The 142,602-nt window shown below is 44.9% G+C and overlaps 3 protein-coding genes across 7 annotated transcripts in view; all 3 read right to left on the reverse strand.

Moving 5' to 3' along the window:
- Positions 1-9,519: 9,519 nt before the first annotated feature.
- On the reverse strand, positions 9,520-41,096 carry znf507 (zinc finger protein 507). 4 transcript variants are annotated; one of them, XM_030726384.1, is made up of 7 exons: positions 41,060-41,096; positions 33,526-35,835; positions 23,638-23,755; positions 23,421-23,526; positions 14,254-14,358; positions 10,598-10,732; positions 9,520-10,101 (listed from the first exon to the last, which is right to left on the reverse strand). In XM_030726384.1, exons 2-7 carry the CDS (start codon positions 35,830-35,832, stop codon positions 9,648-9,650), a joined length of 3,225 nt encoding a protein of 1,074 aa, XP_030582244.1. In that variant the 5' UTR covers positions 35,833-35,835; positions 41,060-41,096; the 3' UTR covers positions 9,520-9,647. The 4 variants fall into 4 exon arrangements, with proteins under 4 accessions (XP_030582244.1, XP_030582242.1, XP_030582243.1 ...); XM_030726382.1 differs by lacking the exon at positions 41,060-41,096 and adding an exon at positions 40,468-40,596; XM_030726383.1 differs by lacking the exon at positions 41,060-41,096 and adding an exon at positions 40,464-40,571.
- An 8,816-nt stretch (positions 41,097-49,912) lies between these two features.
- On the reverse strand, positions 49,913-79,055 carry emilin1b (elastin microfibril interfacer 1b). Its single transcript, XM_030726108.1, has 14 exons — positions 78,537-79,055; positions 62,029-62,154; positions 61,699-61,940; positions 60,776-61,011; positions 60,493-60,666; positions 59,257-60,240; positions 58,682-59,015; positions 56,855-57,070; positions 56,518-56,763; positions 55,691-55,882; positions 54,505-54,621; positions 54,190-54,207; positions 53,942-54,076; positions 49,913-52,226 (listed from the first exon to the last, which is right to left on the reverse strand). Exons 1-14 carry the CDS (start codon positions 78,671-78,673, stop codon positions 51,904-51,906), a joined length of 3,480 nt encoding a protein of 1,159 aa, XP_030581968.1. The 5' UTR covers positions 78,674-79,055; the 3' UTR covers positions 49,913-51,903.
- Positions 79,056-98,966: 19,911 nt separating this feature from the next.
- Positions 98,967-142,602, reverse strand: part of vps13c (vacuolar protein sorting 13 homolog C) — a 48,908-nt gene continuing 5,272 nt past the window's right edge. Inside the window, exons 7-86 of one of the 2 annotated variants that reach the window (XM_030726388.1) lie at positions 142,356-142,430; positions 141,527-141,636; positions 141,378-141,437; positions 141,228-141,287; positions 140,966-141,046; positions 139,554-139,611; positions 139,305-139,432; positions 139,121-139,227; positions 138,861-139,035; positions 138,495-138,557; positions 138,259-138,397; positions 138,085-138,185; positions 137,810-137,952; positions 137,347-137,539; positions 137,046-137,160; positions 136,775-136,911; positions 134,993-135,125; positions 133,372-133,489; positions 133,153-133,288; positions 132,867-132,939; positions 132,607-132,707; positions 132,349-132,502; positions 131,972-132,048; positions 131,743-131,802; positions 131,503-131,653; positions 131,310-131,426; positions 131,112-131,215; positions 130,428-130,595; positions 126,911-127,215; positions 126,567-126,714; positions 126,374-126,482; positions 126,151-126,284; positions 125,831-125,987; positions 125,605-125,684; positions 125,444-125,503; positions 124,776-124,932; positions 124,540-124,659; positions 124,363-124,466; positions 122,918-123,085; positions 122,413-122,717; positions 121,937-122,078; positions 121,367-121,505; positions 121,020-121,138; positions 120,757-120,923; positions 120,105-120,358; positions 119,087-119,313; positions 118,723-118,815; positions 118,378-118,611; positions 118,161-118,292; positions 117,819-117,908; positions 117,179-117,334; positions 116,810-117,074; positions 116,568-116,728; positions 116,331-116,452; positions 115,466-115,763; positions 114,957-115,346; positions 114,601-114,705; positions 114,237-114,386; positions 113,880-114,005; positions 113,669-113,802; positions 113,327-113,453; positions 112,114-112,349; positions 110,722-110,866; positions 110,488-110,628; positions 110,329-110,410; positions 110,161-110,230; positions 109,326-109,437; positions 109,136-109,249; positions 108,647-108,777; positions 108,409-108,490; positions 108,046-108,159; positions 107,887-107,962; positions 107,615-107,778; positions 107,489-107,534; positions 106,319-106,442; positions 103,435-103,549; positions 100,452-100,543; positions 100,247-100,370; positions 100,043-100,123; positions 98,967-99,757 (exon numbers count right to left, since the gene is read on the reverse strand). In XM_030726388.1, the coding sequence (XP_030582248.1) occupies positions 99,656-99,757; positions 100,043-100,123; positions 100,247-100,370; positions 100,452-100,543; positions 103,435-103,549; positions 106,319-106,442; positions 107,489-107,534; positions 107,615-107,778; positions 107,887-107,962; positions 108,046-108,159; positions 108,409-108,490; positions 108,647-108,777; positions 109,136-109,249; positions 109,326-109,437; positions 110,161-110,230; positions 110,329-110,410; positions 110,488-110,628; positions 110,722-110,866; positions 112,114-112,349; positions 113,327-113,453; positions 113,669-113,802; positions 113,880-114,005; positions 114,237-114,386; positions 114,601-114,705; positions 114,957-115,346; positions 115,466-115,763; positions 116,331-116,452; positions 116,568-116,728; positions 116,810-117,074; positions 117,179-117,334; positions 117,819-117,908; positions 118,161-118,292; positions 118,378-118,611; positions 118,723-118,815; positions 119,087-119,313; positions 120,105-120,358; positions 120,757-120,923; positions 121,020-121,138; positions 121,367-121,505; positions 121,937-122,078; positions 122,413-122,717; positions 122,918-123,085; positions 124,363-124,466; positions 124,540-124,659; positions 124,776-124,932; positions 125,444-125,503; positions 125,605-125,684; positions 125,831-125,987; positions 126,151-126,284; positions 126,374-126,482; positions 126,567-126,714; positions 126,911-127,215; positions 130,428-130,595; positions 131,112-131,215; positions 131,310-131,426; positions 131,503-131,653; positions 131,743-131,802; positions 131,972-132,048; positions 132,349-132,502; positions 132,607-132,707; positions 132,867-132,939; positions 133,153-133,288; positions 133,372-133,489; positions 134,993-135,125; positions 136,775-136,911; positions 137,046-137,160; positions 137,347-137,539; positions 137,810-137,952; positions 138,085-138,185; positions 138,259-138,397; positions 138,495-138,557; positions 138,861-139,035; positions 139,121-139,227; positions 139,305-139,432; positions 139,554-139,611; positions 140,966-141,046; positions 141,228-141,287; positions 141,378-141,437; positions 141,527-141,636; positions 142,356-142,430 (10,766 nt within the window). In that variant the 3' untranslated portion in view covers positions 98,967-99,655. The remainder of the gene's footprint in view (positions 99,758-100,042; positions 100,124-100,246; positions 100,371-100,451; positions 100,544-103,434; positions 103,550-106,318; positions 106,443-107,488; positions 107,535-107,614; positions 107,779-107,886; positions 107,963-108,045; positions 108,160-108,408; positions 108,491-108,646; positions 108,778-109,135; positions 109,250-109,325; positions 109,438-110,160; positions 110,231-110,328; positions 110,411-110,487; positions 110,629-110,721; positions 110,867-112,113; positions 112,350-113,326; positions 113,454-113,668; positions 113,803-113,879; positions 114,006-114,236; positions 114,387-114,600; positions 114,706-114,956; positions 115,347-115,465; positions 115,764-116,330; positions 116,453-116,567; positions 116,729-116,809; positions 117,075-117,178; positions 117,335-117,818; positions 117,909-118,160; positions 118,293-118,377; positions 118,612-118,722; positions 118,816-119,086; positions 119,314-120,104; positions 120,359-120,756; positions 120,924-121,019; positions 121,139-121,366; positions 121,506-121,936; positions 122,079-122,412; positions 122,718-122,917; positions 123,086-124,362; positions 124,467-124,539; positions 124,660-124,775; positions 124,933-125,443; positions 125,504-125,604; positions 125,685-125,830; positions 125,988-126,150; positions 126,285-126,373; positions 126,483-126,566; positions 126,715-126,910; positions 127,216-130,427; positions 130,596-131,111; positions 131,216-131,309; positions 131,427-131,502; positions 131,654-131,742; positions 131,803-131,971; positions 132,049-132,348; positions 132,503-132,606; positions 132,708-132,866; positions 132,940-133,152; positions 133,289-133,371; positions 133,490-134,992; positions 135,126-136,774; positions 136,912-137,045; positions 137,161-137,346; positions 137,540-137,809; positions 137,953-138,084; positions 138,186-138,258; positions 138,398-138,494; positions 138,558-138,860; positions 139,036-139,120; positions 139,228-139,304; positions 139,433-139,553; positions 139,612-140,965; positions 141,047-141,227; positions 141,288-141,377; positions 141,438-141,526; positions 141,637-142,355; positions 142,431-142,602) is intronic. The other variant, XM_030726389.1, reaches the window with a different exon arrangement.

Here is a 142,602-nt window from a genome sequence, read left to right on the forward strand (position 1 = left end):
AGAGCTGAAATATTACTTTTAAAGAGCTCCACAGCAGCGTGTTTGTGTAGCTGTGTCCTTTGTGTTCAGCTCCTATAGACATGACCAAGTGGTTGAACCACAACATCAGTGATGTAGTAGCTCACCTGGCTCAGTGGCACAAAAAGTGGGTATGCACTATATGCAATGCATAGGGGTGCCACAAAAGGGGGGGGCAAAGCAATAGTCAGCATTTTCTGTATTTAACGGCTGTGCATATGAGATGATCAATAACAGAGGCACAGCGCTGATTAAGTGCCCCTGTGCTACTTCACCTCCCCTCCTGACTGCTGTCATTTGTATCAAGATGAGGCTTTTAAATACTCAGGTTAGCTTAAGTTACTAGTTGTAAAATAAAAAGTCACTAAAAATGTGTCTGCATACACCTCAGAAAGTATATCGCTTCGCTCCTGACCTGATCCATCACAAGTCACAAGTTATTGTAACGTGTGAAGTACAGAGAGAAGGATGCACCCTTTGCTGTCTGCGTAGCTAATACTGCACAAACTAATGAGAATTAAAATCCAACGAGAAGTCACATCCAGGACAGATTCAGACCCAGGGTACCAAAGCGAACCCTTCCCCACAGACCCCTTTTTAAAATGTCCAGTTAAGCAGCATTTACAGCATGAAACATTTTTGTCACTGTAAATAGTTTCTCCCTTTATAACAGCTCCGAGAGGGGTGATTTTTTTTTCTCTCCATAATTTGTCCTGGAGTTATTCTGGTAAGGGTTACAGGTAGGGGTGTGCCTGCTTGGATCCACAGGTGTGCTGACAGAAGGAGCTGCAGCTGCTACCTGTCTGTCAGGCTTCACCTGGGCTAGTTTAAACTGACCTCAGTGCCTTGCTGTGAGGTACAGACTGCCCAACAAGTTTGTGCTTCAGTTTTGGTGGGTGAAATTTGTTACTTTGCATTAATTAGCAGGTATGTGTGTTTGTGTATTACACCTGTACAGTTTATGCACACAGCTCACTAAAAAGCTCGTAGGTGTGATAGTGGATAACTCAGCGCTCCACCCTGACGTACAAGTACGAAAAAAAAAAACAGCCTCAGCATCGAGGCTTCAAAATGCAGAGTCTAACACCGATGGGTGACCTCACTGAGACCAGGGCCCACATTTAAGCTGTTTACATAGTGATCTGTGAATTATCCTTTAAATATGCCTTTTTATATTTTACACTTCCATAAGGACCCCAGGCCCACCTCGACACAAAGAAACCAAAAACAGCCTCCCTGAACACAGCGAGCAGGTCTAGTGGGAGCGCTGAAAGGCGAGTGTGTGTGTGTGTGTGTGTGTGTGTGTGTGTGTGTGTGTGTGTGTGTGTGTGTGTGTGTGTGTGTGTGTGTGTGTGTGTGTGTGTGTGTGCGGGCCGACATGAGAGAGCTGAAGATTATCAGAGATTTAGGAAAAGAAATTGGCTGGATTCTTGTGGGTGAGGAGGATTATTGGAGAAGCAAACTGATTGTTTAATGACCACGCTCTCTGACTCTGGCCCTTCAGCTCCTGGATCGTTTCCTTTACACACACATACACACACACACGCCCAAATCTGCCCTTTCCTCCCTCTCTGCTGCTTTCATTTCTCAAAGCTCTGCCATCCAAAGCGAGGGAGTGCGACTGCAGGAAGATGGCCCATTAAAGATAACCTCATCTCTCTCCCACTGTGGCCAATCTGACTCTCTTTAGCCAGCATGGGATTGAAAATCCTCGTCCTTTTTATTCACTGTAACACAAAACAAGGCTCGCAGAGCAAGAAAATCTGAGAATGATCCATTAAACAAGTTGAAAAGCAGAGCGGTGCAAGAGACTTTTGAATTGGTTCTCCGGTATTCACCCTTGTTTCTTTCTTCCCCTCATTTCAATTTTCTTTCTTTTTCTTTGCCTTGAGCTCCACTTTCATGCTGGGCACTTAAAAGGTTTATGTAGAAAAACTGACCCTGTAGAGAAATGAATAGACTGGAAGGATTTTTTCCCATGTTTGTATGGTCAGGTTTCCAAAAGGGATTACAGAAACAGACTTTTTTCTTTCAAACGTGGAGGAAGTGCATGGCTACATTTCTGTGAAGTAATGAGAGACACCAGCAAAGCTACTGTTGGACCTTGAGGTACCGTGTTTCACAGTACATCTTGTACTGTATACAGAAAAGAGGGAAAGAGTAATTTGTCTCTGGTTTGAATACAGCCAAGGCACGCTGAGGTATACAACCAGCTGTATACTTCAGCTGACTTCTGAACCTGTTTTCAGGAAGGCTTGTGAACGTTCTGCTTCAGTTTTTTCTCCCATGTGTCCCACAGATTTAATTAAATGTTAACCTTGTGAACACACTTGTATAACGGTGTAATGAGGCGTCCTCAGGGTTACTTCAATACAGTTTTCAAGCAAAATGCAAAACAAAGATGATGCTGTGGAAGAAAGTTTAAAAGCTGTGCAGCCCTTTAACATGCTACTTACACAATTTATTAGGTACACCTGTTTCACTGTGCTTTAATGCAATCAGCCAGTCACATGGCTCAGTGCAGCTCAGTGTATTTAGGCACGTAGGCGTGATCAAGATGACCTGTTGAAGTTCAAAATGAGCACAAGAACGGGGAAGAACGGTGATTTAAGTGACTGAACGTGGTTGTTGGTGCCAGATGGAAACCAGCTGTTTACAGAGAATGATCTGAGCACACCACAACCAAGAGCATCTCTGAGCACACAACACATTGAAGCTTGAAGCAGGTGGCCTCCACGCTGGGCGCCGCTCCTGTCAGCTAAGAACAGGAGACCGAGGCTGCAGCTACGCGGTCGGGTCACACTTTGGCGTTCATCCATCCTGCCTAAGATGGCTTCATGGCACAGTTTGGGCCCTTTAGTACCAGCTGAACACCACAGCCTGCCTTAGTATTGCTGCTGCAGTGTACCCATTGTTATCCTGCTGGCTGCTTCCAGCACTCACAAAGCTGAGATCATCTGAGATGGGTTTGTTGAACATGACAGTGAGTTTACTGCACTCAGATGGCTTCCACAGTCGTCAGATCTCAATCCCATAGAGCACCTTTGGGATGTGGTGGAATCTGCAGCAGCTGCATCAACATGAACCAAAATCTCTGAGGCACGTTTCCAGCACCTGGCTGAATCTGTGCCACAAAGAGGTAAAGCAGCTCGTTTCCTCCTAAGCACTTCCAGCTACCTCTTCTTCTGCTGCCATGTTTCTAATTGAGTGGAAGCGCATGGTTCAACAAGAAGAAACTCCACTGCCAACTAGTGTTTTGGCTGCAGAGCAACAGAAACACTATCACAGGTAACAGCATCGGCCACCTGCAGAGGCCGTGACATCGGCTCTGCACAGAATCACTGCAGAGGCTTTAAGGCAAGGCTGTACTTTTCTGTAATACCAATATGTACCACAAGAAGGTGCAGTGAGTCAAACTATCACTAAAAAACCATTCCTATTTGCAGGGACAGGCTGGCAAAAGGAAAGGCTTCTTGAGGAAATGTGGATAGAAAAGAAAAGAAATCTCAAATGCCAAAGATGAGCAAACATCTGGAAACATCTCAGTTCACCCACTGGTCAAATGCTGCCACCTAGTGGTGAAATTCAGCCGACCTGGGATGGAACAGGTGAGGGCCAAGATCAGATTCACAAACATGACAAAAGTCAAAATATCCTTTGATTTTAATTTATTTCAGCTGTTTTTAATCACCAAAATTATGACGATGATGTCCTAAAAATAAACCAACACAAATCAAGTGGAGTAACTCCACGTTGACACTTAATTACAAGGTTAAATATGAGCAAAATCATCCACCAGTCAGAACAGCATATCTCCTCCACCTCCTTTGGATAAAATGCAGGCTGATCGCTTTGCTGTGTTTTGATTAGAACAATCACTTCCCTTACTTAGACTGTTGGTAAATAAAAACAGATACAATATTCAATTTAAAACATCATTAAAAAATAGATTTTATCTTAAAAATACTGCATTAAGTTCACACTTAATGGCTTCATTAACCTGATCATACGGAGCAGAGACACGAGATTTTTGCTTATTTTGCGCCCAAATCAAAAGATGGATTCATTGCAGAAAAGTTACATATTTGACTAAAGTTTTGTAGCAGGTCAGAATGTTAGCTTCAGCTAAAATGGGCGCGTCAAACCAAAAGGCACAAAAATTACAACAAAAGCGTCCCTGCTCTGAAATCTGCACATGACACTCAGACACACGCTTCTGCAGTGACAGCGTGAATGAAAGACTTCAGGAGCTGTAACTGTAGTGAAGGGGAGAAGTGTGTCAGCGGTAAACACTCGCTTGCTTTTAAACCTGTAGTGTGCGCTGCCTGTGCTGACACACTTTTGCAATTTGTGACACCAAATGGGATCTATGAGTGTCCCACATGACCTACATGCATTTACCACCTACAGGGAACGACCTCAGATACATTCTCAGCTGTTAGCTTCGCAGCTCTCAGACAAAATTAGTAAAGGGAAAAAAAAAATCTTCACAATGTCAACATGTGCAGTTTTGTAACCACAGCTCTGTTAATAAAAAGTCCAGCTGACACCACAGAGCTCAGTTTGCTGCTGCACTGAAACACAATGAAACAGTTATTCTGTTATTCAATGAGGACACATGAAGACACCAAGATACCAAGTCTGGCTACATGATTCATGTTTTGAAACTTGCCCCAAACTACCAAATACACATGGCTGAGTCACATGTTTCCACTGCATGATATGCACTGTAGTGCCCCACCGCTCACCAACGGGCCAACTGAGAATGAAATCAGGAGCTCTATCATTAAAAGAAGACGAGTACTTCCATCTGAAGTAATTCATATTTGGCGATTTATAAAGGCAGACCTCACCACAGAACACCGATAACAGCAGGAAATGAAGCTGAGGAGGGTTGCAAAGCAGCTTGCAGTGGCAGAGACTTTAGGCAGGCTACAGCAGCTTAAATTTGTTGGAGGAGGGACAACTGATGAACAGCTTGAAGTAATATTTTCAAATGGGCTGTTTAGAAACTGATCTGACCAAATGACACGATCATCTGACATCTTTGAGAAGCATTTGTGTTTGGGTTGAAAGCCCAGCAGGGAGTTGGTTCTGGATTCTGTTCATAACCTTTACGGAAAGCTTTTCTAGACACAGCAAAGGGGCAGAAGGTTTCCAGTTTGGTGGTGTCAGAGTCACATCCTTGCTTTGTATTTGTGATGTGGTCATACTGGCTCACACTGGGATAGTTTGCTGCTGAGTGCAAAGTGGAAGGGATAGGGTCTTGGAGCCCAGCTGGAAAAGTGTGGAGTGCTCAGAACAGGCTGGGGAGGAGTTGCTGCACCAAGCTCAGGATTCAAGTATACCGAGGTCTTGTTCACAAGTGGGAGTAGAGTGGAGCAGGAGACTGCTGGGCACACTGGTGCAGCGTGATGCTGTGCTGGTCTGTTATGGTGCAGAGAGAGCTTCTAGGTAAGAACGAAGGTCAAACTGTCACTGATTTAGATTCCTCCTCTCACCTGAGGACACGAGCTGTGGGTAGTTCCCAAATGAATACATTTGTGGATACAAGCTGGTTCCTTCAAAGGGTGTCTGGGTTCACCTTTAAAGATGGAGTGAAGAGCCAGATGATGTGGTACCCGGGGATGAGGAGGTCTGAACATCTCTGCTTAGACTGCTGGCCCTCTGACCTGGACCCAGATAAACGGACGGACGGACGGATCGACAGAGCAAAGGCCTGCCTCATGTTCCTGCTGAGTAGAAGCACTGAGAAGTGCACAGGAATGGCAGCAAAAAGCAGGAATATCAAATTGAAGTAAACCAAAATGACTAAAAGGAGGCTGTCTGTGTGTGTGTGTGTGTGTGTGTGTGTGTGTGTGTGTGTGTGTGTGTGTGTGTGTGTGTGTGTGTGTGTGTGTGTGTGTGTGTGTGTGTGTGTGTCCTTTAAAGGCATAAAACTGGAGTAAAATTCCACTTTTCTATTTTTTTTAATTGCCCATCATTTTTAATCCTGCCACGTAGAAATGTAAATTAAAAGTCAGACAATAATTATCTGCTATGATAATGAGAATTCCACGCGCGGTAACAGGTCTTTGAGATAGAGATTTAATTTTCTTTCATCCTCAGTACTGCACACACATGCTGACAGAATTTCAAGCTGTTCTGTAAGGCGAGGTGGGGGTGAGAGGAAGCGATATATTCCATTTTATCTCAATTTCCTCAGTCTGTGAGCATGTAAGAAATAAGGGGACATCCTGGTGAATTAACAAGAGATCCTCATCGCTGAGCGGTAAGGCACCAATCTTCATCTGTCATCTGTCCAGTTTTCTGCTAACTTTTATTTTCCTGCAATCTTGATGGCTTTTTGGACGATACCAGCAGAAACAGGGACGCCGTCCTCGAAGGCTGCGTGGTGACAAGCTTTGTGCAACGCTGGGCCCCAAATGAATCAGCAAAAGTCACTGCAGTCACTGCCAATCGGGGGCAACCTCTCACCAAAAACACCAGCCTACATCCTGCTCATCCCTGTTCATGCAGCCTTAAAGGCCAGATATCTTCCACAATCTCATTCACCAATCCAGGATCCGATCAGGGTCTGATCCCCTCGCCTGAACTCCAAGCCAGGTGCCACCAAAAAGTTCCACAAAGTCCTGTAAAAAGCAAAAACATAAAAATTTGGCTGATCTCCCGTTCGAGCGCTCCTTGTGCACATACAGTTTGATCAGTCTGTACGAGCCTCTTTGAGTACTCGCATGTGCACATTTGTTTTGTGCGTTGGATCTTCTCCAGTGTGCCAAAACTGCAATGCCTGAATATGTATTTCTTTTTTTAGACTCAGGACTTTGAAGCAGAACTCTGCATCGGCAGAATGAGCATGAGGAACAAATTCGTGCTGCGAATCCCTCTGAATGTCAAAAGAAAGAGCGACCGTGCGCCTGACTTGAACTTTAGGACTTGAAATAAAGGGAAAAAGAAGTTTCACCTCTCATCCAAGAGCTTCTTCACTTCTTCAGGGAGAAAAGCCTTATGATTCTTCATCATACTCCTGCCTTGTTGTACTTTTCAACCACTGTGGTCTCTGGGTAATAGCTGGAGACCACAACTCTGACCAGCAATCCTCAGCATGAAGGTTGCATGTCAAACACAGAAGGTTCTCAAGTCTAAGGTCATTCAAATGGGCAGGAAATTCAGGGAGGGATCCCAATGCTGGAATGTTGGGAGGAGTGCAGTGCTTCAAGGAGGCAGCACGAAGGGGGAAGTGACAAAAGTTCAATCAGACACAGCTTTTTTTTTTTTTTTTTTTTTTTTTTTTTTTAAATCGCCCCTCGTAATGGTGATTCTTACCTCATGATTGGGCAGCGAGGGTCAGTGAGTGACACCCAGGCAAATACCTTCCTCCAGGTGTTTCTTCCACACTTTGAGCATCATTTAAAATACCAGGGTTCAATTTTCTACTTTCAAAAGATGTCAGCGAATGCCATTTATTGCCTTTTTTTTTTTTGAATGCCATTTACTGCCGTTATTTTTTTTGAATGCCATTTACTGCCTTTTTTTTTGAATGCCATTTACTGCCTTTTTTTTTTTGAATGCCATTTACTGCCTTTTTTTTTTTTTGAATGCCATTTAATGCCTTTTTTTTTTTTGAATGCCATTTACTGCCTTTTTTTTTTGAATGCCATTTACTGCCTTTTTTTTTTTGAATGCCATTTACTGCCTTTTTTTTTTTGAATGCCATTTACTGCCTTTTTTTTTTTTTGAATGCCATTTACTGCCGTTTTTTTTTTTTTGAATGCCATTTACTGCCTTTTTTTTTTTTTTTGAATGCCATTTACTGCCATTGATTCTGTATGAAAAGTTCATGATGCAGTGCTGAGATGGAAGCTTGTTTCGGCCACTACGATAAATTCAACATTTCCATCCATAACTCGAAATTTCAAGTTAAGTATCTCAACATTTTGACTTAACTCCAAATTTCGCATTAATAAGTCGAAATTTCGAGTTAGCTCTGCCAATCAGGAAGCTCCGTGAAGGTACGTCATTTCCTTGTTACCCGGAAGCAAGAGGCTGAAGGCGCCAGCTGACCAACAGTTCAACATGAAAACGTTTATTCCTTTTATGCAGCTCTTAGAAGGGATCAGAGGTCAAAACCTGACGAGTTTGTTCATGTTTGCTAAACACTGCTAGCTCTGATACTGTAGCTACCCGGTTTTGAGTGCGCATGCGTCATCTGCTTCCTGATAACAAGGAAATGACCTCTTCCACGGAGCTTCGTGATTCGCAGATCTAACTCGAAAATTCGCATTATGGAGGACGCCGGGGTGGCTCAGAGGTTGAGCAGGCCATAGACATATACATATCTATGGCGCGTAGCTGTGGGAGTGGCGCAGGTTCGAGTCCCGGCCTCTCGCCACTTCCCGCGTGTCTTTCCCTCGTCACTCTCCACTGTTAAAAAAGCAGCTATGGCCAAAAAAACCCAAAACGCTTTTCCCAGCGGTGAGAGGACACGGACTACACCAGAAACACCTCAAAAACATGTTGCTTTAAAAACTTTATTGTCACATCCACGTCTTCTTCTTCAGGCATGTTCAGCTGGGACAGCGGCCGTTTCAAGCCGGTACTAGAAAGTTTGTATTTTAGAAACACCGACAAAAGAGTGAAAATGTCCTTATAAAAACGTTATTATATACAGCATAAACAGCATGGGCTATAAAAAATACCTCCAATGACAAGTCTTAAAGTGAATCTAGCACCACAATCAAGTGAGAACTGTGTCGCATTCAATACAACATGACCCTGCTTCCCCCCTGTCCCAGCTTCCCTTTGGATGATTCCTTTTGTCAACATTTCTTTACACCATCTGAGAACTGTCTGCTGACTCTACAGGCCGATTCCACAGTCCACTTCCTCTCCTCTTTTTTAAAAATCTATCAGGGTATCTTCTAAAGAAGCTACTTAACAAACAGTAAAATTACAAGAAAAGTCACAAAAAAAGAAATATATAATAAAGACAGTCACTGAAATTGGCATAACGGAACTTAACATGCATTAAAATAAACAGATAAATATTGAATTTTTTTTTAAACTGTGGTAAATGCCTTTCAGGCATCGCTGAGCTTGCACCTCCTTTACTTGGCTAGAGCTTCGGTTCTGTCAGATTAAATACATTAAATACAGTAGCAATAAAAGAGCTGCCTTAGATTAAAAAATATATGAATTAGACTCGAAAATATGGGAATCTTTTGTGGTGAGGGATTGCGTGGCTTTGTGAGGTATGAACACGTCCCTGTGTACTGAAAAACCGAACTTGAGTCCCTTGAAATGAAAATCGCTTCCCTACAGACACATTTTGTGTCATTTAGTGTGAAATTATTTGACACAAATATTAACGGCTTATAGCACTGTTAATCGTTTTTAAACATTCCTTTCGAAAGAACGCTGCTCATTAAATCATCTCATCATCCGTTCTGTAATGAGACGAGTTATTGCAGCCTTACGGTTGAAACCATTTGATGCAACAACCAATCAGAAACTACTGATTACTACTGGTAACTACTGCAGTACAGTAGATTTGAAAGTGAGGTACAGAAACCTGCTGAAAAGCCTGTGAAAGCACAGTGAGTGTTGAGGACGAGGGGAAAGGGCGCGTCTCACTCTGCTGTCTGCAGGCTCGTTTGTGCTTCTGGCTGCTGCTGCTCCTTGTTCAGGATGATGCTGATGATGTCTCCCTCGTGCTCCTTCATGTGCTCCATCAGTCGCTCTTTACTGGTGGACTCAAAGCCGCAGATGCAGCAGCAGAACAAGAGCACGCAGTACTCCATGCCGGGGCCCGGGGCGGGGAGCTGGCCTGTGTGTGGATGGCTCTGGGACTGAAGCTGCGCAGGGTCCTTCCCCAGGGGGCTTAAGGACTCAGGGGACCACTTTGTAGGGTCTGTGGGAGGTGTGGAGAGGCCCGCTGGGCTTTCAGCTGACAGACCGGCTTTAGTTGCTGATGTGGGCGTTAGTAGAGGGTCCACTGGGCTTTTTGCTTTGTCCTTCGAGTGCGGGGACACTGCCGGACGCTCTGCCACCGACTCTAGCACCGCAGATAACTTCTGAGGAGCTCTGAAAGAAGCAGAGGACAAAAATCACGAGAGGAAAAACAAGACGTCTCACTCTGAGTCACTGGTGTCGCCCCTGGGCGAATCACCTGGCTGTGACTTACTCTCTTAGCTCCTGTGGAGCAGTAAAGGTGGACTGCATGTGGACAGTATACATGCAGCTGCCACAGATTCAGTGTAATTCTGCAGGAAACGCTGCACACTACATCCTTATAACACGACGTTTAGAGTACAAATGAAGAACACCTCATATGCTTTTACCAGCAGGAAGCATACAGTGAATAATGAGAGCGCCAAATAAAGACATTCATTAGAAAACTTCCCAGACTGTTAGGTCCAAAAGAGGCTTCAGAAACAAACCAGCAACACTGAATAAACGACTTGTTTTAGGCCACCTTTAAGTGAAAAGACTGCATAAAACCATCTCAGCTGTACTCGGCCTGCGTGTTAAAGCTGACATTTACAAATACAGAAATAAAACCTGAGACCGCCGAGCTTACCGGCTGCTCTGGGAGATGGCCTCGTTAATGGCTTTGTTAACCTGCTCGTAGTTGTAGTTCTGGTCTCCGGCATGCTTCCACATGTGGGATTTGAGCGATGGGGGGTGACTGCACACATACCCACACAGAGAGCACCTGAAAGAGAGGAGGAGGGAAAAAAATAAGTTGAGCGACGGCGTGAGCGCGGATCAAGCTGAAGATGATTTAACGTGTGTACTGAGGTTTTACTAATCCTGCTCCTACTTTCTATCAGGAGGAATCATCCTGACTGAACACTCCACGGGGGACACGGCGCTCGAGAGGCAGAGACAAAGAGGGGAGAGAGGAAATCGGATTTGCAGCACACTGATGGAGTCATTTGTCAAAATTAAAAGAATTATGGTGTTTAAGGTCTATTCAAATGCTTTCAGTTGCAAATATTAAGGATAAAGATGCCGCGCGCACTTCCCCCCGAACAGCTGACTGAACACGGCGTTATAAAACAGGCCACGCTGCTGACGGCGTTAAAAAAGTGAAATCACACAGCAGAAGATTAGCGAGTGATGATGTTTCTTTTTCCACATTTACTGACTCACTTTAGCAAATGTATACTTCAGCTCCATCATCGCCTTTAAGATGTGATCAGGCCCAGTTTATTGTGGATGGAGCAGATGCTTTTTGACACCACCAGAAAAACACAGTCTTGGTGGAGCTGACAGATGGTTTGATGGTGCATTTAAAAGTTCCCTCTTCTGCTCCATTTCACAGCATCGCGCTTTTGTGTTGCTCTGCATCGCGCTCGATGCCTCGAAGAGTAATGAGAAATTTAAAGCCAAGTCTCTGCAAAAGATCAGGGAAAATCTATAGTCAGTTAATTCAGGCCATCACCACCAAACACTGAAGCAACAGCCGTCACAGACAGAGTCCATCAGACTGTTCGTTTGGGCCACTCAGAGCCGGACACTGGAAACAGATCCACCTTCCTCACACACACACACACACACACACACACACACACACACACACACACACACACACACACACACACACACACACACCCAGAACAGATGCTGTCATATGAAGTCTATTTCCAAACTCAAGATGAGACAGTACTCGCTGTCCTATGGTACTGCACATATCACAGACTTCAGCTATGATTACATAGTACTGTGCAAAAGTCTTAAGTCACCCCTCGTTTCTTTATATTTTGCTTCCAAGGAGCCAGGCTCTCTTTTGTAAAGTGCTCTTGAGCAACAGTTCTCCAGCTTTCAAAGCTTTTCACTCATTTTCAGGTGAGACCTCGTTCCTGAACATTTACAGAGGATCGTCTTTGTTTGTGAAGGAGGGAATCCGGAGTAAACTGGATGAAGTGGTAGGAAGTGTCCCTGGGCAGGAGAGGGGTGATTGGAGCAGACTTTAATGGACATGTAGGTGAAGGGAACACAGGTGAGGAGGTGTTGAGTAAGAAGAACAACGCAGAAGGACAGATGCTCGTGGATTTTGCAGAAAGGACAGGGAGGGAGGAGCACAGAGTGATGTCTAAGAGTGGAGGAAGGTGCCCACAGATGAACTACATCTTATGCAGAACGGTAACGAAGCAGGTTACGTGTGCAGAGTGCCATCGATGACGTCAGCAGCCTCCTGATGTTATCATCCTGTCATTTCTTCATCTGAATCCAAGTAAAACTGATGACATGAGATGACAATCACTAACGTTTTGCAGTGAATGAACTCATTATCCATATGAGCACACGTCAGTTTCATGTGTAAGAGCTGCTGTGAACACAGACCTGATCTGAAAAACAGTGCCTCATTTTTGCTGCCTTTATGAGCCTGGGTCATATTACCTGTTAGTATTCGTTTACCTGTGGGGCGGTTCTCTCCCCTCCCTTCTGGATGGGTGTGTGTCTTGAGCTGAAACAGGTGTGACTGCTGTTCAGTTCTCAGCAGTGAGCCAGCATTTAAATCTGTCCATCGAGATCTGCACAGGCAGGATGATCTGTGGAGGCCTCGGATCGTCAGGCAGAAGCCCGGTAACTGTTCCCACCTCCCGATGGAGCGTTTGGGCTCCTCGGCCGTGGAAGGAGCTCCCCAAGGAACTTTCTAAATTTTAATGAAGATTTGATGTTTTTTGAGGTCCACAGACCGCCGTGACCTGTATGACTGAGAACCCCCACACACACCCTTATTGTGAGACACTTTCTTCTCTTGGGAAAGAAACAGGAGAGGTATTTTTCTTTCAATCTTAGAGACATGCTGGTTACTGAGGGGCCAGTGTGAGCAGTTCCTGATGCCCAGGTGTCTCCAACAGCTTATTTCGGACCAAACAAAAGGTGTGAAAGTCACCTAAAAAGTCAAGATATCTCATCCTCCTTGAGCTTTAAAGCCATCCGTCTCCCTCGAGTGCCCTCGTCGTGAAAGTCGGTGCCATTCTGACTGTATGGAAACGAGCGTTCAAGCCTCGCAGGTACAGAGGACAAGTGCTCAGTGAAGTGGAAATCAGCAATCAGAGTCTCGCTCGGGGCGGAGGATTTAACATTTTAAGGAGAGTTGAGTGTTGACTACCAGTCACCTCCTCCACCCGCCAACCGCTAAACCTGCAATCAAAGCTCCTCACGTCTCAGGCTGAGAGCGCACACACGTGGTCACGCACAGGTTCTGACCCACACAGACTCAGATACCCTGCGGCTGTAAGAGCTTTTAAATAACGCTGCCTTAAATGATACCTAACACCATCCTGGTTCTAAATAAACACTAGTGTATAATGAGAGCCTTGAATTTAAGAGTTTAAGTGTCCCACGGTCCGAGTTTGCTTCACGTTCAGAAACCACAAAGTTCCTGGAAGTCTTTTTGGTGTTAAACCTGCATTTTCCATTGTGTGCTTCATCATCATCATCATGGTTTCCCACTGCAGCAGCATTTTTTTGGCATCCAGCTGGCTGAGTACTCTCAGCCCACTGTTACTCTTTTTAAACCTAAAAAAGTGCAGAAAGGTTTGTGTGTGCTGACACATTTTAAACTGATCCAAACCAAATTTAAGACATTTTCATGCCGTATCCAAGTAAAACTGGGTCGGGTCGGGCTGGGAGAGGACGAGGACAGTGGCTGATGATAAGGGGCCTCGGTCAGCTGACCACAGATCAGGCGCTCAGGCTTATGTAAAGTGATCGCTAACACAGAAAGAGAGAAATGTAGCTGACTGGATGCAGGAAACAGAATAAATGCAGCTGGCTGACTGTAACCCGGAGCTCTGGAGGCCTTTTGCCTGCTGCTGAGGAGAAAGGTGGATTTGTGATTTTCATAAACAAACAGGAAGTTTGCAGGAGTACCTGCTAACGAGCTGCACGTGAGCCTTCGACCACTGAAGGATGTGCAAGCTGACAGATCACCAGCACTGTGTTTGGTGGACAATGATTCTGAATGCATGACTTTCCTTCTGTGTTTATAATTTTAGCTTAATTCAAACAATATTTTAGCACAGAAGAGGCTGCAGTCTTTGTCTGGGTGAAGTTTGTTGGGTGAAGCAGTGAAGTTCAGAGGGACTGTGATTAGAACGTGTTGGTAAAACAGCCTGCAGCTTCTTCTGGACACACGCAGCTCTTCGTTCTCACCTCAGAAGTCCAGCGGTCATTGTTATCGTGGCTCCCTGCTGCGGGAGCACGTTTGAAGTTTCTCACCTGTACTGCTCCAGCAGCTGCACGGCCTGGTGCTCCTGAGGGTGCCTCCTCATGTGGCTCTTTAAGCTGTTCATGTTGGTGGTGGCAAAATCGCAGCTGCAGCACCTGCCGGGGTGGGGTGGGGGGGTTGAGAAGACAGAGCAGCCAGTTACACGAGTGACATTATGGACTCAGAGCAGGGAGGAAATTCCTACTTTGTTGCACTCTGTGGCTGAAAGATGAAACTGGCTCTTCCAGTCGCTCGCAGGCGGCTGAGCTGAACTCGTGGCCGTCGCTCAGCATTAAAGCGAGAGGAAAAACTACTTTTCACTGTGCTGCTTGTTTCATTGGAACTGTTACTGTTGTTGGATCAAGTTACAAACTACTTTCCCCTGAAACTACAACAACTGCAACATGTGGCCTGGATTAATTGCACATATTAATATTCCAGTAACTGTAATTCAAGGACAGAACAAACTGTGAGTTTATCATCAACAATTTATGGACTTTTGGTTTATTGTGTGCTACCCAGAAAATAAAGAGGCCTTGCCTCGAGGAAACAAACTTATTGCTTCCAACTTTGGAGATTTTGAGAGTGCAACATAGAAACTGTTCAGAGTATTTTGTTCCCTTTTTGCACCTCGTTATCGATCATTATCGGCCCCGTTGAGTAACATTAGCCAGTGAGATGGTATTTACAGACAGCAGTGGGAGATATTCATCTGTTGTGAACAGAGATAACCTGAAAGGCTCCGACACGCTCCAGTTATCTTCCTGTAATGAAGAGAAAATAAATGGCAAGAAAAAGCCAGATGGAACAAACAAAAATAGATGTTGGTATATTTCTATGAGCCAAATTATTACTTTAAACATCTGTATCGGCCCAGAATATCAGTGCATGCTCAGCAGTGAAGCAAGGAGAAAGTTGGCGGGTCACTGCTACAGTACATAATCTCCTGTATGACAGCTGGAGGCAGGTCTTGATGCCCTTTTACCCCTGTTTTGTGTCTTTATGCTAAGAGAGGCTAAGCTATGCTACAGTTACTGACGCCCAGATGTTCGCAGTAGGCAGCAAATGGCTGTCTAAAAAGCTAAATCACCAGGTAACAATTTGTCATGTAAGAAATGAGCACAAATGTATTTACTGGCTGCTAATGCTACTACGCTGCATGCATCAATAGAAATACGACCATTTAGCGATCTAATAAATTATCATAAGCTTTAAACTGAGAGCTTAAAGCAGAATATCAGACATCTCTCAATCAAACCATTTCTTCTATATTACATTTCCAGCTGTTTATTACCACCAGCACAGTTATGATGACATTACAGCCAGTTTGTGTTTGTTTCTAACGCGGCGCCCGCAGAGACCAGCAGTGCTCTCCAACAGAGCTGATCTTAACAAACTGCAGTGCAGCGTATAGTGAGTGCTACACATTCAGGAATGATAATGAGCACCTTTGCACTCTGGCAGTAGAAGAACTGCTGGTTAGATTTGACCTTCTGTAATGCACTCCAGATGTTCTGCCACCAGATAACAGAGATGCTTTTAGTGTCACAGCAGTGTTCTCACACTCCGAATTCAAATACACACTACAACTCCAAACTGCACGGATTCCTTCATGCCGGTTACACCTGTTACACCTGTACACCTGTTACACCTGTAACACCTGCTACACCTGTAACACCTGCTACACCTGTACACCTGTAACACCTGTTACACCTGTAACACCTGTAACACCTGTACACCTTTATCCCTGTACGTGCAAAGAACAGCTCATATGTTAAAGTGGACCCATCACGCTCATTTCCAGCTTCATATTTTTATTCTTGGACTCTATCAGAGTCGTTTTGCATGATTCGCAGTTCAAAATAATCCTTTTATTTTATACTGAAGGTAGATGTTTTATTTCCCTTTGCTTGACCTTTAACCCAACTTTCTTGATTTGCTACGCCAAAAAGTTTGATTAGGTGGGTGGGGCTTCTGGGCTTGAGATGACCATATTAGGGAAAACCACTCACAATGACATCATAGACATTCAGACATTTCTGACCACATTATCTGAAACTTTAGGCATGTTTAATATGATCATCCACTATTGTAACCGTATATACAGTCATGTGAAAAAAGAAAGTTTTCACTGAGGACAGATGTGTCTCGGGGTTTTCCAGTTTCTCTGAGCACTGCATGATCTGCCCTTTGGGTGAATTTCCTGGGACATCCACTCCTGGGAAGATTGTTCACACCTGAACGCTCCAGACCGGCAAACTGCAGAAACTCCTGCTTTTATAGAGGTGCTCACACTTGCCGATGATTAATCGAGCACAGCCGGATGGCTGCTGCTTACCCTCTTAATTTGCACTTAAATTTTCACAGGACTGCATGTGGCAGCTCGGGTGCTGAACAGCACAGAACTGCAGCCTGTCATTATCCTTGAAAGCTGAAAGTCTGCACTTCAACCTCATTTCACATCCCGAGTGCTGGAGCACAGAGCTGCTCACAGGTCTGCATTCAGGTGTAAAAGTTTCCTTCAAAGATAATACTCTTTAAATGTGAACAGAAATGTGAGTTTTGGCAGTTTAAGTGTAAAAGTAAAGGGGTGACCTTTACATGCTGACATTTAATTTAGGGCTTTAATTAACAATATTCTCATTATGGATTAATCTGCCCATTAGCTTCTTGTTTAATCGAGTATTGGCTTTGGCTATCAAATGTCATAAAATAGTGAAAAAGTCAAGGTATAATTTCCTATCAGACACGACAGAGAAAAGTGGCGGCCTGACATTTGAGAAGCTGGAAACTAGGGGGGTGGGGGGGGGGGGCTCAAATTGATTTGTGCCGATTGCCTCAAAACTGCAGGTTCAGTTTAATCTGTCCTCATGAAGGCACGTGGATCAGGGTATAACCAGCATGCACAGACCAACATTTAAAAAAAACTCCTGTTTTCAGCCGTTTCAATGAGCTTCTTTGAATATTCATACCCGACTCTGCTCTCTCACACCGCTGGCTCCAAACAATACTGGATGCTGCCCGACCTTTTACAGAGTGAGAAGGAATCAGGCGAATATACTTCTGACTTTAGAGCGCAAACATCAGCTCTCTGTTCACAAAGCCGACAAAAGTTTGTGCTTCGAGTTAAATCCAGGAGCTAACACAGAACGTGGGGGGGGAGACAAAGTGAGGGCACGGTGTGACACAGTGGGCCCACACGGTGAGATTACCGGGTATTTACTGCCCTCTAAAGGACCAGTTTAAAATGACAGGTTAAGCTCATGTACATCAGTAATGGGACATGAATGAGAATTAGCAAAAACACTTTGTTTTGTTCAGTGTGCCTGAAAGAGGAACTCAAAACTATAAAGACAGGATTCAGAGACCGCTTACTCCACGACACGTCCCAGTGAGGCCTGAAACTGGCCTTTTCACTTAAAGCTGATACCAAGTCAAGTCAAGTTTATTTATAAAGCACATTTAAAACAACGACGTTGACCAAAGTGCTGTACAAGATCTGTAACCCCAAGGACTATACTAAATAAAAATAAAAATATATAAATAAATAAATAAAATAATAAAATAAAAATAAATAAATAAAAACATTAAGAACAATAAATAACATAAGAAAATTAAAAATTAAAACGTTTAAAACAAGTACCATAAAATACCATAAAACAATCATCTAAAAGGAGGTAGCACTGCAGCCAAATGCCAAGGAAAAGAAATGTGTTTTTAATAGAGATTTAAATGTGTGTATCGTCTGAGCTGTGCGGATATGGAGAGGTAGATCGTTCCATAGCTTTGGTGCTGCTGCTGCAAAAGCTCGATCACCTCTCTGTTTTAGTCTAGTTTTAGGCCTCTGTAAGAGCAGCTGGTTCGATGACCTCAGAGCTCTTACAGGGGTGTGACAGTGAAGCAGCTCAGACAGATACAAAGGTGCCAGTCCGTTTAAGGCTTTAAAAGTAAGCAATAAAATCTTAAAATCGATTCTAAAACGGACAGGGAGCCAGTGAAGGGATGACAGGACTGGGGTAATGTGTTCATGCTTTTTTAAACCGGTTAAAAGACGAGCTGCCGCATTCTGGACTACCTGCAGGCGGCGCACAGATGATTGATCTATGCCAAAGTACAGAGAATTACAGTAGTCCAGGCGGGAAGTAATAAAAGCATGAATAACTTTTTCCAGGTCCTGCTGTGGGAGATAAGGTTTTACCTTGGCAATGACTCTGAGTTGGTAAAAACTGATTTTGGTAACAGCACTTACTTGCTTCTCCATTTTAAAACTACTATCTAAAATGACACCCAGATTTTTCACAGCATCACGACAGTGAGGAGCCAAATGACTCGGAGTGCCAGAGGAGTAGCTTGAGGGGTCAAATTTACCAAAGCATATGACCTCGGTTTTGCTTTCATTAAGATTTAGGAAATTGTTTCTCATCCAGGACTTGATGTCACTTAGACAGTTCAGCAGGGGTTCCCATGGATCTCTGCTGTTCAGTTTGATGGGCATATACACCTGGATGTCGTCAGCAAAACAGTGGAAACAAATATTATGTTTCCTAAAAATCGACCCTAGAGGCAACATATACAATGAGAAAAGAATTGGGCCCAGAATGGACCCCTGAGGCACTCCACAAGAAAGCTTTGCTGTGGTAGAAAAACAGTTTCCTAGATGGACAGAGAAACTTCTATCAGTAAGATAAGATCTGAACCAAGTCAGAACCGTGCCTTTAATACCAAGAAACTCTGCACTATACACAAAGATATACACGGCACAAAAATTAAAGGAACACTTTGAAAACACATCGGAGCAAAAAAATCCTGCTGGATATCCACACTGATATTGATCGGGTGATGTGTGAGGAATGAAAGGATGCCACGTCGTTTGATGGAAATGAAAATCATTGACCTACAGAGGCTGAATTCAGACACTGGAAATTAAAGTGAAGAAATGATGCAGCAGCTGGAACATTTAGCTGAAATTTCACTGTAAAAACTCAAAATGGTCCTCAGTAGTTTTTGGTCTGTCACATGTGCTCAGGGTGAACCTGCTCTCATATAAAAAGCTCAGGGAACCATTGGTGGACCTGCTGATTCTGGTATTTTATGCCAGTCAAGCTCCATGGTGCTGGGCAGTGAGCACAGCGCCCACTAGAGGACATCAGGCCCTCAGCCCCCCCTCATGAAGTCTGTTCCTGAGTGTTTGCTCAGAGACATTCACACCAGCGGCTGCTGGAGGTCATTCTGTAGCTCTGCAGGGCTCATCCTGTTCCTCCTGCACTAAGGAGCAGATCCCAGTCCTGCTGATGGGTTAAGGACCTTCTCCTGTCCAGCTCTCCTAGAGTTCCTGCCTGTCTCCTGGAGTCTCCTCCATGCTCTGAGACTGTGCTGGGAGACACAGCAAACCTTCTACCAATGGCACGTATTGATGTGTCATCCTGGAGGAGCTGGACTACCTGTGCAGCCTCTGTAGGGTCCAGGTATGACCTCATGCTGCCAGCAGTGACTCTGACCCTAGCCAAATGCAGAACTAATGAAAACCAGTCAGAAAAGATGAGGAGGGGAAAATGTGAGTGTCCTCCACCCCCCCACCCCCGATACTGACTGACCTCATCACTATCACAGAGGTTTACTGACTGATGCTGAACTCTGATTAAAAAAGGTTCCTTTAAGTTTTTTGAACACTGTAGTTTCTTCTAATATGCCAGAAACACCAGTTTCATGCAACTCACAATGATGAGACACACACCTGAGAACTTCCCTGATGTGTCCTCATCAGGTTAAAGGTCATACACATTCCTCCAAACAGCATTATTCTGTACAATCCAATAAACAAACAGCATGACCACAAACATAAAGAAAACTTTCCAAGTGTGAAGAACAGACAAAGCTGCTGTAATAAACCAACACACACACACACACACACACACACACACACACACACACACACACACACACACACACACACACACACACACACACAGAGTCAATGACATCTACAAAGTGTCTTAGGCATCACTGGGACTTTATCATTATGAATTATAAAGCTCTATTTTATCACTTATAACATCTCATCTACATAAAGGCAGAAAATGCTTTTTGTTTTACACAAAGATAAAAAGTTTGATCCTCTGTGAAAAAAAAAACATAGATCAGAGTTTAACCGACTGAAACGAAGTTTAAGGCCCGTCTGCACGTGAGTTTCCGTTCGGACAGCGTACGGAGAGGGGCTGTGCTCCTGTGCGATCCTCCAAAATCCCAAATACACGTTCCTGGACGCGGATCACCTGTGTGTCCATCGACTGCTGACTGGATGACAAGCGGGCCGTACCAGGTAAGGGAGCGGCAGCGGAGGTCACTGGGAACGGGAGAAGCGCGGGAAAAAAGCCATCAAAGATCAAAGCACGAAGAGTCGAGACAGCGACCGCAGCCCACACTTTAACATGTATGTTAGAGGCTCAGCTGACGGACAGCAGCACAGGTGAGGGGAGCCCACAGACCAGGTGAGTCACACGTTTCTGCCTCCATCTGACAGACACGCTCTGCAGGTGGAACTGCCTTCGCGCTGCGCCCACTCAAGCATAAAACAATCATAAAACACATTTACTAAATAACTTATGAAGCATGGACACTGGATAAATTATTCATTATGTTTTATGTGCTTTTTTATGGTTATTTAATCATTTATGAGCTTTAATTCTCCAGGAAAGAAGCAGAATGGGATTATAAACTGCTGTTCTCATCCTCAGCATGTCTCTTCTTCACCACCAACACTGATCTCTATCATCTATAATCATCTCAAACTGAGAAGAACCAGCTTCCTGTTTGATCCTTCAGTGGGATCAGACCTTCTCTGCTCTGATATCCTGCTAAACATGTTTTTGTGTCTTCAGACCTTCTGCTTCTGTTGGTGGAGGAAGATCAGGCCTTTGGGAATCCTTCCTGTTCACCTTCCACTTCAGATGGAAATGTTTTCATCTGCCTAAATGTTTTAGCATTTGATATTAATTTTGTTCTAAGAATTAATCTAAAGAACCGTATTTTAAAATCAGTTTTTAGTGCTGAATGTCATCATGCAGAAACGTCGCCGGCACCACTGGGGCAGAACAGCGTGTTGTTTATTTGTAGTTTGTGCAGCAGAATCTGATCAGCAAACCACATTTTTTGGACATATTTTTCAAAGAAATCTGCAGACAGAAATTAAGATAAACACGGGGAATATCGGAGCGTCCGGTTGTTCTCGATCGCGTCATTGTTCGGCTGGTTCTGCGTGCAGCCGGGATTCTCGATCTGTGTCTTCGGCCGGCTTTTGGCCGCGTATTTTGGATGTCACACACTTCATAGTGCGTACAGCTCGTTGGCCTGTTTTAATAAACTTGTCTGAACTGGAAAACAACCAGAGGGTCATCATGGCTTTAGAGTTTTTCAGTTTTAGCATGTATCTGCTCGAACTGTGGCACAGCCGTCAGCAGCTGCTGCGAATCCTAAACTACCTGAACTCTTATTCAGCTTTCCCAAAGCTACGGGTCACCTGTCCAAACACCTGAGCATCGCCTCCTCTGTATCACTGACTAACACACAGAGAGATGGTTCCTGTTAAAACGCTACACTGTGCAGAACTAAACGAACTAAAGGTGGATTTATTTCCCACAGAGCCGCAGCTAAGTGAGAAAGAAAATATATGGAGCTGAAATTTCAAGCAGCTCTGAAACTAAGGAGGGAGCACAGGTCCTGCAGGAATTTTATGAGGCTCGGGAATGGGTGTGGTGGTTTTCCTTATTGCTTATCACTATTACTCATACAGGTTACGGCTGCTCAAAGTTCAGTTTGCACAGATTATCATGAACACTTTTCCATTTACAGCTGAGAATAAACTGAGCTGCTCTGAGCTGCCCCCTGCTGGCCGTGCTGCTCCCTGTCATTCCTAAAATGAATCCATCTCTGTAAACCGCTCACAGACAGGTGACAAAGACAAGTGGGGGTGTGTTTTACCACTGAAACACTGTCACACAGCAGCACATCTCCAACTGATAACAGAGAACATCATTCAGCTCTGTGGACTGTTTGCAGCTGTTGACTCATGGTCTCGCCCTTTAGTCGTTTTTTCTTGTTACCATCGATCACTCGCAGATATTTCCCAAGACTGTCGCTTACAAATTCATTGCCGACGAGGCCGACGGTCTGATTCGTTGTTTTCACACCCAGAGGGCTCAATTTCCATAGAAATGTAAGATTGCTGCTGTAACAGGAGAAAACTCTTCAAAGTTAAAATGTTCGTGCAGACAGACCTCAGCGTTAACGCTGGCAGCTGTGCTGTCTGAACGGCCGTGATCATTAGTCATGCTGACAAACTGTAGCGAGCCGCACACACATCATGGGTTTGGTTGTGGGTGTAAACAGTTCATTCACATCACCCTTTACCAAAAAGGTGAAATTATATTAAACCTTTAAAGACACAAAGCATTTTTTATGTTCCTAGTATCATTGAATAGTGAATTACAAACGTTCCTGCAGCATCTGGAGCCTCTCAGCTCTCATGGGACAAGTTTTGGCAATCAGGGAACAAAGAAAGTAAAGTAATAATTCTGACATCAGAGTCTATCTGGATTTTTTCCAACAGAGTATTTGCTCACCTGTCTCCCTAAATGAGTAAGCGAAGCTTCACAGGTATGTGCTGCTTGAGCACCTGAGGTTGGGCAGACCTGACATTTGGGAGGGCACATCGTTCCCAGTGACCAATATCTCACACCTAACCAGGTGTTGATCCGCAGTTAACGTGATGAAAAGCCATTTTCCTATTAAAAGCCTTCCTCATATACAAAAAATTGATTAACCTCAATGATTAACATCACCTTCATTTTGATGAAGAGCGAACAACTAAACTGCTAAAAATCTGGATATTTACACAATGTGAAGGTGGTTAAGAAGATGGATGGATGGGTAGGTGAATGATGGGTAAATAATGGGTGGGTGGGTGGATGGATGGATGCGTGGATAATAGGTGAATGATAGGTAGATAATGGGTGGATGGATGGATGGCTTTTCAGCATAAGCACTGAAACCAAAGCAAAGTAATGGATCCCAACTTCAGTTCTACATGACGTCATCTCATTCATACTGAATGACAGGTCAAAGGTTGAACCCCCCTCTAAGTGGCAGAAGCTGATGGTGCAGGTTTTCCTTGATAGCTCACCGATAAGGCTTATCAGAGTTATGGATCCTCCGGTGGTTCCTCACCCCGACATACGTAGAGCTGGTGTAGCTGCATACGTCGCACTTATACATCTTCTGCAGACTTTCTGTAACAGATGGCAAAGCAAACAGGCTTTTACAACTTTCTGACAATGACACTGAAGAGTCAGCTCAATATCCAATGTAACAAATAACAATGCCATGAAAACGTATGTTACCGTCATCTGTGACCCGCTCAGTTTCCTCCGCTGTGCCCAGAGTCTCAGCGACTGGTGTGAGCACTGCCACGTCACCACTGATGCTGTGGTGCTCTCGTTCATGAGTTCTTAACTGACTCTAGAAAAGAAAAACATCCATACTGTCAGATTTCTAAACATTGTGATTATAATTGATGATCGGGCCCTCGCACCCAACACGCGTCGACCCGTGGTGCACTCTGAGGTTTTTAGATTGCGATGGTTTGCAGAATGTCTTTATCCAATTTCTTACATTTCTATGAAACTAATTTCTATGAAGCTCTCCATATAAACCCAATGCAATATTTGGGGTGTGGTCACGGCTGTATCACTCAAAATAGAGCATGGGTCTCATTGATTTTTTTGATCAGAGAAACTAATTTTGTGGAAGCTATACAAATTTTCATTTGCTTCTGTAGGGGGCGCTCTTGCATCTATAGCCTTGAATCCTTAGTTCTGGGTTCAGCCTGGGTTTGTACATGAGTGATTACAATTTTATCTTGATCGGGCAAAGCATGTGCGAACGAGTGCACAAACAATTTTGTGGTGAGGGAGAAAAACGTGTTACCAGACCATTGAATATTCTACAAAACCATGAATAACCTTTGATGGGCTACTTGTGTAGATGATCTGGAGCCATTTTGGTCTCACTGGGTGAAATGCCCTAGGAGGAGGTGATTTAAATAGCAGGCCTGAAAATGGCAAAAATTTACAATTGAAAATGGCTGACTTCCTGTAGGGTTTCGGGTAAGGGTCCAAGAGACTTTTTTGTACGTCGTAGGATGTTACATGAGCCTGCACAATTTCAGATATGTAGATAAAATGTTGCTCCAGGGCTACGCAAAAAAACTGGTATTTTATATTTCCAGGTCCCACTAGGTGGCGCTCTAACGTTTAGGGACTTTATGCATATCATTGTGTTCAGGGCGGGAGGCTTATCAAACCACTAAAGTTTGACACAGATTGGGCAATGTGGCTTTGAGTTACTGCCATTTTTGTCTTCATGGCGAAACACTGAACGTTTCCATCCTGCCACGGTCAAGCCCTTTGGCGAAAACTCACGAAGTTCACTGTGGTGTCACAGATCGCCCTCTGGTGAAATCTCACCATTTTTGAAATTCAGATTCCCCCTGGTGTGTAGATAAGACAAAACAAATATGAAGTTGATAACATCCAAAACCTCTGAGTTATTAGAGAAACTATAAGGGCAGGAAATCGCTAAAATCAGCCATTTAATTCAAAATGGCGGACTTCCTGTTGGGTTTAGGCCATTGGACCCTGGGTCTTTTTTGTTCGTCTGGACATGTTACGTATGTGTACCAAATTTCATACATGTACTGAAACACAGCAGTGGGAACTGAACTAAAGGGGGCGCTGTAGAGCCATTTTGAAAGGGCCATGACTGAAACCATTAAAATACTTAAATTTTCACCAGACCTGACATGTGTGCAAAATGTCATGACTTTCTGAGCATGTTTAGGCCCTCAAAAAAGCAATTAATTTGCCTGAATGTCCAAAGCAATTACAATAGGGCCTTCACACAGGTTCTGCTCGGGTCCTAATAAACTGAATGCATTAAAAACAGCTGGCGGAGATCTCCAATGAGTGATCTTCATTAGACACTATATACCTCACTAATGCCCCCTCAGGCACTGCTGTGACAACAGTAGGCCAGCTTTCACCTCACAATTAGAAACTGTGTTAGCCTAACTCCCAGATCTGCTGGATATGATGAACTTTATAATCTCTGCTGCAGAGAGGCAGTGCAGTCCCATGACAGCAGTGGAATCAATAGGTTTATCCTCTGCCTGTATCATCAGACTGCTGCAAACTTTCACTGCTGCTCTGACACATGCACTTCCAAATACCAAGGTCCATCACTGCACACGGGTAATCGATCAGGTACTTTATCTACTTAGCCTTTAATTTATTATTACTGTTTGCTGAGAGACACAAGGAGAGGCTGACAGGAGAGAGGACTCAGTAGATGTTCCAGTGTTGGGGGAACATAAACCCAGAGACATTATAAACAAGAGAAACACTCAAAAAGACCTTAAGAAGATGGTGGTCCCAGTTCTGCCAGTACAGAATCAATCAAGAGCCAAACTGGGAAATATAAAAGTCCAGAGAGATTTTCAAGGTAGCCACTGAGTGGGGAGCCTCACCCAGAACACACACGGGCTCAAGTGTTTGTGTTGGTGGCAACTCCAAAATATGCAGCCACCAATTTTTCCTCCTTAAAAGTCTGCATCCATTTATTACCAAGGCTGGTGATCATGTGACTCAAACCATCAGTAAATGCTGGCCACAATTATTGTGGTATCATGGCATGGCTATCCTGAGATAGATAGATTACAGTGTAATTATTCATGTGAAGTCATTATTATTGTGTAATTATGGCCTCTGCTGTCCACAATTATTAAAATAGTGACTGGTTGAAAAATTAAAGGTCAAATCATTTAGTGCCTGAATAGAAAATATAAATATATGTATTGTATATAACTGAATATGTATTTCTAACAGCCTTACTATAAAAACAACATACTATGTGTCATAAACCTCTGCAACAAAAAGACCATAATCACCGATTTAAATTATTCACACCGAGTTTGTCACCTGCCAAACAAACCTGTGACAGACTGCAGCGCTCAGCACTCAATCAGACGTAATAAACTGCGCTGCATTGATTTAACGTTGATGCTGATGTTGTCACGAGGCACACCACCAGCCAAAAATGTTAAAAAATGATACTCTGTAGCCTATATTAATAATATAGTCATTCTTATCAAAGTGTCTTGAACAGGAATCAAATAAACACAAAAAAGAACTTTATCATATAATATATATCTTCTTTCAAATAAAAAGTGCACTTAACATGTTCACTTCAAAAACACAGCTTGAACATAACAAATGCCACAACAATGTGGTCTCAGAGTAGAAAACTTCAGTGTTTTGCAAACTCTAATTCTCTCCAAAAGCATTCTATTACCAGGAATACAGAAATTTATTCTTATAGAAGTAATAATATTTGGGAAAGCTTTCACTGTTCCACACTGAGAAATATGAAGAGTTGCATGTACAAAATGTCAATCTCAGTGTATTTTACTCTCTCAGTGTGAAACCTGTCTGTTTGGTTGAACACAGAGCTGATATCCTGGCAGGACTTGAAGACGCACACACACGAAGCTTTTCCTCAGCAGCTCTCAGTCTCTGTTTTTAGTTATTACGGTAATTCAAAGTTCCTTTGATCAGCAGCCTCAGGCTCTGTGCTAACCAGCTGTTTGGCTAGTAGGGGCAGGTAACGGTGCTTCGCCCGGCAGTATAGGGTTATAATATGTATGCTGTGTGTGTGTTTCAAATGGCTCTCATGTTGCAAAACTACCGCTGTAAACTGTCGGTCTGGGCATTCAACCGGTGCTTTGCGTGCTTCCAGTTTCAATTCAATTCAATTCAATTCAATTTTATTTATATAGCGCCAAATCACAACAAACTGTCGCCTCAATGCGCTTTGTATTGTGGGTAAAGACCCTACAATAATACAGAGAAAACCCAACAGTCAAAACGACCCCCTATGAGCAGCACTTGGCGACAGTGGAAAGGAAAAACTCCCTTTTAACAGGAAGAAACCTCCAGCAGAACCAGGCTCAGGGAGGGGGGGGGGTCATCTGCCGCGACCGGTTGGGCTGAGGGGAGAGAAAGACATGCTGTGGAAGAGAGCCAGAGATTAATATCAATTAGTGATTAAATGCAGAGTGGAGTATAAACAAAGTAAATAAGGTGAATGAGAAACAGTGCATTATGGGAACCCCCCAGCAGCCTAGGCCTATAGCAGCATAACTAAGGGATGGTTCAGGGTCACCTGATCCAGCCCTAACTATAAGCTTGATCATAAAGGAAAGTTTTAAGCCTAATCTTAAAAATAGAGAGGGTGTCTGTCTCCTGAATCCAAGCTGGAAGCTGGTTCCACAGAAGAGGCGCCTGAAAGCTGAAGGCTCTGCCTCCCATTCTACTCTTAAGTATCCTAGGAACCACAAGTAAGCCAGCAGTCTGAGAGAGAAGTGCTCTGTTGGGGTGATATGGTACTATGAGGTCTTTGAGATAAGATGGTGCCTGATTATTCAAGACCTTGTATGTGAGGAGAAGAATTTTAAATTCTATTCTAGATCCATTCCATCCTAGATCCATTCCATTCCATGTTTTCCTCAGAAAACATGGAATCTCATTTCATTGTTATGCTGACGATTGTCAAATTTATTTGCCCTTGAAGAAGAAGGATATCCATTCCATAAAACATCTCCTGGCATGTCTAGGTGATATTAAAGCTTGGTTGGCCTTGAACTTTTTAAATTTTAATGAAAAGAAAACAGAGGTAATGGTGTTTGGACCCAGTGGCTCCTGTGAGTCCTCCTCTGTTGACCTGGGACCCTTGGAGGTATATTTTAAACCCATTATTACTGATCTTGGTTTTAAGGTGGACAGTGATTTTAAATTGGACAGCCAAATCAGAGCTGTGGTTAAGTCCAGTTTTTATCATTTGAAGCAATTGGCATCAGTAAAAGCATTTCTATCTAGGCAGCATTTTGAAACAGTGATCCATGCTTTTATTTTATCTCGACTGGATTACTGTAATTCACTTTATTTTGGAGTCAGTCAGTCGCTACTCTCACGTCTGCAGCTGGTTCAAAATGCTGCTGCACGACTTTTGATGGGAACTCAAAAGAGAGAGCACATGACCTCTGTCCTGGCCTCACTTCACTGGTTGCCTGTACATTTTAGGATTCATTTTAAGATTCTTATGTTTGTTTTTAAATCTTTGCACAATCTTGCCCCGCCTTACCTCTCTGAGCTTCTTCACCCCTACATACCTTGCCGGTCTCTCAGGTCAGCAGACCAGCTGCTCTTGGAGGTACCAAGATCAAGAAGGAAGCTCAGAGGGGACAGGGCTTTCTCTGTTGTTGGTCCTAAGTTATGGAATGACTTGCCTTTGCAGGTTAGAGCGGCCCCTTCACTGTCCACTTTTAAAGTTCGTCTTAAAACCCATCTTTTTTCCTTGGCTTTTAACTCCAGCGGGATCTAGTTTTAAACTGGTTTTTTTTTTTTTTTTTTTTTTTTTTTTTTAACCTGAAAGAGTTATTAAATTGTTATTTATTTGTGTTTTAATGTACAGCACTTTGTGTCAGCTGTGGTTGTTTTAAAGTGCTTTATAAATAAAGATGGTATGGTATGGTATTTAACAGGGAGCCAATGAAGAGAAGCCAATATGGGAGAAATCTGCTCTCTCTTTCTAGTCCCTGTCAGTACTCTAGCTGCAGCATTTTGGATCAGCTGAAGGCTTTTCAGAAAGCTTTTAGGACAGCCTGATAATAATGAATTACAATAATCCAGCCTAGAAGTAATAAATGCATGAATGAGCTTTTCAGCATCACTCTGAGAAAGGATGTTTCTAATTTTAGAAATATTGCGCAAATGCAAAAAAGCGGTCCTACATATTTGTTTAACATGTGCATTGAAGGACATATCCTGGTCAAAAATGACTCCAAGATTTCTCACAGTGTTACTGGAGGCCAAAGTAATGCCATCCAGAGTAAGTATCTGGTTAGACACCATGTTTCTAAGATTTGTGGGGCCGAGAACAAGAATTTCAGTTTTATCTGAATTTAGAAGCAGGAAATTAGAGGTCATCCAGGCCTTAATATCTTTAAGACATTCCTGCAGTTTAACTAATTGATGTGTGTCATCTGGCTTCATTGATAGGTAAAGCTGAGTATCATCTGCATAACAATGAAAATTGATGCAGTGCTTTCTAATAATACTGCCTAAGGGAAGCATGTATAATGTAAATAAAATTGGTCCTAGCACAGAACCCTGTGGAACTCCATAATTAACCTTAGTGTGTGAAGAAGACTCCCCATTTACATGAACAAATTGGAGTCTATGAGATAAATATGATTCAAACCACTGCAGTGCAGTACCTTTAATACCTATAGCAAGCTCTAATCTCTGTAATAAAATGTTATGGTCAACAGTATCAAAGCTGCACTGAGGTCCAACAGGACAAGAACAGAGATGAGTCCACTGTCAGAGGCTCTAAGAAGATCATTTGTAACCTTCACTAATGCTGTTTCTGTACTGTGATAAATTCTGAAACCTGACTGAAACTCTTCAAATAAACCGTTCCTCTGCAGATGATCAGTTAGCTGTTTTACAACTACTCTTTCAAGAATCTTTGAGAGAAAAGGAAGGTTGGAGATTGGCCTATAATTAGCTAAGACAGCTGGGTCAAGTGATGGCTTTTTAAGCAGAGGTTTAATTACAGCCACCTTGAAGGTCTGTGGTACATAGCCAACTAATAAAGACTGATTGATCATTTTTAAGATTGAAGCATCAATAATTGGAAAGACTTCTTTGAACAGTCTAGTAGGAATGGGATCTAATAAACATGTTGCTGGTTTGGAGGAAGTAACTATTGAAGTTAACTCTGAAAGATCAACTGGAGCAAAAGAGTCTAAACAAATACCAGCAGTGCTGAAAGCAGCCGAACATGAAGAATAATCTTTGAGATGGTTATGAATAATTTTTTCTCGAATGTCTAAAATTTTATTTGTAAAGAAATCCATGAAGTCACTACTAGTTAACGTGAAAGGAATACTCGGCTCTACAGAGCTCTGACTCTTTGTCAGCCTGGCTACAGTGCTGAAAAGAAACCTGGGGTTGTTCTTATTTTCTTCAATTAATGATGAATAGTAAGATGTCCTAGCTTTACGGAGGGCTTTTTTATAGAGCAACAAACTCTTTTTCCAGGCTAAATGAGCATCTTCTAATTTAGTGAGACGCCATTCCCTCTCCAGCTTTCGGGTTATCTGCTTTAAGCTGTGCGTTTGTGAATTATACCACGGAGTCAGGCACTTCTGATTTGAAGCTTTCCTTTTCAGAGGAGCCACAGTATCCAAAGTTATACGCAGTGAGGATGTAAAACTATTGACGAGATAATCAACCTCACTGGGAGCAGAGTTTAGGTAGCTGCTCTGCACTGTGTTGGCACATGGCACTGAAGAGCATAACAATGAAGGAATTAGATCCTTAAACTTAGTTACAGCACTTTCAGAAAGACTTCTACTGTAATAAAACTTATTCCCCACTGCTGTGTAATCCATTAAAGTAAATGTAAATGTTACTAAGAAATGATCAGACAGGAGGGGGCTTTCAGGGAATACTGTTAAGTCTTAGGACAAGATCCAGAGTAGGGTTTAATCCCGGGATCCGGGATTCCCGGGAAATGCGATCAGAACCATTTCCCGTTTCCCGGGAAACGTTAGACGGGAAACCGGGAAAAAAGTCGCGCGCGTCGATTTGACTTTCAGAAAGAAAAGAAAGCTTCAGAATGTTAAATTTAAGGAAATATTGAGAGAAGGGTTCGTTTAATGCGAAAAGCATTACTCTTCATTTCAGGCACGTTCAGCCTCCGTTTAAGGCTTCAGCCTTCATCTCAAGCGTTTTAATAGAGGTATTACACAGTTGTGCTTTTTTCCTCTTTAATTTGTTGAAATCGTAGGCAATGTGTTTACCCTAAGGTATTTTGTATTATATAATTTTATATTATTATATATTGTTATATTGCATTATATAGCCTATAAAATATGCCTGCCCTGAACAATAAAGAAATATCTGTTTAACTTCGAGTGTTTCCTTTCCTCGTTTGCAGCCGCTTACTAACAATCATGAATTAGGATACGGGCCTAATGTGTGAAGAAATTATCATGAAATAGATTGTTTTAACATATTTCGCTTTTAAAATGGAGTTGAGTAAAATGTATATTTTTTAGGCTATAAGGATTGGCCAGTTTTTCAAAAGACGATTCACAGCGAACCTACTTTAACCCTCAGACACGGTGTTAAAAATTTGCTGTTGCCAGAATGGCAATGACCAAGTCGTGGTGCATTACTCAAGGCCCTGTGTTATGCCATATTATAGTGTAGTACGGTAGTTAACTTTTCAATGACTATTACAGCGTTCCACTGGTGGAGATATAGCGCAACAGATGTCGCCACGACAGCGTGGCTGAGCCGTATTGTTTTGCACCAGCAGTTGTAAAATATCTTGGTATAATTCCATGTACAATGGAGGAATATTCGAATTATATTTGTTAAGGGAGTGTTGAGGAACGATACAACACCGCATAGCTCGAGCACTCGAATGTCCAGATGTAGGTTTTATTGCGTTAATCAAGCCGACGTTGCCCCCTACTGGGCATAACAGGACATAGCTGGAAAGCTACCTCTACAATATCAGAATAGGTTAAGGCCGACACAGGCTACAGAAGGGCTAATTAAAATAAATAAATAAATAAACTTTTTCCCGGGATTCCCGGGAAATGGCTCGTCATTTCCCGGGATTTGATTCATGTCATTTTCGGGAAAAATATTAAACCCTAATCCAGAGTATGATTAAAGTGGTGGGTGGGCTCCTTTACATTTTGAGAGAAGCCAATTGAATCTAACAATAGATTAAATGCAGTGTTGAGGCTGTCATTCTCAGCATCTACATGGATGTTAAAATCACCCACTATAATGATTTTATCTGAACTGAGCACTAAATCAGATAAAAAGTTTGAGAAATCAGACAGAAACTCTGAGTAGGGACCAGGTGGACGATAGATAATAACAAATAAAACAGCTTTTTGATTTTCCCAATTAGGATGGACAAGACTAAGAGTCAGGCTTTCAAAAGAATGAAAACTTTGTCTGGGTCTCTGATTAATTAATAAGCTGGAATTGAAGATTGCAGCTAATCCTCCTCCTCGACCTGTGCTTCGAACATTCTGACAGTTACTGTGACTCGGGGGTGTTGATTCATTTAAACTAACATATTCATCCTGCTGTAACCAGGTTTCTGTAAGGCAGAATAAATCAATACGTTGATCAATTATTAAATCATTTACTAATAGGGACTTGGAAGAGAGAGACCTAATGTTTAACAATCCACATTTAATTGTTTTATTCTTTGGTGCAGTTGATGAAGCTGTATTATTTATTGTTTTTGAATTTTTATGCTTAAATTCAAAATTTAATTGTTTTAAAATTTAATTTAATCAAAAAATTTCTTGCTGTCGGGTTTTAAAAATGGCAGGCTTGATTGTGGTGAAGGAGTCGCTCTCATGCCTCCGCTAGTGACGACACTCCCTGGCCAATCAGTGGCATGCTGTCCTCCGCGTCACATTTTTGTATCGCTGCACTTGGAACCTCAAGTGAGTGAGTACGAAAAACACCGGCAAAGTGTTCCAGATTCTAATGGAGATGCCGTCAAATCGCGGCGAGTCATTGGAAAAGCGGCTTAATTCTCTTGTCTCCATGTACAATGCAATTCGCTACCTGCTGCTATCTAGTCTGGTGATGTGGAAGAGTATTACATGGTTATGCTCCCAGTCACTACAGCCCAGGCACTCATGGCATATTAGGTGAAACTGGATAATTTCCCACGGCACACCTGACGATCTCCCACGGCACACTAGTGTGCCGCAGCACACTGGTTGAAAAACACTGGTCTATTTCACTTTGATCTCTGTGGCATTTTTAGTTTACTTCACATTTCATTCTTTCTTATTTCAGCTGAATCACAAAGTCCAGGGAGCTCCACTCTCCACTGCTGTGAGCTCAATATGGACCAAAACCTTCTGTAATGAGGAGTCCTGCTAGGCTGTACCTCACCACAAAATCCTAAGAGGTTAGATTACAATGTGGAAATATAACCTAAATTATTATTAACAATAGTGATAGTTACCATAATCCACTGAAATCAAAGTAAAAGCTGAAACTGAATGATTTTCCAGCCTGTGAAAATACAAAGAGAAGTGTTAAAGGGGACAGACTCACCTTGTAGTGGAAGGCGTCTGGACACTGTTTGCACTGGTACATGCGGCTCTTGCAGTGGTGGATCATGTGGTTTTCCAGGTCTTTACTGTCCAAGGCGATGTGCTCACAGATGGGACACTGATACGGCTGCCGCTGCCTGTGCACCCGCAGGTGCTGTTTAATGTAGCCCTTGTTGCCACTGCTGTAGCGACACAGGCGGCACCGGTACGGCCTCTCGCTGCCGGGGATGTAATCCACCAGACTGCCGTCAGGAGAGCCCACCAACCCGTCCATCCCCGGAACGCTGCACACGTAGCTCCCCGCTCCGTTCCCGGCGACCACCCCGGCTCCATTCTGGAACTGTGCGTTATCTTGAAGCTCTTTCAAGATATCTTCATCTGAGGCATTCTGGTCTGAGCGCTCCCTCAGCCTTTCAATGACTGTGAGCAGCGACAGGCTGATGCCGACATTAGCTGCAGGGCCCTCCTCGTCTCCTTTCCCCAGGCCCAGAGATCCTAGATCCCCCTCTCTGCCCTCACCGTAGTTCACTAAAGATGCTGCAGTTCCTACGTCAGAGGCCTTCTGTCCAGCTGCAGCCACCTCAGTAGGTTTCGGGCCCGCCTGTGGACTCTGCGCCTGTGCGGGAACGTTCTTCGTACTTGCTTTGGCACCGGAGTGGGGCAGCTCGGGCGTCCTCATAGGCATAGCCACGAGGGCCTCGGCAGCCAGCGAGTGCAGGCGGAGAGATTCGGAGTGTGTCCTCTTGCGCCCAGCTGGGGGGACATTTTCATCCCTCGAAGAGTCACTACTTTTAGTGACAGAGGATTTAATCTCAGCTCCATTAGTGTTACCTGGACTGTAGCAGAGGACCAATTCATCCTTCACACCTTCCACATGGTCCCGCTCTTCTGTTTTTTCTTCCAGTAAGTTCTTATCCCCGTCCACATCTGGGCTGAGAAGAAGCGGGTTAGAGGCCATGACTGAATCCTCGGCTGAAGGAAGCCGTTCTACAATCACGTTGATGTGGCCGGCGCTGTTCGGGCTGCTGTTGATGATCTTCTGAGCTGATGACAGCAAGCTGTCTGTCACAGAGGAGCTTTCATGGTGACCATCTATCTCTACCTCTGTCTCTGCCTCAGTTGTCACCTGCACCTCCACCATGGGCTCCTCAGAGGTCAGGTCTTTGATGGGGTACTCGTCCTCTTCTGTTTTTGGACTTTCACTGAGGTTAGAAACTTGAAGATTCAACACTTCCTGTTTGTCCTCAACAGCCATAGGCATGCAGAGCTGGAGTTTGAAGGCAGTGGGGAGCTTTTGCAGGCTTTTATCTTGAAGAATGACTACTTCCTCTCTGGTTGCAGACTTGCTAGAAGCTCCTTGCACCTCTCTCTTTGCAGAACCTCCGTCTTCATCCTCAAAGATGGGATAGGAGCAGTCGACGAGGCCAGCGTGTTTCCAGGCGTGTGTTTTGAGCATTCGCTGCTGGCTGCACACGTAACTGCAGATCAGGCAGCGGTACAAACCGTACTCCTCGTAGCTGTACCATTTCTTCTTCTGCGGTAACTCCTTGGAACTGCTCACTGGGCTATTCTTTACTTCGGTTCCCGCGCTGCAAAGATCACCTGTCTGGTCCACATCCTGCTTTTTTAAAACTTCTCCCTTCGCCTCGCTCACTGGATAATTCCTCTTCAGGTCGTCTACATTGTCAAAGTGCATCCTGACGTGCGCCTCCAGCTGCTCGTGGTCTGTGGAGGTAAAGTGGCACTCGGAGCACATGAGGATGAGGTCACTGTGCTGCTCGTTGTGCTGCTTCAGGTGTTCTTTCAGCAGGGGCAGAGTTTGGGAGAGATAGGGGCACAGGCTGCACTGATAGCACGTCACTGTCCGCTTGTGGTCGCTGCTGTTGGAGTTGGCAGCTACCTCTGCTACGGTGGTGGTGACGCTGTCGTTATCGTCACCTGACATATGTGAGGAAACACGGCTGTCAGCTGTGCTGCTCTCTAATCCCACCTCTTCCTTATAGTTACTTTTACTTTTCTTACAATCAGAGCTTCCCCTCGAGCCCTGCTCAGCTCCTCTTTCCCCCACTTGGTGCCCTCTTTTTTGTCCCCCTGAAGTGCAGCGGCGCTGGGGCCGCTTCTCCACGATCTTGCTGAGCTTCTCTATAACCTGGATGAGAGAATCATCAGCTGATTTCTGCTGAAAACCCTGGGAGGTGTCCTTTTCTTTGGCTTGCCGTGTGTGAGAGCAGGAGCCCTGTGCCGACGGCGTGGGGGAGGAAGAGGAGGCAGTGGATGAGTGTGTGATGACATTTCTGATCTCCTCCATGACCTGGAAGACAGCCGAGAACAAAAACACGAGTGAGGAATCTGACTGGAGCTGCACAGTAAACTAGATTTAAGTAGACACGACCTTTCAATGATATAAACGCATTTTTTAAAATTAGTATGGCCAAAAATGTCAAACACTATAGAAATGTGGCAACATTCAACACGCAGACTGGAGCAGAAGAGGTACTAATAAAGGTCTCTGGTAGTTAGTCATATGTTGTTCTGCCTTCTGCTCAGTTCAATTTATTTATATAGCGCCAAATCACAACAGTCGCCTCAAGGCGCTTTATATTGTGGATAAAGACCCTACAATCATTCAGAGAAAATCAACAGTCAAAATGACCCCCTATGAGCAGGGCTGCAACTATCAATTATTTTAGTAATCCAGTATTCTATTGATTATTCCATCGATTACTTGAGTAATCAGATAAGAAATCCTTTTTTTGTATTAACAGTTCATCTGCATATTTTAACTTCCTTGTGTGAAACAAACAGGGTGGATGGAGCAGCTACAAAGTTCTCTTTTCTTCACCTTCTGATCAGGTGGTTGATGAAGGACCTCCAGCTGTTTCCCAGTAAAGGTTTAATGGAGGTTAAAGGGGAAAAAAAGCTTCTTTTGGATGCTAGAAAAAAATGTTTCCTTTTGCTCCACCTGAGCCTGCCATCTCTATAGTGGCTCTGCCCCTTTTGTGGGTGGAGCCACTATAAAGACCCCTTTTGGGTTTTTTTTTTTTTTTTGGGGGGGGGGGGGGGGGGGTGTCCTTCCAGCATTATATGTTATAGCGATCCTTCAGCTAACAGCTGAAGTAAAGATACAAATATCAGCTGAAATTCTCAGCACAGCGAGACACACAAACACAGACAGGTGGAGGTGTGTAAAAATGCGTCAGTGATGATCCACTCAGGGAATCTGTCACAGTGACAGAGAACTTTTTAGAATTGGGGGGGGGGGGTCTAACTGGTTTGCCAACTGCCATTAAACCCACAAGAAGAAGAAGAAGATGATGATTAATAATAACTAATGATTAAATGCAGAGTGGGGTATAAACTGAAAAGAGGTGAGTAAAGTAAACTTTTACTTATATAAACAAATGAGTGAATGACAGCATTCTTAAAATAAGCAGGGACTTGACCAGAGACCAGTGAGGTACTAATTATAGAGAGCACAAGGACGGATATACCAAAAGACAATTTTGATCTGAGATGCAGGTAAAATGTCGAGAACAGGAAGAAGCTTTCATTGAGCCAACTCATTTTTCCAGCTCAGGTGAAGAAACAGGTGAGAACCTGTCATTTATCCAAGGCGAAGGTTTTGAAACAGGAGCTAATCTTGTTTGAATGTAGAGGAATTTAAGATACGAGAGCTAACCACAGGAGACAGAGGGACATGATAAGACAAGTTAAAAAGAATACAGTGATGATGGGAAATAAAAATGTCCTCAGAACAAACAGACTATTTAAATCCAAAGTAAAAACAAGGTCCTTGGTTAAACCCTCTGGCAGAGAGGTCAGAGTCATCAATGAGGACAGCGTCACAGTGGATGATAAGAAATCACTGAACTCCTTTTAAAATAAGCTATTTGGGCCAGGACGACACTACCCCAGAGCACAGTATGAAGGGCCCTTATTACCAACATTAATCAGCTGCAGTTCAAAACGAAGAAAAATGTCCGACCTTTGCCGAATGACATGAGAATCGGCCGTGAAACACCTCAGGGAGACCTCCTCCTCGACCAGACTTCTGAGGCTGGCTCATCAAGGAATTACCAAGAGGGCAAAGTTCAAGGAGGGACAAACAGCCAGTCACGCTGCCAGGCTTCAGTAAGGAATAAAAAAAACAAATCAAATTTTTGGGGGGAGTATAAATTCGTTCAACAAGGACGATTTATTAGTCATTGATCGGGCATTAAATAGTGCCATGCTCAGCAAGGTGGAAGCTCAATTTAAACAATAGTGTGTTAACAAAGCAGTCTGAGAGCACTGGCTGCCACCCAGGTAGATGACGAGCCATTAAAACCCTGCAGCGCTCTCGTCATGTTATTTACATCAGAGTGGAGCTGCAGGGAGCATCAGTACAGCATCAGACAGAGGAAGGAGCAGCTCACCAGTCAGTTCATGCTCTGACAAACTCTGCAGGTCTCTGGAGACCTGGTGGAAGCTCAATTATTAGCAGTAGCTCAAGTTAGAGGACGTAAATACTGAGGGTCTGAACCGTGACTTAACGTGGGGATAGCAGAAGGTGAGTGAAGATGAAACACTCACTCACACCAAGAGCCAGAGATTAATAATAACTAATGATTAAATGCAGAGTGGGGTATAAACAGAGTAAAAAGAAGTGAACGAAAAGAAACACTCAGTGCATCATGGGAACCCCCCAGCAGACTAGGCCTACAGCAGCATAACTAAGGGAGGGTTCAGAAGAATTTTAAATTCTATTCTAGATTTAACAGGGAGCCAATGAAGAGAAGCCAATATGGGAGAAATCTGCTCTCTCTTTCTAGTCCCTGTCCTTCATTATGTTCTGCAATGCTTAGGGTCATGTGACCTCCTTTCTGAGCAGTACCCTCTACTATTTCAGAATAAAACCAAAAAAATTGCTGCTGCCATTGATTAACTACAGTTTCTCCATCTCATGTCTTTCCCTCTCGAGTATCAGCTGTAAATACATTTGTAACCAGATATGAATCATTTAAATAAGTGCTTGTGGATAAGTTAAGGCTGAGCAGGTTGAGGTTTACAGGAAGGTGAAAAGGCTCCTGTGTGTTTTCTGAATCCTGTAAAGTTGAGTTTTATAGGTCTAGTTTTTCTTTGCATTACACCAGCTGATCCCGCTCACAGTTCTACAGCTCGGAGCGAATCCCATAATCCCGGAGGAACTACGGAGGAAACACAGCTGGAGCTGTTCCAGCGATCATCATGGGGAAGGTGAGGTGTTTGGACAATAACATGGACGAGCTCGGAGTTGTAGTGAGATGCTGGTGCACTCAGACGGCAGTGTGGCCGTACCTGACTTTGGGACTTTTCAGGTGGACGGTGATGCTAATCTGAGCAATGAGAAGGAACATGGAGAGACCGGTTAGTGAAAGTGCTGTAATCCCGGACACTGCGAAGGAGTGTTTCTGTAGCCTGAATATGGAACTGCTGGCTGCTGTAATGCATTGCCAGGGGTATTCCTGTTTGGATTCCTCTATCAGCTATCACAGAGGCCGTTCTGGTGACTGCGGCTGTGGATAATTAATGAACCCGACCACCCTCTGCACCACTGACCGGACACTTTAACATCTGTTTCACCTTCGCTGCCACGAGGACAGAAAATCTGTGTCTCACCACCTCATACCACAACACCTGCATTTAGATTTGACTTTTCAAATTACTGTTTGGGGCATTTTTGCCTTTCCTGAATAGGACAGACAGCAGTGAGCGAAGTAAAGGTGAGGACGAATGACACGCAGGAAATCGTCCCTACAACCTTTCTGGCATACAGGTCACAGAGGTTACCCTCAATATTAATACATTTATGAGAGATTTTGTTCTGTCATATGTATTTATTTTACTGATCCCAGTTCTTTTTCACGTTTTGGATCCTACACATCTGACTGATTCAGCCCATTATCCTTATCTCCAGGATTAACTTGTATAAACATCTAAATGCTGTGTTTTTTTAATTATACATGCCTAGCTGAAAATATATATTGTAATAATAAAAACAGTGAACTCGTGTCCCACAGTTTGGGCCTCAGTGCCCCACAGAAAGCAAAATTATTTAGACCTCTTTTTAAAAACCAGCCAGTAAATATTGATTTATTGGCTGGTTTATCAGGATGTTACTGAAAGGAAATCAGACGTGATAAGTGTGACTCTCACGATAAGTCCTGTCCACAGAGAGCTGCGGCACCATGTGCATCTGTTTACATGGGGAGCTGAGAGGAAATGGGACTCATGCGGTTAAAGTCCTGCCATCTCCAAAGCTCATAATGCTTTCCTTTTTCTCACTTTCTGACCACAAGCTTCCTCTTTCTCCTACTTCTGCTTCTGCGTGAAAACATCAAAACACGTGGAATACACATTTGGGGAAGGAAAACCACGAGAAGGAGCTGCAGGGCGCTCATCCCTCCAGCTTCATCCTGAACTCAGTGATGAGGAGGTTAAAAAAAACTCCTCAGCCCGGACCTGCTGCGATCAGCCGGCCTCTCTCCGGGCTCCATCATGTGCTTTAACCCGTCTCAGATGAGCACCTGTTATGTCAGGCTCTAAAAATATTTCACGCACTTTCCCTCCCCTGCAGGGCGAAGTTGCACACACCGCCCCTGAGCTCAGGAGGAAAAAAAAGGAGACTTTTACGCGCTGATGTGAGCCACCAAACCGCAGCTGCGTTCACGCTGAAGCCGCTTTCAGGTTTTTATGACATGAGGAAAGTCAAAGGAGCCTGACACACGCTGTTAGCGCCACTGTTAGCCTCACACACACACACACACACACACACACACACACACACACACACACACACACACACACACACACACACGAGTCTCTCACAGCTAGCAGTGCCACACATGAAGGACGTTTTCCTGCTGGTTTTGGTTAATACGTAACGGAGGCGCGTGCGGCCGCGTGGAAATGAAGACATACTCACTGCGGCGGAGACGTCAGGCGCTCTTTGTCCTCAGCACATAAAACCGCTTTCTTTTATTCGATAGCCATAAAAAGTAACCCCTCTCTCTCTCCCACATTGCAAAATGGCGAGGATGGAATATCAGTCACGTGACTCGGAGTTTGCGTCAGGTGACCGATGATTGACAGGCAGTCTGGCTGCTGCCTTCAAGTGATGCTCGTAAAACTCAGCTCCTTCATCTTTTTACATTCGGTTTTACAAACCAGCCAGTATGGTAATCTACATAAAATAAGGCAATAATAATTTAAAATAATTATAGCTACTGTGAGTTGACTCTGGCTATAATCAGAGATGCTGCTTGGTAAGTGGTGTGTGGATAAATAAATGCTGCTTGGCTTCACTGTCGGGGAGAGATAAGTTCCACTAACATCACATTATTTAGTTTGCTTGCTTCAATATTTAACATTAGAGTCATGTACACCAGTGACGTGCGGTGAGGGTCGTGACTGGTGAGGCACTGACGTCATCACATCAGATTTACAAACATATAGCTTATTCACCATTTGATTGGCAACAGTTGTTTTGTTTAACATTAACATAGTCTGAAGCAAACCTTTTAGCTCCGGTGTTGGTCTTCCTTTAATTATTATCTTCTGCTTCGATTGAAAGTCCAGTTTAGAAAATTCTTTCAGTTGAGTTATGTAATCTTCCATGTTGAACATAAGGCCAAGCAACAGGAAAAACTAACTGGCCTTGCTAACTGTTTATGGTAGCTTGCCGCCGAGGAGTCGTAGAGTCCCTGGGATCACCAGCGCCCCCTACCATGAGGCACGAGAACTGCGTGCCTCACCTAGTGTCTCTTCGCAGCAGTTTCATGATCGCTCAACACAAGAATGCATTACACACACATACAGTTGTTAATGAAAAAAACAAAAAATAAACTGTGCATTATATACACCAGCTAAAATATAGAAATTTAGTTCATATAGTAAAAGTGTTAGAACATTTTAATTGCCACATGCAAAGGGAAAGTAATCCGGTCTCACTGCATAGCATGCCAGCACAGTTAGTAGTCATTGGCAATGACTATACTGAGCCGCACCACGGATTGCGCAATCCGTGGTGCGGCTCGCCGGGCTGGTGCCTCACCGTTCGTCTCTTAGTATTTGACCGGCAAATGCAAAAATTCAGCGATTTTGAAAAAACTAATCTAAAAATGGTGTAGTTAAATGGAAAAGAACTTTAAAATACAAATCACTGAATGAATATAACCATTTAATTTATTTTTTAATTTTATATTTCCACGATGACAGGTGAGGCCGTGCCTCACCTGCCTCCCCTGACTGCACGTCACTGATGTACACATTTGTATTTATTGGTGTCAGATTGTTAATAACATGATGGTGATGAAGGCTGGTTAGATTTTTGCCTAAAGCTCCAACAACCACTGCCGATACCAGATGGATTTTTCTCAGAATTATCCCATTTAGTAAACAATGTTCTAAGCAAATGAGTTGCGGGCAATAAATAGAATAAAGTTGTGAAACAATATCTAAATTTGTAATACATTACTGAACCACTGTGAATGTTTTATTGACGGGGTCTGTGTTGTCCTGGACACCAGCTGTAACCCTTCTTTCCTTCCCAGCAGATGATCCCAGTCTGAGCCGCTTCATTCAGAAACTGCTCCTAAGTCCAAACAACTCTGAACTGAGCATTTCCTCCTCACAGGCTCCGTCGACCTGGTTGGAGTGAGATTTAGGTTTATATCCACCACATTTTTAAGGACATTTTCATCTATTTGGTTCTGCAGGGGAAAACTGCACATGTGAAACGTTACTGTAAAGGTAACGTGGTTCCTGAAGGTGCACCTCTTTAAGCTTTTCCTTATTTCATGTTCATCACATGCTGCAAAATGTCTTTGGTTTCAGCACGAAGCTGAAGTTGGTTTCCGATTGCAGCTTCCGATTCGGGAAATGGCTAAAGGGCCATTCCACTTAATTTTTCGCTACCTTCAGCATCTTTAATCTGCTCTAGTTACAAATCTACAACACCTACACACTTCAAACCTGGACTAGATTGTTCTGCACTAATAGCAGAATACTTTAAACACAATTTGTGATTTGTGAAGCCTTTATCTGATTTGTGAAACTTCAAAAACGGGCGATTTCAGCACCTTTTTTCCGTCTGGATCACACTAGAACTGCCCCAGCTCCAAAACTACAACACCTACACACTTCAAACTTGGACTAAATTATTCTGCACTAATAGTAGAGTATTTAAAACCAGTTTGTGATTTGTGAAACCTTTATCTGATTTGTGAAACTTCAATAAAGGCACATTTCAGCACTTTTTTTTGCATCTGGTTCACACTAGAACTGCCCCAGCTCCAAAACTACAACACCTACACACTTCAAACCTAGACTAGATTATTCTGCACTAATAGCAGAGTATTTAAAACCATGTGTGTGATTCATGAAACCTTGATCTGATTTGTGAAACTTCAAAAACGGGCGATTTCAGCACCTTTTTTCCGTCTGGATCACAGTAGAACTGCCCCAGCTCCAAAACTACAACACCTACACACTTCAAACTTGGACTAAATTATTCTGCACTAATTGCAGAGTATTTAATCCACGTTGGTAATTGTTTTGTGTAAATTGCTACCATCTGCTTAATTGATATAAGTAGCAGGTTGCATGTTTCCACAAACCATTTGACCACGTAACGGTAAAAAACATTTTAAACATGATTCAATTTGTTCCATGTATATGTTGTTATATTTAAATTTCAATAGATGTATTTTTAATAAACTGAGAAATAATTAGATTTAATTAGCTGTGAGTACATTAAACATTAGTAGTAAGTTACTGTAACACCTTAATACTCAAATACCTGTAAGCAAAAGTCTACTCACTTTAACAGGTAGCACATCCACCACACATACAAGTGACTTGCAAAAATAATGGCTTGCTATGTCGTGTTAGATCTTAACCAATTGAAAAAGGGTATTTACAATTAGTTTCGGATCGGTCACAGTATGAATAAAATGATTGGAGGAGCAGAATATTTAACCTGTCTGGTAAACTGACATTCTGATTAGACTTGTATGTCTGACTTTAAGCCATGTTTGTCTTTTTCTTTTCTTTTGAAAGAAAAAAATCACTACAAAGACCTTACACTTCTCTGGAACCTAAATCTGCAAAATGTTAATGAATGTTTTATCATTTACACTGTTTTTCTACATGGACTCTTTATAAAGTGTTCCTAAAAAGGACCTTGTTAATATAATTTTATTACATCATAAAGATGTAAGTCATGGACATCTGCATTAACACCAACACTTCTTAGTACAGTTTTCCGTTCATTGCTGTTTATTTATATAAAGAAAATTTACAACACGTCATGTCAAGGCACGTTACAAGTAAAGGTCAATTAAACCTAATAATACATACATTTCAATTGATAGTAGTAATCAAACAAGCCAGTAAATTTCAAATTATTATTCATATTCATTCCAAGCAGTTTCTATGTCTGAGGAAACCCAGCAGATAGCATCCAGTCATGGATGTGCAACATTCACTCTTTGTTCAGCATGCAGCCACAGTAGAAAATCATTTGCATTTGTCTTTAACTTTAAGGCAAACCCTTATAGCAAGCAAGCATGTCGTGACAATGGAGAGCAAACACTTTTAACCTGGAAGAAACTTCCCATCATCAGTGTGAACAGCCATCTATCATGACCAACTGGGTATTCAAGCAGATACACGGCACTGAAAAAGAAGCACTTATGTAGGAGTACTTTATGTGTTAAAGAAGAGCAAAAAGTTAATACCAGAAGAGCTCATGGAGATGTTGGAAGCATTATCACAGCTGATGCCCCCATTCAGAAAGGTATCAGAGATGAAAAGAACACAAGACCAAATCTTGTTACACTGAAGATGAAAAACATTAGAGAGAACAAAAAATTAAAAGTAGAAATAACAGAAAAAAATTCAAATTTCAGAGAAAGAAGAGTTCAGTTGTCGTGTGATCCAGACGCAAAAAAAAGTGCTGAAATGTGCCTTTATCGAAGTTTCACAAATCAGATCAAGGTTTCACAAATCACAAACTTGGTTTTAAATACTCTGCTATTAGTGCAGAATAATTTAGTCCAAGTTTGAAGTGTGTAGGTGTTGTAGTTTTGGAGCTGGAGCAGTTCTAGTGTGATCCAGATGCAAAAAAAGTGCTGAAATCGCCCGTTTTTGAAGTTTCACAAATCACAAATTGTGTTTAAAGTATTCTGCTATTAGTGCAGAATAATCTAGTCCAGGTTTGAAGTGTGTAGGTGTTGTAGATTTGTAACTAGAGCAGATTAAAGATGCTGAAGGTAGCGAAAAATTAAGTGGAATGGCCCTTTAGCCATCGGAAACCAACTTCAGCTTCGTGGTTTCAGCTGCATTCAGGTCCAGCTCAGACTTCTTTTCCACTTTCTTTTTCTGTTCATTACTTTTAGAACAACAATTGCAAAATGATAGTGCAGTTTATTTGTACATTGTTTTTCAAATATGACTGCAGACTGCGCCTTACAGGAAAATCCCGATAAAAGAATTCAGCACAGTAAAATTAACTGCAGACCGCAGCATTATTTTACTAGAGCCAGATTTGTAATGTGTGTTTACGTTCTTGATTTTGTTTTGAGAAACGTGTTTTTATTTGCTGAACATATTTTTCTCTCCGTGTTTACTGTGGTGGACGCGTGAAAACACCCGTGGGCGATCATTTCTGCACAGCAAAGGAGGTACTTTGTTTCCTGCCTCTGGTAAAACTCTATTTACAGTTACTTACATTAATGTCAGCAAAATATTACTCCATATATTATGCATTTAAATACAAACCACTGTTGATATCTTATTTATGTTTATTTTTTCAGCCTAAAAACGTTGACTTGTAGCTACATTTATGTTTGCAGATCTGCAGTTTCCTTCCTTCCTGAACATAAAACGGGTGCTGCACTTTGAGGAGGAGGTTGGTGAGCCTGCACGGATGCAGACTGTGTTGCATGGCTTTGTACCACACTCCCACTTAATGCTGGAACAGTTCTTGTTGAAGTGGTCCCACTGGGCCTTCAAGTTACCTGGACATTTATGAGGCTGATATTTTACACTGTATTTAGCTAAATTAAGGTGCCGTTTACACGAGACCGTTTTCATTTTGAAACGGTGTCGTTTTGATGCGTTTCGGCCTTCTGTTTACACGACAACAGAGTGAAAACGATGTGTTTCAGAAACGGGGTCCAGAGTGGAGCGTTTCAGAAACGCACCGGCTTGCGTTTTCGTGTAAACACTTGAAACCGGGGTGATTTGAAAACGCTCGACTCGCACATGCGCACTATGGTTGCGACGGCCAGTTTTTCGCGACGGCCAGTTTTTTTAAGTGCAGTGAGCCAATTATATTTTACATTTTATCTCCTTCCATGTTCTGCTTACTTACAGTTTCCAGAGGACATTTCCATTCTCATTACTCCCAATAACTGATTGAAGATGGTTTTAATGACTCTTTCTGCTGCAGGCCTCATGTTCTGCTGTGGAACAAATTCAGGATGGTCAGATGTCTTCCTGATTACTCGTGGATGACAGTTTTCTGAGAGTGGAAACTTCGGATTCTTTGGTTCAAATGTGAGCCTCTTTGCTTTGGCTGCACAGACTCTGCTCACTGCTCTCAGACATTTCTAGCTGATAATTGTGGGCTGGAGGTCAGTGTGACGTTGTCTGCTGTGGTCACTTTCCACTGCTGCATTTTTGAGTGTCCGCCTTAGTTGTAACTCTGACAGCACATCTGGAAACACCTGTTTGCAGTAAAGGTCTACCTGTGAGACTCAGTGAGTTTTGTACCTGTGCTGGGAACAAACCTGTACTGAAGTATCACTGAAAGCACTTTGGACAACAAACAGTTTACAGTGGTCCTTCTTCACATTGCTATGACTACAGCTGTTTCTGTAAATGCCATCTTAGACAGCTCTGCTGCTCCAAGGACAGCTGCAGAAAGTCATCCCTGAATCAGGTTTTATCACAGCTCACTCTAACAAACCGACTCTGCGTACTTTGTACACGTCTCTCTTCCAGGGAATGTAAACAGTAATTTAATTATTCATATCAGACTACATTAGTCTTTTTATTGTTGCACATCTGCACATTACTCCCTGCACTGTTGCTTCTCTGATTCAACTTAGTCTCTTTTTACGGTTTTACCCCGATTTATTTTGTTTTCTTATCTTGATTTTTATTTATTGCACATTTCTGTACCTACATACCTGCCTGCCTATAAACCCACCTACATACCTACATACATACCTACATCTTTTAAGTAAAACATTCACTACCCAGTGGCCACATTTTACCAGTGTGGAAATGTTTTCCAATGTTTTGATCATTTTGAGCCCTATTTTAGCTAAAAATAAATTTTAGCCCTACCCATATTTCCTCAGGAAGTCTTGCCTTTTGCCAGACTGTAAATAAGAATGTGATTTTAATAACTTGCCTTAAAGGTTGTGTTGAGGAAATGACGTACCATCACGGAGCTTCTTGACTGGCAGAGTGTTTTTTTTTTTTAATTTTGAGATACAAAACTCAAAATTTTGAGTGTTTTTCTTAAAGTTTCTTATTAACTCAAAATTTCAAGTTTCAGATGTGATTTTTAAAATTTTTTTTAGTGGCAGAAACAAACTTTCAAATATTTTGGACATGTTCTTTCTATTCTTTTCATAGGTTTAGTTTATTTTTGGAAGGTTTCACATTATTTTGAAACACAGGATGAATTTAATTTGGGTGTTTTTATAAAATATGTATCACTGCTGTTTTTAATATCTTACCACACTGGTGACTTCATCGTGTTTCCCTCCATTATTGGAGGACTTGATTTAGCTTTTACAGATGGACACATCTTTTTCTGGTTACTCCCACTACAAAGTGAGACTTTGGAAAGAAGAATCCAGAATTCACTGGTCCATGAAATCACTTCAGCTTGTATAAATCTTCACGTCACTGAGTTTCGAGCAGCATGTCAGTGAATCAAAAACAGAGTCGCTCAGCTCGTTTTTTTTGGTGCTCCTGTTTCAGATTTGGAGTAAATGCTGCATTTCTTCTAATGACAGAAACTAAACCTGAGCTTTTAAATACACAGATTCAATAGTTTGTTTAATGACAGCAGAAATTATTCATTAATACAAGAGTGCAAGAAATGCCAAAGAAGGAAGTTTCTAAATCCACTGAGTGAAAAAGATGGAAACCAGCGTATGGAGATACACCGATCAGGCATAACATTATGACAGGTGAAGTGGATAACACTGATTATCTCTTCATCACGGCGCCTCTTGGTAGGTGGAATATATCAGGGAGCAAGTCCTCAAAGCTGATGTTAGTAGCAGGAAAATTGGATTTGAGCGAGTTTGACAAGGACCAAACTGTGAGGACGACTGGGTCAGAGCAGCTCCAAAACTGCAGCTCTTGTGGGCTGCAGGGGGCAGTATCTATCAAAGCGGTCCAAGGATGGAACGGTGATGAACCAGTGACAGGGTCATGGCTGGCCAAGGCTCACTGATGAACATGGGGAGCGAAGTGGTCTGATCCAACTGATGAGCTGCTGTAGCACAAACTGCTGAAAAAGTTCATTCTGGTCCCGATAAAAAGGTGTCAGTGCATCTCAGTTTGTTGTGTATGAGGCTGCACAGCCACAGACCAGTCAGGGTGCCCAAGCTGACCCCTGTCACCCAGCAAACGCGCCAACAATGGGCATCTGAGCTGGACTACGGAGCAGTGGAAGAAGGTGGCTGTAAAAGACATCATGTACATGTTGGGTAGTGAAGTCCTGTTGTGAAGCTTCGACCTGAGAGCTTTTGCTGTTGCCATCTTGGGTGCCGTTTACACGAAGCCGTTTTCACTGGAAACGGTGTCGTTTTGATGCGTTTCAGCCTTTCGTTTACACGATGGCGTTTCAGAAACGATCCGCGTTTACACGAGGACATGTGAAACGATGAAAACGATGTAGTTCCCATGCCAGGCCACAAGTTGCCGTTGGTTTTCTCTTTGCAGTTTGTTTACGCAAGACGCGCATGCGTGGAGTGACACAGTAGGTAGTGCGGCAAATTGTTCATTACTTACAAAACGGCCAATGTGAGAGGTTTTGTGTGGACCGATGATGAGGTTGGATCGCTGCTGCACACAACGCTGAATTACAAAACGGTAAAAACACAGGAAAAGCATAAGAAGCACTCGTGAATCCGCGAGTACTGTTTATCAGTTTGCGCGTGCGCGAAAAACTGGCCGTCGCAACCATAGTGCGCATGTGCGAGTCGAGCGTTTTCAAATCACCCCGGTTTCAAGTGTTTACACGAAAACGCAAGCCGGTGCGTTTCTGAAACGCTCCACTCTGGACCCCGTTTCTGAAACACATCGTTTTCACTCTGTTGTCGTGTAAACAGAAGGGCGAAACGCATCAAAACGACACCGTTGTCGTGTAAACGCAAGGCCGAAACGCATCAAAACGACACCGTTTCAAAATGAAAACGGTCTCGTGTAAACGGCACCTTGATGTTCTGAGGCCGGATGTGACGAGTGCGGTGTGGATCTAACTCTCATTGGCTAAGGACGGGCAAAGTTCACAGCTGTATAATCTTCCTTTATAACTCTTAGAATGGCCATAATTTATAAAATGATCTTTATGTTTTCTTCAGTATGACCTGAAACCATAAAATCATAACCTAACTCTAATCCAGGTATCACCCTCTGATGGCCTTTAAAAATAACATGCACTTCCACACCGGCTGTGCTGGAACCTACAACCATGCTTTATGGTGCCTATGATTACAAACCACGGCAGGCACGTTCCTTCGTCACCAGACGCCACACATAGATGTCCTTTTCAGGGACAGACCCTAGGAGACGTATGTCACACAGCCAGTGGTGAACCCGTTCAGGGGCCACGCACATACTCACAGAACTGGAGTTACGTGCAGTAACTCTGCAGCCATTCTTCCTGCAGGGGCATATTTTAACAGCGCAACCACTCATCCATGTTTGAGTCATCAGTGATAAAAATGTCTCAAACTTTGTAACTGTTCCAGATATTTTTAAATCAACTGAGAGTAACATAAACAAGCTTATTATATACGAGCCCTCACAGCATTCTTCTGTAGATCGGACACGTCTGCATAAGCAAACGATAAGAGTCACAGGCCTGCAGTGATTGGAAAATGTGTAAGCCTAATATAAATGATGTGAGCACGATCGCCCTGTAAAAACAGTAAGCAGAGGTTATTCTGATACTCTCTCCAGTAAACTTATTTCCTCCTGTGTTAGAGAAAAAAATAAAGTCTGCAAAGTTTCTGCTTTATAAATAGAATAATGTCTATTGTTTGCTGATGGTAAACTCTATTTACTAAAATAATAGTTAGACTGCAGGACTCATTAATAGTAATTTCTTTATTCTCACAAGTGGTGTTACTCTCTTTACTTCAGTACAGTACAATGTGGTATTATTATTACTCAGTAAAGGATCCAAATATTTCTTCCACCATTGCGCTTAAATGGGAGCATTTCCATCCTTTAACATTTGTCCATAAATGTAAAATTCTGTGATAAATATTTGTTAGAACATTGAAAAATACAATAAAACAAGAAAAAGTGCTGTTTAATATAAAAACATTCACAATGTGAACTCATCTCACTTAAAAAAAATCCACACAGATTGAAAACACAGAGAGACGTCCTGCTGCGGAGCAAAAAGCTTTCTTTGTTTTTCATCGCATTTGAAGTCACATCGTCTCGTGTTGCCAAAGCAACATCTGACCTGTGAGGGCAGGGCTTAGGGCCGCGATGGGAGATATCCCAGCATCACTGATGGCAGGTATCCAAACATCCACCAGTCACATGATCGACAACAGGCGCAGCTGTGAGAGGAGTCTGAGCAGTTTGTTTCTCAGGAGCCACCAAACAAGGAAGCTGCAAAAACACCTCAAAGATCTTCCAGCTTCAGTTTCAACATAATCAGATTATTTGAAATGATCCACGTGAGCTGTCCTGAAATGACACCTAACAGGAGGCGGGTGGGCTGGAAGTGGTCTGTTCTGGGAAAACTTGGAACGTCTTTGCATCCACCAGCTGACTGACAAGTGTTTCTGTGTGCTGATCGATGTTTGGGTGTTTCAAACAGGCAAGAGTTCGATATAAGGGGTGGACATTAACCAACCCCTGACCCTAACCCTAGGTGGGTTCCCCAGTCACCTGGTGGATGTTCAGAGGTTAAGTTTTGTTTTCAATCTACTCAAAAACTACCTGGTTACAGTTACAGAAAAATGTAGTTAAAATAGAACCAATGTCAAAAACATGTAAATATATATCTCCATTTTCTACTTCAAATTAGGTTTGTCCCATCTTAAGGTGACAGCACGTATCCAGTCATTCTCGGGGGGGGGGCAGTCAAGAACGAGAAAAAGAATCGAGATCTGCTCAACAGGAGGATGACACAAACCCACATCAGCTGGCAGGAATGGAGGTTCATAAATCCCTGTTCAGCACAGAAAACCTGACCCCTCCCCACACCTGATTACATCTGTCAGCATCTAATGCCTGCAGAGCAACATCTGGATAAGACGGAGTGGTTCTGGACACATGAAGGTCAGACTGAGCTCTGTGGGCTTACAGGGCAGCCAGCAGCAGGAAGTGCTTCACAGGTGGAGGGGCTGACTGCTGGGTGAGGGTGCATTAACATTTAAAGTCATGCTCATTTGCCCAGAGAGAGGCCCAAATTTGATACACAACAACTGCATCTCCACATTTACCACTATTGATCAGGAATAGATATATTTAATAGCATTTTTGGGAATGAATCCTTTCTGTAGCGCCACCTTCAGGACAAACGTCATACTTTCGGCTCCACTATTCAAAAATCTATAAAGCATCAGGATGTTGGTTCACATTATTGCTGTCATGAGCTTTGCGGCCTGTAGAGGACACTAACAGCACGTTACACGGTTAAAACTGGAATTGTTCACCACATGCACGGGTGTGTTTCCAAAGGCTTTCTAGCAGGAGGAAGCAGGTCTGGCAGGCATCGGCTTATCCTGGTTTACAGGGACGTCGGTTCTCACAGTGCCACTCTGAGGTCACACCGTGTGACCACATCAGATCAGCTGACTGGGTTTATAGTAAATCCACTCTGGCATCCACATAAGAGGAGACATGAAGCCTCCGCTGAAGAAGAAGTTAAACAGTCTGTACGATCTATTGAAGACGTTATACTGATGCTGAAATCAACCAAGAAGCTTCATCGAAAACACTCTGTCATCAGTTCTTGATCACTCCCAAATTAGGAAGTGACATCATACTTTATGGACCCGCCTCCTGTGGGTTTGTCATGAATCTTAAACAGCGCTGTTCAGGTCCTCGGGCCTTTCTGTTCACCATGCATCCCGGTAAATGCTCACATATCTTCATACAGCAGCATGCCGTTGAAGATGGTGAGGGGCTCCACGGAGTGAGCCAGTTTGCCCATCACCAGGTCGATGCACACCGTGTCCCGAGTCTGCAGAGGCAGGATGATGCTGAAGACTGCCAGAGAGCCCGGGCTGACTTTAGCTTCGGCCACGGGGTTGTTCTCCAAGCCTTCGGGCTGATAGCCTCCAGAGTCCACGCGGGCCATGCCGTAGTTAGACTTCGACAGGACTGCCTCGATCTTTTCATTCCTATGACCTGTCAGGACGGCGCTGAAGTAGTAATGTCCATCTACAGGGGCGGTGAAGATACCTGAAGGGGACCAGTTCACAGTATATTAAAACAAAGATCATTCAGGAAATATCTATATTTATTTAATATGTAAACAAAAGAACAGAGGTCAGTAACATTTAATTTATACTGCTCAAAAAAACTTAAAGGAACCTTTTTTAATCAGAGTTCAGCATCAGTCAGTAAACCTCTGTGATATTGATGTGGTCAGTGAGTATCGGGGGGGGGGGGGGGGGGGGGGTGTTCATCAGTTTCAGCTGCTTTGGTGTTCATCAAATTACCAACAGGTGCACTAGAGGGGCAACAATGAGACCCCCATCCCCCCAAACAGGATTGGTTTCAGAGGTGGAGGACACTCACATTTTCCCCTCCTCATCTTTTCTGACTGGTTTTCACTAGTTCTGCATTTGGCTAGGGTCAGAGTCACTGCTGGCAGCATGAGGTCATACCTGGACCCTACAGAGGCTGCACAGGTAGTCCAACTCCTCCAGGATGGCACATCAATACGTGCCACTGGCAGAAGGTTTGCTGTGTCTCCCAGCACAGTCTCAGAGCATGGAGGAGACTCCAGGAGACAGGCAGGAACTCTAGGAGAGCTGGACAGGAGAAGGTCCTCAACCCATCAGCAGGACCAGGATCTGCTCCTTAGTGCAGGAGGAACAGGATGAGCCCTGCAGAGCTACAGAGTGACCTCCAGCAGCCGCTGGTGTGAATGTCTCTGAGCAAACACTCAGAAACAGACTTCATGAGGGTGGCCTGAGGGCCTAACGACCTCAAGTGGGCACTGTGCTTTTCACAGATGAGAGCAGGTTCACCCTGATAATATGACAGACATGAAAGGGTCTGGAGAAGCCGTGGAGAACGTTATGCTGCCCGTAACATCGTTCAGCATGACCAGTTTGGTGGTGGGTCACTGATGGTCTGAGGAGGCAGATCCACGGAGGGACACACAGACCTCTACAGGCTAGGCTACAGCACCCTGACTGCCAGCAGGTATCAGGATGAAATCCTTGGACTTGTCAGACCCTACGCTGGGACAGTGGGTCCTGGATCCTCCTGGTGCCTCATGTGGTGAGAGTATGCAGGCAGGTCCTGGAAGATGAAGGAGTTGATAGCATTGACTGACCCCAACGCTCGCCTGACCTAAATCCAACAGAACACCTCTGGGACATCATGTTTCAGTCCATCTGAAGCTGCCAGGTTGCACCTCAGACTGTCCAGGAGCTCAGTGATGCCCTGGTCCAGATCTGGGAGGACATCCTCCAGGACACCATCCATCATCTCATTAGCAGCCCCGATGCTGCCAGGCTCCATACAAGCAGGTCACAAACTACTGAGGACCATTCTGAGTTGCTGCAATGAAATTTCAGCTAAATGTTCCAGCTGCTGCATCATTTTTCACTGTGATTTTTGGGATGTCTTTGAATCCTTCCATTCCTGACCCTTTTTGAACTGTGTACATTCATTAAGCTGCAGATGACTTCAGTTCTGTTTAGGACAACAGAGGATGAACCTTCTCCAAACTAGAGTTCAGAGATCACCACAGAGCAGCCTAATTTGTGACCTTTAACTATGTCACTTTAGCTCAGTCATGGCAAACAGGAAGCAAACATAGACTTAAAATACCATCACAATAATTTAAAGGTTAGTTATGAACATCAGCATGTGGCCAGGAGAAGATTAGAGACCAAACTCTTAACTCGGTGATGATCAGAAAAGCCTCCATTCAGGCTCACCTGTTCTGTGGTTGTAGAAATCTCCTACATTGTCAAAGACCTTGTCAAAGACGATGGTTCCCGCTCTGTCCATGGGGACAGTTAAAGCAGCTGAGAACGACAGTCTGGGGATGTGAGCATCAGCACCAGGAAAACCTGAGAATACACAAAGACACACAAGCAAACTGAAGCCAGATCACAGTGAACGCACACAACTGATGTTTCAGCCTGTTTCCCTTCGTGTGTCCTTTTCTTAATCAAAGTCTTACCTGTCTCCCCTTTGGGACCTGCAAGAGACCAGAGGAGGTGTCAGAAAAGGTGGAACAATAAAAAAAACCACAGCGAGCAGCCCACAGTGTGTTTATCTTATAATCAGAACCATGCCAGCTCAATCAATCTCAAATGATGCTCGACTATCTCCAGAATTTTCACATTACAGGTCTTTTGGCTTTTACTTTTAATATGAAATTTTAAAAAACAGGAAATAGTGAAAAATTCTGAATTTAGTATGTCAGTTTTCTTACTCACAGCTTTCACTCCTCCTCTACATCACACAATGTTTAAATGTCAAATATCCGTCCTACCGGGCGGACCGCGGGGACCAATTTCTCCTTGTCGTCCTGGAAGTCCAGGGGACCCTGGGAGACCAGGAAGCCCTTTGAAGCCTCTCTCTCCTGGGGGTCCTTGAGGTCCTGGTGGGCCTGTGAAACAACACAAATGCTCAGCTTTGTTTTAGTCATCCTGACGCACTGTCTTTCTAAATTTTGGGTTTCTATTGGACTCGACTGCATATGAAGCTGGCAGACTTGGAAAGGTTGTAAAACTTGTTAATATTCACGCAGTAATTCCAATTCAGTCACTGTTGATGTTCAGTTCATCAGGGACCGGATCTGTGTTAGCACGTTAGCAGCACAAATGCACCATTTTTACAGCTCACCTGGATCTTTTAGTTTCATAACAACACACAGAACAACAGACGACACACTAAAGACACAAGTTTAGTTCAAGCTCTGTGTGTGGGCTGCTGCTACACTTTAAGGGAAAGACATAAAAATAGCAGCAGAGCAGGAAGCGGTCCAGAGGTGCACCAGGAGATGACCCTGAAGGGAATTCAGCCAAATTTAACTTGTTTTTTGATTTTTCATGTGGAGCTGCAGAACTTTATGATCACACCTGAGAATGCTGGCTGACCTATTACATTATGGTTGTTATTATTATTCACAATTGAGACACACATCACAGGTGGAAACAGAGAGACAAACTGAGAACAAATTCAGTTTTGAATAAATAATGAAAAGCCCGCTGGCTTTGCCGTTAGTGAGTTAATTAAAAGAGGCATAAATTCAAACCTCTGCTGAGCAGTGCAGGACCTAGAAAACAGAATAATGCAGCATGAACACACCGAGCATCACTCGATTCGTCCTGCAGAGGGCAGACAGTGACTGAAAGCATTTACCCTCCTTCAGTAAATTCATATCTTTGTGCTTCATGTTAAACCTAACACAATAACTGAGGGGCTCGACCTGCTCAGGTACTGTGACATGTGGTGAAATGCACTGAACACAGAAGCTTCACCTTTACGTGTCCATCGATATCAGCACCTCCAATTTAAACAACAGTGTGTTAACAAAGCAGTCTTAGAGCACTGGCTGCCACCCAGGTAGATGACGAGCCATTAAAACCCTGCAGCGCTCTCGTCATGTTATTTACATCAGAGTGGAGCTGCAGGGAGCATCAGTACAGCATCAGACAGAGGAAGGAGCAGCTCACCAGTCAGTTCATGCTCCGACAAACTCTGCAGGTCTCTGGAGACCTGGTTTAAGCTCGAGTTCAGGTTCTTCACTCTGCGGTGGATGTCGTCCTGGCCGTTCTGGATGAAGTCCAGGAGTCCTCCGTGACGGATGATCGTCTCATTCAGGCCAGAAACGCACGTCCACAAACTGGAAACATGCTGGTTCAGTCCTGAACACGGAAAACATCAGAAAAAACATCAGAACCCCAAAATCAGCACATGTGGCACATATGTTCTCCTCACTCATGTAACATGATCGCACACACTGGGAACGCGCCAGTACCCTCAACTATTTCCTCACTTGTGCCTCCGTCATCCCACTGAAGACGTGAGGAGACAGAAAACCAGTGAAATATGTCTGCAGAGAAACGAGAACTTTGCTTTCTGAAGAGCTCACTTTCTGACCGAGGCAGCACAGCTGGAACACGGCTGGATCGGCTGTCAGTCTGCAGCCTGTTTGGAGTTTTTTATTTGCACGTATTAGATGATGTAGTGTCCCAGTAAGAACACGGTGCCAGCACAGTGCTGTAATTCTGCCCTCCAACATGTAAATACATGCATATCAATCATGTTTTTAAAAAGTAGTTTATATACCAGGAAATAGGGAATAAAAATCCTGATTATCCACACTGCAGGTTCATTAGCTTTGTTCTCAGTGAGGCATGAGTGCAGTCTGATCGGCTGCTGTGCCCGGACACTAACATGCATGCACCACCAGATGGAGTCTCCGTGATGAATGCACATCACAGGCTTTTCAAAAGGTTTCGCTGAGGCGTTTTAAAGGAAGAGCAAACATGATCCGTACCGTCCTTGATTTTGAGGATGGAGTCAGAGACACCGTCCAGCCGCCCACAGATTCCCTCCAGCTTCGACAGCCTCTTCTCAAGCCCATCTCCAGACCGCTTACAGTCGCCCACCTCAAGCAGCGTACTCTCAAATCGCCGAATGTCCCTGTCCATCTTATCCAGACGGTCCCGGTTGTCTTCGATGTGCTCTGTCACCTCCTGCTGGATTTTGTCGAGCTCAGAGATGATCTTATCCTTCGTATTTCCTGTCAGGATTTAGAGGGAGAAAGGGTGAACGTGAGCCGGTGAAGGTGTGGCAATTAAGGCGGAGCGACGTCGTTACTGAGCTCGGCTCACCGAGGTCTGTGATGACGCTGCCATGTTTCTGCATCGTGTGTTCCACGCCTTTCAGGGTGTCGTTGATGGAGCTGAAGGTGAGGATGACACTGGACAGTTCGCCCTGCAGCGTTTTCAGGTGGTTGTTGTTGATGCCTTCAATCACGCTGTGGCCGTCTACAGGAGCCAGCTGTCCACTGCTGCCATCCGTGCCACCACCTCTGCCAGACTCTCCACCTGTTGGAGATTTAGTTTGCATGCAAAATAAGAGTTCAATGGCAAAAAGAGGCAAAAATATTCACCTGAACTTTTCTTCATAGAGCTGAAGTTGATTATCATCATCATCATTATGAGTCAGACTCAGAACCCTTTCAACCCTCAACACCTTCAGTTGAACCAATTTTTAAACTGCACCTGGAAAAGGTTCAAATTAGGATTTGCCATCATTGACACCTTTAATAACAGCACAAAATTCTGTAGATGTAAATAAGAATAAATAAATGCTCATCTGTAGCGTGTTAGCCCGCTGTTATCCACATCTGAACATCAGGGAAGGGGGCACCCTGCTCAGTGTACTCAGAGCAACAGCTGTCACGGTCCGGTGCCTCTAGCCCAGTGTTTTGTGTTTGGTGTTTGGTGTTTTGTGTTTTGTGGTTTTGTTGTTGTGCTGATATTGTTAATCCTTTTGTTGTGTCTGCTTCTGGTTTAGATTCTTAGTTGGTAGGTTTTGCAATATTGAGTTATGTTCTTGGTTACAGTTAATTACTTTCCCAGAGTCTTGTTGTCAAGTCTGCGTTTGTGTCACGTTGAGTCACTTCCTGTTTTGTTTTGTCAGTCTGGTTCGTGTTCAGTTTTGCTTCCGCTGTCTCGTTAGTTTAGTCAGGTCACCTCTTCTCCCCTGTGTGTATTTAAGCCCTCAATTTTCCTCAGGTCATTGTCGTGTTGTGCCTCATTGAAGTGAGTTTCCCTGCTCTGTTTCCAGGTTTTCCGAGGATCCGTGTTCTTTATGTTCTGTTTACTCCCTGCTGAGTCTCAGTCCTGTGTTTTGGATCAACATCCTGTCTGCCTCACTACCGTCTCATGACAACAGCAGATTTTTATTGGAGATTGAGATCCAATAAATATGTGAAAATGACTCGCCTGTGTAATTTACAACCTCGGTAATTAATCACCCCATCACAGCAGCTGCACCGTTAGCTGCAAAGCCAACAAACCATGCACAGATATTTCTTCAGAGGCCCCCCTTCGTACCTGCAGGACGTCACGGAGAGCGATCCTGCTGCAGAACTGCAGTTCAACAAGTTGGAATAAGAAGCTGCATCTCACCTTTGTAGGGAATTCTGATGCAGATGATCTGGCATGTGTCAAACACATGTCGGATCATCTCCTGCTGTAAAATCTGAATCCTCTTAATCCTCTTTTATTAGTTAGCAGGCGTTTTCACACTGAAACAGTGGTGCTTGGCAGCATCACGAAAAAGCTGAAGGAACGGGACCCAGATTATTCCCTCTCATCTCGGCACTCTCATCTCTGCTGTCAAAGGATTGGAAGTAGGAATCAATTTGGACTTGCGCTGTGCACTGTTTCAAGATGCAGCGCTAAAAATCAGAGTGGAGGATAAATATTTATATTTTTATATCCCTGCCAGGGATAAAAATAAATTAGGGCAGACAGATGTGTTTACCAGACGGAGGGAAATCCCGTCCCATTCCAACATCTCTCCACCCAACATCTCTCCACCCAGCTCTGAGCAGACGTAAGAGACCAAGGATGCTCCCTCTGCCTCACCCCTTCAAAGACTGAAGGAACTGAGGTTAAGTGAAGCTTCGCTTGATTGACACAGCTGACCTGTGGGATTGTCCGGGCTGCTCTTACATTGGCTGGTGCACCTCCTGACATCGTCTCTCAGAAGGCCGACTTCCCTCTGCAGGTCGGAGCACATCTGGAAGCAGCTGTCTCCCTCCGAGTCCAGTCTGTTCTGGATTCTGGTGATGTGGTTGTGGATGTTTGATAGTGCATGCTGGGATTGATTCTTCATCTTCTGCAGCTCCTCCTCCAACTTCCCGCACAGCTCGCAGTCCTGACCCAGCATCTCCACCTCTGTCACGATTCGGTTGAAGTGTTCTCCGTGATCACCGGTCAGGGCCTTGATCTTACCGACGTCGTGGGTCAGGTCCACAACCTGCATATTCATTTAAACGTTAATAAATAAGAAGACTGTATGTTCACGTAATCTGAGCTTCTTTGACAGAAATCAGTTTCACATTCACAGTGTTAGCCTAAGCGGGTCAATTAATATTCATACTTTGGGATACTTTGTGAGTCCAATCTGGTCCATGTATGTGTGGTAATGTAAAGGTGTGAATTCCTAATTTGTCCTGAAATTATTTCCAGTTGTTGGATGATCCAGATGTGAGGCTCACCTTGTCAAACAGAGAGTCTCCGGACATCGACAGGTCTTTGAGTCGAGTGTTGAAATGTCGAATCTGATCCTCATTGGCCACCACTCGCCACTCCAGAGACTTCTTAGTTGAATTTTCTCTTTCTCCTCCCGTTCCTGATAATCCTCCCCCTGCACCTCCCCACCGTCCTCCTCCTCCCGTAGTTCCTCCCCCTCCGGTTCCCCACCTCCCACCTCCATCCCCTCTGTCATCCCCGTCTTTTCCTTCTCCTGTAGTTCCACGCTCTCCTCCTCCTCCTCCTTGTCCCCTGCCACCTCCCTCTCTTCCTCCTCCTCCTCCTTCAGACCCTACACAGCCACACTCCTCCAGCCTCCGGTTCATGTGGGAGGTGGTGTTTTCCAGTGTCAACAGCCTCTTGTCATGTTCACTTATGCTGTACTTCACCTGCTCCACGTCCAGCTCCACGTCTGTGATCCTGTCGGCTTGGTCATCGAACCGGTCCAGAAACACGGTCCTCAGCTCCCCGAGTTCTCTGTGGAAGTAATCTTTCACGTTGTTCTCCAGGTATGAGCAGCTCTCCTCGGTTTGCTGCACAGTGTTGTTGACCCGCCGCTCCAGATCCTTCAGTCGGTCGTCCAGGCTTTTCTCCGTCACCGGGGTGTCCGTACCACGCCCGCCAGTTCCACCACCACCAGCCAGCCCTCCTCCACCAAACCCAGTGTTTTGACTGCCACTGCTGCCCCCTGCCCCGCTGAGCTCCTTGTCCAGGCGGTTCTGCAGGACATCAAAGTTCTCAGAGACCGAGCTGATCTTGCGTTCAGCATCAGTCACGCGCTCTTGGAGGTCGCTGATGATGTCGCAGCATCCCTGAGAACGCACCACTTCCCGCCGCAGCCCGTCCAGGCTCTGCTGATACCGGACGTCCATAGCGTTCAGCTGCTTCTCCAGAGCTCGAATCCGCTCACGGTCCTCCTGCTGCTGTCTGCGCAGATCCTCCACGCCAGCCTGAAAACAGCCCGTGGTGGATTTAATCTTACTGAAGCTTGAGTCTGTCTTAATACCAAACTACGAAGCATAATGTTTATTCATGTAAACAAGGTTAAGGCAGGATCATACTAGATTAGCACCAAGGTTGGAGGTTAAATGGAAGATACTGGAATATTGATGTTCATTAAGCTGGAGGAGTCATTGCATTTATAGACATGTTTAACTCTTCCTAAATACTCCATATCATTTTGGAATATCGGAGTTTGATACCTGGCAGGAGGAGCAGGACAGCGACACCCTCCTCTCGAGCTCCCTCAGGATCTCCTCCTTCAGTGAGTTCAGCCTCCCTTCACTCAGTCCTCCTCCAGTCACGCCTCCCTCCAGCTCATTACCTTTCCCGTTCACCAGGTGGTTGTTGATGCTGACCAGAGTTTTATCATGAGCCTGTAGGAAGTGAGACAGCTTGTGACTAAAATGCCAACACATAAAACGTCTCCCCCGTTTCCCAACTTCTTCACTCGGCCCACAGGAGCTCCCAGGTGAACCAGCTCACCTGTGTGCGGTTGTCCAGTTGGTCCAGTTTGGTCTGAATGCTGTGAATTGTCTGTTTAATCTCCGGCTGAGCGGCATCGGCGGGGTTTCTTCCTCCTGAGCTTCCTCCACCAAATCCGTTTTTGCCGACCTCCTCCTGAAAGCGTTCCTTCATGGTGCTCATGTTGGACTGCAGGTCCTGGAGATTTTTGGTCAGACTTTGGATCTTCTCCTCCAGCTGCCTCACCTTCTCGTTATCTGCTCATTAAGGGAAGAAATGAAGCATAAAATCTGTGAAAGAGGCAGAGCTTAACCTGATGGTGGAAGAGAATTTCTAACACCGTCCCGACTCCCTCACAACATTTTTAATTTAACGTACTCAGAGGTAAAAAGATTCTTTTCTTTTTCAGACATTTCAAACAGGTGCCTCTGAAGGAAGATAGAAGTCCTCAACTGACCAATCAACACATTTACTGAACTGGAATAAAATGTGTTTTATGTAGAAGCAGCAGCAAACAATGATTTCAGCTCCATCTGTGAGCAGCTTTTAGATGAACTGCAGTGGTTTTTAGTGTAGGCTCCCAGCAGCAGATCTACTGATATCAGGTGCTGCTGTGCACTGATGTTTGCTGCTAAAATCTGATGACTGAGACAGTAAGACGAGAAACCACAGGAGGATTCAGTGCATGATTGATTTGCTGCCTCAGGTCTGGTTTTTATTGAGTGCCTTTGAGTCTGGCGTTGAACGCTAGGTTGGGTTGGACCCCAAGAAAAGGAAGGATCTCGATGGGAATACTCATGAAAGGAACTGTTTTCTTTAAGCAGCTACAGTCAGTCCATCTCATGGTGTAGCAGATGGTCTGAGAACATGGTGGACACACACTTTATCAAACTTCACGTTCAGAAGAGTCAGACGAACCAAAAACAACATGAAAATCCACTAACCGCCAGACTGTCCAGATCCAGAACCGCCTCCCCCCTGACTGCCACCGCCTCCGCCCCCCTGTCCATAGCTCGTCCCTCCTCCCTGTCCGGGCTGAGGTCTGGTGGTGGATATCTGCGTTCCTGCGCCACCTGCTGGACCATTGTTACAGTCCTCGCCACTGTAACCATGGCAACACTTCCACTCCATCTCTGTCACCATCTTGTAGGCGACTTTGTAGCGTGGCCTCATGTAGGTCCGATACCTGCAGAGAGCCCTGCTGATGACTCTGTGTGTGTGTGTGTGTGTGTGTGTGTGTGTGTGTGTGTGTGTGTGTGTGTGTGTGTACTCACACCACCACCCGGCTGCACTGTCCGCTCCCCCAGCTGCAGGGGTGATAATCAGGCTTCACGTAGGTTTCAACTCCATCCTCAACCACACAACTCACCGTCTTTGTGACCACAAACGCACACCAGTTCCTGTTTGACACAAAAATGTAACAGCCGTTATTACAAGTAGAAATGATCGCAATATCACTTATACTGTAGAGAAAATTCAACGCAATTCAATTCAATTTAATCTTAACAACATCAGTCATCAAGAGGAAGCACTTAGCAACAGTGGGGAGGAAGAAGTCCCCTTTAGCAGAGAGATCTCAGGGAGAACCAGGCTGAATCCAGGAGAGAGGAGCCAGCAGCATGCAGCAGTGGGATGTAACAGACGGGGAGTGAAAAGACGGGAGTGGAGGAGAGGGTGGAGGGTTCAGGGTCACCTGATCCAGCTCTAACTATAAGCTTTATCAAACAGCAAAGTCTGAAACCTAATCTTAAAGCAGAGAGTGAGGGTCCGTCTGCTGAACCCGGCCTGGGAGCTGCTTCCACAGGAGAAGATCGCTGAAGGCGCCGCCTCCCATCCTATTTAAGGAAACTCCAGAAACCAAACGAAGCCCGCGCTCTGAGACTGGAGCACTCTGAGCTCTCACAGCACTACATAACATGATGTTACATTGTCATACATAAATACTGTATATGACAGTAAACCCATAAGCATTATCCTTAGTAGATACTAGTGTGTGTAATTTGAAACCCATGATTTGGGCAACCATCAGTGAAAGTGAGGTATATGTAAAATGTAACATAAAGAGCCTAAAAATAACACACACAACACCATCATCATAGAATAAAAAGCTCATGATTGTCACTGACGCAGGACTCAAGGCAGGCAAAATGACAAAAAGCGAGCCTTTAATTCAGGCTGAAAACAAAATACATAATAATTAACAAAGTCCAAAATTTGAAACCAACAAACATCAAGAACCACTGGGAACCAACCACAGCAGCTGACAAGGAGAGGACAGGACTATGTATACACCCAGGGCTGATTACACAGCTGGAGACGGGAGGGGAACGAGGTACAGCTCATCACTGAGAGAACGATCAGGAATCAGCGGGAGACAGAAACAGGAAGTAAAACTAACATCGGAAACAAAAGGAAACTAATCAATCACGTACGGCATAATCAAAACTGTAACCGAATACTAGAAGAGCAGCACTTATATTATTTATATTGCACCAAATCACAACAAACAGTAAAACCTTACCTTATATTGAAAGGTAAAGACCCTACAATAATGGATCACAAGAATACAAACGCCCCCGCTACTACCTTTGTGGACTATGCCAGGAAACAACTCGGGATCGTGAGTAGTCAACTAATGGTTGCTATTGTCGCTAGTCGGTACCAGATGTACTAGTCGGTTAGCCTAATTGTTAGGATTTTATGCAGCTATCTGCCACCAGATGGCGCCGCAGCCCTGACATCCTTATAGAAAAATGCCATAACTCTGTTATTAGCTCTAATATTGTTAGTTATTGTAACCTGAAGTGCACCTCCTGAGAAACACCGTCATTTCCTTGCGTGCATTTCCGGCTACTTCCCCCAAGTTTGTACAAAGGAGGGAAAAAACTTAGAGGGACTAATGTGTTTGTACCTTAGGAAAAAACTGACCTCAGCAAAGAGGAGGATCCAGGAGGAGAAAAGTCCCAGCATTCTAGGTTTCTGTCAGCCGGCACCGCACGTAAAACACAGGGACACGACCGACAGGTAATTAACACACACACACCTGTACATGCATAAACATGGCAACAACATCGGCCACTTATGTAGGTTACATCGTAACTCTACAAAGACCCAGCACTGAAGTCTGAATCAGGGGTAAGCTGGAGGAGGAGGCTGGGGGAGAGGGTCTGGGGTTCACTGCTCAGGCTGCGACCCCGTGACCCGCCCCGGATAGGAGGAAGAACATGGATGGATGGATGTCTGTACTGTTTTATTATCATTTTAGATTTTAATTTTTATTGTGATGTGTGTCATCAATTAAGCAGCGTTCATAATGGGCCACACCTTTCAGTCACGATGTATTCATTTTTCAGATGTTCATTTCTCACATTTCAAACATTGTTTGCAGTTTTCACATATTTAACATCAATTAATTGAAAGTTTTTTCTTCATTGTCTGATTGGAGCGTAACGTGCGGTGTTCATAATGGTGTTGCCGCACAGTTCAGCAGCATTTAGAAGGACGTGGTTAATGTTTCAGATGTAACCTGATATCTGAGTGTTTCTTAGTTTTAGACTCGTCGATCAGTCTAATTTTTTACTTGTTTAGGAACATCCCTAAAACCAACCAATTTAAATGAAGAAGAGTGATCAAATATTCAGCCAGAAGTTTGTTGGTGGCTACCAAAAACAACTTGCTAAGGGACATTCAGCCAAATATTAGTGGGCGTGTACGAATCACCAATCGCTCCAACCTGGAAAAAACTGCTCGAAGAAATCATTAAAAACCCAAACTTATCATGACATTCACGCCCATGATGCAAACCTCTGACCAAACTGCATTTACCAGTCAGAGTAGAGTTTCCATATATTTTACATAAAGCATGAAAGAATTAGATTTACAAGATTTACCTCAAATGTTTTTAAATCCTTAGAGAGACTCATGATAAATGAACTCAGAACTGACGTAGGGCCACTGTTAGACAGGTATCAGTTTGCATACACAAAAAAACGTAGTACTAATGATGCCATGTTAACACTAATGCATTTTATTCTAAAGCACCTTGAAAAGCCTGGTACATATGCTAGAATGTTGTTTGTTGATTTCAGCTCAGCTTTGAACTCAATTCAGCCGCACATGCTCCTTGAAAAGTTGGTGCAGATGAATGTAAACCCCTTTTTAATCAGGTGGTACCACTCTTTCCTTACCAACAGGCCGCAGAAAGTCAAATTCAATTCTACTTTTTCAGATACATTGGTAAGCAGTACTGGAGCCCCCCAGGGATGCGTCAGTTCACCATTCTTATTTACCCTGTACACAAATGACTGCGTCAGTTCTATGTTAAATCAGCACATTGTGAAGTTTTCCGATGACACCGTCATTCTCAGTCTGCTCACCAAGGATTCCAGTGACTCCACCCACAGAGCTGCCGTGGAGAGGTTTGTGACCTGGTGTGATAAACATAAACTTCACATAAACATCTGCAAGACTGTTGAGATGCTGGTGGATCCCAGATCAGCTAGTGACCAGAACCCTGTGATCATACACAATAAAGCCATTAAACAGGTGACCTCATACAAATACCTTGGTGTTCTCATTGACAGTGACCTGAGCTGGCGGACACATATTGCCACGATCTCTGCCAGCATTCATCAGCGTCTTCACGTCGGATCTTCACAGACTCCGTCTATTTGGAGTTTGCAAAAACATAATGGTAATTTTCTATAGAGCAACAATAGAGTCAGTACTCCGGTACGGTCTAACTAGCTGGTTTGGAAATCTAACAGTCAAATCCAAAACGCAAATCCATAATCTAATAAGAACAGCGGGCAAAATTCTTTTTAAACCAAGATAAATTTCTCCCAAGGGAGACAAATAAAGAATTTTGACTTTGACTTGACTTTGAATACAGATTTCCCTTTCGGCTGGGAGCACTGGCCACTCACAGACACAAAAACATGCTGGTTTACATCGAGCGGCTCTTTCTAACCTCACGTATTTATAAGCATGTCTTTAAAGCTGAGACATGTTTCAGGAGGCACAGTGGGCTGCCCACTAATCACAGGGTTCGCAGTTTAAACCCAATCTAAGCCAACCGCATTCATGGCAGCTCCGTCACCACGACTGTGAGAGTAAACGGGTGAATGAGGAAAAGCGCCTTGTACAGCTGTTGAGTTTACAGCGGCGGTGCATGTAAATGCACAACGTTTATAAAGTGCAAACATATGGACCACAAAAGGAAAACATGACTCCCCACGAACTTCCCTCGGCCTCTGGTTCAGACTTAATTCATAATTTTACTATTTGAGTTAATGAGCAGTTTCTGATATTTGGGATATTTTATTTTCAGAGCTGCTGACAGAATCAACAAATTAATTTTGTTAATGTGCAGCTGAGGGTGCGCCACGTGAGGAGCTCTCACTCTTCTTATTTCTGGAGGAACCTTTTTTCAGTCCTGGTCAGCTGCAGCACAGAGGCTTAACCACAAACATCTGCTTAAGGTCGAGCGAGGTCAGCACTGAGCATGTGCAGATGTTTCTGGATGCTTGAGGAGCAGGACGGTAGCAGACTGTTCTAAAACAAACTCTCTTTAAACCTGCACACCGGGTAACCTACCAAGCTCATCTTTTTTCCTGGACAGCTTATTTCCCACTGTTTAAAGACTTTTATTTTGAAAATACAGCTTTCTCCTACAGATCCATTTATTTTGAAGGCTGCGGTTGACCCTGTGGTCTGCATTCTTGGCCATCTTGACTGATTGAAAACATGCGAAGCGAAGCTGAAAAACCATCAGAAGAAAATGTGAGCGCTGCCGCTCGAACACCTGCAGATGCTCCGAGGACCAGAAACACGCCGGATCGCTTTCCATCTGTTCCCGTTCAGTAAGTCAAACATCCTGCCCAGCATCTGAGGACCTCAGCCACTCAATCCAATGACACACTCATTGTTCACATGGCATTGTGGGTAAAATCGCATGACTAGTTAAGCGCGTGGTGCTGATGTCATTAGTGTGCGGTGGCGAGGAGTGTCTGTCCGCTTGGTTCATGTCGGACCAGCAGCAGAAAGACTCTTTGTGTTATAATTAAGTTGAATTGTTGTCTCTGGAATCCAGAACAACAATAATCTGCTCATCGGCCGTAAGGCTGCCGTTTAAATATGTTACAGGGGACATAAAGAGGGGCTGAGTGTAAACACATTAAAGCTCAAAGTGCTTTCATGCAAACAGGTTCATATGTGAGTGAAAAAAGATCATAATGAGTTACTATAATGTAAAGAGGAATAAACCAACTCAGAGTCTGACTTTAAGGTGTGTGACTCGAGTCGCACTGAGAAGCTGCTAAAGACAAAATTCATATTTGAATTTTTGAATCTGTTTAATGAAGTGTGATGAAAATATTCACATATTTCACTCTGAGCCTCAGACAGCATCAGTGAGAGCTGAGCCTTTACAGTATGAGGTGCAGTCAAAAAGCTGGATGACCCCACCTGCTGCTCGTTTTGGATCGCCCACTTGCACACTGGTACACGGAGGGCTGTGGTGGTGCTGTGGACCTAAACATGAACCGTTCTGGTTTTTCTTATGATGACAGAGAAGCGCACCGTGACGTGAAGGTGACAGAGTTGTTCCACTGAGACTTTCTGCTGTGATGCTCAGACTAAGCACCAGTGCTGATCTCTGTTCCCGACTCCGTCACATTTCTGAGCCAAAAATCCGTCCCGGAGCCCCTGCTGGGTAAATGTAGGCTTATCACCTCCGATTACAGGGGCTTTCCATCACCTCCACAAACCTTATTCTGTCATCATCATGCTGGCCCAATCATTTTCTTGCCCCGCCTTCTGCGAGCCAATCAGCCAATCGGTGCTCTTCTGTCCGGCTGCCTTTCAGACTCATTTGTCCCCATCTCCACTTCATCCTGGCCACATAAAGACTGCTGCTTCATCTCTGCCACCACCAGCATCTGGACTCTGGGTGGGGTCCTGCTCTATTTGCTGCCATCGTCGGACTCCGCTCTGCTAAATAGCTCCGAACAGTTTATTATTCAAATGCTGCATTTCAATAAATATTCTCCAACTTTCTAAACAGTGAACTTGAAGGTGTTCAGGTTTACTTACTCCTGTGAGTTATTCAGAGCGTTGTACCATCCTTCCACTGATACTGATACTCTGCTGAAAGAATACATTATATATGGTGCTGTGTCTCGAGCCACCCTTCATTTCTTTATATTTTGCTACTAAAATGAGAAACACAGTACCAGTCAAACCCAGAGTTTATACAATGCTAACAGGCTTGGATGCCTTTAGTGCCTTGGGATCATTGTCGTGCTGAAAAATGAACTCTTTCCACATGGTTCAGCGTGGTGGATCCGAATCTGATGGTACATTTCTGTGTTCAGCTTTTTCAGGATCCCCTTAAACCACGACAGAGCCTCCAGCGTGTTTGACACGTGGCTGTAGCATCTCTCTCCTGACCTCCTCTGTACTGACAACAATTTGAACAAAATATCTATAATGTGAGTTCATCGCTCCATAAGAGATGCTGCCACTTATTTTCAGTCCAGTTCTTGTGTAATGTGGCAGACCTCAGCCTTTTCTCCCGTTTCCCTTCCTTAAGAACGGCTTCCTGACAGCCGCCCTTCCACTGAGACCATCTCTGATGAGGCTTCAGTGAGCAGCAGATGGATCAGCTGAAGGTCCAGATGATCTCTCAGGTTCTGCGTCAGGTCTCTGCTGGATTTCTTCCTACTTTTTAAAAACATGATTTTCTGATACTGTTCTTCTGCTGCAGATGTTTTTTGGGCCTGCCACTTGTCACATGTCTGTTATATGTAGGCAATCCTGGTTCATCCTTTGAGTTAGAGAATGATTCGTTGGTTGGTGTTAAGTCCTCTGAAAATGAGTGAAAAAGCAGCCAATATCCAAAGAAAGACTTTCAGAAAACTGGAGACCTGCTGCTCAAGACCAAGTCTGAGTCCTTGAAGCAAAATAAGAATTTTTGTGCAGTAACTAATATCAGCTCAGCTACTATAATACAGCAGCACAAACTGTGCTACGGGCATGCACATGTAACATGTATGAATTTGTCTTCATGCTCGACCTTCATCTGCTGCTGAGTTTGTACGTTTTTCAGTGCTGCAGCTCCCGGCACACCGACAGCATTTGTTTATCACCGAGAATATTTAAACAGTTAATTTCATCTTCACGTCTTCATCGGGCTGTGAGAGAGCGTCACATCTGGGCACACCGTGCAGTCAGCTCGCTGCTCCCTGATGTTAGCGAGCAGAGCACAGACTGAAGTGTCTATGCCAAAAACGAGCCCGGAGCAGAAAGAGTTAACAGCTGATAACCACCATCTGCGATCCCGGTATCTGTGAGTGAGGTTTTAGGTTTTGCTGAGCCAGCCAAGTTTGGCTTTGTCGAAGCTTTTCTGAGTACACCCCCGGGGGTGTTCGAAGAACCAGTGTCAACACATAAAAACGCCAAAGTCACAAACAAGCTCCCAGTAGATGAACGTACTGTTGAAGCTCTGACTGTGATGCAATTCTGAAAACATGTTTATTTTCTTATTTACATTTTTTTATTTGTAGGACACGATTCATTACTGTATGAGAACACAGCAGATGGAGCACGTCTCTCTGATTCACTGTTAAAATATTCTGGTGAGAATAAATAAATAAACCACATGAATATAAGAGAGAATCTTCTTAAATGTCAAAGCTGAGACATTGTTTAACGTTGTGGTTTAAAATAAGATCCTGATGGTGACTGTTCATGCAGCAGGAAGCTATCAGCAGATATGAGTTCATCCAGCAGAAGTCTGCATCAGCACGTTAAATACATACTCATCGGTCTAAACTCACGGGATCAGGATTCGTTCGGGTAAGAATAAAACACAGGTTTCCCTGTTTGGACATTTTAAAGTTAAAATGTAAAAATAAAAACACTTCATGCAGACAAACTGAACCCCCCACCCATAATAAAAAACATGTAATGTTAAAGGCACGAGTGACATCAGACACACAAACCCAACCCAAGCTAAATGTTTCCTGCACATCCACAGTCAGCTCCGCATTATAAAGATGAGGAAAGCTTCAGATTCCCGTCTTTACCAGAACAAACTGAAGCTGAGACAAAGGTGCCTTTCACCAACTGACAGCCAATCAGAGAGCTTCACATTAGCAGCGACCTGGAGTCAAAACACTGCTGCTGACATGTTTTCAGTCAGTTTACACTCTCAGCCACGATCAGAATTAAAGCAGCCTGTGACCTTTCACCTCCAGCAGGCTGAGAGCAGGACAGAGGTGAGTGGAGGCTGATAAGGGAAAGCGCCGCCTCTAATGGAGTTCCTCTTAAAACAAAAACGACACCATCCAAAAACACAGCCGGCCTCACCTGGTTAAATTAAGGTTACAGTGAGCAGGAAACACGCGCTTGACATCACTTCCTGTCTCCTCTCTGACCAGTTAAATGGTAGCACCATCCATCCACCCACCCACCCACCCACCCACCCATCCATCCATCCATCCATCCATCCTTCCATCCATCCATCCTTCCTAACTGCTTTGTCCCGTTCAGGGTAGCAGGGGTTGTGGATCCCAGTAAAAGGTGGGTACGCCCGGGCAGATCACCGTCTGTCTCAGGGCTAAATGGTAGCAGCGGTGAAACGAGAGACATTTCTGCAGATAAAGTTTTCATGTTTTTCCAACTGATTTAATCTCCACACTGCTGAAAAAACAACTGCAGTCTGCACAGCTCACTTTGAACCACAGTCCACAGAGAAAAACACACACACAGAATGATGTCACTTTCTACGGAAATGAGTAATTCGGGCGTTTTTTCTCCCCTTCTCCCATTTTTTTGTTGATGACATCACAGCTGTTACTCTGCCAAAAGGAGGGGGCTGAATGTGTGTGTGTGTGTGTGTGTGTGTGTGTGTGTGTGTGTGTGTGTGTGTGTGTGTGTGTGTGTGTGTGTGTGTGTGTGTGTGTGTGTTGCAATTTGTATGCATGCTAAAGGATTTACAGCTGGACTTTTGCCTGATTTTAGCTGACCAGGGGAGTTTTTCTTCACTGGTGAGAGACCTCAGTCTTCACTGTCCCAGAGGAGGAGACAGCAGGAAAAACTGGGGAAAGTTTACGGACCAATCCTTTGTTGCTCGCTGTGAATGTGCAGATTTCCTCTGGAAACTCCAGTTTGTCCCACCATGGAAAATCATGCTAGATTACTGCTGCCTTTGACTATCTATCTATCTATCTATCTATCTATCTATCTATCTATCTATCTATCTATCTATCTATCTATCTATCTATCTATCTATCTATCTATCTATCTATCTATCTATCTATCTATCTATCTATCTATCTATCTATCAGCAGAGTTCAGAGTGAAACTCAGTGATCAAAAATCGTTGTGTGTGATCAGTTTGCAGTCGTGTTATAATCAATAACAGCAGTCCCCTCCCGCTGCCCGGGCTGAAAATCCCCTGCACACCTCACATGAACTGAGTCCTTGGATCCAGATAATATTATTTTAAGAACATGAAGCTGATGTCTTCCATTTTTTCTTATTTCAATGTGACATTTATTTGTGAAGATATTACAAAAAACGTCCAATTCTGCCAAGTCAAAAACCGCAGTCACATTTTCACACCAATCATCTATAACATCTGAGTCACCCGGATAGCAAGCAGAGCAGTTATATAATGCTCTTCTATAGAGGTAATGATAAATCAATATAACATATATATGCAGTTAGTTTGTGAGAGACTCATCATTCCTGCCAATAAGCTCTCAGTTACAGAGTCTCAGGTCTCACTCTATACAATACAGACATGCTCACAGTATTAAAGGCCCCTACCTCTGAAGACGTGACTGTGGCTCTGATTGGTTCATCATCATTATCGTCATAAATCTAAGGTGCTCTTATTGTTTGGAGAGTTAGCAGAAGGAAGATCCCAGCAGTCTGAAGAAGGAGTCTTTGGCTTTGGGACTTCCTGTTATTACATCATAGTTTCAGTGTGGCCTTCAGTGAGAAAGCAGAATTAATCTAAATAGTCTGCTACTTTATAAAGAACTTTTTAATGACCTATTTTGGTTAAAGGGGGGGTCTCGTGACCTTTAAATCCACTTTCTTTAAAACCAGTAGAAGGATTTAATACAGTGTAAAAGTGGGTTTATGGAAATGTGGTTAGTTGCTGTTAATTACCACGGAGGAGCCAAACTACCAAGGCTAAGGACAGATTATGGTTTAGTGCGCATATAAATTAGTGGAGCTGTAACATTCCTGTCAGGGCTGGGTACTACAACCCAAGTAAGAACATTGGGACGCTGTGTAGAACTTGCAGCATCTATTTCGATGTTTTCATGCTGAAACTGAGGCAGGAGAGGCTGCTGAAAACATGCTGGAACATCTCACAGCTAATGAGGTTAATTAGTAACGTGACTGTGCACCAAAATGAGCGTCTCAGGCGGTTTAAACTGCTCAGTAACTGACCAACAGCTATGGCTGTTTGGGCAGCAGTGGCATTGGTGCACATCTGTGAAGGCCCCCATTAATGCTGAGCAACAAACATCTGGATCAGAGAGGAGCTTTCTTACTTCAGCAAGAGAACAGCAAACTGTGTAATAAAGGAATCTGCCCTCCTGCAGTCCAGACCTGTCGCCTACTGAGAAAAGACGCAGCATTATAAAACAGAGGAGGTCCTGCTGGACAACTGAAACCGACACAAGCAAGAATGGGAAAACATCTGGCTACTAAAACAGCAGTCGGTCTCTCAGCTCCCAAAAGCTCGCTGTGGTTTTTGTTAAAGAAGAGATGATGCAACGCGCTGGTAAACGTGCTTCTGTCCCAGCGTCTTTGGAAACATGTTGCAACACATATATAAGCATAAATAAATGAGCACGCACGATTCAAACACGCAGCAAACGTTCAGTCTCAACATTTAAAGCGCTCTCTTTGTGCACTTTGAGTTAGATAAGAAGATGTATCTCATCCACGGGGTAAAAACATCTCATTTCTTTCATTTCTCGTGATTTCGTCTGTTTGCTTCTTAGAATTTAAATGAATTTGGGACCAAAATGTGTTTGCAGATATTTGTTGAGCATTTAGAAACGTTTCATTTAAAATTACCTGCCACACGTAACTCCGTTTATGCTCAGATCGGTTTGACGGCGCACTGACCGGAAATAAACCTGATCCGGTTCAACCTAAAATAAAGAGTCTGTTTGAAAATGTAAGAAGTAGAAAGTACAGATACTTGTGTAAAAATGTAGGGAGTAAAAGTAAATAGTAGTCAGAAAAATAAATACTGAAAAATCTACTTAAGTGCATTAGCGAAGTATTTGTACTTCGTTACTTCCCACCTCTGTAAGACTAGAGAAGATAAACCGATGATCTGACGGGGGGGGGGCAGAAAATCTCAGAGGAAAGGAAGTAAAAGTAGACACGTGAGGAAAGCTGACCCTCAGAGTAATGCAGGAAATAACCAAAAAACAACCTGAGACTGAAAAACGAGACTGTGGGGCAATTCAGCGTCCCACCTCAGCCCCGACAGAAAACCTGAAATACTGATCAGTAAAATATCAGTTTAATTCATTTACACAAAATAAGAAAAAAAAACACAAACCCACCGATTTCCTGTTTTTTCTTTCATTTGATCCTAAACTTTATTTATGAGCTCCGCTCACTGATCGTCTCTCTGGCGCTGATTAATGAAGAGTATCCGCACTGATGATGGATCACAGAGTCATGATTAAAGTACTCTGGCACTCGGAGCACATTTCACTGACTGAAACCCAACAGTGTGCAGAGTTGAGCTCGACTCTGTGGTGGACAGGAAGTCCGTCTGTCTCTGAGCAGCTTAGATCAGTCTCAGCTGTTTCCCTTTTTTTTGTTTGCTCCGTGACACTGCTCGCTTTCTGGCTTCATGACTAAAACACACAGAGATGATACGCAGAAGTAAAAAAGAAAGTAAAACTTTCACCTGGAAATAGTTTTCAGTCCCGGACAAAAAGAGAGAACGATGGCGGGAAACTGGCGCTCAGACAGATCAGCGCCTGTCTCTGCATCCAGCGGCCGCTGCTCGTGTGGGTACAGCCGCGACCTCTGACCTCTTTATTTCAGCCCGGGTGTGGGCCGGTTTCATGTCTGCCCCTCTCAGCTCCACAGAGCAGGCCGAGAGACGGCTGATTTATCACGAACTCCACAGGACAGATGCAGAGTTTGTGTTTTTGTTAGGCTGACATCAAACTGAGGGTTTAACTGCCCGTTTCACTGGGCCCAATGCTTTTTATTGTGTCCTATTGTGTGTTTATTGCACTTTTATGTGCTGTATTGTGTGTTTAGAGTTTTATAGTGTTTCAGCTTACAGTAATGACCCCAGTAAAAAGTTCACCAAATTCTGAGCTTCATCCACAACATTGCTTTCAGCTCCCTGAGTGGATCCTCTGATTCCTGTGGAAGAAAAGGACTGTAAGGAGAAGAGGAGGACGCGAACACGTGAGCTTCCAGGCAGCCGTGACATCTGAGTCAGGATCAGTCCAGATGGAAACTTATTTATCCTTTTTCCATTAGTTCTGGAGACACTTGTGTGAGCTGCTAACACTCGCGGCCGATGAAACCCTGCTGACAGTTAAATAAACAGTTCACCTGCGAGATGAAAAACATTTCAAAACAGGGATCCTGCGGCTCGAGGCAGATTAGATTTAAAACCTTTTAAACGCTCCTCAGAATTAAATTAAGACCAGCTCTTCTACAAGGAGGATTTAGGAGGAAGAAAGTGACATCGTTACACAAAGATGCCACTTGTTTGTTTCTGTGGTCTCGCTGAGGCCCCCTCTAACCACAATAAGCCGATGAGAGATGCTGGGGCTGATCGAAATTTGCTCATGCACAACTGCACAACTGCACAGCTGCATGCAAATGTGGGCAATTCCAGAGTCCGGGAAAGATTTCCATTACACTTCCCGCACAAGCTATAGCTCACCTCAGCCATGCTGCAACCACAGCTTGAAGCCAAGTTCTCATTGGGTATGGCATAAAGACATTTTAAAACACAAAAAACATGTTTTTATAAACAAAAAACAAAACATGATGGTGTTTTTGGTTCTGCCATTTTAATCTGTCATTAATGCTTTCTGTTAATTACAGGCCTATAAAAAAAAAATCACAGCTATTACAGATCATGTTGAGATTTTAATTTCAATGACAAAAACTACGCATAGAATTCAACATCCCACATTTTCAAAGACGTTTTAACACTTTTAAAGCCTCTTTTTTTTAATGACCAAATTCAATAACTTTTATGACCTTTTAAAGATCCACAGGAACTCCGTCTAACTGCTCCGTTCATAATTAAACTAAAACGGGTTGAACAGAATGATTTCTTCACCCTCCTCACTCATTATTAGTTGTTTTTCCATTCAAAACCTTTAAGAAGTTTTTTTTTTTTTTCAGGGAGCTGAAGGTTTCCTTCAGACTATTGTTTGTCTGCGTTTCTACTGAAAGCCAAAAGATTAGGCAAAATTAGCTGAGCTGCTTTTAAACACAAGACATGCGAGGATGTTGTGGAGTTTGACTGCACCGCTCCTTTGGAGAACTTCCTCGATTGTAATGCGGTCTGTGTAAAGTTTCCAGCATCTCCGGTGGAAGATATCGAGCTTACTGTTGGTACTGGCTGATGTTTTCCAGGTCTCATGGGCGTAGATGGCGGTCGGGACCACGATGGAATTGAGTAGCCGGAGTTTGATCTTCAGGGAGATGGACAGGGAGGACCAGATCTTGTTCATGCTCCGAAATACGTGATCTTCATCTTCACAGCGCTGATCCTGAGGCAGATTTTTCCAGCTTTTCTTTCCAGGTCGGTTGTCCCATGCTGCAGGTTTGGCTTGTTTTCCTCGAGGAGGGTGATGTCAACTGCAAAATCCAAGTTGCTGAGGCGGTCTTGGTCAGACCAATGGATGGCAACCCCAATTCATCTCATGATGAAATCAAGGGTAACAAAGAAGAGCAGTGGTGACGTGACAGAATGGCCTTGCCTGACTGGTGGTAATTTTGAAGAAGTCTGTTTGGCCATTTTTGGTATTTACACAGCAGCTTGAGTACAAGTACAAGTACAGGTCTCTGAAGATGCTGATGAAGATGGAAGGGATCTCGTACAATTGGAGGATCCATCAAAGGGATTCATGATGGATGCTGTCAAAGGCCTTTTTGAAGTCAACAAAGTTGATGGCAAGTGGGTATCAGTACTTGATGCACGATTGTGTGCTTCAGAACCCGGCCTGTTCCTCCCACAAACGTTGGCCGAGGGCACCAATAGCAATATATATTTATATGAGTGTTATACGTGGCATTTGTGGTACTCATGTTCTTTGAGTTTTAACTGATCAGAGTCGAGCTCTTCTCCACTAATGCTAAATCATGTGGGGGTTCCTGTGGCAGACAAAGGCACAAAGCTGTGGGCCAACCCAAAAACCGCCTGATAGTTTAATGATGCACATGAAAATCAGAGCAGCCGTCAGCCGTCATATTAAAGCAGACTCACAACGTCCCATTAGGCTGTTGTCAGCATTTTTTGTTGTGCTCGTTTGTCTTTGTTAACCTTCATGCAAACGCAGGTGTGGATGTTCTATCAGAGATCTGAAGCTCCAAGAGTCACGATAAAGAGCTCCAGTGAAGAGCTGTGGTCTAAAGAAGGAAGTGCTTCACAGTGACCAGAAACCACAGACGGCAAATGACATCCGGCAACGTCAAGCGACAACGGGCGAAACAGCCACTGGCGACACAAAGTGGGCGGGACCCGAGATCGATTGAAATATTACCTGGGAGTAAATACATTAGAGGGTTACCTAGGCAACCAGAGTCTGGAACAAGCCATCACTCATCAGCGATGCACAATGATTTGCTCATCGCACAATGCTTAAAGATGCTCAGGAAGCACTGGTTTAAATCCAACATCATCTTTACACACACTGACCGTGAAGAGTCTCACACACACTCAGGGCACATACTCTGAATTATTTAAAGCGCAGCTGTCATCATGTGTGAAGTGGCAGTCAGCAGCTCTGTGAGGATGTGACAGTGAAACCTCTGTGCCAGGAAGGGCACACATAGACTGCTATTTATAAAAGAAGAATGTGCTTACAGAAGCCTTTTTTAGGGCAAAGCCTCAAATGGTGAAGTGGAAATGAAAATGAGCCGAGACAGAATTTAGTGTAAAATAGAACCGTTTTTGCAGAATTTTAATTTTATTATTATGTTTTATTTATGGGGTATAACCACCTGCAGCTGTGTTTAATGGCCACGTGTTGCTCCTCAGTTACGTTTTCCTTCTGCAGTTTTTTTGTTCTGGTTGATGTTTCATACCTGATGCCTCTGAATAAAACACTTTGCCTTCATCATATCTCAGATGAGTGTGTCAGTCTCACAGTCAGAGAAACAGCACTTCCAGTCGGTGTGTTTTTAGTTGCCATGTCTGATAACTTGTGGTAAAAACAGAGCTTTTACAGAGTGAGGGTGTGTCTGCATCCATCCATGCATGGAGATGAGAGGCTAATGCACATGTGTAGACTTTACAGTGACTAAGGCAACAATGCACATGAATGGCTTCAAAATGTAAAGAAAGAAAGTGTATGCACCCAGCAGCAGCTTATGGGGCTGCGAAATGAACACCTGAGCCAGGCTCCAGAAGCAAGTCATCCCACAGACTCAGAAAGTTGATCTTTTTATAGACCTGGAAGCTTTGAATGGCAGGTTGGTTCAGAGGGGGGCGGCCACCGCTTCACCTCAGCTAATCTGAATGAGAGACCTCATGGCTGTTTTTTTTGTGCTTTTGGAGCATTTTAAATCCAATTATTGGACAGCTTGTCCGAGAAGACTGTGCTCTGGTTGGGGTGAGGGAAGTTCTAGTATATTTTTATGTTCCTTAGCACTAATTATACCAGTATCTGTCTCTACATTGCACCCATACTGTTCATGGATTCAGCTCACTAGCTTTAGCTGATAACTCAGCGCTCCACCCTGAATGTGGTCACGTCTGACTCCAAAACACCAACACGGCTAAACTTGATCATGAACCAGTGTGTGATGTCACAGTGGCTACTTCCATATTTAATATACAGTCTGTGGGTTGCACATCTCTGCCTTTATGGATACACGCAATTTCAGTCATGGTGAAGCTGCAGAGTTTGATGCATCAGGCTCCAGATGATTTCCTCATGCATGCCACTTTATGCATATTTGTGTGTGTGTGTGCAAACTGAAGATGGATGAATATGGGTGGAAACCTGGAAACTGCTTTGAGCTTTGGGTTTGTTTGTCATGTGAAGCAGTGGCTGTAATGAGAGGAGGGCAGGCAGTGGCAGAATAAAGCTGTCATTAAATGAGACGTTCTAACTGCAAACATCTCAGAGGTCTGAACTGAATGTCTCTCAGAGACGTTTAGAAAACAACATTTCTGTCCCCAAACTTTCCACCTTCACTGACCTGACATAACAAACATCAGGGAGCTGTTACCACAGAAACACAGACACCAGAGAGGGGTGCTGCTGTCACGGCATCCTCTGACATCACTCTGACTTCAGCAGAGCGCCTCACCTTTAAACATCTACCGCGCAGAACTGCACCAGGACTCAAACCAGCAACCTTCAAGCACTTCTGTCCACTCTCTCGCAATAAAACCTCTGACACACACGCGCGCGCGCGTGCACGCACAAAGTCCTCTGTGGTGAGGTCATCATACTTTGACGTCACCACCTTATCCTCCTTCATCTCCACCCTCATCATCCTTTCCGTGCACGTGTCATCTTACCTGTGTCTGCTGGCAGCGCGGGCTCCGTGCGCGTGGCCGTTGGTGTACAGGTTGTAGGACTGTCGCAGCGGGAACGCGCCTTTGGCGTGTCCGCAGGTCCACAGCACGAGCAGCAGCAGCAGCGGGAGCGCGGCCATCCCTCCGATCAATTCGCGATCAATACAGAGTATCGATACTTTATCGGAGTCCGATCAGCTCCTCAGCTGGAAGGGAAAACTCCCGTCTCCATGGACACGACAAAAAAAAAAAAGTTTCCCCAAAAGTCCGTCAGTCCTGCGGACCCATGGTCCGGATCCCGAGCCAAGCAGCCAGACCTGATGACCAGACCTGAAGCGGAGTCCAGTCCCCTCTGGTCCGCTCCGGGCCCCGCGGCTACCCCGCCTTTAATCCGCTTTTAATGCCACTTTATTCCGGCTCGACGTGGTCCCGGTTGGCCCATCAGAACTTTTCTTGAGAAACAAAGAGAAGAAAACGTTGCGACAGACTGAACCGAGACCAGCTGCTCCTCCTCTTCATCACGCCGCCCCACCGAACTGTCTCCGCCCCTCCCGGAGGAGAAACCAGACCCGCACCCACACCTGAACCAGGGCTGAGTTCAGTGATGAAACCGGGAAAGCACACCGCGCTCCCGAAGGAGCAGCCCGCTGCTTTTCCGCGTTTTCCGCGTGTTTAAACACATACAAATATATTAATAAAGTTATTGTAAATCAGTAGAATTTGATTCTGTTTTACTCGATTTTGTTGTTTGTCAGTTCAACGCGTGAATCATATTTAACTGTGATTTTTCAACACTTGCGTGTTTGAAGCTCTTAAAGCAGTTCATGTTTTTTTTTTGCAGCTGAATCCCAGCTGGCAGAAAAAGATATCAGAGTTTTTCTCTCGTTTCGGTCTCATATGAGTGAAACTTTTTAAATACTTTAAATCGCAGTGCAGAAGGTAAAAAAGTGAAGTGCGCCTCACTGTGGGTCAGATGATGTTTCATGTTTCATGGTGAAGAAAAAATGGGGTCACACCAGCAAAGCTCCTGAATAATAATATTTAATACAGACGAACCTTTAAAGAGTTTCGGGCCGTAGACTGTGTGGGCCGCTCTTCATTGCACCCTTTGGCCCAGCACCCAGCCTCCTCCTAGTTTTTGGTCACATTTCGGTGGGTAAAGTCGGTGCTTCCTCAGTTTTTACCGTTCACATCTGCAGGCTACAGCTGTCGTTGTTTCAGGAGACAGTTCATGATTCATTTATTTCAGGAGCAAATGTGTGACCACAGTTTTGCGATGAACGGACACCCGAGCGTGTGCCTGTAATTAGTTTATTTATGTGATGAGGAACAGAAACGTGTTTTACAGGCATTTAAAAAAAAAAAAAAAAAGTCACATCCTGTCACGTGACACTGAAGCTGTTAATGATCATTTGATGACACTCAGACCAGAAAACATCCTGCACACTTCCTGAAGGTTAAAGGATGTTTTACATCTGCTCTCCTCAAAATAGACCAGCATGACACTAACTTTCACTAAGTGATAACCCTTCATATCACTCCATTGTTGCACTGTTTTTACTCCCATCCGGTCCTCCCACAGACCGCAGTGTGGTCACCTGAGTTCCTAAAAGTTTGTCATTCATCAGTTTTTTCATTTTTGTTTAGTTTTCCTTTGTTTCCAGGTTTGCTCCTTTCTGCATCTTTGGTTTCTGTAGTATTTTTACTATTATTATATGTGGGGATTTTTCAGGAGTGGTATTACAACACAATCAGCACTTCGCCGAGGCAGCTGACTCACAGTCATGTCGACATCCAGACCCGAGTAAACATCTGTACCACAGCTGCCTCGTGCTGGTTCTGTTGACAATTGAACAAGGACTGAAACTAAACACATTTCCTCTCATTTATTGTATTAGATTATGGTTAGTTTGTAAGCACACAATATGATCTCAGTCTAGTTTTTATTTTCATTTCAGGTTACTAAAATGCGTCTTTCACACCTGTGTTCAGTTTGTAGTTTAGTTTTAACAGCCTTGGAGGTCAAATCCGACCTGATTTACAAAATAAACTTCCTGTTTTATTCATTATGACTTAAACTTGTGACTGAGCCCATGAAGTGATGAGAACACAACTAAACACAGAGACACCAAAGCAAATCTCTACAAACACAACAAGAGTTTCACTTCTTTGCATCGTTGGACCCCCTTGAAAGCAAACTAATACAACTCAAGAGGTTAATCCCAATAAACATATATTATACTCTGCTTCATCTAAAATAAATCTCAGTAAGGAGAGCAGCTGTGTGCTGATGTTTATCAGTGACTGCGGTGCAAAGCTGCAAAAAGCTGGAGGCTTTAATTAGGTCTGAGGAAGACAAACAGGGTGAGACTGAGCCTGGCTGGTCCTGTATAACCACCATTAGTTTCATTTTTTGCAGCTGCAGGGATCTGATTTCTCAAACCAAAGGTTCTGCTTCAATAAAGCATCATTTTAAGTCAACACCGATGCATGGTTCTGTTTTTTCTTCCTGCTGAGAAATCAAGGACGCTGCTCACTCTGCTGTATTCTAAATGAGGCCATCATTTACTATATAAGCATCACGCTGTATTAAAAATGACTTAAAACTAGTGTTTGAGACCATAAACCCATTAGGGAAGTGCTTACAGCAGTCACAGAGTGAGGCTGTTTTTTTTCACAGACTTTTATGGAACTGGAAGCCTTTTTGCAATGAGAGGAGTGGCCCCCTGCTGATCATAAAAAAGAATGCACATTTCTGCATTTTGCATCTTTTATATACAGTCTGTGGTGATGCAGAATGCAGTAAACAGCAGATACACAAAGATATAACATTTCACCAGATGGACATCTTTAGAAACTGCCAAAAACAACAACCAGCAAACGCACGGAAACGGTGACAACAGATGCAGCAGAATTGTTCCTCCTGCAGGAGCCTACATTACCCACAATGCAGCACTGATAGCTGGCTGGTAGACTGGGGTGTGTGCTGGCAGCAGTGTTTGTAAGCTTTCTAACGTCACACTTCAGATCAGAGCCTTTTATCAGACGCTGACCGGCGCTGACTCAAGAAAGGAATAACAGTGATGGCGAGCAGATGGAAAAAGATCTGTTCAGCCGAACGGCGACGAGCCCCCACCTGCCCAAACGCTGATGCAAAATGTTTTCCCTGACAGGAACAACAGAGTGAGGGAGAGAGTTAAAACAGGACTCTACAATGGAAACACACTATCAGATCTCATAAATCATGTGGTGACCCCCCCCTTCCTCCTCAGGCTCAGACCACCCAGACACCATCACTCACACTAACCACTGTTTTCAGTTTTATGAGGCTCTTTTTAAATGGAGTTTTGTATTAAACACAGTCACATTCCTGAGTTAAAGCCTCAGGTGAGACACAGAGAGCTGTACTTCCAACCACACAGCAGCCATCCTGGAAACATGGCCTGTTTTTTTACTACTTTTGAATAAGCCAATATAAAGTTAATAATGTCCAGTGTTTGTTCTTTATTTTCTGTATATGTTCACGGTGTTGAGGAAAGCAAATAAAAGTGAACTTACCTGTACAGCTCTTTAACTGTAGGTGGTTTTAACAGGATAGTCTCAGCTGACCTTTTTATTGCTAAACCATTAAGACCTCATCTTTCCAAACATTTAGAGGATTCTCCGTTCTATTAAGGAAAACTTACAATCATCAGCTAACACTCGTTAGCTTTATTTAAGTTATCCTTCAATAGAGACGATGCAGTTTAACATAGTTTCAGTTCAGAGCATTAAACTGATGTGCTGCAGAGAGAGAGCTCATGACACCATCCGACCAATCAGCCGTCTTCCTCTGCTTATCCAGTCCAGAGTTGTGGTGCCGCTGCAGCCTGCAAGTTCTCCCCATAAACTGTACAGGTGCAGCACACAGACACACATTTCAGCTAATTAGTTCAATTCAATTCAATTTTATTTATATAGCGCAAAATTACAACAATCAGTCGCCTCACCCAACAATCAAACGACCCCCTATGAGCAGCACTTGGTGACAGGCCCGGATTAAGGTGGGTCTGGGCCCCGGGGCAAGGAGATTGCAAGGGCCCCCCCTCCCCCCTCCCGCTCCGAGCCCATACCAACCCACCCCCACCCCCCCGACACACACTCCCCTACAAAAGTCTCTTTCTGCTCTTCCTTCGTGCAAAATCATCTACCAACTCATCAAAGTTCAGCTGTTGCACAAACTGTGATTCGATTGCAAGAAGTGAGAGGGAGTTCAGACGATTTTGGGTCATTTTCATCCTGAGCTCATTTTTTATTCGAGCCATTCTGGAGAATGACCGTTCCCCTTCACAGTTCGTAATTGGCAGAGTCAAGAACAGTCGAAGTTGCCATATCCTGTAGCCCAGGGGCCCTTTGATTGCCGTTTCCTGTGGCACAGGGGCCCTATGGTTGCCATATCCCGTGGCTCAGGGGCCCTTTGATAGCCGTCCCCCGTAGCCCAGGGGCCCTCTGATTGCCGTCCCCCGTGGCCCAGGGGCCCTCTGGTTGCCATATCCCGTGGTTCAGGGGCCCTTTGCCATCCCCCGTGGCCCAGGGGCCCTCTGATTGCCGTCCTCCGTGGCCTAGGGGCCCTCTGGTTGCTGTACGACATGGCCCAGGGGCCCTCTGGTTCCTATGTCCTGTGGCCGAGGGCCCTCTGACTGCTGTCACTCCCCCCAGCCCATTTCAGTTAACCCTTATAGACTAAAGAAGTACAACTAAAGAAGATCCTAGAATAGAGGGCTCTATCGCAATCAGCATCGACATCGGTATCTGGATTGTTGTTGGGCCCCCCCCTGGGCCCAACAACAATCTCGACATCGGTATCTGGATTATTGTTGGGCCCCCCCCTGGGCCCCCTGGATCCATGGGCCCCGGGGCGCCAGCCCCACTCGCCCGGTCGGTAATACGGCCCTGCTTGGTGACAGTGGGAAGGAAAAACTCCCTTTAACAGGAAGAAACCTCCAGCAGAACCAGGCTCAGGGAGGGGGGGTCATCTGCTGGGACCTGCTGAGGGGAGGGAGACAGGACAGAAGACATAAATTAATGTGAAGTATATGACTAACAAAACAAGTTCATCCACCAAAACTGAAGCACAAACCTCTGGGATGGTCTGTGCCACAGAATAAAATATGGGTCAGATAATCCATTAAAACGCAGCACATAGGTCCACTTCAGTAACTCAAGCTAACGAAGGCGAGGTCCAACAGGCACTTACCTGTGTCAGGGCACCTGCCAATCAAAGTGGCCACACCCCTAAGTAATTTATCATAGTAAAAAACATCCCACTCAGTTGTTATGAAGGAGGAAAGTATCCATCTTTTGTATGAGGCTGTAACTACACTTTTTAGAGCAGTAAAGACACTTTAACATGTGGGTCTGTGGGGACTGACTCACTTCCAGAGTGCACCTCAAGTGGCCATAAGAGACACTGCAGTTTTTGTGTGGTGGTTTTATTTAGCAGGTTGCCTCGAGGTCCACACATGTAGACAGAGACAGAGTTAACATGGAGATAACTGAACCAGGTGGTCTGTGAACACAGAGTGGACATTAAGCTGTCACGGCCGGTGCAGGACACGGCCAGAGCAGGGTTTGAGTGTAGAGTTATTGATTATGCTTTACAAAGAACTCAAAACATCAAACTTGAAAACTCAAAACTTGAAACCTGAAAAGAAAACACACAGCAGCTGTCACAGGGACGTAGACGAGACGAGGACCCGAACAAAGAACAGAGGAAAACTAAGGGCTTAAATACACACAGTGGAAACAACAGGGAACAACAGGTGAAACAAATGAACCTAATAACGCAGGGGAAGTAAAGTGAACACAACACACAAGGAGTAGGAGACTACACAATAAAACAGGAAGTGACTAACATAACACACGCAGACTAAACACCAAAAACTTGACAAAGGGGATCAGACAATATATAAAGAAACACAACTCAAAAGTGCAACAAAACAGAGCTAACCAAAAGAAACAAACACTGGGCCACCGGCCCAGGACCATGACATAAGCGTTTAGTGACCAAATTAGTGCTCAATCAAGTGTTGTTTGAAAATAGAAAGACACACATTTAATTTCTTCACTGAAATCCTCTGATCGATATTTCTGATCAATGGGTCTGATCAGTAGTTCTTGCTGGACCTCCATTGTAGGTGGAAACAACATCAACATATGATTTGGAACAGATGAAAAATGCAATAAAAATCAGGTAAATGTGACTTTGCTGTTTTACCTGTTCAGCTGATTTCTGCCCACTAATTAAGGTAATTAGTAATCACTGATTACTGTACTTAAATTAGCTTAAATGCACTGATCCAGTGTTTTCCAGTTTAGTGCAATACCTGGGCTTTGGGTGTCTGCCAGTACGCAGTACCGGTGTGACCTGAATCAGATGTGATAGGACTCTGCACTTCAGCAGCTCCACTGTTCTGTCTGTGGAACCACACAAACAGCAACATTCAGTCAGAACAACGTCCAGATCTGCTGGACCTGCAACAGAATTTCACTGGTTTGGTTTCACAGCTTCTTCACACCTGAGGACACACACACACACACACACTCACAGGTAGTATGTGTTATTTTGCTGACAGGTGTCAGCTCCTGTTCAGTTCTCACCTGAAGAAGCAAAAAAAAAAAAAAATGGGAGCAAAAACTAAAATAAAGACCCACAACAGGCGAAGCAGCCGCACCAAAAAATCAAACCAGCCACCGCAGAGCTGCAGAGCTCTTCCTCTTCCTCTCACGCACAGATCCAAACTCTGATATATTTCAGAGGAACTCATCTGCAGCCCAACAGGCTCCTCACTGCCACAAGGAAAACTCTGCATTTTCTGAAAACCTCCTCATTTAGCTGTCAGCAGGCTGAAATGCGTTGCTGAAGGGCACTGCGGCAGTAAATATGAGGGTTTACAGCTGTTCACATAAGATGGATTAAATATGTTTGTCTTCAAAGAGGACGAAGCTGGAAATGGATGAGAGCACTGTTAACATTCCTGAAGTTTCTGTAAACACCTGACCCTGAAGGCAGCACGATGTCAGCCTCATTTCTTCTAAACTCGCTCTGAGAGTCTTTAACCTCTCCGAGAGCGCCCGAGGTGATAAATATGGAAATATGCAGTTCCTGTTTCTTCCATAAAACATGTGGCTGTTTGCTGCATCTGTGAGGACCCAGCAGATACTCAGATTGTCGCTTCAGATATTTCTGGATAAGCTCTTTGAGGCTGATCATGTGATCGTCTGACAGTTCAGTTTCTATCCAGCACACAAAGTGCCTTAATCCTGCAGTCTACTCTGTGGCCAGGAGGGGGCGAGTGCTCTGGTTGCATAAGGAGGTCCAGCTTTAAAGAAATTTATGAGAAAATGTTTCTGCTTCTAGTTTAATTTATGAGCTCAGGAAACACCTCCCTCCTGAGCTCATGGCCTTAATCACTGGTCTTATGTCTTATTTAATACAATAAAATATTGGTTTAGTAAATTATGGCCTCATTTAGAATAAACTCAGCAGGAAAGCAGGTTATGTTTGTGATTGACAGGTTGCTGAGTGTTGCGGAGTGTTCAGTGTTTCTCAGTTAGATTGATGAGTGGATCTCAGGAAGAATAACAAAAGACGATCTCCGTATCACAGGTTGTTGCCGTGCATTAGTGTCCACTTAAAGTTGTGTCAGATTCAGGCAGAGACTTTGGAGAAATTGGAATCCCCGTGGCTGAAAACATACTTAAATAACCCCAGTGTGACAGAGAGATCTTCATCAAAGCTCATTAATGCCTCCAAGTGACTGAAAGAACCTGAACGTGCAGTTTTACACCTCAGTCAGAACACATGCTGCTGTGTTTGGTGACGCTGACGTTAGATGGAGTGAAGAAACCAGACTGTAAACTCTGAAAAAGAAAGATTTGATCAATAATAGGATAAAAAAAAAACTCTTGGGATGAACCATTTTGTTTTTCAGGAATGAAACGCTCCTTTTAAAGTACCTTTTCTTGGTTGTGCCTTCAGCCTCAGTAAGAGTTGACCTCCTGACCTCCAGACCCACTGGACGATGATCCACCTATCACCTGTCCTGCAGGCAGTCACCTGGCTGTCAGTGCTTGGGGGCCAACCATAAACCAGCTGGTTATCAGTCATCATCTGCTTCACTGTGGCTGCAGTAAAGAAATAAAGACAATGCCTGCAGACAAAACCCCGGGCACTGATGACTCCACCTTCAGGGAGCAATAAAGTTTCCCCTAATCTGTCTTTAAGGGCAGCTGTAAAACCTCAGAAGAACTCCTCAGGTTTTCCACCACTGACCTGTATCAGTGAGGTCAAAGGTCACGGGGAAAAGAGTGTAAGACGTGTTTTAGCAAGACGTTTTGTCTGCTGGTGCTTAGGCTGTTTTTTAACTCCCATCTTCACAGTGCAAACGTTTACAGCTTGTTTGACAGTGTTTCAGATGCTAACATGTTTACATCACACACTGTGTGTTAGATTGTTCTGAAGCCTCAGTTTTAGATGTTAGATTAGATGTTAGATTCAACTCATTGTCATTGTGCACACAAGGCACACAACGAAATGATGGTTCCAGATCACTCATCCAGACACGAGCATCTGCGGTCATGCAGCCAGAGACCGGCGCTACCGTTAGGCGGTGTGGTTTAAGCGTCTTGCCCAAGGACACAACGCAGCGCAGGGACAGCCTTCCGGCTGCAAGGCGAGCGCCTACCCACTGCGCCACTGCGCCACCGATTTTAGCATGTTGGTTCCATATTTGGGTACGAGGGTGGACGCCTGGTTTGGAAGCTCAGTACTGACTGTATTCAGTACTCCAGTTAGCTGAGGTGGAGTGCAGCAGACAGCTCCTGGCTCTATGGTGGTGCAGCTCTCAGTAAAGAAGCCCCACCTCCTTCTTCTTCTTTTGTACCAGGCTGTAATCATGTGTAAATTTGGACATTTTAACATGGGAGTCTATGGGGACTGACTCACCTTTGGAGCCTCAAGTGGCCATTTGAGGAACTGCAGTTTTTTTTGCAGGAGGATACTGCTTGTTGGAGACCAGCGAGCTGCAGTCAAACAAACATCATTATCATGTCACCCTCCTGCTTATGAGAGGGTTAGGAAGACTGAGATAGAACAGAGGAGAGAAGGCAGGACAGATGAGAGCAAGCAGGAGGAAGAGATGCAGTAAAAGGCCTGAGGGTGGATATCCTAACATGTCACCTGCTCAACTAGATGAGCCATACCATCGTCAGTGACAGACGGCTTCACTGAGAAATCAGGAGAAGTCCCAGCTGAGCAGCTCATCATCCAAACGTCCCATTAAAAATCTCCTTTTCTACAGAGAAACTGGTTTGATGTGTGGAGCAACAGTGTAACCACCATAAATAAACTTTAACATAACCAGCAGGTCTTTACTGTGAACGCTCTGAAAGTGGCATTTACTGATCCTGATCCTCTGAGGAGGCCCGATGAGCTCGTTGCTGTTTTCAGGGCCGACTCGCTTCACACGAGGACGGTTGCTGAATGACTTTTTCAGCTCAGCCCGTCTCATCAAAACACCTTCGGTATGCAGCGTGAATCCAGCTCTCCGTCCTCGGCTTCAGATTGATCGCTGACTGATATCAATCATGGCTTTCTGGAATGCTCGGGAATGTTGGGGAATGTGCGGCAGTGGAAAGTGGGTCAGGAATTCCAAGCTTCGCTGCTTTGCCAGAAACACGACCACCACAAATTAACCAAATTTCAACAGCGGAGGTGGAAACATTTGTGTGTGACTGACAGATTTCAGCAGGAGGGGTGTGTGTGTGTGTGGGGGGGGGGGCATACTCGGATGCAGTGAAGACAGAAAACACCAAACAGCTGTTGGCAGTCTCTACACACACACACACACACAGTACATATTCTTGCTCATGAGCTCTTCTCCAAAAACATTCCTCAGCTCACTGAGAGCTCTGCTTCGACTTTCGAGGTTTCAGCTACATTTTTCTAAAGTCATTTTTTAGGATTTTGAGTGCAGGAATTTTACTGTCGTGTGAAAAAGAAAGTTTTCACATGACTCTGCAGTCCTGTGAAAACCAAATACACACTTACTGCTTCCATGGGAATCAAGACACTGCTATGCAAATGTACTGATTCATTGATCGTGTGATCCCCTCTATAAAAGCAGAAGTTTGGGCAGTTTGCTGGTCTGCAGCATTCAGGTGTGTGTTAACAAAATGCTACAAACTTCCCAGGAGTGGGTGTCCCAGACCGTGCACCCCCCAGAGCTCCCTCTGAGAGTCTGCAGGCCTCAGTACAGTTAGAAATAGACCGAAGAAGAAGGGTTGGTTCAGAGGGGCTGCCAGGAGAAAGCCTCTTCTGTCTAAAATGGCAGCATCTGAACAAACCGCAAGACTTCTGGAACAATGTGCTATAAACAGACGAGACCAAAGTGGAGATGTTTGGCTATAACGCACGGCGCTGTGTTTGGACAAAACCAAACGCGGCATATCAGCACAAACACCTCATACCAGCTGTCAGTCAGCGTGCCGGAGGGGATACGATCTGGTTTGTTTTGCAGCCAGAGGACCTGAGCGGCCTGCAGTCACTGAGTGGACTGTGAACTCCTCTGAATACCAAAGTTATCTAGAGTCACGTCTGAGGTCATCTGTCCCACAGTGGAAGGTTGGACCAAACTGGGTCATCAACAGGACAATGATCCCGAGCAGCACATCTCCAACAGAACGGCTGAAAAAGAAAAGAGTGAAGGTGCTGCAGCGTCTTCGTCAGAGTCCAGACCTCAACATGACTGAACGCTGTGGGGGGGACCTTCAGAGAGCTGTGCATGAATGACCACACTACAACGAAAAGTGGGCCAAAATTCCTCCACAATGATGTGACAGACTAACAAAGTCACACAGGAAATGAGTACTTGAAGATATTCCTGCTAAAGGTGGTTCTACAGGCTGCTGAATCACAGGTGTGCTTAGTTTCTCACAGCACTGCACAGTCCTGTGAAAACCTCCTTTTTCACATCACTGTAAATATTCTAACTTATGATACTGTTCATTTTTCCTGCCCTGAAGTTATATTTATCCATGAAGATTCAAGTTCAGTCTGCTTTGGAGATGTTTGTGAGCTCTGTGATGGAGTGGTAACCTGTCCTCACCTTTCACCCCATGACAACTGGGATAGGCTTCGAGCCCCCTGCGACCCAGAATTCAACAAGCGGTGAAGGAAGTGGATGGATGCGTGTCTGAGTGTCGCTGTGGATGTGGAGAGTGTGGACCCAAAAGGCAGACTTGGAGGAAGAGGTGAATGAACAAAAGCGGACCCTTTATCGTAGAAACAGAGAATAAAAACAAAGCCGACGAGTCGACCGATTCCCAAAATGAGGATAATCTAAAAGCATGATGTGACAGCGAACTGAGGAAACCTGACACTCTGAATACACAGAGACAACGAGGGAAACAGGTGGGAAACACACAGCTGATCACTGTAGACAAGACAAGGGAAACACGATGAACACGAGACGAGAGGCTAACAAAATAAGAGGAAATGAACACCTCACACACACAGGAAGGCAGGATGGGCTGGAAAATATAACCTACAAAGAAACTTCCAAAACATGGTTAGAAGAACAGAAAACCATAAATAAGAAAACTCTTAATAACAACAGACTAAACAGGACAAATTCAACAAACCGGCTCAAAGGACCTCGAGTCCCTTAAATATGATGGAAATACCGAAATATTGAAATCGAAATGTAAAAATCTCACCAATCAGCTGACACCAAAATCACAGAGATGGATAAACAGCGCTGTAGACCAGAGGAAAGAAATGATATTTGAATTGGAGAGCAGATCCCTGAAAGCTGAGATGAAACTTGAGCTCCTATTTATTTTTCTCTCTGTGGGTCTTGTTCTGGTTTCTAACACTGATCCTTCTGCCCTCGATCGGTCTGATACTGGATCGATTCATTAAATGTGGATGAATCGGTCTGCTTCCTGTTTGATTGAAGAATCATGTTTGTCTTCATCACTGAGATGAAGACTCAGAGAACGGGTTAATGTGGCAGCATCATCAGAGCGTCCTGACAAAGCAAACCTCAGTCTGAAGCTCTGCTGTTTTTAACTGAAGCTCCTCTGAGAGCAGCCTCTGCGCTCTCAGATTTGGTGCCAGTGCTTTGAGGTGTTCTGAGGTTTGCTGCGAGCTGCAGGTTGATGTGAACGTGCAGGATGTTTCTGAGAGGTTGATTCAGCTTGAACTGAATCAACCTCTTAACAGAAATAGCTTCATATTTAGTCTGCGTCTGCTGCAGGACTGCTAATCTAAACTGCACTAACAGCGCTGGGGGTGGAGAACATACCTGGGGCCCCAGTTAACCCTCACCCTGCTTTTTCCACTCCGCTCTGCACCTCCACCCCCACCCTCTGCTTCCTCTTTGTTTATTTTACTTCCTTCAGGATCTTTTCTTTCCTGCAGCTGCAGATGTTGAGGTGGAAGAATCAGGCTGAAAAAGAGCAACGGCAGCTCTGAACCAAGCAGATGATTCTCTTCCTCCATCATATTCGCCAGTCCAGAAAAGATCCCGGGAACATTAATCACCTTCATTTTGTGGAGAAGAAACTATGCAGGCTTCATGTTCTGGTTATTACATCCAGATCAGACCGAAACCACAACACCAAGCCACAAAACCAAACCACCACATCACCAAACTAAACTTTTCAGACCTCATCACACATTGTGTTTGTCATTTAGAAAGAAGAAGCCTTAAAAACCCATCCCAGCAGAAATCGCTCTCCTCTGAGGCAGATTTTGAGCTACAGAAACACAGACCTGCTTCACCAGCAGCTCAGAGTCTAAAACCACTTTCTGTGCCAGCTGGTGAACAATTTCAGCCTCTGCACGCCAACTTATTACTGAACATCAGATTTTCTCATGTGTTTTAGCACCTTTTACTAATTTAATACCTTTTAAACTCTATGATAAGGAACAACACACCGAGCATCATCAAATATTCTCTCATAATTCAGTCAATATTAAATTTATTTATATTAAACATCCAATAATGCAGGCCTACAGGCTTCCCAATCAGCACCTGCCCCAGGCCTGGATCCAGGGTGGGACCCCAGTATCCCTGACAGAGGTTGCTGGGTATAGGTAAATATTTCCTACCAGGAGGAAGTCATGGTACTTCAGGCATCTGTCTAGGATGCCTCCTGGTCACCTCTGAGATGAAGTGGTTAGGGCATCTCCAACCAAAAGGAGGCACTGGGGAAGACCCCAGACAGATCAGGCTAGGTACACCTCAGTATCCACCTGGAAGAAAGAAGGTGGCAGGCGTGGAGGTCTGGGGATCTCTGCCTATAGCATGAACTGGACCCAGATAGGTGGTTGAAAATGGATGGATGGATATTCCTTAATCTAAAATTTGTATCAGTCCTCTGAGAAGTAAATATTCGGGTCTTGAAGGAGGCACAAACTGGAAGTGAGGAGGTGTTTTCATGGTGAGCATCAATCAAACTGTAACATTATATCAGACATTATTGTGTTTCCTGCAAACAAAGCAAAATCCATTAATATTGTTATCAGCATTGTTCTAATGTCGCTCCTCTGTCCGGGCTACAGGAAACAGCTCGAGCTGATACAACTGTCTTTGAGCACGTGCAGCCCAACTAACGCAGACGTCTCAGTCCTGCAGACAGAAACAGAGAAATGAGGCTTCAGGCTGACCCGTAATATGTTTTAATGTGTTACTAACATCATTATTAACAATGATTAAACTAATTCAGTCCAGCCTGAACATGCTGGGCTCAGCAGGCCACAGTTTCTGACGGCGTAGAAATCGAACATCCTCCTCTGCTCAGCCTCAGGCAGCTGGAAGTCATTACCCCCCCATGCTCCCTCCCACCACCCTCACCCTCACGCAGCCAGCAGTGTTTTTACCACATTATAAATCCATTCAGGACTCTGCCAGCGGACTCTGAGCCAATGTGCCGACCCTCACTGCAACACTTAGTGCTCATTTCGAACAACACGAACGACCAACCTGCCCTGCCGGGATTCAAACCCGCGACGTGTTTAGCTGCTGACAGCGAACACGGACACTGACCAATCAGAAGCACTGACAGAGCTGATGATTCACTAAAATTATGATTTAATTCACAGACTTCTGTGATCCTGTGACTTCCTGCCAAATATACACAGTTTTACTGTGTTATTACAGTAATTACATGTATTTTTACCTGCTGCTATAAACACAGAGGAAGGTGGAAAATTACAGGCAGAAAAACGGAAGCCCCCCCCCTTGCAGCCCAATATCATAATCATTTGCCTCCAGAGTTTTTCCCGGTCTGCAGAGCGCATGACCCCCTCCGTCCTCAGGTCTGTGGGGCGTCAGCAGCTTAAACCCGGGTATAAAATCATTTCCAGGCATGTTTGTGATCCTGAATGTGTGTCAGGATCTGATTTAATGAGTCAAACCTCCAGCGGAGAACAAACACCGTGACTCACTGCCGTTCAAACCGGCTCCCGTTAGAAGTTTATACACCAGTAAATCCAGTCACACATTAAAGAAAGCTGCAGTCAGAGCATCTGCAGGATGAACGGCTGCTGTTATACAAGCCTTCAAACGGGTTGAGACCGGTTGGTACATCAAATGAGAGCTCCCGACAGGCCAGAGACAAGTGAAGGAGTTCAATCATCGGTTTCTGCAACAAACACAAAACCTGGAATTAAATCCTGATATTTCCTGCAGCTATCATCAGACTCGGTTCCTGTTTCAGGAAAAATGCACGCAGGAACTTTGGCAACTCAAAGTGGCCTTTGTGCCTCGGCCTTGACTATCTGATGGGAATTACTTTTTTAAGGAGATACATTTTTTAAAGCATTTACCATCACCGGAACAGTCGGATAAATCTGGGTTTACAGCAGAGAGATTAAAAAAAGAGACAGGAGCCAAACTTATGTACAAATAATATTTACCAACACATTTACATAATTATGTGCAAAGTATGACTCCCCCATCACCGCCAAAGCCTGGTCTAATAAACAGACTGTGAATGGATGTATTTGATCAGCAGCAGAAAGTCCTCTCATCCTCTCTGAGTTTAAACAGCAGCTGTGAGCTCGTAAATGTTCGCAATAAAACCGAAAATCACCTGAAATAAAACAACAAGCTGCTGTTCAGCAAATAACCTGCAAACACGCGTCGGTCACGTTTATTCTTCCAGCCTCAACGCTTTATGATAAAATAATTCAACAGCAAGCAGTTATTATGTTGGTAATAAATACTGATAAATGTTACCAATCGCAGGTAATGATTAGATTCAGGTGATTAGTTTGAGTAAAGCTGCAGACCCGCAGCCTGTTTCAGAGGCGCAGCTTCCCTCCACATCACTAAAAAAGTCTTGGGTCTATTTTTTTTTTTTTTTTTTTTCATAATCTGTATCAAGCTGCACAGAGAAGACAGCAGGAAATCAGACACAGGGGAGAATTTTCAAAATAAAAGACCCTCTGCAGACTAAACGTGTGAGCTGAAGTTGCACAAAGGATGGATGCTAGAGACGTCCTTTGCTGCTGGTCCTGTGATGCCTCCCCCAGTAACGAGGCCCGTATCAGTCATGAACTGTATTTTATTCCAAATCATTAAAACAATTAAAAGCAAAAATAACCAGTGAGAGAAAAAAGCCACAAAGGTTCACAGTCCTGAACTCCATCTGTTTGTTTATACATGTTTTATAAACATTATCTGGATGTTATTGCAAAGTTGAATCTGGTTTACAAACTATTTACCAGTTAGTAAACATTATTAACGATCACTTCATTGTTTAATTACTGTAAGTAACGACTGATTTTGCCATTTATGGATGATGCGTTTGTTAAAGTGTTACCACTGTCTGACCCAGCTCCTGGCTGTGTTACCTTCACTGACACCACAAAAGTCTGAATTGTGGAGGTGCTGGAGTTTAAACAGCTGACGGGATGCTGTGAGTCAGCCTCAGACCTGAACAGTTGAAGAAGGAGAAACAAACCACTGCAGATGTTTGCGGTAAATGAAGGTTAAAGTAAACAGGAAGCTCTTCATTTCTAAAGTTTGATTACAGTGAGCACAGCGCTGCAGTAAACACACCCAGGATGCACCTAGCAAGTGAACGCCTCGCTGTCTGACTGTCACTGATGCGTTTAAAGACCTCTACGACATCCAGAAAACTGTTTTAATAACCAGAAATCATTTTTATTACTGAGTGGAAACAGCAGCTTGTGTGTTAATATAAATTTTCCATGAGTCTGATGAAGTCTCAAAACTTCAGCAGCACTTGTAACATTTCAAACAACTTTACTGTTTGATCAATGCATTTTGGCTCGGATGCTTAAAAAAACAAATTACAGTAAATATTTTAATCAGAATATAGAAAAAAAAAGTAAAACAACCAATCATATTCATCCACATTCAAATGAGCCAATGAGGTGCCACAAAAAAAACAAACAAAAACCCACCAAACTTCAGGATGAAAAGGACTGAATATGGACAAACGGAAATCAGCCACGAGGACGGAGGAGCAAAACGCCAAAAATAAAAAGAGCCGTTACAAAAGTAGCTGTTTATGCAATTTGGAGTAAAACTCCAGTTTGCTACACAAACTAATAAACACATTTATTAAAACTATTCCACTGAACATTTCTTTGTTACCATTCGACACGAAGGTGGGAAAATGAAACAAAATCACACTTGGATAGTAAAATAATCTGTGGAGAGAAAACAACAAACAAACACTTCTTTGTTCCAACAGCTCAGAGGTCAGAGGTCAGCGGAGATTTTAGGAGTCCCAGAAGAGCGGCCAGGGTCTTGATCCTGCTGTTCGCCCAGAAACTGCTGACAGCTGCTGGAGGCCCAAAGCTGGCCTGAATCAGTCGTATTCAGGTTGGTGGGGTCACCTGAGGACTCAAAGGAAACATTTTCCAAAGTCTGTTCCTGAGTTTCCACAATCTGTGAGGTGGTGATTCAGGACCTAAACCCTCACCTTTACAGTCAATTTATTACTAATAACACATTTCATGTTTAGCACCAACAGCTGCATCACAAAGCCGTTTCAAAATGTTGCCGTCCTGCTGGCCGCTTTGCTTCTGTTCTCGCCCTCCCTGCATCTTTCCTCTGGTTCCCGGTGAAAATCACAAAAAGGTTCAAGAACAAATTAAATGTCAATAAAAAAGAAATGAGGAAGCTCGTGACCAGAAACTGTAATTAAAAATTCAGGCCCAGCCACCAACATGTCCATCCATCCATCCATCCATCCATCCATCCGCTGTTTCCGGCTCATGGTGGCAGGGGTGCTGGAGCATATCCCGGGATTTTCCGATGTAAACTTCCTTCAGCTCGTTTTGCAGCAGTCATTCATGTCAGAAATGCCATCGGCATACTTTAAAGCTGGAGTCCTCATAAAGCGGCCCTCTGGGACAAGAAAAGAATACACAACTCTACATTTCACTCATCTAAAATTCACGTCACAGTGTGTTACAGAGCGCAGAATGAGACTCGGGGAGCATTTCCATTCAATTTCACCTCTTCTGTTTCCTTCCGAACATAAATAAAGTTACAGTTGGGATAAAGAAATACTGCCTCTCTATTGGCTACAAAACTAAAACCCAGGACAAACTTGACAAATGGCCGATTACAAACAGCCGTTCTCTCAAAAGTACAAACAATATTTAAATTGCCCTCACTGATATGCTGGCTCCTTTGAGTAATTCAAAGCAAACAGCAAACCTCGGAGGTTTAAAGGCTCATCAGTCTCACCTCTGTGGAGAAGAAAAACCATCTGGACACTTGGAAACACTTTAATGGGCTGAGGTGTGACGTGTGTGCTGCTCTTTCATGATCTGCTCGTTTATGGCCTGCAGACTGCATCCATGTTAAGGCGATGGAGTCATAAAGGTGGTTCCTGTTTGTAATTTGGAGCAAAAAGTTATAAATATGTTTGTATATTGTTGTCGATTCACTGCTGGATACCTGAAACTCTCACATTTGCTCCTCTTCTTCTTCTGAGTCTGCTGGGGCGAGCAGGTCCGTTTCTGAAATGGAATGAGAAGTCAGGTGATGAGCAGGTTCTTCAGTCCAGATGTGCTTTCTTCTTCTTCTGTTCTGACTCATTTCTCTTTATCTTCCCTCCACTACTCTTGACAGCTGTTCCTCAGGAACTGATTTCTCCTTCAGGTGTTCATATTTTTAGCAGCCGGATAAAAACCTGACCTTCGCTCACAGCAAGCTCTCTGTCCAAAATGACGATAACCTGCAGAGATGCCATGACTCTTCAGTTCCTTTCTCAGCTGTCGCAGGAACAGGAAGTTGTCAAACTGTTGTTGTAGAAACCATAAATCAGAGCACGAGACAGGATGAACGAGGAGATATTGGCTGACCGAGGTCCTGAAGTCACATTTGTTGGTCAGAGTTTACTCTGAGAGAAGAGGCGTGCTTTCCGCCTCACGTCCTTCACGCTTTTCTAAAATCAGTAATAAAATAGCTGACTGTGGATCTGGGCGGCACGGTGGCGTGGTGGTGAGCACCGATAACTCACAGCGAGAAGGTTCGACTCCACCTCGGCCCGGGCCTTTCTGTGTGGAGTTTGCACGTTCTCCCCGTGTCTGCGTGGGTTTCCTCCCACAGTCCAAAGACATGCAGACAGAGGGGTTAGGTTCATTGGTGGTGACCTGTGCAGGGCGTACCCTGCCTGACTGGAACACCTGAATTCAATGAGTGAATATTTTGGGCAACATAGTGCATCTGTCTGTCTTCTCTCCATCATATCAGCCAGCTCTCTCCCTTTAACATTTGGAGTCCCCACTCTCACCTCCACACTCCTGCCTTTCTTTCTCTCACTGCCACCAAACCCACCTTCCCTCTTTCTTTTTCTTTGTAGTACAGTTTCTACCAGCACCCTGTTGGCCAACAGCACCAGAGGCGGATCTTGTTGTTAACCTGGGCTCGACCGATCCGGTATGGAAATCTCATTCTTGATGATCTTTCACCCTGGATACCCTTCCTGACTGACACTTGTAATGATTCATAGGTCAGTGTTGAGCAGCTTGACAAAGAAAAATATATTCTTCTGAAAATGATCCTCTCTGTTTAAGGCCACCCCCCCCTTGAAGCCAGCTGTCTTCTGATTGGCTGCCCCTCAAAAACAGATGGAGGTGCATCTGTTGATCATATTGGGGATATCGTCCATTCTTTTACATCATGCAGATCCAAGAGCAGAAAAAAACTGTCTGAAACTGAGTGTTTAGAGCAGTGTGGTTCAGAGCGATTGCCTGTACATACACTGACATCATCATTGGTCCATGTTTAACATGAACATGCTGCATAGATACAGCAGAATATAATGAAAAGTGTGATAGGCCCTCTTTCAAAGAGGGCTGCATGTGAAAACAGCCCAAACCCGTCATTGTTCTCAGATTCAGTCACACACATGAAAAACATGTTTACAGTTTGTCTTCAGCTCTGAGGAGAGAACATCTCTGATGAAGCCTCTGGGAAAGCAAGAGAGGGGAGCTCAGCTTCAATCTCCTTCAGCTGAGCTCAGGTCTGTTTCTGCTCTCTGCTGAATGTGTTCCAGATGTTTCCATTGTCTCAGCAGCAGATCTCAGATCAGATTACTGAGGAAAACCTACCCATGATGCACCGGGGACTCCTGTTAACGCCGTCTGTCTTCAGGTTTTCAGTTTGATGTAAACTGACTTGGGGTCAGTTTAAGGTGCAGGCACACATGACTCACTTCAGCTTAAAAGCTGACCAATCAGCTCACAGCTCTGTTTTAAAACTATAAACGAGTCAGCAGAAACATCAGCATCTGGAAATCATCTTCAGCCATTTTTTTTTTTAAATTACTACCATGACAACAACCTGCCGCGAGAGACTCACACAGTGTGTGTGTGTGTGTGTACTGTAAACAGCTGTTACACACATTAGTCAACACGTTTCTTCTTCTCCTCTCTGTGTTTTAGTTGGCGGTGAATCTTTAAAGTGGTGTAAACTGGATTAGACCTCCCCCAGTTCACTCTCGTGCTCAAACTGAATCTGATCCAGGTTCAGTCTGAGGGATCAGAGTCTCTGCTGCCCCCTGCTGGCCTGACAGATATCACTGAAAAGCTTTAAGAGATCATCTCAATTAACCACGAAAATTTTGACTAAAGTGTTTCATATTTAAATAGTTTTTAACTGAGAAAGTAAATTAACCTCAGTTATCTTTAAAGTCTTAAAATGTGCCCTTCAGGCGCATGCCAAAGAAAACTGTTGGCACTTTATTTATATATCCAGCATTATTGATTTGAGCAGTTAGCCGGATTTGAACTGCTGTGAAACAAACTGACAGTCATGAACTCAGAGACGCGCTAACGTCCCGACATCAGCTGTGCCCTTAAAGAAAATGATTCAGGTTACAAGTTTGTGTATTTTGTTTTAATTTCCAACATAAATGCACCTTCGGCCAAACGTTAACAGAGACAAAAAAAAAAGAAAGTTTCAGCAAAAAACAAAAAAATAAAGAACATTTTCAGCAGGATTGAAACAATGTAAACATTCATTTGTTCCTTGTGAAAAACATTTTTCATTGTTCAGTTTAAACAAAGATCTGCAGCTCAAACTCGCTGATCAAAGAATGCTTTGGGATTATTAATAATAACTGCGTTTCACAGAAAATTATTTTAATCTCTGTCTTTAACTGAAAATGAACAACAGCATTCATCATAAACAAAAATAAGATTAAATGTTCTTTTAGTGCAACATGTTTTTATGGCTTCATCATCAGACACAGTATTGCAGCTGGCCAGGAATAAAATAATAACTTGATTTTTTATTCTTTAGAAACACAAAGTCAAAATGAAACTTCAGTAGCTGCACCCACTTTTTCCTGTGGACTGAAACAACAAAGAAAACTACAATCCCATGATTCCTTTCGTTTCATAAGTGAGAGATTACAGTGTTGCGTCACTGCCTGCCTCCTCGACTCTGATTGGACAGTTTCAGTTGAACGCAGGCACAAATCATTCTACATGTTCTTAAAGGAACAGATGCACAGTTCATATGGACACCTCCTCCAAGCTTTCCAAATATTTCATATGAATCAGCTGCTGACAGGAAGTGACCTCACTGCTTGTTGCCTGGTTTCAGGAAGCGCTGGGACATCTGTCTCGCCATGCGGCGCTGCTGCTGTGCCATCTGAGCATCAGATATCGCGGTCTGCAGCTTCTGTAGGCAACAACAGGGACCACTCAAAAACACTGCAAGCCAGCACCGAGGCTTCATCCACGCAGCCCGGTCCGTAACTCCGCTAATAATGTGCTGGAGGCTCCGTGTTTAACACAGCTGTCAGCAGCACATCTGGTGGAACTGGTGAGTGTGTGCGACCAGAATGTGCTGCAGCCTCACCCAGTGCATTTACGCATTTACAGCATTACTCCACACACACACACACACACACACACACACACACACACACACACACACACACACACACACACACACACACAGTACCTGAGCAGTGTTAGAGTCTTTGAGCTGAATGCTCCTCACCGGCTCCTGACCATCTCTCTTCAGTTTCAGCTTCTGCTGCTCCTGAGACACAAGACGTGTAACCGTAAGACACTCAGAGGATGTGACCTCACCTTGAACCACTGATTTAACAGCAGGCATGCAGCATGTGTCTGATCAACAGGAGTTTAAGGTTTATTTTGCTACCTTGCTGTAAATCCTCAGTTCAGTTCCCATCACAGCTGGAGGACGATAGAAGTTCTCATACAAACATTCCCACTCTTTGTTGAAGTGACCCACAAATTCTATCTCCTTAACACACAAAACCCTCCTGGACAAAAACAACAGTAACACTGTAAGCAATGACACAACAGCACACTATAAAAAACACTAACACAACGGCAGGTTTTACCTGTTGGTGATGATGATGTTGGTCTTTCTGTGTCCAGGATACTGACAGTGATCTCTGAACACTTCACCCTCCAGCTGTTTGATCTCTGACCGCTGGAAACACAAACAGACTCCCACTTTTTATTTACTGACCACCTGCAGCCTCAGTCTGAACCATACAGGTCGTGTCCACAGCGACAGAACGAGGCTAATTCTACTGCTCAGCGTAGCTCCTTGGTGAATGATGTTGAGTTAAAACACAAGTATTTAACAGTTTAAAACCTTCAGGGCTCGGGGGTAAAAGGAGGAACCAGCATGGGTGTTGCATCATTCTGGGGATTCTAGTTTTGATGCCATTGGCATCTTATTTCTTTGAAACAGGACTTCATAAGGAAGACAATGTTCTGTCTCAGAAACAAAACTGATCAAGGTCCTGACCAAGTCCTAAAACATGCCCTGTTCTAACTGGATAATAATTTACAAGATGAACATCACCTTGTATCAAACAGATCATGAAACTAACAAATGAGACCTTAGTCTCATCAGGCAAGTGTTTATAGAGATCATATATGAGGTGAGAAGTTGTCTTTTTCTGACAGACTTTTTGATACAGTCGCCCCCTGCTGGCCATTACAACGAATGGCACTTCCACGTTGGCTTCACTTTTTATGGCTGGAGAGTTACATCCTTTATATACAGTCTATGGCAGTGGTTCTGAAATGGCATGCCACGAGACAAATACACGATGGTGCCAACAGTATCCACTCACCATACAGATCACTGAGTCCAGGTGTCCCAGTCACTTCCACAGGTGTATAAACCAGCACCTAGGCATGCAGACCACTTCTACAAACATCAGTGAAAGAATGGGTCGCTCTCAGGAGCTCAGTGAGTTCCAGCGTGGTACCCTGATAGGATGATACCTGTGCAACAAGTCCAGTCACTGCTAAATATTCCACAGTCAGCTGTTAGTGGGATTATAACAAAGTGGAAGCGATTGGGAACGACAGCAGCTCAGCCATGAAGTGGTAGGCCACGTAAAATCACAGTCGGGTCAGAGGATGCTGAGGGTCATAGTGCACAGAGGTCACCAACTTTCTGCAGAGTCAATCACTACAGACCTCCAACCTTCATGTGGCCTTCAGATCAGCTCAAGAACAGTGAGAGCTTCATGGATGGGTTTCCATGGCAGCTGCATCCAAGCCTTCCATCACCAAGCTCAATGCAGAGTGTTGATGCAGTGGTGTAAAGTGTTGATGCAGTGGTGTAAAGCACGCCGCCACTGGACTCTAGAGCAGTGCAGACGTGTTCTCTGGAGGGATCAATCACACTTCTCCATCTGCCAATCAGATGGAGGAGTCTGGGTTTGGTGGTTGCCAGGGGAACGGTACCTGTCTGACTGCATTGTGTGAAGTTTGGTGGAGGGGGGGTTATGGTGTGGGGGTGTTTTTCAGGAGTTGGGCTCGGCCCCTTAGTTCCAGTGAAAGGAACTCTGAATGCTTCAGCATACCAAGACATTTGGGACAGTTTGATGCTCCAGCTCTGTGGGAACAGTTTGGGGATGGCCCCTTCCTGTTCCAACATGACTGCACACCAGTGCACAAAGCAGCTCCATAAAGACATGGATGAGCCAGTTTGCTGTGGAAGAACTTGACTGGCCTGCACAGAGTCCTGACCTCAGCCTGATGGAACACCTTTGGGATGGATTAGAGCGGAGACTGTGAGCCAGGCCTTCTCTCCAACATCAGTGTCTGACCTTTGACCTACTGTTGAGTGTGAGTGTGTGATACGGGCACAGGACGTGTGCTAACGACATGCTAACATGAACCCTGTGAGCCCCCCCCCCAAACCTTGCATCTGTCTGACATCTATGTGAGTAAAAGCAGATTTTTATTAAACACAAATATTACAGACATGACACACTCTCAGCTGACAGACACTCGGAGGTGATGCTAGCACAAACACAACAGTCAGAGGTCATGCAGACTGAATCATACAAAGAGCATATCATCACAAAGACACCAATATTAAATACATATTTATATACAAGTTCAGAATGAATTTAGAGCTGACGCTACAGAACGTTACAAAAATACCGGGAAGCTCTACAGCAGACACGTCTCAGCTTCATAGTAAAATAATTTCCACCACCTGCTGTTCTCGTCTGAATAAACAAAATGTAATAAATGGCTATAAGCAAAAAGGGAGTATACAAATTATTGTTTATAAATGGTTATAAACAGAAATAAAAAACTAAAAGCAGGAATGTTTTGTGTAGAAAAAGTAACAAACTGAGAGCTGAATGTAAAAATATCTGAGGTATGAGGAGAGCGATTAGTGCTGGCATGCATAGAAACCCGAATCATGTCAATATCCAGAGATTAATGAGGATATAACAATAAATATAGATTATTAGAGAATATTATAGGATGGAAAATTAAACCATAAACATTTTATTAGTCAGAGACAGAATGAATATAATTTTTCACTTGAATGATAAAGTTGATCCACCCAAAGCACGATTATTCCTCCTCAGGCTGCATGTGGCACGGACACAAGAAGAAAAAGAAAAAAAACAGGGGGGGGTTAGGAGCAGAAACACTGGGAACTGATGCAAACTATCCTGTGTGCAGCACGCAGACATCACCAGGCGCGCTGCACACAGGATCAGTTTTCCATTTAGATTTATGTTAATGGGAGGGGGGGGGGTATCAGCATGTTGTGACTGAGCCGTGGATCAAAAACTAAATATTTAGAGGAATTTTGCAGCAAAAGGAAGTTTTTTTTCCCAGCAGCTCAGATCTGCCCTGTTTATGCTGCTGGACCGATCAGTGTGTGGTGGGCGGGGCGTGTCCTCAGAGGGGCCACGCTGCAGTGAATGTGTGAGTATCTGCAGTTTGTTCAGACCTGAACTGTTTTTGTTTTTAGCAGCAGAGGCCGCACCTGCTTCCTCTCAGGAAGCGGCGGCAGGTCGTTATAGAGGAAAACAGTCAAAGTGATCAAACCTGGAAAAGGTCGAATCCCTGCGACTCCGTCAGGTCATACGGCCTGATGATCCCGTCCTCCCTGATCAGACGCACCGGCCGAAGTTTGGTCACTTCTTCTGTCGACTCGGCCGCCCTGAAATCACAGCACGGGAGAACAAAGACCTGCGTGACCATCGACTCCTGAAACCTGAGACTGAAACAGACTCGTTATGTCGTCCTGCTGAAGCTCATTAACTTCATGGAACTGAAGTTGAAGCATCGTGAAAGTCGGCATGCTGAAAGTGGGCCCTGAGATCCGGATCGGCTACAGCCCCATTTCCAAAACAGTTGGTACAAAGTGGACACAAACACAGGAAGCAATTATGTGCAAACATTTAAAGTCCGTATTACACTGAAAATATTAAAAAGACATAAGATTGAAAATGAGGACATTTTTACACTGTTTTTGGAAATAGTTTCTGCTCTTGCTCAGTTACTCGCTGCAACAATGTTGCACTTTTTCTGTCTGTAAACACAATAAGTCAAATAGTTTTGATGATGACGTTCAGAAGTGTTCGTTTTGCCGTCAGCAGACCGGAGGGACTCATGTAACCTGAAGACGAGGAAATCCTCAAATTCATTCTTTGTTTCACTTTTTCCCTGAATTGTGGAACTACTGTATTTACCAGCCTGCTGGTTCATCGCTGATCACACTCGTTGGTCAGAACCTTCCAGTGTTTGTTGCTCCGGCTTCATCGAACTCAGAAAACCTTTCTGCGTTTCCACCTTTGATACGTCGTCTTTTGTCTATTTTCAATCAAATATGGATTTTAAATGTTTCCCGTTTGTCCCAACCTTTCTGGAAAGCAGGCGGCAGTTTTGGAACAAACTGAGGTTCAGACCTGAAGCACATTCAGAGTGAAGCAGGTTCATTTGTAATGCACACGATGCTGCGAGGAGCTTCAGTCAGGTGTGATCTCTCACCTCTGGTGACCTCTACAGTGACAGCGTGAAACAACAACAGTCAACAGGTTATCGTGACGTGACGGACGCGTCACATGACAGATGGCTCCTCCGCACAGAGGAGGGAGAAATTCACTGAGGAAACGTTTTGGGAACAGAAGCAGGCTCTCGAGGCGACAGATTCATTAGAATAAGTGTTTTTATCGTTAAATGTTTTTAATATTCTGTCTGCAAATGAACAAATCTCTGATTTTATGTAAAAAAAAATTAAAGGTAACAATTTTTCAAAGGTTTACAAGAACTGAAGAACTGTGCTGGAGTCTCTCCTACTGTCTTATATTTGAATACAACAGACATTAACGACGACAGCTGAAGCCTGCACCCCAAAACTGGACCATTACACTGGGGGGGGGCTGTGATGAATATGAATGTTGGAGGAATGATTTGCATCCCTGCAGCAGAGCTTCTGATACGAGACTCAAACTGTTGTCGGCCCAGAACCTTCATAAGATACGTTTTATTATTTTCCTGTAATTTGCCACCTGTTGCTTTGTATTTGTAACACCTGCATATATATTTTTATTCAGGATGTACTATGTAGATGGAATTATGAAGTATTAACTAGTATTTTAAAATATTACTGTGGTTTTCATGTCACATATTTAAACACAGAGCAGTTTTCTCTTTGATGCAGCTTCACCACAAACACACAACCACACTGTGGCCGTTAGTCTCTCTTTACAGTCTGTATTAACCAAGGTGCCAAACTCAGGCATGGCAGAACCATGTGACCATTCAGCCAGCCAATCCCTGAGGAGAGAGCAGGTGAAGCTGGTTTCTCAGCGTTTCTGTGGAGATTGACAGCGAGCGGCAGGTCAGAGGTTCCTGCAGGTCACAGATGTTTAAATAAAAATAAAAATTTACTTAAAATTAACTCATGATAATCAGATATTGCTTTTGAATTATGATGATTATCATTATTATTATTTAATTTTAGTAAAAAACAAATGAAACCGGCCCGGAGAAAAGTGATGGTACCCTTAGTATTATGTTTAATATTAACTGAATATGAATATTATGACTGTGTAGTAAACCCACAGTGAAGGAACAAGAGCAGAGTACCTGGGTGGTTGGTAGCATATGCTGGTGACTTGCTTAAGTAAAGTCTGTGTGGGGGAAACAAAGGAAGTGGAACTGCAGGGACCAGGCAGACGACGGTTTTCCATTTATCACGATCTGACTGCAGGAAACACTTTTAATAAAGTGATAAAAGGAGCGCTGATCAAAAGTTCCTCATCTCCCCGTACCAGCAGGACCTGTGGCTCTCCTCAGGGTCGTGACCTTTTGAATCACAATGCTGCAACAAGCTGAGGGGTGTAACAAAGGGGAGGGGGCAGCAGTGGTGGACTGATGGATGATGATGATGAGCACAAATCAGTTTAAAGTCTTGACACGATGCAGCGACTTACCGTCCATCTGCTGCAACAGTCAACATGCAAACGCCAAAGTGCTACAGGTTAAAGCTCAACCCCCCCCATCACTGCTTCACCCGGTCTGATCAGGTTTTATCTGCTGCCACAATCACACAACGATGCCATCCAACAGATACAGAGGACAAACCCGTCCTGAACCTCCGTATCACAGCTATAACTGCACTCTGAGACAGCTGACATCACGCAGGCAGTGAATACAGGAGTTCAGCTTTAACATGCTTCATGTGAAATACTCACACACCAAACAGCACGTAAAGAAAGAACAAAACTCCCGGCAACGACGACACGAGACAGAAAACAAAAGCAGAAAACGTGAAAATTAGTGAGCAGACAAGAAGAACAGAGCAGACAGACAACACATTAGGAAGCACACAGAAAACACAGGAAGTCCTTCAGTCTGCAAAATACTGGAAACAAAGTACGAGTAAAACAAAAACTGCACACAGACTGAAGCCTGAAGCAAATACCTCTGGATGCCCTGGAAGGTGCTGCTGGCCATGTCCACGATGCCGCCTGTTGGCCGGGCGACCACCCCCACCAGACCTTTACCGATCCCCTTAAAGAAACCGGCCGCTCCCTCCTTCTTCGCTCCTGCAGATAAAGAGGGAGAGAGGTAAGCTGTCCACGCTCAGCTCCGAGGATCTGTGCAGGTTTGGCTTTTAGTGTTTCTGGGACACAGGAAGTAGAGACAGCAGGAGACAGACACACACAAATGTTCACAGCCAGATTCAGGTTAGTCTGGGTCACGCACTGCAGTTACACATTTTCTGAACATTAATGAAATAACGCATTCATATCTAGATTTGTACCAATTTGCACACATTCACACAGAAATCTGAATATTGGATAAAGTTCAAAATTCTTTTGTGTCTTTTTTTGTGTCAAAAAATAAATTCAACAGCCAAAGAAAATCAATTTTGCCATAATTTTAGGACCAAAATGTTTTTACCCTCTTAACTGTGAACAAAACTTTCTGACTCAGAAACTTTAGAAAAAAGACTTAAAATGATTTTTACTGGAACCTTAAAATATTCAGTAACACATGAAATATCTCCAGCTGGTTACATTATATCAGTTACTTTTCGCACTAAAAGTTTTCCAAAATTCTAATATGCAAATTACCTCATTAAATATGCACTCATTTGCATATCTGTCCAAGAGACAAAGTGTAGTCATGCACCCAAGATGCACCGAGCGTTTCTTCTTCACACTCCACGTGTTTATGCACCATGAGATTTACCAGCATTAGCATTAGCATTTAGCACCAGCATTAGTAATTATTAATCTCTGACCCCCCCCCTCCCTGAGCCTGGTTCTGCTGGAGGTTTCTTCCTGTTAAAAGAGAGTTTTTCCTTCCCACTGTCTCCAAATGCTGCTCACTGGGGGTCATCTAATTGTTGGGGATTTCTCTCTAATACTGTGGGGTCTTTAGAGTACACAGCACCTTGATGCGACTGTTGCTGTGAACATAAAACCGAATTTAGGACTTTTTTTTCCCCTTATTCTGTAAGTGGGCAAAAACTCTAAAACCTGATGAGTGCATTACAGATGATGCAGATGTGAACGTTTGGTGACTAGCAGACAGCGACTGCACGTGTGCAGCAGCAGTGTGGGTGTTGCAGCAGAGGAAGCTGTACCCTCCACAGGTTTGGTGACGATGCCGGTTACTCCGCCAACGACTCCCTGCAGAAACAAAAACCGTCACTGAAACACATCGAGATCCCATCAGGACACAAAGACCTCTGACCTCCGTCACTCTGTACCTTCAGCAGTCCTTTTCCTCCTTTAGCCAGACTTTCTCCGAAGTCTTTGGGCGGTCGGTTCATCTCCTCCCGCCGTTTCTGTTGGTACTCTTTATCCATAGTGATGGCTGCCAGACCTTTACCCACCGACCCCGTGATCTTGGAAACCATGCCTGCAGCGCCACCTGCAAGAGGAATCAGCCTGCTGATGACCCTGATCGCACAGCTCACCACCCATCACGGCTGCCGTTAAATCGGTCTGCTCACATCCACCGTGCCTCTGAGTTTCTTACCGACTGTGTGGCCCAGCAGGCTGCGGACGCCGATCACAAAACCTTCAGCAAACTCCTCTGGACCCTGAACGGCTCCCTGACAAACACAAACCACTTTCATTTCATCGGCACGCTCCTGCCAGTCAGCTTGATTTGGTTTCTCGGGTCGTGATGCGTTACCTGGACAGGCTCGTAAAAGAAGGCCTCCACCCCCTCAGACAGACCTCGGATCAGTCCAAATGGATTTCCCAGCACGTCCAGACCCAGAACCAGAACATACATCTGCTTCAAGAACTGCAGACAGAAAAATACGACAAATTTTTAAAATGAAGCTGCTTCGTGAGCCTTTTGGTACAAGAGGAAGCAAACTGCCCAGAATTTAATACTCGCGTCCACACGATCAAAATATTTAGCATGAATTATTATTTACTTCTTGTTCTTCAGTTCTGACTGCCTGGTGCTCTGGTTAATTACACCTTCAAAGTGGCTGAAGCTCTCTGTGCTTTACTTGCAGATAGACCTGAAGAACCAAGGTGACCTCACCTGTTCGGTGTAGTGTCGGGTCACCACCCACATCAGCTTATCTCTGCTGTAAAACTGGTGCTTCACCTCGAAGAAGGCCAGTCTGATAGACACAAAGATGGCAAATGTCAAACACAGACAAGCAAACTTTTACTGTGACAGGGTCAGCAAACACTTCCTCTTCCTGTGGCAAACGTGGAACTACTTTACGGCCCAACAACGCATCTCTGTAGCTCCGCAGCAGCAGGGAGAGTCTCACTTGAAGATGATGTCGTCGACGTCGGTCAGCGTGGCTCCGATGCTTTTGAGCAGCAGGTTCAGAGACTGAATGGCCGCGGTCTCCTCAGCTGAGTCGTCACCGCTGGAGCCCAGAGACAGACTGAGGTGGAGCTGAGACACAAACGCAGACACATCGAGGTGGAGGTGAAACACGGCGCCGTCTCCTTAAAAACTGTGGACGTCATTTAAATCCTGCACTGAACTGAAATCTGTGATCTGCTCTCTATGAATGCAGCTGACCTGCTTTATGTTTGTCACCTCTGTCATCACTGCTGCCATCTCTGTGCCTGCAGACTGTCCCACGGCTTGGTTTTTATACATAAATCCTTGCTTGGGTTCTGCAGCATTCCTAACACTACAGGCTGATTTTGGATCAAAACATCACTCTGGCTGACTTTGTGATTTAAGGTGTTATTACAGCTTTATTTTGACAGGAGCGAAAAGCAGAGTTTAAGCTGCGCGTCTTCACCTTGATGGGTGAGATGTGGAAGTATTCGAAGAAGCTGAGTCCAGACGTGTCCGTCAGCGACGCCTCCATCAGCTCGGCCTGCAGGGTCTGCAGATCCTGCTCGATCAGCCCACGCTGAAACACAAACATGTTAACCCTCCGAGTGCTGTTCACGTCACGGAGTTACTCCCAGTTTGCTGCCTTGCTCTACCTTTTTGCTGTCAGCTTGAGGGTCCACAGCTGGAGTGAACAGAGCCAAAATGGCTGCCAGGAAACCCTGATCGATCTTCACTGCCATCTCCTGGACCAGAGCCATGAAGTACCTGAAGAACGCACAGACATGCTAAAGCTTTACCTGAGCTCTCGAATCACAGAGGTCAAACATTCAGAGGTCAAACATTCAGAGGTCAAACAGAGCACAATTCTGACTTTCATGTTTAACGGCTCCTCGGTTTTAATTTTAGAAAGAGTACACACATGAGCAAAGGGAAATTAACAACAGTTTTCTAAATCAGCAGTAAGTACACACCAGTCCCAGCTCCTCGTGTCCTTATGGTAAATTTGATCTCATCTCCTGTGCGCCACACTTACCGCCTCTTTGTTATGGTTGATGTTTCCTTCTATAATTCACCTGTTTAAACTTTATTAAGGCTTCAGGTTAGAGCGGCTGCTTTGAATGGCAGACTGATGCTGACACGGGGCCTCAGCTCTGCTTTACTGCGTTTGCAACATTTTAATCCAGTTACCGAAAAATAATATGGCTTTCTGTGTGTTAACAGGACAAGTCTGCGCTCTAGATTTAGTGAGTAAAATTACAATATTGAATCAGCCTGTTTCTTGACACTAATTAGTAAATATCTGCATCCATATGTTGCACCTGTACTGCTCATGGAACCAGCTCAGTCTCTGAGTGTGATATCAGCACTCTTGTCCTGATGTGGTTCCTTCTGACTCCAACCAAAGAGCTTACACCGAGGCTTCACAGTCCAGAGACCAACCACTGCAGCAGAACCTGAAGGTCCTTTGGTGAACCGGTTCTTACTCACTTGAACTGCATGACGTTGCTGTGCTGGTTGAACCTGGTGATGATGGACACGTCAATAAAGGGTTTTGGCTCTGTGGAGACAGGAAGCAGAGTTAGAGACTCTGTTCACCATGGCAACCATCAGATCAGGAGTTTGATCAAAGGTTTGAAGAAGGTCAGAAGATTTCACCTGAGTCCAGAACGATGGACTTTGGAGGAGGAACTGGATTGAAGACGATGGGGAAGATGGCACCTGGAAGCTGATTGTCCACCTGCACACAAAATCATGTCAGTCACAGAAGACAGCGTATTCCTGAGCAGGTGTGTCCAGGTGTGTCCAGGTGTTTACCTGCAGCCAGTACAGCTGGGCTCTCAGGCTGCGCTGGTGCACCGACTGCTTGAACTCCACTTGGATCCCAGACAGGAAGTTCCTCCTCACCTGGCAGGAAAACGGCTGACGCATCATCATGGTGGGTCCGCTGAGGTTCACCTGAGAACCAGTGACATCACAGCCTCTCCCTCAGTTCAATGGACAAATGACTGAAACTGTGTGTGAATGGGGTGTGCGTGTGTGACCTCTCACCTCCAGGTTGTTGTCCAGCCTGACCCATCCTCCGCCCGTGTTCCCGCTCAGCTGACTCTGGTAGGCTTTCTCCAGCAGGTTGATGTTCTTGTGATTGAACGGCTTCCAGCGATTCTTTGGCTTCATTTCCCAAACGACGCCTGAGCTGCGACACAAACACACAAAGTCAGTGACACAACAGCACACAGCTGAGCAGCACAAACTGCACGCACTGCCAAACTGACATGTCTCCACTTCTTAAGCATGTTTCGCTTTCCAGTTCTTCCTCGGGGTCCTGAGGTGTTCCCAGACCAGAGAAGACACACATATAATATCTCCAGTGAGATCTGGTCTGCTCCCAGCTGAGCATGCTGAGAAAACCTCCAGAGGGAGGCGTCCAGGAGCAGCTCCTCACTCTCTCTCTAAAGCTGAGGCCACCCGATGGAGGAAGCTCATTTCACACTCGTGTATCTGTGATCTTCTTCCTTTGGTCACTACCCAGACCTCATGACCGCAGGTGAGGGTAAATCAAAAGCTCCTCTGCTCTGTTTTCACCACAGCTGTCAGGTATGATGGCCACATTACTGTAGTTGAGCACTCGTTATCAAGATCCTGAGGATATCTGAACTCCCGTTCATGGGGCAACAACTATCCTGCAACCCAAATCCACCGTTTAAAGCCTACAGTTCATTTTACCCCTGCATAAACAGGTGCAGCCCGACGGTGGTAAAAAGAGAGCTGAGCCTGAAGGCAAAGCTAAAAATGGACGGGTTGACCTACTTGTCATTCTTACTCTCACCTGCAGGAAGCTGTCAGGAGTGACTGAATACATAAGCTCACAGGTACAGGCAGCAGAAATCAGCTTCCTTCCAATGGGTGTCCAGGTTCAGCCTCAGAGAGAGGGTGAGGAGCTCAAAGCTAAGGTGGTTCAAGCATCTGAGCAGAAGGCATCCTGGACGCCTCCTGGATGAGGCGTTTCCAGGCATATCCAGCCGAGAGGAGACCCAGAGTAACACCTCATCAACCCATCAGAAGAGCAGGAGGTGGTGGCTGGGCAGAGGGAGGTTTGGGCCTGTTTGTACTGCTCTGACCCAGATCTGGATGGATGGATGGATGGATGGATGATGTGCAGCTCACACTAAAAACTAAAAAACAGCTACACTGAGAGCAACATAAATATATTCACCTATAATTTCACACAGTTATGTTTCTTAGCTGTATTTTGCTGCTCTGGACTTCAGTAGATGGCACTGGGTTGGCTGATTTTGTAAGGAGGAAGAGCCAAATAAATGACCTAATGAAAGCAGAAAGCTACCACTGTGGCATTGTGATAGCAGTTTTAGGCTCTGCTGAGCCAGCTCATGTGGAAAAGCCTGGAAATGGGACCTTGTAAACCCCTCTGGTAATGTTTACCTGGTGATGCCGATGTACGCGATCTCCTGCCGCTTGCTGTTGTTGATCAGCGACAATCCGAGGTTCTGCAACGACACTTTTACTTCCTGTTCGGACTGCTCGAGCTCCTCGGCCTGTCGAGCCTTCGTCACCACCCCAACGTCCTCAGTAAATATCAGCACCCGCTGGCGTCCATCCAGGAAGGAAACCCAGTGGATCTGAGACCGGCTGTCGTAGGAAAACTGACCCACATCATCCTAAACGAACACAGATTGGCTGTGAGGAGACGATGAGCTTTATTCTGGATTTCATGATGTTTGTGAGAAGCCAGCACCAAGAGTTTGATTTAGGTTTGCAGCCTTAAATCTCACAGGAACCACAATGCAGGTCTCTGCACCATAACACCTTTAAAACAGGTGGACCCACAGAGAGCAGTGATTGGCCTGGTGACTGCTTTATTCTCCTTGACTCTAGTAGGACCATAAAAAAACAACATCCTGTGAAAGTAGTAACTGAGACCATAACCTCATCGAGGATATGTATACTGGAGTTAGACACATACTGGCTCATTTTCTACTTCTGTACCATCAGACCTCTGGCAGCCAGCCCTGGTGGCCATTAAAAATAATGCAGGTTTAAGGCATTTACAACTTGTCTTCATTTTTCTGAACCTGAACTTAAACTGACCTTTTACATCTATGGTCATATTTAGCTGTACAGCAGCAGCTGTGGCCAGTATAAATGTTTGTGGTGTTCCTCAGGGTTATGTTTTTGGTCCTTTACATTTTTCAATTTTGTTCCATCTGATTTATTTGGTCACAACAAACTGAAAATGTCATTTTTCTGAGGATGAAAACTGTTCAGCTGTTGTAAAGACATCACTGAAAGCTCCACAAAAAGCTAGTAAGTGGACCCTGGGAGATATCTGACTCTTCCACTATTAATTCATCTCAAACCAAGGGCCAGCTTTACTAACGTGCTGCACCGCTACAAACTGGATTCTGGCATAAAAAAAGTACTGTGGCAGTGTGTGAAGCTTGATGGGTCTGGCCTGAACAGTATACATCTATGATGTGAATTTGAACATCCTAGGTCACATAGATCGAGTTACGGCCCACGTTAACGTTTTTGTGGAACAGTCGCCGCCGCCACCGATGACGGCCATGTTGTCATATTACCGTCACACACACACACAGTGTCCTGTTAACTTGAATAAAAAGCAGATGAGTCAGACCTTCAGCAGATCCAGCTCTCCTGAATTATCGTTACATCTCCAGCACAACTTGCGGACTCCTGTCGGGTCGTCCCACGCGAACTGCCGAGCCTCGCTGGGTTTCAACTGGTGAACCACCGACGAGCCGCTGAAAGGAAACGGTGAGTAGTTATGTTTCCAGCGGGAACAGAAACGTCACTGCATGGAGCGATAATCAAAAACAGGGCAGAGCTACGAGTATGGAATACAAAATAAAGACATCGTCTTCACAGCGATGGGAAACATCTGTTTTCAAATGTTTTGGTGGCCGAAAGCACCTCCTAGAGGTGAGATGTGAGTGTGAAGCGTGTGTTGACCTCTGACCTCTGACAGTAGCTGATGGTGGCCCAGGGTGTGTGGTTAACTAGCAGGGCAGGAGCTGCACCTTCATAATAATCAGTGAAGCTGATGACAGTGGAGTGATTGGAGAGGTTGACGTCCACGATGATGCCCCCGCACTGAAAACACACACTCGTTTAGAAACCTGTACCAAACTGTGAGTCTGTCTGATGTTACTGGTGTGACGGACACCGACCATATCCGTCCTCAGCAGGGTGCCGCTGTCCTGTTTATTGAAGAAGAAGGACTCGGAGGAGGAGTCAGACCCGACGACACGGACGCACAATTTCCCCGAGCCGTTCTCCGGCCACAGAGGGAGGCACTGCACCACAACAACACAATTATAACCATTATAGTAACAGAAGCAGTTTGGTAAAGACAACAAGGATCAGAACTGAAAAGCTGGTCTCCAAAAAACTCAAAACCAGGTCTCAACCTTCAACAGGCCTTCGAAAAACTACTGGGCGTGTTTTTTTTATCATCTTTGGTTTCCTGACTTCAGTCTCGCTCGTGTGAGTGAGACCTGCTTGTTCTGAACATCAGCTTCATTCACCTCAGTGGAGGAGATGTAGTGCCACTTGGTTTGGCTGCTCACTTCTCCCACTTCCAGCTCATAGGACGACTTGTTCACCAGAGTGTAGAAAGGACTCATGGTGACGATCCTGCTCAGGTTAAAACTGCTCATCTGGATACTGACACCCACCTGCACACAGAAACGCAAAGTATGGAACCAAATCAGATCACAGCCGATGATCATTTTATAAAAATGTCCATCAGAAGAAGAACGGGACACATTTAGAAGCTCCACAACAAGCTTGTGGTGGACGAGGATCTAAACCACAGAAAGGCAGAAACACTGAACACTCAGGTTCAATAATTTATCAGCAAAGTTTGACTAAAAGGAAAAAAAAAGTTACCAAGAAATCCATGTGGTTGGCAGGACAACGAACGCAGCCGTAACTCCCCACCGTGTCCAGAGAAAACCCATCGGACCAGGAACTGGTGGAGACGCACAGCTGGAGCTGCAACACAATCACGACAAAACGAAAGTTCATGTGTGATAAAATCCACTTTATTATCATAGAATACAGATGGATTTCTTTGATGCCAAATAAAGGCGTTAGTAAGAATCCAAATATTCAGGTATGTATTTAGGATCTCACCTGAAAGGGTACAAAAACATGGGTGTTGTTTAAGATAATAAAAACACTAATTAAGAACCTTGTTTCAAGCCTAAAGTCTCGACAGGTGAGCACGTCCAGGTGTTTCTCACCTTGCACTTGCTGAACACGTTCTTCTTCTTGAAGGAGAACAGGATGATGTCTCGGTAGTCGGCCGGGTGCTTGACGCAGACGTCCTCGGCTTTGTACTGCAGCACTCGGGACGTCTTGTTGATGATCCAGTACGGACTGAAGAGCGACAGTAGCAGGCGGCTCGCGGTCCTCTTCACGTGAACGTTGATGTCCACCGTCATGTTCATGTCCGAGTCGCAGGTGAGACAGATGGCCAAAAACTCCGGCATTTCCTTTTCGATCCGAATGTGTCCGTGCCAGTTGCGTCCTTGATACTTGATCAGCACCAGCGACACAATCTCCCCTGAGACCCGAGCGTTCAGCAGGTCGGACGTGCTGCCCTCCTGAAGCTCAGAGCTGTCTGCTGAGCTCTGCAGATGAAACACATCAGGTCAGACCCGATTACGTCACAGCAGCCAGCCTAGTTTTCATTAGCTTATAAAACATATTTCCTTGTATGATGTGACCCCAGTAAGACTCTTTGTCGTACCTCCATCATGTAGCAGATGGTGTAGGGCAGCAGGTTGCGTAGCGTGGCCATTGGATGGAGATGGATGACATAGGCGGGGTCCCAATCCTCTTCTCCGTGGCTGGCGATGTGTCGCAGGTCGTCGGGGACAGCCACCGTGCTGACCATCAGCGGCAGCAGGCTGCTTTCGGACGCAGGACACTGCAGGACTGAACACACCTCCAAGCTGCGGTGCACCTGCTCCTTCCAGGATATGCAGGTGGAGGATGGACCGTACCGACCATTCAGCTCTCCCGCTGGCTGCAAAAACAGCTGAGATCTGCAGGAAGGAGGAAGTTAAGACTCCCATCACCTCCTGAACATCTGAGGAGGCACCTGGAGCTGCTCACAGTACCACATAACAGAGCTCACAGAGAGCTTCAGAAAAAAGATCTGCAGATAAGCAGGAGTTTGGCCTTTAAGGCAAACTATCCCTTAAGTACTCAAACGGCTGTCGGTTGGAGCGCCTGCTCGAGGTGTTCGCCGATGCAGATGGAAATCATGTCAAACCCACAAAGGTTATAACACTCATCCAAACTTACGTCTAAAGAGCAAAACAGTTTTTGTGTGTTGCTACATTGTAGTAAACGAGGTTTTGTAATGACAATCAGAATTTTTTAATACTATAGACTTGTGTGAGGTAAGACAAAGTGCTGCTGGATGCTAAAAAGGGCTTATTTATGTGTATGTAGATGAAAAAACTAAAGTAATTTATGGTATTGTCAGTCTCCCACTTTATGATGATGGCTTTTCTTTAAAGAACATCTTAAAGTGACCCCAAACCTTTGAATGGTGGAACAGTATTTGGCACTGCATGCAGCACCTGAACCAGGCGGTGCGGCTCTACCTGTATGTTTCTAAGGTGACGTGAAACTCCGTCTCCGGGTCGGCGCGTCCGATAGCCTGCAGACTTCTGGACTGCGGCGAGTACTTCAGGATAGTGAACGGCACTGAGAAATGATTCTTTATCTAAGAAACACAAACAGTCATTGCTCATAAATGGAGCTGCTCTGCTTCTTCTAATCACTCCTCGTTAACAATCGGAGCATTCAGTCGGGCTTTTCTGAGTGTTTGTGGTTCAGACCTGCAGCGGCGAGCGAACGGTGATGACCTTGTTGCCTTCGTCGGCGTCGATCTGCAGCAGCACAGAAACGGCCTCCTGCAGATTCGGGCCGCGGATGTTGTAGAGGCGGCGACCCGGTTTGTCCACAGCGATGTTGGTGATCTCGCTGTATCCTGAGGGCACTGCAGGGACAGAGGAACACCGTCAATCACAAGCTTAGTATAAGAGAGCAGCAGGAACACAGAGCGAGGGAGAGATCTGACCGATGGTGAGGTTGAACAGGCAGCTCTCTTGCCGCTGAAGAGCTGATAGTTTGCCTCTGGATGCCGGTTCGAACACGGAGTGCTCCAGATCCATGTTTTGATCCACCGGCAGCTCATGTAGTTTCCCCTGCCCCAGAGATCCCACCAGCCTCAAGTTGGCACTGTGCTCCATGATGAGGGGAATTCCCAGAGAGTTTCTAATGGTGAAGGGGGCCTTCTCCTTCCGAGAGTAATCGAAGGTGGAAGCTGTTCCCTCTGAGAACGCCTGAAAAGGGAAAGGGTATTTATCCGGCACTCCGATTTCCTTTTCAAATAGTTCATAAGTACTGATACGGGAATAGGTCATCTGTATCAGTAGTTGTTCGGTACCTTGGCGAGGTTCTGGAAAACATTGAGGCAGCACTTGGAGATGGTGATGTTCATGGTGTCCTTGGAGCAGATGCTAATGGCAGTGCGAGGATCAGGCAGAAATATGAAGTCATCTCCATGAACGGGACTTTTGTCTTGAATCGGGTTGTTCTTCATCTGCAGGAGCAAAAACAGCATCACTGAGTTTATCAGGCTTCAGCTGCGACTCAGGGGAACGTCAGTCCCGTTCAGATTAGAGCAGATTCCCTCTGAGACATTCAGATTTTATTGAACTCTAAGTGCCAGAAATATTTTGCACTGGTGCAGATCTGAGCGAACCGCACACCGACGACCCCATGACTACTATAATCATTAGAAGAGTGCAAACACTGAATGATCCCAGAGGTTTGTTATTGAAAACTCATAAATGCTGTTTTTCATAATCATAAAGCAGGCCGGTCATGCTTTTCCTTGAATATGTCATCACAGCGATGGACACTCATATTAAAGTTGGAGCGGATGAATTGTGTGTCCTTTGTGTGCTGACTGTAGTCAGTTTATTGTCAGATGTGGTTCTCAGCTACACAAAGTTCATTAAGAACAAACGACCGTAGTTCTTTACTGGGAAACACAAACGGCAGCTAACGGCTAACGGCTTTACCTCAATCTCCAGGTTCCACCTGCGTCTGCCGCCATCGACCCGTTCGAGCAGAGGCTCCCACACCGCGTGGGTCTCGTTAAAGTAGTTCACCTGGAAACAGTCAGACATCATGGGTTGTTGTCAGCTGCTGAATTTGATTCCATTTATTTCCATTACCAGCAGGAATGCTTCAAATTATGTGCCATCCCTACCAGTGGGGGTCACCCACCCCTCCTCTCTGAGGTCAGAGTTCCTGTTCTAAAATCTTCCTCAGCTTAAACTACAGTTAGGAGCCCTCTGAGGGAATTTCTGATATACGTTCCAAGGTTCAGGATCAGGTTTGGGTTCAGGTTGCGTTCTCACCTCCAGCGTCAGGTCCGCTCTCAGCTGTAGCAGAGAAGACCAGTTTTTGGCCAGTCCACTGAAAGAGGACTCGGCCAGCAGTAGAGGGACCGTCCGATGACCCAAACCGGACTCCAGCGTCACCTGGACCACCTGGGGGGCAACAACACCTTGTCAAAAGGAAACAAACTTTTACAATAAATCTGAAGAAGCTGGAGCTGTGAAGGAGCTGCGGTACCTTAACCTCGATGCCGAAGCTCTCCCCTTCGTTGCGTCCGTCTGGTTCTTTGAAGCTCTCGGTCACTTCGGTGGCCTGGTCCACTCCCAGGAACCAGTAGTTACAGTCGTAGATGTTCATGACCGACCACAGGTTACCGACTTCAGGCTTCAAGGCCTCACTCTGCTCATCCTTCTGCCTCGCCATCATGGCGGCTGTTATCGTCATCACGGCGTTGAGGATAAATGGCGAGATCTGCGGTTTAAAGACACTCTGGCTCACTGACAGTTACAGCACCAACAGCTGAGCTGAGCAGCATTTCATCTGTCTGATTGTTGTGTTTTATTGATCCGTAACTGAACACACCTTAATAATGATTTCCTGCACCGTCATCGAGCCCCGCAGAGGCTGATTGGGGAGGGTCTTGGTTTCCAAGGCGACTGAACAAGGTCTCAGCACCTATTGGACGCAGACTGATACCTTTAATCATCTTTGTTCATTTCTCATTACTTTACTTCCTGACACAGTCTTACAGTGAGACACTTCATCTGTTACCCATATTTTCAGGGGTCATGCAGAACAAGCGGCTTTACTCCCACACAGTGATCCTCAAACACTGCAGCTTAGAAGGTGTCTGACATTAAAAACCCAACAGAACTAATAAAACTGTGAGTGAGAACCTGCAGCCTGAACGCTGAAGAGAAGCTTGCAAAAACCAGCTCGAGCTTACGGTGGTCACACCCTTGTCCTCTTTGTTTCGGATGAAGGGGCAGGCGAGGACCTTCAGCTCCCTCAGGTTTGCTCTCATGTTCTGGGTGCCGTCCTCCTCGGCCTGCAGAGTGAAGTCGCACTGAAATGAGGCCACGAGGGCCGGGGCGTCGTCCTTCATCAGGCTGGCCACAAACACCACCTCTGGGTCGACAACCACCGCCCGAAGACGAGTCTTCACTGTGGAGGCTGAAGAGTGAGAGAGAATTTTTATTTCTGTTCTTACTTTCTGATTCTGAAGGTCGTCTGGATACCTGGAAACATCGCTTTAGGTCGGCCTTGTTCTTATCGCTGCCGCAGATGGAGCAGATCACGATCTTGAGTGGTCAAAAACAGGGGCCGTGCTCCTACTACGGTTATAGACTGATACACTTCTGACCTCACAGAGTAGCATTTGGAGTGCAACTCATTCGCAGTAATCTGAGTTATTTATTTGCACTTTCTGTTATAAGCCCCTCCCACCAAACACACTAAAAATGACCTGGATTTATTCAGAATTGAAACCCATTCTCCAGGGCTAACGTCTGCTTAACTAGGACACAATTTCTGGACAAAATTAGGCCAAAGCAATTTTTTTTTTTTTTTTTGCAGCTCCTCAAATGATCTCTTCAGGCTGGCCCCAAAAGCAAGTCAGTCTCTACAGACTGTATATGAAAGATGGACATAACCACTGTGACATCATCATCATTGTGTACTCTACATATTGAAGCTTCCGCTTCAGATTTTTGATTGTTTCCATCTTTCAGGAGCCATAATCGACCATAGTGTGATGAGCACTGTGCTATCAGCTAATGCTAGCAAGCATGGTTAGCCAGGTGCACCCACAGAGCTGGAGGACAGACTTCCTTCTGTACTGAAGAGCAGGCTAAATTATTTGTAAGATAAACGTAGCATTTGGGTTTTAATGTTCCTGTTGATACAGTATATATGTTTAGGCCCTCCATCCCTCCCTTCGGCTAGGCTTTGGGTCCCGCTCTCACCGGTCTTGGGGTCGGTTCGTGGTTCCGCGGTCTGTCTCAGCTGCAGTCTGTCGCTCGGTGCAGAGGAGGTGGTTGGAGCTGAACTCTGCGGCAAAGCCTGCAGGAAGAAATCTGCGACGGCCATCAGAAACTCCACGCTCGCACACAGATAGAGCTTCTGCAGAACAGCCACCACCTCCCGTTCTGCTGCGCTCTGCCGGTACGTCACATCGATCGTGACCTCTGAGCTGTCCTCGTCTCTTCGCCTCACCATCCTGCAGGGGGTTAACACAGCGTATGGTTACTGACCGGCAGCAGCCAATAAAATCAACAAAATCATTTTTCTGCTGTAAAAACCAAAGTCAGTATACTGTAGTATACTATATTGCATACTATGTACAGCAGTAATGTAATATACTGCAGTATAGTTTCCTCTCAGCTGCAGTAAACTACAGTAACATGACACTAAAACTGAAGAATCCAAAGTGAAGTTTAGCTGAAATGAAATGGTGGCTGGTTATGAATGGAGCATAATGTGGTGGACACCTGGAAAAGCAGATGTAGGAAAAGGGGGCAGATGGGACGACTGTGGACCTGCTGTTACTGGAGTCCATTGGTGATTCATCATGTCATCAACAAGTCAGACAGAAAGCAGCGATCACCCTCCTCTTACCGTGACGTTACCCTCTCCATGCCGATCCGCAGGTCATCCAGTGTGCAGGCAGTCAGGACCGTGTTCACCTCCATGCTGCCGTTGGTCAGGATCTTCCCTGAAGTTTTTAGCAAGTGTAGGGCGAACTCCCCCAGTCTGAGGTCTTGCTGGTGCTGGAGATCTGAGGGCTGCAGCAAACAGGGACAGCAGTCAGGCACAGGAACCGGCACTTACCCCAACCGCTGGACCGAGACAGCCCCACAGAAACCAGCATCCTAACTGACCTGTTTGGGGTTGAGGTACAGAACCAGACCAAGAGACTCGATGTTGAAGTTAAACTTCACAGTCTCCAAATCTTCATCGTCCTCTTCACCGTGGCTCACACTCATCTTCGCAGCATCACCTGAGCAAGCAGAACAGACGTCACATCAGCAGACAGTAAAACGGGATCGAGAAAGCTGAAAGTGGACCCACGACGCTCATTTCTAACTCAGCAGTTTTATTAGTCTAGAGCAGCTTAGCTTGATTTTCAGTTTAAAATAATCCTGGTTTATCTTATGCTGCACCTCTCTTAAACATCAGGGTTCATCTCTGGGTGTGTGAATATCTGTGAACACAAACTCAGTCTGACCTGCTGGAGTGGCCCCAGTTGCTCGGACCTGCAGGCTGGTCTCCTGCCGGGCAGCGGTGGGCTCCGAACCTCCGGCCTCTCCCAGATTCTCCATCAAGATCCTGAGCAGCACCTTCAGGTCGTCTTGACTGAGCTTCGCCTGCGCAGACACATCGGTTAGTGCTCATTCTGTGTACAGCTGTGACCACAATGAGGCTACGACTGAGACCGCTAGCCTCGCCTAAACCTGTGTCCTGATGGGGATGCCTATGGAGACTACAGACCACTACAGACACACTGAATCCAGCTTCCAAGGAACAGATGAGTTTGGTGATAATGCTAACGCTACAGAGGGAACTGTACCTTTGGTGGGTTACTTGTGGACTGGTTGTAAAAACAAGAACAGCAGTGTTAGCAACATTTCTGAAACAGCATGAAATCCCCTAAAGACACATTATTTTATTTATGTTCATGTCTCAAAGGACCAAAATCTGTACTGCACAGCTACTCTCTGTTATTTGATGGTCTGTGTGTACCAAGTGTACATGTTAGCTTTGGTCTTTAATAATTAGCTTCTGCTCCTCCTTCTACCTTCATGGGTTTCAGATCTCCATCGATCTCCACAGCAGCCATCTTCTTGTACCAGGAAGCTGCCAGGTTTCTCTTGATGTTCAGGTGCAGGTTGACCGGTTCCAGCAGCTCTGTGGTGGGTTGGTTTGAGTCTATGCAGGTCCTGGTGCACAACAGGAAAGGTTTAATACAAAGAGCCAGTGTGTTTACAGGAAGAAGTCATCAGTGTGAACATAAAACCTGAACTTCCTTTAAGGCTGTCTCCTCAAGTGAGACTGTTATATCCCTGGAATAGCAGGAATATCCCATTCTGAGTACGTGCACATGCGACTTCATCGTTTTTCTCGTGCTGCTTTAACACGCTGGTGGACGGCAGGTGTGAACTGCAGCCGTGCAGGTCATCAGAACGGGATTAACGAGTTCAGCCTTGAGACGCTTTAATCTGCAGCATTAATCTTTCTGCTGCTTGTGGATCTTTGAGGCTCTCTTTCACTGACCTGGAGAGTTTCAGCTCTGCCAACTGGACGTCCATATTGTCTATGACGGCCGGCAGCGGACATCCCGCGACGTTCAGCAGAGAGAAGCTGTTCCCAACAGTAATGAGACCCAGGTCCACCTCCAGAGCATGGTAGGAGGTGGAGGACTGGGGGATGATGATGAGCGGGGCCTTCAGCTTGATGTCCATGGCCAGACGGAAACTCTTCTGGGCGAAGTCACGAACGCTGGACGCAGCCTTCTCCGCTGCCTGAGCTGTTGCAGCGCTCAGAGCTTCTTTAGCTGTCTGGAAGTTGTTGGTGAAGTTCTGCAGGACGTTAAAGATAAAAAGAAGTTTACTTAAAGATTATAACAATGCATGATCTAAAACTGTTTTTGTATACACACATTTTCAGAACTACTCCAGGAGTGACTTTCATGCACTCCACCCAAGTGTTTTAAACATCACTGGATCCTGTTTTCTTGCCTTTGTTCTCTAAAAACAGATGAACACTTTGTGGGACTCACCAGCAGGGACATGAAGAACTTGTGCAGGTACACCACCTGGATGCAGCCCACATTTAACCTCACTTTGCCGTCGGTTTTGGACGTGTCGGCGTAGCCGGCGCCCTCTGTGGCGTTAGGGGTCAGACTCATGCTGAAGCTGAACACCTCATCGCCCACGATGGAGATGGCCTGAAGGACGGTCCAAAGTGAAGCTGTTAGTTCACACAAGAACAAAGGAACAGCAAAGCAAACTGAAACACAAGAGTGCAGGAAGGTCTAAATAAGTCCCCTGAGCAGGGTAGTCTCTGTGGTGGAAATATGAAGAATAGACACTGATCAGGCATAACATTATGACCACCTGCCTAATGTTGTGTTGGTCCCCCATTTCCTGCCAAAGCAGCCCTGACCCATCAAGACATGGACACCGTGAGACCCCTGAAGCTGTGCTGTGGTATCTGCACCAAGATGTTACCAAAAGATCCTTTAAGTCCTGGAAGCTGTGAGGTGGGGCCTCCATGGATCGGACTGGTTTGTCCTGCACATCCCACAGATGCTCCATTGGACTGAGATCTGGAAAACTTGGAGGCCAAATCAACACCTCAAACTCTTTGTTGTGCTCCTCAAACCATCCCTGACCCATGTTTGCTTCGTGGCATGGAGCATCATCCTGCTGAGAGGCCACAGCCATCAGGGAGCACTGTTTTCATGAAAGGGTGGAGGTGGTCTGTAACAATGCTGAGGTAGGTGGGGAGAGTCAAAGTAACTTCACATGGATGGAAGGACCCAAAGTTTCTCAGCAGAAGCCCAAAGCACCACACTGCCTCCGCCGGCTTTCCTTCCTGTAGTGCATCCTGGTGCCAGGTGTTCCCCAGGTAAGTGACACACACACCCCCAGCCATCCATGTGATGTAAAAGAAAACGTGATTCATCAGACCAGACCACCTTCTTCCACTGCTTCGTGGTCCAGTTCTGATGCTCGCGTGCTCTCTGGCAGCATGGGCACCCTGACTGGTCTGCAGCTGTGTACCAAACTGAGATACACTGAGTATTCTGACACCTCCTAGGAGAACCAGCATCAACCTTTTCAGCAATTTGAGCTACAGTAGCTTGTTTGTTGGATCCCTGCAGACTGGGAACCACCCACAGGAGCTGCAGTGTTGGAGATGCTCTGACCGTCATCATAATCTGATCCTTCTCAAACGCTCTCAAAATCTTACGTTTGCCCGTTTTTCCTGCTTTTAACATCAACTTTGAAGACAAAATGTTCACTTGCTCACTGATATATTTCACCCACCAACAGCAGCCATGATGAACAGACAATCAGTGTTTACGTCACCTGTCACAGGTCATAATGTTATGCTTGATCGGTGTAAATAAAGTCACCAGTACTGATACAAGAAAGGGAAGAGCCTTAAAGGATTCTTATAACAGTCTGCTTCTGATTCAGACAAACCCAGCTTACTGACCTTCTTGTGGAAACTTTTGGGATCAACATTCAGAACAATGAAATCTCGCAGGCCGGCTGATATCTGAGTCTGAGGTCCTTGCATCAGCAACGAGCCATTCATACCTGAGGACCACATCAGGAGTGTTAGATCAGGTTTGATGGCAGAAACGCAGAAAACAAAGCTCCAGTTCAGTACCTTGGATCTTGATGTCGGCAATGTTACAGGACTGGTCGCACACCAGGACGTTGAAGGCCCCGAGAGCCATGGCGACCTTCAGGTCTATGACCTCAGAGTCAGCCGGTGATACCAGGGCAGCTGACAGAGAAAAAAAACTGATGCTGAGACTCAGTTCAGTTTTCCCACAGCAGAAGCTCATTATATCTGTGTGTGTGTGTGTGTGTGTGTGTGTGTGGCAGGAGGCTGGTACTGACTGGACTTGGCAGAAACCGTCTTATCCTCCGTCTTTGGTCGGACTTCTCTCTCTGGAGACGGAACGCTGCCACCGGAGGACAGCGCTGTTGACAGGAAGTTGATGGCTGACAGCAGAGCTTCAGTGTGAAGCATGACGTCGAGCGAGGTGAAGGTCACCTGCCGGCCAAGAGAAACACTGAGGGGTCATATCTGATTTTACAGAAGTGGTTCTCAAACTGTGAAACATCTCTGATGTTTGGGTCAGATGATCTTAATCCTCTGACGCCACGTCATCATTTTTTATACCACACCACAAACGCAGATGTTGGGATCATTTCAGTCCCGTGAAAACTGACATCTCATTCATTTTTTCCCCTTTCTGCCTCTCTGTCCCCAGTGGGAACTTATGCAGGCTGGAGTGACAACAACAAATGAAGCGTTTGAGGCCAAATCAGGAGGCTTAGTGTTGTTAGACAGCACTCAGAGAGCTTTAACAGGCTCAGATCTATCAGAAGAGTGAGTCATCATCTCAAAGGACGATGACATGAAAGGTGTCACATGGTGTGGAGGATTTTGTTGTACATTTGAGTAGAACACAGATTTTTACTGATGCAGACTGCAGTACGACTCTGAGATGTATACAGATGATGAGGTAATAACGCAGGTGTGTGGACACAGCATGACTCACATTGATCAGCTGCTCGATGTTCTTGTAGACGGTGGAGAAGTTCGGTCCGGCACGGTCAGCCTGGTGAAACAAACGTTTCAGGCTGATTAAAAACTCCCAGGTCTTTGACCTTGTGCTTCACCTCTGTACCTGAACAGGTGATCAGACTGCATTGACCTCACCTTACAATACTCCACTTTGAGCAGCTCAGCTCCAGACTGTACTGAAGAGCTGATGAGGCACAGCGGCTCCCCGCTCGAGTCTGAAACGAGACGAGACCAGAACAATCACATCATGCATGCGCGCACACACACAGAGTCCAAACAGGAAGTAGTGGTGACACCACCACAACCACAGAAACAAGTACAGAGACAGCTGGGTGAGTAAACCTGGGTGTAAAGCTCTGACCTTTGAACTCCAGGCACTTCAAAGTGATCTTTTTGATGTATGTTGCTGCGCACATGTCGTATTTTCTGACGTGTGTGTTGATGCCCATTTGGGCGACGTGAAAGACCAGGAAAGGCGACTCCTTCTGTTCCTTTGGCTTTCTCAGAGTTAGGAGCACCTCAAGAGAAGAAACAGGAAACAGATTGAGACGGCAGCAGAGCGCCACCGTGTGGCAGAAACAATAAATGCTGTCTGTTGGGATACAGAATCATCTTCTAGGTTCTCCACTGTCTCTACAGACCGATGTTCTGTTGAGGAACGGAGGAACAGTGAGTCAGTACCTCTTCCACTTCAAAGTTGAGGAGAACATTGACGGTGTTTTCATTCTGAATTTCACTGGTTGCAGCCACCACACCATTAGATGCTGCTGGTAATGCCAGCACATCGACCAGCTGCTCAGCGAGCTCCGCCTTCTCTGTGGAAGCAAAGCAGTGTTTAAAAACTGACATCCAGGCCTTCTTTTTCATGCATGAATTTCCCATCATGCTATGAGAGTGAACTCACCTTGGGCCACCTGTCTCTTGACATCCATGCTGTGCTCTTTGCTCCCCTCTCCAATGTTCTCTACTAGAATCTTCATCAGGACTCCGAGGTCTTCTTCACCCAGACTCATCTGACGGACACACGATAAAGATTTATGTCTCGCTCTGCAAAGTGTGACTCTCAGTTTAAACCGCAGGAAACATAAGAAACCTACATTCAGGGTCCGGAGGACTCCCTGGACCCGGACTCCGGGAATCTTGGAGAACCAGGAAGCAGCCAGGTTTCGGGTGACGAGCAGCTCTAAGTTGATTGGCTGAAGGATCTCAATGTCTGGCAGAGATAAGTCTTGCTTCAGTGTAGTTCTGAAAGCACAGCAGCAGTTACTGGGAATCTGTTTTAGTCTACTGGACCTTCATCATGTTTCAGTGCAGCTCAGACATTCCCATCTATTGGTGTGTTTCATTTCTACCCAATGAGGTCACAACAACCTGAGTTTACCTGCGTTTAAAGCATGTAATTAAGCAAAGGCAGAACCATTCCTGCTCGCAGAGTTGGTACCTGGACAGTTTCAGCTGTGTCAGCTGGACATCCATCTTCTCCACCACCGCTGGCAAAGGGAAACCTTCAGCTGGCTGCAGAGAGAAGCTGTTTCCCACCGTGATCAGACCCAGGTCCACCACCACGGCATTATAGGAGGTGGAGGACTGGGGGATGATGATGAGCGGGGCCTTCAGCTTGATGTCCATGGACAGACGGAAACTCTTCTGGGCAAAGTCTCGAACGCTGGACGCAGCCTTCTCTGCTGCCTGAGCTGTCGCGGCGCTCAGAGCTTCTTTGGCTGTCTGGAAGTTGTCAATGAACATCTAAAGAACAAAAGCAATCAGGTGTGAGATGACAGACTCCCCACATGCGAAGACTTAGAGAGACGCCATGAGGGAGCAAGTCAAAAGGGCCGATGTGAGGCGTTCACTGTCTGGTTCATTTCTGTTTCACAAACCTTCACAGGGATATGAACCTCAAAGTGATGGCAGCCTTTAAGGTCACTGTTTCTGCATTTAATTCAGTTCAGTTCAATTTTACTTAGATTTTAATGGACCAATGGGCATTTGAAGAACTGCAGGTTTTGTACTTCTGCACCAGCGTAGGTGCAGAAGTACCGAAGCAGTTCATTCACATTTAAACTCGATGTGGTTGCGCTTCCAAACAAATGGAGTCAAAGCTTGAAGTTTGAAGGTGTAAAACCTCCAATTCAGTTTTATTTATACAGCGCCAAATCAGTCGCCTCAAAGCGCTTTGCACTGTAAGGATAGAATAATACAGAAAAAACCCCCACAGTCAAAACGACCCCCTGTGAGCAGCACTTGGTGACAGTGGGAAGGAAAAACTCCCTTTAACAGGAAGAAACCTGCAGCAGAACCAGGCTCAGGGAGGGGGGGTTCAGAGATTAATAATTACTAATGATTAAATGCAGCGTGGTGCACTGAGACGTGGAAACTACACTGTATATTGAGAATATTTCATATTTTAATATCTGCTTTGAGTGTAAAAGGTTCATATCACAGCTGACATTCATGAAACAAGAATGAAGGTGAAAACCATTTTAAGGAGTCATGAGGTCACACAGGCAGAGGTCAGGTGACTGACAGGGGGCGTGGCAGTGAGGGCGTGGGGGTTAATGATGGCAGCTGAGTGAGTTGCATAGCACACATGGAGGAAGTGAGCTCGGATTACTGTGCATGAAAAGCATTCCTTCTTCTGTCGCCTCGCCCTCTGTCGTGCTCACACTGCAAAACATTCAGAGCGGTTGTTTTGATCGTCTCCTGGTCTCAGGCGGGTGGAGTTCAGGGTTTTGAGGGTCTTCCTGTCTCAGTCTCATGTGGTTTGTAAGAGTTTGGCGACAAATGTCAGAACAGATAACAGGTGGAAACACACTCACTGAGGAAGACTCTGCTGGACTGTTCAGGAGTCTGTAAGCCTTTATTACGTCAGGTGGGGTTTACCTTCATACGTGGCAGATAACATCCACAGAGCTGTGCTAAAAATGAATATGAATGACTAATATAATAATTACACCCAATTAAAAGTAACTTCTTAGAAAAATGAAAGTGTGGCAGCACTTACAGTGTGACAGCCAACAGCTGATGTATTCATTAAAGCTGAGTTTAAATTGAAGGATCAATAAAGACACTGATTTAATGCTGAGTATTGTGAGACCTCCTGCTCTGTGCTTTTCTGCATATCAAAAATGAACTGGTTCCAAATAGATGATCCATTAATGACCACTCTGTTGATGAATTTAAGGTCAATGTGTCACCTGAGAGGCAGGCCTCAGCAGCTGTATTCATATTTTTATAAAGTTAGGAAATGAGACATAAACACAGATGTGATGAGAGCTCAGATGATGACCAGCCCTTCACATAAAGGGCGACAGTTCGAGCTCCATCCCCACCTGCATATGCAGAGAGTAAAGTTAAATGTATTTTTCCCCATTAGTGTGACATTAGTGGGGGTTTTATTTTGTTAGCCACTTCCTTTCTCCCTCCAAGTTAAACATCGTTCAGATTAACCCGAGTCTATGACCAACAAGTGGAGTTGGAGACGGGGGTTAATCCGCTCACAGAGACAGGGTCCCTCTGGGACGTTAAACCAGATGATTTTTAAGCTGGGCTGGGGGTGCAGTGGTGTCGCTGAGTGGAGCTAAAGCAGGTTTGGTGCAGTTCAGAGCTGCATGCTGGACGCTGTACCTCATCACCAGATGTATACTGAAAGCTAAAAGAAGCCTGCAAGAATAAAACACATCAACAAGACAAGAAAGATGAGAGACAACAAACTGCAGAGAAAAATCATGCAACAGGGAACAAACCGTCTCCCAGTCAACCCTGAAGTACGCACAGCCACAAACGCATCATCGATCGAAGTTTAAAGTGAAGCTGATTCCTGATGACTGTCCTGCAGACTTTATAAAGACACCTGCAGGGACAGAGCTGAATCTGGGGCAGCTCAGGTCACTGCTATGAGCTCAGTCAACGATGTTTCATTTCAGTGTGACACAGATCCTCTCCACGCCCACTCTGTGCATTTCACATTAAATGCTGTTCCAAGCCAACCAATCAAAGGTTGGAAGGCGGCTAAAAGCCCTCCGACGCTGAGCGATGCTGAGCGATGAATAAACCACCGTGAAGGTGCAGCACCTGATGTGTCCTGATATGGAGGAGACTTCAAACACCTACAGATGTGAGTTTCATGAAATCAGTTCAGCAGGACTAATAAATAAAATTACTGGCATGTTTGTGAACAAGAGCACCACCTAGTGGGGGTAAATACACCTGTCGCTCTCTGTCACAGAAAAACAAAGATTTAATAATTCTGTGACTTTGACCTGGAGGACTTCATCTCTGCACGATGTCTTCATATGGAGAATAATCGTGCAATGTTTCAGCCTTCAGATCTGAAGCACACATGAAAAAAACTTAAAAATAAAGATTTGACCATATGACCTTGACCCCAGTGACCCCATATACCATCCCAAACTTGTTTTGGTCATGAGCTACCCACCCGTGAAGTTTGGTAAGTGTAGTCCAAACGGTTCTGGAGTTACTGAGCGGACACTTCGATATACGCCCGCCTGGACGCCATGGATCATCACATAACGCGTCCCGTGTAAAAAGCTTATGCGAATGCTAACATTAACACTACAGCTCTGTAGTTAGTGGCTGTGTTAAGCTGAACAGCACAGATAGCTCCAAACACACAAAAACGACACACTCACGACAAAAGAAAGGAAAATAATATTTCTAAACAGAAACAAACTGGAAAGCCAGAATGGGAAGCAGGAAAGAGCCGGCATCGCATTTAAACACTGAAATGTGTGTTTACAGAAATGTATTTAAGTATAAAAGTGTGTGTGTGTGAGTGAATGTGTGTTTGCGTATTTATATGTTAATCTATAAGCACTATCACAATCAGGAGAAAACCAGGACCGGGAGTCCTGCGGCCTCCACAGAGAAAACAGCGATGTGGCTTTCTGGGATTTCCTGTAAGGAGATCCTGCTGAGTGTGCAGAGAAGGTCCTCACCAGCAGAGACATGAGGAACTTGTGCAGGTAGACGATGTGGATGCAGCCCAGACGCAGCGTGACCTTCCCGTCCACCTTCGACACGTCGCCGTAGCCGTCGCCCTCGGTCGCCCCGGGAAACAGAGACAGCTTGAAGCTGAACACTTCCTCACCCATGATGGACACCGCCTGCAGGGAGGAAGCAAGAGGACATCGACCTTTGAACTCTCTCTAAAACCACAGCTGCTCCTTTCATGGCTCAGCTGGAGACATCCAAACCGAGCGCAGCAGGTACCCGAGCACTGTGGAAGATGTGGAAGCTGCACATGTATTGTACAGATTACAGGCTGATTCAGACAGTTTATTCTCACTCCTGGGTCTGTGTGATGTCACAGAGAGCACATCTCATCTCATCTGTGAGCAGCTGCTGCTACATCCTCCTGTTTATGAGTGCTTACAGGGAGGGGCCTTAAAGGGAAGGCTCATTATTGGATTATTTGGAAGTGTGAATAATACAAAGGCACTGTCTGAAACACAGAGCCGGAAACTTTCACTGGAAGGATCACGCTGACATCATCCATGTTAAACGTCCTGCTGAGCGATGAATAAAACTAGAGACTGATTTTTTTAAATGGAGCTCACAGTAAACCCAGAGGTGAGCGTGTCCCACTGCGTTTAACTGTGGAAACATCGGACACTGCAGACCTTTCTGTGGATGGTATTGGGGTTGACGTCTGTGACCACAATGTCTCGCAGCCGGGCGAACACCTCTGTCTCCTTCGCCTGCACCAACACAGACGCATCAATTCCTGCACAGAGGTCACATGACCACAAGTTATATTACATCGCGTGTTGTCGGCGTTCCTGAGGTTTTAAGTACGACTTCAGCTCAGGCGTTCGCACCTTGGACTCGGATGTCAGCGATGCTGCGACGGTCATCGCACACCTCCACGTGGAAACAGCCCAACATGGCGAACAACTTGAAGTTGAAGATTCCTGCATCTTTAGCTCCTTTAGATACTGCAGAGAGCCAAAGCACATCCTGTCAAATGAAGACTATTCAAGACACACCTGTAAGCAGAGGGCCGAGGCTCACCTGCCCGGCTCTTTCCCGTCTTCTCCGCCTGCTTTTTGACATCTTTGTCTCCGGTGGCGCTGAGCTGCGGCGGCATGGCGTTGTTCAGGTAGTTGATGGTTGACAGCAGAGCTTTGGTGTGAAGGAGGAAGTCCAGAGAGGAAAACTCCACCTGAAACAGCAACAGGTAAACAGCTGAGAGTCACCTGAGAGGAAACATGACATCATAGTGGAACCAGGAGCCCCCCCCCGTCCACCCACCTTCAGTGTCTGCTCAGTGTTGTTGAACAGGGTCTGGAAGTTGGGACCGCTGGGGTCAGCCTGCGGGACCACAGACACACACACACACACACACACACACACACACACACACACACACACACATGAAATACCTGAACCAGAGGTATGTCCTAATCGGATCACAGGTGGATCACTGAGATCCAGTACCGTGTGTGGACCAAACAGGTGAGTCACACTGGGCGTGTTTTACCTTGATGAACTCCACCTTCAGGAGGTTGGTGCTGTGCTCTGAGGACCTGATGAGGTGAAGAGGATGTTTCACACCGTCTGAAACAACAAAAACACACATTTGTAAACTCATCATGACTCAGACACACACAGATGAACAGGTGCACCTGCAAAGGTATTATTAGCACATGAAACTCGATGGCATTTTTGAACAAAATGGGTTTAAAGGGGTTTCACAAACACGAGCTGTCCAATAAAAGCATTTTTGCCTGTTACTCGTTCTTATGGTGATGTTGTCGTAATGCATCAGTTTTTTCTGTACACACCGACTGCAGCGCCTCCAGAAAAGCGTCTGTTTTCATTAAACAGCTTCCACGTGATGTGAACAGCATCTGTTACCTGGCAGGTCGCAGTAGTCGAGCATGACTCGCTGCAGGTACGAGGTGACGCTCAGGTCGAAGCTCCGTTTCTTCCCTTCGGCTCCCAGGTGACAGATGCTGAAGGACAGGAAGGTCTTCTCCTCTTTCACCTGTCGGGTCAGCTCCACCAGCACCTGAACACACCACGCGCTGCTCTGTCAGAGGTTCCCATCTAACACTAAAAGCCCCTCCCCCATGAGTCACATGATGACCTGAAGTAGGTCAGACACACACACACCTCTCTGACTTCAAACTTGAAGTGGACGTCCGTGAGTTCCTCCGTAGTCGAGCGCTGAGGATCCTCATCGGTCGACTTCTCACTGGTGTCTTCGTCCGAATCTGAACACAAATTATGGAGGACGATATGAGTCCCTGTCCCCACCTCTGTGGAGCTTTAATTCATTTACTCAGGATACAAACAGGTGGGATGAAAATAAATATTTTTTTTAACATAATTTCAACATTTTTGGAGTCGATCAAAATGAACCAAGCGCTCACCCGTTTCCATGGTGTCCAGGAGGGTGGGGTGAAGGTTAAGTGCTCGCGGTCTGGCCTGCACCAGCGGCAAGACCTGCAGCAAGAAACACCCAATCACTGAGCTGCAGCTAACTCTCTGCAGCGCCTCCATCATCCCTCAGTCCTCAAACCTCCATGACTCCCCAAACTTTCATCTATCACTCCACAAATGCTTTTTTAAAAATCACTCACCATCATTCGCTCCCCAAATCCCAATATATACTTTTTATATTGGTGCTACAGTAAGTCCTGACTGTACCAAGCGTACCTTCTGTGTTGGGGTGGATGGTGATGGTGAGTCCATGTTGGGAAGAGGGATGCCGTCCACCAGCTCCATGACACTGTGGATCTTCTGGTCTGAGATTTTGACGTGAAGCAAAGGCAGCTCACCTGACACCTTAAACCTGAAACACCAGAGAACAGGTACAGGTGAGAGCAGAGGACCCAGCAGAGATTTAGAGCACCTGTTTACCGGTGAGAATCATACCTGGGCATCCTGGCATCCTTTTCCACCATGCACTTAGCCAAACTGAGAGTGACATCCATCGGCTGGAGGATGTGTTGGAATGATGAACCCTGCTGCCGAGCTACCTTCCAAGCCTCACCTGGAATCAGGTTAGAATCAATTTAGTAACAAGAGCACCACCTAGTGGGGCAAAATACGCCTGCTGCGCTGTATTAACCCTGTTTGGTAATGAGTGGACACCATTTTTCTATTTTAAGTAACAGTTACCTTGAGCTTGACCCCAGTGACCCCATATACAGTCACAAGCTTGCTTTGGTCATCAACTACTGACCCATGAAGTTTGGTACGTGTAGGTCGAGCGGTTCTTGAGTTATTAAGCGGACATTTAATAAAGCTTTGCCTGTGCTTGTCAGACTGATATTAATATATTAGGGTTCATATACAACCGCTCAGCAGCGCCCCCTCCCTGTAGTAGGGACATCTGCAGCATCCACAGTGGTGTTTAGACCCTTCCACTGTGCTGTCAATCTGATGATGCAGGAGTGTTTGGATGAGCACATCAGTACTCAGGACAGGATCAGTACTATAAGTACTTCTCTGTTCTGCTACTGTCTACTTCTACTCTGCTGTTTGGAGGCAAATACTGGAGTTATTGCTTCACTCCTCATCTCTGCTGATCTCTCTTGGTCAGATAACATCACAGCTGTTATCAAGAAGGCTCAGCAGCGACTTCACTTCCTGAGGGTCCTCAGGAAGAACAACTTGGACTCAAACCTGCTGCTGACCTTCTACCGCTCATCCATTGAGAGCCTGCTGACGTACTGTATCACAGTATGGTACGGCAGCTGCACTGAGGCAGACAGGGTCAGGCTTCAGAGGGTAGTCAAGACAGCACAAAGAATCGTTGGCTGCCCTCTCCCCTCCCTGATGGACATCTACACCTCCTGCTGCATCAGCAGAGCCAGGAACATCATCAAGGACAGCTCACACCCTGGCTTTGACCTGTTTGACCTGCTGCCCTCTGGCAGGCGCTACAGGTGCATCAAAGCCAGAACAAACAGACTCAGGAACAGTTTCTTCGCCAGAGCAATCACCACCCTGAACTCACACACTCACCCACTGTAACTGTGCAACACCCACATCTCTGTGCAATATTATATTATTCATACTGAACAATATCTGACATTCCTATATTGTGTAATATCCAGTATTCATTCACTAGTGCAATATTCATCATCTTCATTATTATATGTATACACATATTTACTTTTCTTACAATGTACAGATGCACCAATGTATGTATATATTTTTATACATGCTATTTTTTGTATATTTTACACATTGTTTATTTCTGTATATCTCTTGATTATATTGATCATACTAGATTATAATATTTTCATAATATTTTTATTTTAGAGAGTTTGATTTTCTGTTACATGGCACTGAACAGGAGTGGCCCTCCAATCTCATTGTACATCCTGTATAATGACAATAAAGGCATTCTATTCTATTCTATTCTATTCTACTAAATTTATTTTAAAGGTTTACTTTCTAATTGGTATAATACACTTTATTATTTTTTTAACTGGCTTTTCCCCGGCTGGACTCTAATTACGTCTGCAGGTGCTGTGCATGGATGTACCTGACTTGCTGTAGAGCACCTGAACTCGGCTCAGCTTCACGCTGTATCTGTCATAGGCTCGATCCATGATTTCCTCCAGAGACGAGAAAGAGGAAGAGGACGATCGGATGCCACTTTGCTCAACACTGTTCAACTGCAGACACACAATCAAACACAATGTTTGATCAACTCCAGGCTGCAGTGTAAAGAGTCAGGCTGCTGTTTGATGTGTTGTACAGGAGGAAAAGACGACATTTAAGGTCAAACTGGGAAACATTTATGAAAGAAAAATCCAAGCAAACTGCAAAATAGCCCAAACTTAAACTCAAGTTTCATAAAAAATATTATGAAACATGGTTTAAATATTTTAAAGGTCTCCGTGTGAAAGTTTAATACTAATACTAAAAAAACTTCATGGAACTCTTTTTAATCAGAGTTCAGCATCAGTCAGTTAAACCTCTGTGATATTGATGAGGTCAGTAAGTATCTGGGGGGGGATGAATTGTTGCCCCTCTAGTGCACCTGCTGGTAATTTGATGAACACCAAAGCAGCTGAAACTGATGAACACCCCCCCAAACAGGAATGGTTTACAGGTGGAGGACACTCACATTTTCCCTCCTCATCTTTTCTGGTTTTCATTAGTTCTACATTTGGCTAGGGTCAGGGTCACTGCTGGGAGCATGAGGTCATACCTGGACCCTACAGAGGCTGCACAGGTAGTCCAGCTCCTCCAGGATGGCACATTGGCAGAAGGTTTGCTGTGTCTCCCAGCACAGTTTCAGAGCATGGAGGAGACTCCAGGAGACAGGCAGGAACTCTAGGACAGGGGTCGGCAACCCGCGGCTCTGGAGCCGCGTGCAGATCATCCAGGCTTAATCTGCGGCTCTGTGCGGCTCGCGGAAGTGCATTTTATTTTTGTCAGCTCAGTTTTTGTTGTAGTTTTAAATTGGAACATTATTGTGATCTTGAAATATTAAAATAAAATAATTTTATTTATCTATTTATTTATTTTCGTTTCTCAATATATGCGTCACTCACGGTAGCTGCCGGCTTCCACTAGTATTTGCAGCTCTCACTGTTTTGTTTTCCGTGGAAACCGGGTTCAAATGGCTCTTTGCGGATAACAGGTTGCCGACCCCTGCTCTAGGAGAGCTGGACAGGAGAAGGTCCTTAACCCATCAGCAGGACCGGGATCTGCTCCTTTGTGCAGGAGGAACAGGATGAGCCCTGCAGAGCTACAAAATGACCTCCAGCAGCCGCTGCTGTGAATGTCTCTGAGCAACACTCAGAATCAGACTTCATGAGGGCGGCCTGAGAGCCCGACATCCTCTAGTGGGCGCTGTGCTCACTTTATCAGGGTGTGTTTGAATTCAGCCTCTGTAGGCTGATGATTTTCATTTGTAGCATCCTTTCCTCACACATCACTCAGTTATATCAGTGCAGATATCCAGCAGGATTTTTCCCATCAAGATCTGATGTGTTTTCAAAGTGTTCCTTTCATTTTTTTTGAGCAGTGTATTATCATTATGAGAATGCTGTGAAAGGGTCATTTCACCTCAAAGCCTGAGCTTATTGAACCTGAAGGAGACCAAAAAATGCTCCACAAACTCTGAACATTAGAGAAAAACCAGGAACATTACAGTCGATCCACAAATATCAGTGACAGCAGCGTCGGGTCAACACTGTGACCCTCAGAGTAAAACCCAACTACAAAACAATACACTGAGTTTACAAAGACGCAGTAGCTGACCTGAGGAGGGTACAACTCAGGAAAGAACGACCTAACGAAAAGAAGAACTGACCTGGAAGCAGCCAAAGTCCACGATAATGAGGTCTGAGGTGCTGCTGTAGAAGCCTGTTTTTGGTAACAGCAGGTAGGACGGTTTCAAGTCGATGCTCAGGTCCAGGACCTTTCTGGTCTCGATGATGTGAGACAAACCTGCAGAGACCAGAATCCTTCAGAGTCCTGGTATGGACCTGATCGATTATGATGTTCCACTCTGACTAAAGACCACCATCAGCTCTGTGGACCACAGAAACCTCCTTCACTGCTGCTTTAAAGAGAAAACTGACCTGTGGCCGTTTTCTCTTTGATCTCCTCCAGTTTGGAGAGCGTGGCCGTGGTCAGGACCTCCAGATCCACACCTTTCTCCGTCTTAAAGAAGTCGACCACACTGTTGACGGTCAGCTGGAGGATGAAAACACACACGGAGAGAGGACTCAGGAGAAACACCCAGCTCTGACTTATTGTGGAAGTCATGAAAAAGAAGGTGAACAGATCAGAGCAACAGAAGGAGCAGCAGACACCCGAAACAAACAGCTTTCCTTCACTCTGAAAGGGGCATTCAGGCAAACGTGTGATTATAAAGATTACCGCATCATAGATGATCTCCACAGGCTGAGACTGGACTCTGAGCAGCTGGTCTCCGGTGCTTTCCTCGGGGTTCAACTCAAACACAACGCGGAGCAGAGACGAGGACGAATCGCCCACCGAGGCAATGAGTGAGGGCGTCGCCCCCTGCTGCTGCAAACCGGTAACGAACCAGTGCTGCAAGGCTGCCTCCACCCTGGAGCAGAGCAGACAGATACAAGCCAAACTAAACCTATGAGGATACACAGTATCCACCTATGTGGATACTTCTCCTGTCAGCTTTAAAAGACACAGCTGGGGCCCCTGCCTCTATTTCCAGGAGCGCTGACATATCTTATGATGTGAAAAAGAGAAATGAAGAACATGTTTTTAATGCTTTTTTATCTCCTCTCTGTCTTTATCCATATGTATCCTTTACGTTTTGAGGCTGATTTGTTTCATGCTCATTAGAGCAAAATTCACCGACCTGATGGCCTGAGCTCCGGGTCTCTGAGATATTTTTGTTTTGAGGTCGATCATCTGGATCTTGAGGATCTCGGGGACGTTGGGTTCCTCTCTGACCGTCACCGAAGTCCTCAACAGTTGGAAATTGACGATCACAGCTACATACTGAAACAGACGAGTTCACGAAGCTCAGCGTTACCCCCAAAGTGCTGACCCAGTGGGGGTGCTACAGGCAGCAGTGGGAAGCTTGTATCTACAAAGATCAGGAATGAGCATGCAGACTGCAGGTGTGTCTACCTGTTTGGGTAAAGCCAGACTGTGAGAGCTGCCGCTGTACCCGATGGCTGTATATAGTTTTTCCTTCTCCTCGGCGGTCATGATTTGGTCCAGCCCCGAACCTGAATGACAGCAGACACGCTTTCAGCCACCAGTGTACACAGACCGAGGCTTTCGAGGTGAATCTGAACTCACTCTGTGCCTCCTCGCGCTCCTCTGGAGCTTGCTCCTCTTTTTTAGCCTTCCTCCCAAAAAAGCTGCTGAAGAAACCGCCGCCCTGCTTTTGTCCGGCCGCCGCTTTCTTTGCCGCCACCTTCTGTCCTGATCTGATGACCTGCAGGGGGGTGGAGAGACCAGCAGAGGATGCACAGTCAGCCTGGACTCTCCTCTGGTCTAATTTCAGTCAGTGAGAGCAGCTTCACCGTGTTTACCTCCATGTGGGCCTGCTGTCGGCCCAGAGTGATGTTGAACACGTCCAGAACTTTCTCCAGATCCTGAGGAGCAAACAGGCTTTGGTGAGCAGCAAAGTTCAGCTTCTCTGTGAGTTCTTGTTTCCAGCCAAAAACATTCAAAATTAAGATTAATTTGTTGCATTCAGATTGTTTCCTGACTAATACTTTCAAAATAAAAGCAGCAACCTGACATTAAAGAAGCTGAGAGCAGAAATCACACACCGTGACTTCATCTTAATGTCAGTGTGTTTGCCTCCTTCAGCAGAGGGATGGAAAGATGCTGGAGAGGAGATTTCCCTGAGACTCAGGAATCTGCTCTCACCGCAGTTACATCTGTGGTTTTACCTGGACTTGCTGCTCCGTTTCCTGGCTCACTTTGTTTTGGCTCAGCAGTTTGGTCTTGTAGGCGGTCTTGTAAGCCCTCAGGTTCTCGCGGTGCTGTTTAATGTTAAACCAGGACCACATGTGAGCGAAGCGGCGGAGGTGGGCCTCCGTGATGCAGCTGAAACTGTACTTCCACCTGAGGGACACCGAGAAAGCAAACTGTGAGTCTCTGAGTCGATTTTGCTTACTGATCATCTCTGAAGGACAAACTTCAAACCGACCAGAGTTTGGCATTTCCACGGATGGGGACGTCAGGCCTGAACTTCCTGTAGGGGGCGTTCTTCACCATGCAGTCAATGGACTCCAGCAGCTCCACCATGGTGAGGTACTGTGCAGGAAACAGAGGGAGGAACATTTAAGGAACTGCGTCGCCTGTCTGCCCCCCCCGTCTGTGTCTCATGTTACCTGTGGTTTGGTCATCTCAATGGCGATGTTCTGGACCTCCAGCTGAAGGTTTGCCTTCGGACTTTTCAGCTCCAGCTCAGCGTTCGGGTTGATGCATATTTTAGCAGAAGCGAAGATCGGTTTGAAAACTTCAGAGAGAAAAATATTAACGGATTATTTATTGAGCGGCTGAAAACACACAGATGTTTAACATGAAACACGTCGGCCAGGCCGTTAATGCTTCTCCGTTAAACACAGGGCTGAACTCACTGTACTGATAGTGACGGAGCTCCTGGTCTTCAGTGCAGATCCCACGTTTCAGCTGGCCCTGCAGGAGAGGGCGAGACACAGAGGATGAGCGCGGCGTGTTAAACAACGTGAATCACTTCAGGCTCACTGAGCTGATGCTTCTGTGCATTTGTGGCTCTCACCTCACAAACTTTCAAAATAAACTGATGAACTGTGTTTCCTTTTAGAGCCGTACTTTGCAAGCCTACGTCGGGAATAACGGATGGATCGAGCCATGAAATGATGGAGTCAAATTTAAGCTCTGACGTGGTCTGAGCTGGTTATCAGCTCTAAGTTAATGCAGGGTTCCCCCATACAGTCACATCAAAGGGGCGGCACTGGCAGCACCTAAACCAATCTAAAAGGATTATTTCATGGGTCACATGACTGACCTGACAGTAAAATGCAGGATGACAGGAAACGATTTAACGAGCGGTCAAATAAACGTCTCTGAGTGGCTCTCAGCGCTGCGGTTTGTTTCTGAGGCGACGGCTGCACATCAGAGTCTGACTCTTTAACCTGGATCCCTTTAAACATTAAGGCTTCATTAAGACTCAGCAGCAGGTTAGAATCAACATTTCCTGAATCACCAAATTAAAACGTGGTTTTAGTAAAGCCCGGCTTAACGAGCTGCAGACAGAAACGTGTTCTCCCAGCAGAGAATCTATGATGTGCTTTAATCACGCTGTAAATAACCGTGACGCTTCCAGCTGATTTTAAACGGACACTCTGAACATAACCTGATCCTGACAGCTTCAGCTTTTATTCTCTCAGCCGCTGAGTTCAAAGATGGGATCAGTCTACGTACAACTTTGATACGAGGTCAGCAGGTACGGTGTCGGTGCCCTGTTTTAGGATCAGACTTGAACGATTACACAACAATAAAACTGCTGTAAAGTTGTTTGCTGTCAATAGAAAAAATAAAAATAAAGTTGTGTCTAAGAATCTGTATTTAATACTGATGCTCATCAGGGAAACACAAAGACTTCAGACCCTCCTGCTCTCCCTGCAGAGGTCCAAGGGAGCCTCCAGAAATAGTGACGCTTTTCTGGAGCTCTGATTGGTCAGTAGGCGGTGATTTCATACCTGTTGATCTCTAATCTGGAGACCAACAGCACCGGTAATAAGTGACCCCGGTAAGAAGTGAGTCACCTCCATAGTACAGAAAGCTCAGGGTTAACCCCGCAGTTACCTGGATAAGCCAAAGAGGCTCCAGGTGGGAATGACCCACACTGTCGTGTATCCAGGATGTTTTATCCGTGTCTCTGCTTTGATTGTTTTTATTTTTTTCTTGTTCCATTTTTTAAATTCATTTCTGCTTGATATTATTTCATCCAAATAAAAGTGACCAAAACAAACGGAGTGTGAGGAAGATCAGACGACTCTGAACTCACCACGATGTCCTCCCACGATCCTTTGTAGAAGATCGGACTGTTGACGTTCCAGTAGGCGCAGAGAGACTTCAGACTGCCGAGCTGAGGTAAACAACAACAACAACGATCAGAACAGACGTGACTGATGACACTGTTTCTGACTATAGACACGCGCACACAGGAAACACTTCACACGTGATCAGACGTGCTAGTTAAAGTTTACAAAAACCAGAAGGTTAAAGAGGTGAACACAGACTCAGAGGGCGAGTGGGCCATCGGTCACCTTATAGATGATCTTTGCTGCTTCATTCAGGATGCACTCCTTCCAGGTCTCATCGGTGGTCTGAAACATAAAGAACACAAAGAGGTGTCAGCAGCACACACACAGACAGCTGCAAGTGTGTGTGTGTGTGTGTGTGTGTATGGGGGCTACCTTAAGGCTGAGCTCTGACAGTGTCACTCCCATAGACAGGGGGCGCTGTGGGTCTGACAGCTGAAACACAAACCAGAGAAGACATGAGCCGAGTCACCCTAACCAGAACCAGAACCAGAACCTGAGCCTGAACCTGGATCAGTACTTACATCATCTTCATAGCGCAAGTGGATGCTGCTGATGTTCACCTGCAGGTTTTTAATCACCTGAGTGGCGAGTTTCTCCACAAACGTGTCCTTCTTCTCCTCCTTAGGTTTGTCTGAAACATCCAGGAAGTAGAAGTCGCATTTAGAAACGTTTCGTGGATTCATACGATCTCAACGCCAGATGAAGATGGTGTGTTTATGTTCATTCATAAAAAGATACAGATACATAAAGTTACATGACCTGCCTTCACAGATCAGATCTGATTTTAATTATGGCTAAAATAATTAACAATGATGCTGCAATATTTCTAGAACATTTCTAAAAGCAGTGTCAGTCAAATCTATCGTTTACTCTGAGGACTTGATGTGGGTCACAGTGAGCGGGTGCGTGCAGCAGGGCGGTTCCAGCTGGGAATAACAAGAACAAACACCAGTGGTTTCAGGGGGCCGACGAGGCTCCACGCATCTGTGACTGTGGGCTTAATACGGGAAATAAAACTAAAGAACATGGCTGAACCAATGAGAACTATCGTGTGGAGTACTGAGATCATCCAGCTGATTCAATGAGACCATCCACAGAGGACAGCAGTGCAGTTTAACAGAGACGCCAGCAGAAGCTCAAAGAGCAGAAAGACAGAGAGGAGCAGAGAATTAAGAATCAGGTCCTCAACACCTCATCGGTTTACAGCCTGACAGCAGCGCTGTACTGTCTAACTCCACGTTAAAGCTGATGCCTTACAGAAACCCAGCTGAGCAGCATCATTCTGAATCGACGGGCGCGATAACGGGACCGCGCGTCCGTTTGAAAGCTCAGAGAAAATATAAAACTCACCTTCTTTGTGGTCGTGTCGTTTCAGCTTCTTCAAGCCTTTTTTGTGCTTTTTGTGTTTTTTACGTCCTTTTGGGACTTTGGCAGCGTTAAAGAGAGAGACGGCAGTTAGTGAGAGAAAAGCCCGAAAGCACACAGACAGCAGGAAGAGGCGGCGGCGCTCACACATTCAACACTCAAACCAAACTGCATGAACGTGTCTGAGGGACGAGAGGAGGCAGGTGGAGGTGAGAGGAGAGCAGCCAATCAC

This window comes from Archocentrus centrarchus, chromosome 3, assembly GCF_007364275.1.
Source record: "Archocentrus centrarchus isolate MPI-CPG fArcCen1 chromosome 3, fArcCen1, whole genome shotgun sequence".
NCBI classification, from domain to species: Eukaryota; Metazoa; Chordata; class Actinopteri; order Cichliformes; family Cichlidae; genus Archocentrus; species Archocentrus centrarchus.

Coding starts and splice junctions, on each gene's coding strand:
- emilin1b (XM_030726108.1), bottom strand. CDS start 78,673: ATGGCCGCGCTCCCGCTGCTGCTGCTGCTCGTGCTGTGGACCTGCGGA. Junction 61,941..62,028: donor CAGTGCAGCCGGGTGGTGGT/GTGAGTACACAC, acceptor GGCTCTCTGCAG/GTATCGGACCTACATGAGGC. Junction 59,016..59,256: donor GAGACTCTCTGTTTGACAAG/GTGAGCCTCACA, acceptor ATGAATATGCAG/GTTGTGGACCTGACCCACGA.
- znf507 (XM_030726381.1), bottom strand. CDS start 37,590: ATGAGCCAGCCTCAGAAGTCTGGTCGAGGAGGAGGTCTCCCTGAGGTG. Junction 35,836..37,509: donor TCTCATGTCATTCGGCAAAG/GTCGGACATTTT, acceptor GCTGTCTTCCAG/GTCATGGAGGAGATCAGAAA. Junction 10,733..14,253: donor CAGCTGCTGGAGCAGTACAG/GTGAGAAACTTC, acceptor CCTCTCTTTCAG/GTGCTCTCTGTGTGGGTATG.